The 144,179-nt window shown below is 39.4% G+C and overlaps 5 protein-coding genes and 1 long non-coding RNA gene across 8 annotated transcripts; 5 read left to right on the forward strand and 1 right to left on the reverse strand.

Annotated features, from left to right (window-relative positions):
* The first annotated feature begins 570 nt into the window (after positions 1-570).
* LOC111601329 (protein couch potato) lies at positions 571-86,770 on the forward strand. Its single transcript, XM_030225766.1, is given in 11 exon segments — positions 571-676; positions 30,504-31,795; positions 79,419-79,496; positions 79,911-79,964; positions 80,041-80,103; positions 81,483-81,627; positions 82,628-82,830; positions 82,899-83,278; positions 83,701-83,738; positions 83,853-84,451; positions 86,660-86,770. Coding segments are annotated over 11 exon segments (2,985 nt in total). The 3' UTR covers positions 86,687-86,770.
* Positions 86,771-94,131: 7,361 nt separating this feature from the next.
* Positions 94,132-96,123, forward strand: LOC111601331 (plancitoxin-1). Its single transcript, XM_023317861.2, has 2 exons — positions 94,132-94,307; positions 95,070-96,123. The coding sequence occupies exons 1-2, from the start codon at positions 94,204-94,206 to the stop codon at positions 96,055-96,057; spliced, it is 1,092 nt and encodes a 363-aa protein (XP_023173629.1). The 5' UTR covers positions 94,132-94,203; the 3' UTR covers positions 96,058-96,123.
* Positions 96,124-97,075: 952 nt separating this feature from the next.
* Positions 97,076-98,953, forward strand: LOC111601338 (SPRY domain-containing protein 7). The gene is made up of 3 exons (XM_023317867.2): positions 97,076-97,318; positions 97,388-97,972; positions 98,417-98,953. Exons 1-3 carry the CDS (start codon positions 97,210-97,212, stop codon positions 98,512-98,514), a joined length of 792 nt encoding a protein of 263 aa, XP_023173635.1. The 5' UTR covers positions 97,076-97,209; the 3' UTR covers positions 98,515-98,953.
* Positions 98,954-99,524: 571 nt separating this feature from the next.
* Positions 99,525-101,757, forward strand: LOC111601309 (tubulin alpha chain). Its single transcript, XM_023317830.2, has 3 exons — positions 99,525-99,904; positions 100,530-100,833; positions 100,884-101,757. The coding sequence occupies exons 1-3, from the start codon at positions 99,682-99,684 to the stop codon at positions 101,710-101,712; spliced, it is 1,356 nt and encodes a 451-aa protein (XP_023173598.1). The 5' UTR covers positions 99,525-99,681; the 3' UTR covers positions 101,713-101,757.
* A 16,522-nt stretch (positions 101,758-118,279) lies between these two features.
* LOC111601342 (fibroblast growth factor receptor homolog 1) lies at positions 118,280-126,986 on the reverse strand. 3 transcript variants are annotated; one of them, XM_023317873.2, is made up of 2 exons: positions 126,602-126,986; positions 118,280-122,094 (listed from the first exon to the last, which is right to left on the reverse strand). In XM_023317873.2, exon 2 carries the CDS (start codon positions 121,422-121,424, stop codon positions 119,220-119,222), a length of 2,205 nt encoding a protein of 734 aa, XP_023173641.2. In that variant the 5' UTR covers positions 121,425-122,094; positions 126,602-126,986; the 3' UTR covers positions 118,280-119,219. The 3 variants fall into 3 exon arrangements, with proteins under 3 accessions (XP_023173641.2, XP_023173643.2, XP_023173642.2); XM_023317875.2 differs by lacking the exon at positions 126,602-126,986 and adding an exon at positions 123,348-123,452; XM_023317874.2 differs by lacking the exon at positions 126,602-126,986 and adding an exon at positions 123,344-123,452.
* On the forward strand, positions 125,306-125,786 carry LOC111601343. Its single transcript, XR_002751539.1, has 3 exons — positions 125,306-125,383; positions 125,444-125,537; positions 125,599-125,786. It is a non-coding gene; the product is annotated as an uncharacterized LOC111601343 (long non-coding RNA).
* Positions 126,987-144,179: the final 17,193 nt, after the last annotated feature.

Consider the following 144,179-nt stretch of genomic DNA (forward strand, 5'->3'; position numbering starts at 1 on the left):
TATGATTTATTTGAGCTTTGTTTTTGCCTGTAAAGAAATGTTGATAGTAATTAAAAAGAATTCTCTTCCAATGGCTGATATTTTAACTTATAACAATTTGAAAGCAATAAAAGTTAATTTAATTTAATTTAGCATCAAATGAAAAGTTCTAGAATATTGAAATTGGCTATATATAAAGTGGGTCTTAGCCCATTCAGAAATTATAGTTTCAGAGCGAATATGTCTTCTGCTTCTTTGCACTTCATTTACTTAGAATATTGAACGAAAAAAAAACAATTTATAATCTATCTACAGAATCCATTTTATGAGTCAATAAGAGATTATTATTATTAAAGAATATATGGAGTAATATTTCACTTCGTTTGCTTTTGTAGTAAATAAACTTTGTTCACTGGCTGTCAGTTCTTTGTGTAGGTAAATGAAATATGAAAAGGAACAATTGAGCAGCAGCACATTTGTCTGTTCACCTTCACATGGAGCTGTATGTAACCAGTGTAGAAACTCTTTTTTGTGAGTTGGAAGACGAGAAACAAAACAAAATGCTAAAGCTTATGGCTAGTAAGTGCCGCGATGACTGGCCTGACTGGTCGGAATTCGAGTTGGGCCTCTGCTCTGCAGAGGGTCACCGATCTGGGCATGTCTGGAACTCGGCTTGGACGAGTGGACCTGAAGACCTGTGGACCTGTGGACCGGGCACAGACAAGCGGGCTTAGAGGCGTTTGCCATTGTCATTGTTTTTGTGTGGCATTTACGAGCGCAAATGCAATTGCATGAATTACTTTAGACTGGTTTTCGTTACTGCTGTTGCTAGCCGCAGCCGGAGCATTCACCTTGTCCAAAAAAGCAACCCCCAAAGAAACAGCTGAAGCACCTGACTTAATGTCTGTTCGTGTGTACGTATTTATTTATTATGGCCAGCAGTTGGCCATAAGGTAAGCAGCAGCAGCTGCTAGGGCCAAAGAATAAGAGCCGCTACCTGTATGTGGATGTTATGTGTGATACGTGGATCTCGTTGTGGATGCCATTCAATTGGTCTAGATAACTTCTTTGCTGCAGCTCTTGTTTGAACAGTTCCTCGCCGGCTGCTTGGCTTCCCACAATTGTAACAACTTTGTTTTTGGCATGTAAACAAGAACGCATTTCATTGCCTCTCTCTCACTCTCTCTCTATATATACACACTTCGCTCTCGCTCGCTGATTAGGCCATGCAAATGTGAGGCAATAAAGTCAGCCAAGTTATGACTGCAAATCACGTCAGATGAGCCAAAAAACGACACGTGGCCAACTACACTGCATGCGCCTCCCTCAAACGTAGTTAGTTTTAGTCCAAAATATTTCCATAGTAATTACGCTTTGACATGAAACAACAAACAGCTCAACAACAACCACAACAACAACAACAATAACAACAACAACAACAACAATGCGACAAAAAGCAATTTGCTATTGTTCATCAAGAAGAAGTCGAGTCAAAAGAAATGCCAAATATTTGGGGTAACTTGTCAGCTGGCGATAACAAACAACCGGCTTCTAGCTTAGCTAAGACCCTTGCTCCCGGCTCCTGCCAGACGGCCTAAGCTGAGCACCTAAACGACGCTTATTATGCGACAACAACAAGAGAAATTGAACGAAATTATGAATAAATAAATATTGTAAATGGGAAATCGTGACTGGCTGTCGTTGTAAGGCAAAGACCCTAAACCAAATCACACACACAGTCACACACACACACACACCCACACACGCATGTGTTTCGAGTCAAGGATAAATGATATAGGGGACCCTGCAGAGTTGACATGCAAATTGCAGCTGCTTCCCATTCAATATTCGCTTGTTTGATCAATTTTTATGACAAATTATCAAAACGAATTGGTTTGAGTTGGACCTTTGAACTAGTTGGCTAAAAGTAGAGTCAAAAACTGTCTAACTGATTGAACTGTTGCCTCTCCGGCCCCCCTCCACTGCAGCGCTAAGTGCGCCGTTTCCTGACCAGCAAACAATCCATCGTATAGCCAACTAATGAACGTTGCTGGCCAATTGGACAGTCCCGGCCCATTCGACACTCGACTCCACTTCAGCTCCTACTTGCCACCAGACGGCTGGCCGTGCCACAAAAAGTGCAAGTTGCAACGAAAACAAAAAGTCTCTCAACCGAAAAGAGAGAGAGAGCAATACAAGAGAAAATGAAAATGAATGTGCTAATCTAGCCGACTAGTTAATACCCTGCAAAGTGAGTTATTAGTGAAATCTAATATACTAACTAAAATATATAAAAGCTGTCAGTACCTACATTATCATATGTCTAGTACTCAGAGTAAGATCACTTAATAAATAAATTATTTATGTTAATAAAAACTCAAAGCAAATCTAATTTTCAGCAAATTAGTTTATTTTACTTATATTTTGTTCTGTTTTCGAAGCAGCAAAATTGTTCAAATATATTTACATTGTTTTTCGTTGTTGATCAATAAACAAAATTTTAAAAATCTTTACAATATTTAAATGTTTATACATATATAAAAAGTTATATATATATATATATATTTCCTATATATTCATTCTCTGCTAAAACTAAATAGTCTAGAGCATCCAGCTTTATTGGCATTACAGGGTATGCACAAAAAAAGATTTTACACTCTGCTACACGCTCCATATATGCAAGTGGATATGCATATATATTCGTGATCAATTGGAGTGTTAGAGAGAGCAGAGGCGATAGTCGACGAACACTCGAACTAACCAACATTTGAGCCAAGTGAATGAAGTTTTAAGTGTTGTTGCTGCTGCTGCTGCAGCTGGGAGTGAAGGCGACTAGAGGCAATTGGCGTGAGTCTGTCTGAACGACACTTCGTGTCTGTAGGTGGGTTTCAGTTGCTGAATCCAGTTCGTTGGAATTCCTAGTCGCAGAGTTGTTGTGTGGTCTGGTCTGGTTTGAGGTTAGGTTTAGTTAGTGTTGCATAATCTAGCAACTGTGTCAAGTTGCGTCGTTTTCCAAACACGGCAAATGATTTGTGAGCATTTCTCTGCGACAACTTTTACTTCTGAGTGGGATGAGCAGCTGCTCCGCCTGCAAAACTGGGAGCCAAGATTGAGGCGCACGTGATTTATTGTCAGTGTTCGCATTGCTTCCAGTTTTTCTAAGGTATTGCCTTTGAGGAGGGTACCAGCACTCGCTTTCATGTTTCAAGTACCCTACAAACTTGTCCAATTGTACCCGTTTATGCTGTAGCAAAGTGTCCGGCTCTCTTAGTTAGACGCAATCCATAAGGGAGTGTTGCTGCTGCTCTCTTAACATCCACAATGTATGCGCTCTTGCGCTGCGAACTGCGAAACCAAAACAAATGTGATGAAAAGGCGACCAACGACTACGACGATGGCTGGATCCCGGCGCCGAATGTGTGTTATATGAACGAAGCATTTACCGCTACGCTTCGCTACATGCACGAAAGAGCGAACGAATACGAGAGCGCAACGATTGCCAAGCCAACGCAGCCAACCAAACCAACCAGTCATTTGTTTGTTACGAGCATAACAGAGCTGCAACAGCGCTGTTAACAGGCTAACAGCATGTATGAATATCAACGCGCGCGCTATAACAACGAACGAACGTACGAACGAACTAGACCACAGCAGCAGCAACAACAACAACAATTGAGAGAGCCGATGTAGTCGTAGCCGAGGCGCAGTTAAGTTCAGACCGCGACAGTTTTTGGTTCGGGCCATTCAGTCTAACGTCAGAAACGCAGTTAGCTGCCTCGTCGTGCGCAAGCGAAATAAAATAAATAAAAACAATCTAAAGGCACAGCTAATACAACTATCACTAACAACAACAACAACAAAAGCTAAAACAGCAACAACCACCGTCGTCAGTTAAAACTTGAGGCATTATAAATCAAAGTATATATACACACACTCACACTCCCACACACACACGCACACACAAAATTAAAGTTGTGCCTATCGCATTTCAAAAGCTAAACAATAACAATTTCACATAAATCATAACAATAATAATACAACAACAATTTCAAGTAAAATAGTTCGCAAAGCGGAAACCGTTTCCAATTAGTTCGTGTAATAAGTGCATAAGTTATTTTTGCTGGATTTGTATCTCAACATTTTAATTGCAGGCGAACGAACAAAGCAAATTTAATTGTTTATAAAAAAAGAACAACAACAATTAAGGTGTGCATTTACCAACAACAACAACAACGTATCAAATTACCGATCGCTGGCATGTGAACAAAAGTGCTTTCGGTTCTAGCTACCTTGCAGTATCTATCAGATACAAATGAGTCACAAGGCAAAAGTGGGCTTAATAAACAAAAAATGGGCAAAATTATAAAAAAAGAAAAGCAAAAATACATAAAAAACACACACAAAAACCGAATCTCAAGACCTAGGAATTGGGTTAAATGGAAAGCGGTCTTCAACAATATAAGCCCGTTTAATGGGTCACAAATTAATTGCAAAATGTGCAAGAAATAAAAATAAAATACAAATTCACAAAATAAATATTTATTTATGCAAACACCCATAAACGAAAGGGCAGAAAAGAAAGAGCACATATATGGAATATTTATAAACCGTATAAGGTGTTGCGAAATAGTCGAAACGCTTCTAGTTGAAAATCCCTTCGAAATGCTGAATTCGCCTCAGTCTCAACTTGAAATTTGCGTTTTAGTAGCTTTGAAACTCTCACTTATCTTTTACTTTCGATTGGAATCGAAAATTATATTCAAAATTTACTTACGTGTGTTTTCAGAATTTAATATAACCATAAATGCTTGGAATGCCACAAGCAAATTTCGAAAACGAGAAATATTTCGTAAAACTATGAAAAACTATATATTTATTAATGAGCAATTATTTGAGAGATTTATGAGACTTATTTCATAGAGGAATGCAAATAAAAAAGTTTACTACAATATGAATTTCGCGTCAACTTTTAACACTCGACTTTTGCATATCTCAAATATTCAAATATTTTTTTATAAAATATTAATTAATTTCCATATTTCTAAAATCTAAAAAACTTAATTTATTTTAAAGCATTTTATTCCGCATTTAGTAATAACTCTAATAACTAATCGTATAAAATATTTTCAAAATTATTTGAATTGGAAATTTCTATAAAAGTATTCGAACTTCAGTTTGAATTTATTTGTTCAGTTTTCATATAATTTTCCAAAAGTTAAGACGCTCCATTACGACTCAACTCGATTGAATTTATAAAAATACAAAATAACGAGGCAGCAATCTGTAAATTCCAGCACGTAGCTGCAGTTCGTTGCAGTTCTGCAGTTCTGCAGTTCTGCACTGCGGCGGCACCACCACCGGCGACCACCGAACCACCAAACGAACCGCCAATCTGTTAAGTTATGCCACAAATCTTACACGTGAACCGCAAACATTTCGCCATTAAGCCGCTGCAGCTGCAGCTGCAGCCTGTCCACAAATTGAAATTTCAGCCCAGTTAAGTTTTGGGGCTAAAATAGCGTAGTAGTAGCACAAGAAGAAGAAGAAGAAGCAGCAGTTGCAGTTGCTAAAGTATCGCGTGAATAAGTGAAAAAGTCTCGTGTTATTTCCACACAGCAAGTAAATAAAATGCGAATAGTTTTCCCATTTTTTCTTTTTTATTCGCCTGCGCTGCAAACATTTAATTGCGAGCCAAATTGCGTGCCAAAAGGGAATCGGGCCCATAAATTGGCCAACACAGCCGGCTAACTGGCTGCAGCAGTTGGCTCCAGCTCCACAATTTTTGCTGTTCATTAAAACTGCTCGCAATTAGCCACAAATTGAATTATGGATGCGCCCGCAAAACTATTTCATTTTCATTATGCTCGCTCGTCGAACTTTTCGACCGAGTTGGCCAGTGTCTCCAGTGCTCCAGTGGCCAGTGTCTGACTTGGGGATACCCTAACCTCCGACCTCCACTGAACTCCAAACGTCGATATAGTAAGCTAGGCTTCAGATCGAATTCATTCACAGTCAAAAAGTTATCGATAATTATGCAAAGTTCGATAGACATGGGAAATTTCTATTCGTTGCTAAATCGATGTGGCTAGATCGACTCAGCTCGACCATTCTGGCCTCCTCTCTCTCACATACTTTGCAACAAGAAACGTTTATACCCTGTGCTTCAACAGTTTCAATGGGTATAAAAACTTTTTGTGTGACACAAGAATTAAAGTTGAGATCAAGTCGAAGTCGCAGCTGTTGTTGTTGTTCGTATGTTTTTGTATGGCTTTATTTATTTTAGCCAAGTTCAACCGCCAGTTGCCGGCTAGTTCTTGGCCATCTCCAGCTCCATCTCCAACGCCAACTTCTTTAACTTCAACTCAATTTCCATTCTCCATTCTCCATTCTCCATTTCCATTTGCCCGTTCTCTTTGCTTTGTCTTCTAGCCAGCTGTGTTTCGGTTTTAACTTTTATTTTATGCTGTTGCCAATGCGTTTGGGTTCTTGGCCAGTCTGGCTTTTCTGTGCTTCCTCTTACTTTACCTTACTTTACGATTATTTCCGCTGAAGCGTTGCGCACTGCCGACTGCCACTTACTTTGAACTTTTTGCTGCTGCTGACCCTTTGCCCCTATCCCCCATTGCCCCTCCCAGCTCCTGGCCACAAAGGTCGCCCAGCCAGTCAGCCAGTCCGCCAGTCAGCTAGCTAGCCAGCTGTTTGCTCGCCCCTTAATTTTTTTGGTTTTTTTTTTATTTTGTGTTTTTTTTTTTTGGGGCGTGTGAAAGTCGTTGGCCATATGAAGTTGTAGTTGGCTTAAAGCTCAGTTAGCTCTGGGACAAGAGGATTTCCCACACCCGCTGGCAAATTGTATCAATTGCGCCCCTTCTAACTGGAACCGGTTCGGCTTGCCAGCATAAATCAGCGCCAGCTCCAACTGGTTTATTTGTTTATATGGCAAAGTTGGGTGTCACACTTACTATAAAGACGCTTGTCTGCATTAAGTCTGGCGACATTTCGGCGCCCACATAATCATATTTATATAGATGGCACCACCCAGCGTGTGTGTGTAGGTGCGTGTGTGTCTTATAACATCTGATTAAAAACAAACTAACGTCCATTGCAAAAGCATATTTTTGTAAATAATAAACACACTGCATATCCACATATTATTGTTTTTGTCGAAGTATTGCAAGAAAAAAATATTTTAAGTGGGCGTTAAACAATTTTTGAAATGCGCCGCAGGCAACAGCAAACACAGCTATAACAAACCACAATTTCAATTACAGTGCAGCTGAAAAGTAAAACACATAGAGCAATAACAACAACAGTAAAAACCAGTTACAAGTGACGGGCCACAGTCGAACCAACCCCCCTAAAACAAAATAAAAACTATTTCAAAAGTAGCGTGACAAAAAAGCAAAAACAAAAAAATATAATTGAAGCAAAAAAATAAAAAAAAAAAACAAAAATCGATCTGCATAATAAGTATATTGTAAACCGATTGACGGAAATTGGAAACCCAATGCGAAAGTGTGCAAATCAACAGGAAAAGATTGTTAAAACCGGATCAGCATAAGGACCGAACCCAGCACCACCGCAAAAGGCAGAGTGATAAAAGAGAGAGAGAGAGAAGATAGAGAGCAGAGAGATACTATAAAAATGGTAAATAATTTATTTTTAGTTTCTACACCCTCTGTATTTGTACTTGACCCACTAATTATGCATGGACCCCACTCTTGACAAGGGGCAGAGCTGCAAATAATATCAGCAGCTCTCTATATGAAGCCGTCAGTTATCAGTAGAAGCAAGGGGCAGCATCGGGGGCACCCACTCGACAAAGCCGTCGACCCATTACATAATGTTTTATGGCGACGACGTGACGATAAAAGCGAAAACCAACACAAAACTAACAACAACAGCTTGAGTCTCGTCTGTTACTGTTTCTGGGAAGTGCAAAATGTTGCCTCAACTTGAAAATATCGTGCGATATTCCCAACACATAATTCTGAGCAGCTTAGGAAAGATAGAATGACTTAGCAAAAGAGGAAGAGAAGAGGAAAAATGCTTATGCACTTGAGAGAAAATAATATAATGATAGTCTCTACTTAGAGAAACAGAAAAAGTTTGATACTTGAATGGATCAGAGATGATTCGACTTGCATGCAGATTGGACTAAGGAGGAAGACTATAGTCTAAGCTTTAGAATGATATAAACGATATAAAAAAAGATATAAAAGATGTTTCATATTTGAATATAAAGAAGAATAGAGAGAATAGTAAAGATGATTTAACTACTTACCAAATTAATATACATTATATATATAATATTATAAACGTTTTGCGTAAAGTATAGATACTGATATGCAACAGAAAAATATTATATGTGAATGGAATGAATTTTGAAATTTTATAAATTAATAATTGCTAATAGATTCATATTTAAATATAAATAAGAATAGAGAGAGAGAGAGAGTAGAAGAGGATTAAACTATTTAATAAATTAATATATGCATATAATATTATATACATTTTTTATATGAAAGGAATGCATTTTTAAAATTTTTAAATGAATAAAAATAATAATATAATAATCAGTAATAATAATTGCAAATAGATCCCAGATTTCATTTGGTATATTCCATTACTAGAGAATAAATTATAACATATATTTTGTTGATTTTCTTGGGCATACAATGTTCATAGCCATTAGATAATGCTGCACAGTGTTCGATAAGAAATACAAATTGTGATATATACATATGTGTGTCGCATAGTCTAGAATTTCCAGCCGGAACAACTTTGGGTCATGGCGAGTGATAAAACCGAGCTACATGTGCAATGCGAACAATTCAATTAAAAGCGCGTGCTAGGGCTGCGATAAGGCTGACAGAAAGATGACTATAAAAAAGAGAGGGACAGAGAGAGAGAGTGGGGGCGTGGGAGAGGGAGACCATAAGAAAGAGCGTTAACCAGGGGATCCCGCTGTTTGTCTTTACACGCTGAGCCAGCCAGTAAGAGGTGACTCCAAAAACGTTTATCAATAGTTCTGTGCGAGACGGCGCCTCGACAACAATTGCGCCGCAACCAAAGCAAAGAGACGGGCACTGATTGAGCTACTATATTATTTTATTATAAGATATGGCCGAGCAGGTGGTAAAACTTTATTAATTGGTAGCTAATTGCTGGCAGGCCGAGTTGTGGGTTAAGTCAAGACGAGCCCTGTTATCTCAAGAAGCCTCGAGTGGCAGCTGCTTGAAACGTGACGTAGCCCCATTTACAAAGTACAAAGTGCCCCTCAAAGCGTTAGAAAAAGATGGCAACATGCTGCAAGCATATGCAAAAAAAAAGACGAGGAATACAAAATGCGAAGCGGAACAAAGCTTAAGCAGAAATAGTTTTTAATTATCGATGTCAATTAAAGTGAACTGAGCGCTCAAATGTTGTTTGTATGCGGCTTTAGCTTTATATAAGACTCTGCCGTCTGAGTATATACAGTATAAACACAGTGTGAGAGAGAGAGGGAGAGATAGAGAGACTGCGACGTAAAACAATAAGCTCGAAGCATAGTGCTTGAAACTTTGGACAAAGTCACAGCTCGTGCAATGAGAAGGGGTCTCTCTCACACAGCCGGACTTGCCGCCCCTCGTGTGCGCTGCTGGAATGCTAAGCGAGCAGCGACAGCAATTGAGCAGATACTACTGTATCTACAGTATCTACTAACACTTGCAAAGATACAGCTACAGATGCAGCTGCAGCTGCAACTATAGATACAGATTCAGATACATCGGCGGAACCTGTGAAGCATGTGATCGATGCTTGAGTTATGAATGAGGCAAGCAAATGCCTGGTAAGGGCTGTCACTGGCTGCTGGTCAGAGCCCAAATGAAGCTTATTTACCTCCCTCTGGCACTCGTTCTTTCTCTTTCACTCTCTCTCTCCCGCTCTCTCTCTTCCTTTGCTAATGATGCTTTGCCTACAATATCGATAAAATATCTTTTTTTTTCAACACACAACAAGCCAAAGCGGGCAAGAGAGCCGCACATACAGACAGATAACATGAGCCCGGCAGTCATATGAATATTTCATATTTTATTTGCTTTATGATGACAGCAAAGGGAGATAGCTGTACCCAGGCCAGAAAGAGAGGCAAATAGCATATAGTTGTGTGTATCAATAAACTTGGGCTGTGAGTGTTTCGAGGGTATTTTTGTTTGTTTGCTTGTGTGATTGCGCATACATAACAAAACAGCGGATATATATAGCCAATAAATATCAGATAAACGAACATATATATACATGTACATGCATATGTATATGTATGTGTATAAATTCGTTTGTGCATTTGCTTGAGCGAAGCCTCTAAGCTACGCAAACACGAATCATAAATTGTAATTTTCCATAAGTGAGGTTTTCCAGGGCAGAGCCGAGACAATTGAAGTTCTCTCACAAGCTCTCTGCGCCTAATTGAATTAAAGACAATTACATACATAGTTTGCCATAAGCACTCGCAGCACACACACTCACACGAAATAAAATCAATCATCAATAAAATCTAATTGAATTTGTGAGTTGCGATCGCTCTGTGAATTGTTAGAGCAAAGCAGGCAGAGAGAATGGGAGAAACAAAGAATGTGTGAGAGAGAGAGAGAGAGAGAGTGATAGCCATCATAATTTGTGTGTGCGAGCCGCGCTGATCATTAGGTAAGCAGGAATGCGTTGCAAATGACTCCATGTGGGTCATTTACACCAGGAGGAGGGAGCAAAGGGCCAGAGCCAGGGGTCAGGGGCCACGGGGAAGGCGACGGCATGTGGTGCGGGCTGTTGTAACAATTATCAAAAACATCTAAATGGTTTTCGGAAATGTTATTTGAACTTTTCAGTGGAAATGAGTTCCCAAAAAAAAAATAAACTGCATTCACAGTTGGCAAGCGACAGAGCTGAGACGATGTTACGCTTGATAGGCCGGTGGTTGCCAGAGGGAAAGGGATTCAAATCGAATTGAACTTAAGAACTTTGCACTTTGCTCTGCATGAGTGTGTGCATGTGTGTGTGTGTGTGTGTGTGTGTGTGTGTGTGTGTGTGTGTGTGTGCTTGCTAGAGTGTTTGTGGCCAATGGACAGACAAATGTAATTAAAGTTTGAAAACTTTTCGAGTGTCTTTTAGTCTATTGGAGTTTCTACCAAGAAATTTTCATATTTTGTTATTGAATAAGTTCCAAGCGTCAATAAAAAGGAACTTTGTCAACATTTGAAAAAGAAATATCAGTAAATACGGCAGTGTATCTTATTAAATTAAAATTTAATTAGACAATGTTGGCTGTTTAATGAAGTAGACTGTACACACTTTAAGAAGTCCGCCCCCTTTTGATTATTGTATTATTATAAAAACGCCAAGTCAAGCTTAAATCGAAAACTTCAATTTAAAATAATAATACATCTTATGTTAAGTCAGCTTGGACATGAAATTGTCAAGAGATTAAAAGTTAGATTTAGGCAGAGAAAGAGAGTGGAAAGGCTTCCTCTAGTTAATTCCTAGCAACGCTTGATGTATGAGGGAGTAGTTGGGCTTCTCCTTCAGAATGTAAACCGCTTATCGAGCATTAAATGGCATAGCTTGCCGCAAACGGCTCAAGTCCCTCCCTCTCGCTCTAGCTTACTCTGAATGCTCAAGCGTTGCACACAGGTGTGTCAATGACTTGGCAGGGGATCGTGGATAATGAAAACGAAATGCAGCCAAAAGGGACTCGTAGCAGTCACCAGGGCAATGGCAACGCGAGTGGTGAATAATTTTCACTTCCGACACAAAAATAATGACAAAACACAGAGTCCCAGAGACAACAGCTGGACGGACAACAACAACAACAACGACAATAACAGCAACAACAACATTCAAGAGGAACAGGAACTGGTGGCTGGGAACGCGAACGCTGACGAGGTCAAGCTAAAAACTATTAAAAGCGAACCAGGCTGCTCCCATGTGTATCTGTGTGTGACCATTTCTCACTCAAAGTTTCAGCTGTGTGTCTGTGTGTGTGTGTGTTGTGTGTATAGTTTTAATCAAACTGCCGCTAGAGTTTACTTTTGCGCCTTTTTAAGGTGCGGTTCAGTGCCCTTTGGTGGCTATAAAACAGACGACGATGGCCACTGCTGTGGGCCAAGCAGCGGGACAGGAAACGCCATCAGCTGGGTTCGAGGCTCAGGGCACGGGACACGGGAATCGATGCTCGAGGCTCGTTAGAGACCAGCAAAAATGTTGCGAGGGTTGCAAGCAGCCTTTTACGGGGTTGGACCGTAAATTACAAGGGGCGTGAGTGTGCGCGTGTGTGTGTGTGTGTGTGTGAGCTGCACGCAAGCCACAAATGAACATGCAAGCTCTATATAACTACTAGGCTACAATCGGCACTGGCTTGGGTCGGAGTAATAAATTCCCAAATTTATTTTGGTAGGCGCACGTGTTGGCCAAAACGCGAGGTGTTCTCTCTCTCTCTCTCTCACTGTGCCTCTATCTCTATCTCTCCAGCTGCCTCTCCCCCTTTCTCCCTGTCTATGTTGCTAGTTGAGCATAAACCAAAAATGCGCTAAATAAATTATTTGCAATGGCGCGCGGCAGTTGCTGATTGATGACCTCTGCACACACGCATCTATCAGCTACATTTGTATCTTTAGTCAGTGGATACGTTTAGTGACACCGATTTGTCAAAGAGCTTAACCTAAAAACTATCAAAATTGATCAGCTATGCAAATGTATCGCTGTGAAATTTCTAAAACTGAACGAACAGTTGTCAAAACTTGACAAATTGTGAATGAAGTTGCGGCTGAGCTGCATTCGATATTGGCCATATAGATTACCCAATTCCAAGCAAGAAGCAACAACAACGGCCACCTACATTGCACAATACTTGCGACTAAGCGCGAAATGTGAGACGAGACACGACGCAGCGCACAAAGGAGCTCTACAAGTGCACAGCAATATGAAGAACAGATACAGTTACAATGACAAGTACAGCTACAGCTACAGCTACAGCTACAGATAGAGATACTTCAGACTGCCAAAAGATACTTACACGTTGCAAACAACGCGCGCATGACGCAAACGTCATTACGAAGGCAGCGAGCGGGCAGAGGGGAGCAGGTGTTGAGGGGAAAGGTGAGATGGCAGCGACTCCACGTTGCAAGCCTTGGCTGCATGCACGAGTTTCCTCGACGCAGACGCAACAACAATAACAATAACAACAATAACATTAGCAACAACAACAACCAGCTGGCAGCGCAGTCAAAGACAATGGCTAAATCAGCGCATAAAGCAAAATTCCAATAACTGTTTCCACTTGCAAAGCTCGTGGCACAAAAAGGCAACTTTCAGAAGTTTAGCATTAGAGATGCCACTGACATGTGCCACATGTTGCAGATAGAAGCTCAAGACAGTAAAGGCACATTAACCTATGAATAATGAATAAAAAAATCAAATTTATATAGAATCTATTTATCTGGTTGATGACTCAGCAGCACCTATTGCACTGGGCACCGTTGGCAATAGTTATATAAAGCTACAAATGCCTATATTAAAAAAGAATTAAATTTTCACAAAACGACCTCTTAGACTTTCAACCGAAATAAAATATTTACTTTTTGATCAAAGTCTTAGCTCGGCAACGATAAATAACAAACGAATTTGTCTTGCGATATTTTTAAGTTGTCTTCGTACCTGACCTAGATTAGATTGTGTATTTTATATAAAACAAACAGCACATTATACTAATTTTAGGCAGTTTTTTATATTTTAGTTTAACTAAATATATATTACAATGATGTTCTGGCTCAGTCGATAATTAGTTTCCACATGAATAAAAGTCTTCGATGTATGAATGTTGTTTTACTATAAGTTACTTCAAGCATAAATTCAGTTAACTCCATTTATATAATCGACTGTTTAGAATGTCTCGTGTCACGCGCGCATCTCTATTTGGTTTCGATTTGCCATTGACTTACAGCCGTGTCATCATTCCAACCCATTCCAACTCATCATCATCAGCAGCAGTGTGTGTGTGTGTTGTTGTGGCTCTTTGTTTTATTTTTCAACTGTTAGTTGAAGACTATTACAGAGTGACTGACAACGTTTGCCGGTGAGGCATTTGTTTGCCAAAGGCAGCAACAGCAAAACTGAAGACGTTGCTGCCCCGGGGGCAAGAGCTGGAGCTGGAGCTGCAGCTGGCACTGGGGCTAGAGCTGAGGCTGGGAGACGTCTGTGTCTGTGGCTGAGTAAACGACGTTGACACCGAAGTTGGGTACACATATTTCTGCTGAGCTCGGCGTCTGCTCTAAAGTTGCATCACTTTCTGTTTGTTGGCCACATCACAACAAAAGCAAAAGCAAAAGCTGAGCCAAGATTTGAGCTGCATTTGCACATTTCGGTTAATAAAAATTGGGGATCGCTCGCCAATGAAGTTGACTGAGTTGACATTGCCTCGAGGCTGCGAAGTCTACAGATCGGTTGAGCAATACAAAAGTTGAAAGTGTTCAAGTCGAAAGTAAAGCATCGACACAATTATCTGAGTAATAAATGAGAGCGAACAACAAAACAGCGAATGTGTAACTTAACAAATAGATCCGCTGCTACTGCTCGGCATTGAAATGAGCTCGCACCTGTTGACGTCGTCATCTGTATAAATTTGCGCAACTGTTGCCAGCTCTGCCACATACCACATTCCGCCCAGCACCCACCTCCGCACCACCCAACCACTTTCATACAGTACAGAGAGGGTTCTGCTGTCTGTTTACCCCACAGCTGATTGGCTTGCCTTGGCTCATTGGGAAAGCCGCAGTTCGCGCATCGATTGCAGTTTTTATCGCCGAACCCCACGGAGAGTTCATTAGCCATTAGCTGAGATCTGCTCAGAGCCCAGTGGCACTTTCCATTTCCATCAAAGTGTGTCTGCTGGCAATTATGCAGCTTTGCTTTGTTGAGCATGTCATCTGTGATTTGCATAAGCTGCACGAATTTATTAAATGTTTCTAATGATAAATGCCGGTCGTTGGCATGCCTCACAGCCAGTCTACCAGCTAGTCAGCCAGTCTTCGCTAAGGGTCAGCTAGCTATCGGTTAAGCCATGTCAGGTGTTACTCTCCGTGGAGATTCTTTAAGCGGCGAAATTCGCCCTTGAGGTCGCACCACAAACTTGTTTAACTCGTTTGTGACGATGATGATGACATTCAAAAGACTCAAGTGTGCGAGAAAAATTAAGTGTCTGCTGTAACTAAATGACTTGTTGGGCAAATTCGAAAGAAAGAAAACAAAAGAAGAATGGAAATTGTGAACAAACGGTTTCTTAGAAAGCGCCACTTCAAGCATTGGGAGTAACAATTAATTCCATTTTGAAATCCATTTCCTCTAAAAACTATGTCTCTTCAGCACAGACAATTGATGGAAGATTTTCTTAGAGATAGATCTATGCTGACTGAAGTTATAGCTTAATTACCGATTAATTTTAACATTATTTTGTCAGTTGTTTGTTTGTATATTACTTTAAAATTATTGTAAATATCTTTTATTATAAGATACTCACTTAAGTAGAAGCAAAGTAAAGTCAAGATCAAGAGAAATGTCATTTGGTATTAAATATTTGTGTAATAAATATACTTTATTATATATATATTTATATTTTTATAATTAATTAATTAACCAAAAACCACAAAAACAAATCTAATTAATCTTTAATATTTTATAATTTGTTTTTTTTTTTATACAAAATTAAAAATTGGTCAAAGCTATTCAAAAATAAATATTTGCTTAGATCAATTTAAAGCTATTTTTAGTTTTAGAAAAATAATTATATAGTTGAAAAAATTAGAAGGCATTTTTTGTCTAAATTTATATAATAAAAAAAAATGAAACATTTTATTAAATTTTAAAAATAAATAAATTGAATTTATTTATATCGTCATAAAGCATAATATAGCAAATCTAAAGAAATTGAGAAACGTTTGAAGGCATTCGACTGAGACAATTAAGGCCACAAATATGGCTATGGAATTAAGCGCATTTCCATTTAAGTGTTTCGTCTATTGCGAAGTCGTCAACTGTGTCAGCCACGTGTTTCAGCTAAGACAAAGTCTCAAATAAGGGCTTATTGATGCTGCGCAGAGTAAAACAGATGTTAGATCTTAAGTTAATTAAGTAAGGTCTGCAGATTCGGTTGGGCTTTAATTTTGATGCATTGCTGATTGGTGAGCGATTTATCAAAGAGCTCGCTACATTTATTTTGCGGCTGTTTGCTTTCAGAGAGCTTCTAGCGTGGGCGTCTAAGAAATTGTATTTTGCTCTTTCGGCGTGGGCGGGCCACGCCTACCAATTGTATTGCACTTGCTACGATAGTTTTGTTGTCGTTCCAGTTCCCAACACGAAGTGCATTTTTTCAGTGGCAAACAATTTCACGGCTCAGACTTGACTTCTGCAACAACCTCCCACAGTAGGTAGCTCCCTCACCCTCTCCCGCTCCCACTCCCACTCACAGCTAGCGTTTGTTGCATTGTTTTGTGTATGACCAGATTCTCATGTCTGCCTTTGGCCACACTTACAATCGACTCGCCCCTCGTTCGACGCCTAGCCAAGTGGTTCTTAGTTCAACACTTTGTCTATGTCGGCGAAAGTCTCGTTCTCTCTCAATTGATGAACATGTTAAGTGCAGGGCGAGGGCTGGGAATTTGTTTCGTTTGGCTTACTGGAGCGCAGTTTGTTACACACATCCAGATGTTCTTCTTTCTTGCGGTTGTGCGTGTGTGCGCTGCTGGGCTAGAAGTCAATTATGGCAAGGCTTTGTTCAAGTGGCTCTGATGAGCTGGCAGGAAGTGGAAACTAGAGCACATGTCGCTTAAAGCACTCCAATAATTCATACAACGACGTGCATACAGCCCTATATAGTGTGACTTACAGGGTCCAGTTGTTGGTCGTTGCTTGCTGCCAGACAAATTCATATATTAATTAAACGCTAAATTTAACAGGCAGCCAATTATGCTAATCAGAGATAAGCAGGAACACACGCACACGCAGGAGTAGACATAATGAAAGCATGATAAGGTAGAGGCGCTGCACTGAGAGAAATTGGTTAAGCTTCAAAACTTTATTGAATACATCTATTTACAAATTCTGCTTGAGCTTTAATAAAGTTGACCTAAACTTCTTCGTATTGTCGTACGTTAAGGGGAGCTTATGTTATTGCTGTGCACTGAACGAATTTCATCTGCTTTGGCCTATGCTTTAACTGAGCTGAGAGAAGCTTTTAATGTATACAATTTTCGGGCAGTGTATTATATATTGTCTAGAATAGAGGCAACACAACGCTCGCCCATGCTGATTGCCAATAAGCCACAAACGCACCCAAGGCGAGCATTAGCTACCAACCCACCGCCGCCTTCGCTTCTCAGTATTCGCCTCGCCCACCACTCACCACCCACCATCCACCGCCCACCGCCGACACAAGCAGCCCACCTTTACAAGCCACCCGGCGTTGGCCGTTGATTGTATTTACTGGTTCGAATTTGGCGGAGCTGCCAGAAAGCTCGTTTTAACTGCAATTACAAATTAAATCAACCGCAGGCAAGACAATCAAATTGCGTGACTGATCTGATTTTCAGTTGTACTTCGCAGCATTATTTTTAAAGGCAGCAATAATGATAGATGAGCCGGAACGAATACATTTTTTGCTTCACAGTAAATGAGGCTTACAAAACGAAAACATCTATTTTTATTCAGGCAGAAATTTTTAAATAAAATAAAAAGTAGCAACAAATATTCTTTTTATGTTATTATTATATATGTAGGAGATGTTCCAATAAGTTTGGATTTCTTTTAAAAATATTCAGTTTCATATTAAGCCAACTAAAGACGAAATATCAAATTTTCCATACTCAAATAATTAATATTTTATATCCATTTAGATAAATGGAAGCGCTAGCTAGATATCTGTCTTCGACGCTCCACTATAATACTTTATAATTTTGTTAAAAAAACAAAACATTTTTGGGGTTTATCGTCAAACTCTATCAATAATCTCGCAGCGTAGGGGAATTGTCCCCAACACAGAAATATTCAAGACACAAGTTTTGATTACTTGAAGCTATTAATCAAATAAGATTCAGACATATGCTTGATAATATATTGAGCTGATATTTGCATATTCAAATGCATTCTCTCTGGCAGCTCCATCAAATTCGTTTACATTCTTCTAATCGTGGCCAAAACAAACATTTCTGGACTGCCACCTGTTCAAAGTCGCCTTCACATAGTTCTAAGGAAGCCGAAGCCGACAATATTTCGTAGATTTGTATACTAAATATGTGCACATATATATTTACTTTTTGCTCTTGTGCTCAAAACTTGGCATGGGCACCTTTTGGCTGCTGTTGCCTTTGGCTCTACCTTGTTGACTACCTGTCGTCACCTGCTTCGGCCGGGAAGCAGCAGCTGTTTATCTTGCGTCATTCTTCGACGGCATCGGCGTCGGCGTCGGCGTCTGCGTCTGCGTTGACGTCGGCATCTTGACATTAAATCAAAACCACTTCCGTGCCGTCTGTTGCCGTTGCTGTTTTTGTAATTGGCACCGCACCCTTTCGTCACACACATGACGGCGGCGATGGCGTTGATGGCTGGTGGCTCGGTGGTTAGTGGCTCAAACAGTCGCGTCGAGTTGAAACGTCGCAATTGGTGATGTGTCGCCACCCAAGTCTCCAAGTGACGGGCTTTCATAAAGGGCGAATCTTGGGGAAGGGTATTTAAGTGTACCACCATGTAATCTGAGACTTACAATTTGCTAGCAACCCCCGGTGCCTGTAGCAGGCACTAACTACCTGTCAACCCCAACCACAGCGACAATGCGTGCCCAATGCACAGGTCTTTAGGCAGCCCATCAAATAGCATGTGTAAATAAAAGCGAAGAAAATAAAACACGGAACGAACAGCCAACAAAGGATGTGGCACAAGGTATACACACACACTTACACACACACACACACATACACAGAGCTGTGAAGGTGGCCGCTGCTTAGGGTTAGAGGCAGGATATATCAACATATCGCATTTGTTAAAGGGGTAGTCACTGGATGTGTGTGTGGAATTGAGGGTGTTCGTGTATGAGCGTGTGTGTGTGTCTCTTCATGAGCTAATTGAAGGGTCTTTCATGTTTCATAATGCTGCACTTCTTTTGCTGCCAGCAACTGAATAAACTGTGTCTCAATTCTCAACTGCTCGTGTCCCTATATATCTTCACATATCTCGACATACGTATATATATATATCTATAGCTTCCTGTATTTTTTGGTCGCGTGGCTCTGCACTCGACGATTATTTGCATATCATTAGCACAGACGGCCACACGGCTCTAACTAAATAAATGCACACAGCAAAAGTAGACTTTACTATCATGAGCTAAAAACAATGGAATAGCTAGATAAACCTTTAGGTCTTTAGGTACGTGTTGTTAATGAAATCTGAGTAAAATCAATTCAAAAGTGTATAGCCTATATGGGTACAATAATATTAAGTAATATATATATAATGATAATTGTTGTGCTTAGCTAAGTCGATGCTTAAATATTTCTGTCTGTTTGAGTTTTGAAATTGTGGCATAAATTAATACCAATTAAAGATGATTGCATATTTCGAATAACATACGAACCTTTCGTGTATTAACCGAGCTATAATAATTACTTTTTTTAATTATTAAAAAACTATATGTATTTGTTAATATCATATATATTATTTCATGTGCAGTACTAATCTCTGTAGATTTACTTAAACATGGCTTTTTACTATGAGCACGAATATCCGTATAAAAAAGTATTATATTTCGATATTTTATTAACGTAACAACTGCTTAAGATAACAAAAGAAATGTTATAAAATATTCTTATGCCCAATATAATCAATATTCTTACTCTGAAAGTCTGACAATTCTTATGACTTGAGAGATAGTAAAGTAGAGTTCCGAACTTAGTTGAGTTTTGCTGACTTTGTTTTTGGTTTGGCCTATGTCTGAGGGCAACAATAATTGAAATATATGCTGGGCTGCACGATGTTCGGATCGGTGAAAGGCTTTGGCTTTACAAAAACTCATGCTGACCATAAGAAATTGTCTTTCATTTTTTTGTGTTCACGCTCTTTCGTTTGCTCACACAACTCAAGCGGGTTTCGCCTTTCGCCACTTGGTAACAGCAATAACAAAAATAATGATCTATCAACAAAGTGTAGCAACAATTGGCCAACAAATCGCAGAAATCAATGGAAACGATTTTCGAGCCATTTTAAACAATGCCAATTTAAACACATACAATCTGGGCCTGGGTGTGTAACTCCCATCGACTCGGATCATCTAAGGCTAATAAACTTTCAAATGGGCGGCACAGAGGAAAAGTTTCCGACCAAATCGATACGAATTCCCAGACCTCGTCCACGGTTCACTTAACCTTCTATTTTTCAATAAATCTTCGAATGAGTTGCAATCTGTAGCTGTCTCTGCATCTGCATCTGCATCTGAGTCTGCATTTGCCGTTAACATTGAAATGTTAGTCATAAATTGAACATTTCTTTTAGATTTAAAAGTTGCCAAACATTTATTCGATTCTAACGTGACTCGTGTTGTCTTCTCTTTACTTGCAGGTACGTTAACCAAAGGGCAAATTCCGCGATTCGTGCTGTGTAAGTAATTTTAGTTAGTTGGTAGGCAGTTGGCATGGAATTTCCGAGCTGGAAGATTAGTCTCCAGCGAAGTTCCACCTGCTGGACCACCAAATCCCTTCAACGCATAAAAACTTTGTTGTCTCTTGTCGAGCGTTTTATCTGCATAATGCTTTTCTTCGCTGTTTTCTTATTTTACTTTGCTGCTTTGGGATCTTTTGTGCAAGAACAACAACAACAGCAATAAATCAAACAAAAATTTCCCAGTTGGATTTTCATTTTATTGCATTTACTTATTATTATAATTCGCATTATCTTCTTCTTGCATTGTACACTGGGCGTAAGCGAAGGCGTGGCAAGCAGTCAGCTTTAATGACTGTGCTTAGTTTCACATTCGTAGTTGTTGTTGTTGTTGTTGTTGCTGTTGGAGGGAGACGGCATTCAAATATCCAAATGCGAACTGGGTCTTAACTATTGTTAAGCACTTGCCAGCTGGAGTTTGTGCGCTTTTCGGATATTAAGATAAAGATTTCAACTTTTTTCTTGTGGGCACAAGCAGAAGCTCATGGCATTCCGTTGTTCAGCTGCCTCTCAATTGCAAACGTTCATAAAATATGACCATTGCGTGTGCCTCGCTTCGAGCATGTGTCTCTGTGTGTGTGTGTGTGGGTGGCTGTATCTTGAACAACATCAGCAACGAGTTTTACAACAATTTGTGCACTGCAGCAGCGCCGTCAAGTGCGCTTTCCGCAGCTAATTGACATCATACTGAACTCATTCACATTAATTAATGACATCATACTTCAGAATGAATGAAGGGGCCAATCCAGCATGAACTACGAGTACGGAAACCTAATATAAAATATGTATATAAAAACAAAAAGTAGCCAATGCGTTTTCGTAATGTCGACTTTTAAATGTTCTCGCAGCGAGTAATATATCTATGGCAGCTAATGCTATAAATTGAATTGAAACTATAACAAGATAAAATGAATTTCAAATATAAAACGGATTTATATACTTCAATTTTAGTCTGTCATATAATTTTATTTAGTTAACTTTTGCTGTGAAAATAAAATCGATTTAATATAACTGATTGATCAAGGCTTGAAAAAAATCTAGACTTATATATATATATATATATTTTCTTGATTTACAAAAGTGCAGTAATTTCTTTTATAAAAACATTCATAATAAATTTTATAAGGTAATATATAATATAATGTAATTTTTTTAAAAATAAAAAGACTCGCTTTATTTATGAATATACAAAAGAATAAATAAGAATTGAAACTAATTTAAGCCAGGATTAAGGGTGGATTGTAATTTATGAAATAGAGTTTCTATCTGAATACCACGTTTACATTTTAATAGAGCAAAACCAGGTGAAAAGTATTGTATGATAAAGTATCTAAAGTATTTCATTCACAAGGACCATGTCCGTTCTTCACTTGAAACTCTTCTTCAATTCGTTACATTATTTACTTAAAATCCAAGATACCCCATGAGAAGCCATCATAAGTGGGCAAGGCTTACGCGTGTTGCGCTTAATTCGAAGCAATTTACACAGCCGGCAAAAAACTTGATGAGAAATCCACTTGAGTTGAGTTTTAGGAATTGCTCTTTTCATTTGATAAGCATTTTTGTGAAATCAGAAAAGCTTATCATCATATATTAACCACAAATTGCGTTGATCTTGATGGCCTTTAGCTTATGACTTTAAATATTTGCGTTTGTCTAAATTAATTTGCATCTCGTCAAAAACCTTTGTGACTGTAAAAGTATTCCTGTGGTAAATAGAGAAAAGCTCTTGGGTAAAAGAAAATAAGCTTGACAGACGTGAATTCCACTTAGAAATAATAAATAATAAAATAGAAAAAATTATGCTGATAATGACTAAATATTTAACTTATTAAAACTATATATATATATATATATATATATATATGAGTTTATATAAAGAGATTTCCATTCTCTTCTTGTCATTAGGAGCTTCTGGTTATGCAAATAATTGAGCAGTTGACAGCTTGTTGCTGTAGTTGGCTTCGTGACATCGGACCTTCATTTTGGCAGTGAGGTTTTTGGGCTATTGCAAATTTAATTGGATTCACAAGCAGATGCAGATTTACTGGCCCACTGAGAATTACCACGAACAAGTTACATAGAATGAGTTATTCAAGAAGCTTTTTCATGTACAAGAAGAAGAAGAAGCAGAAGCAGAGAAGGAAAGCTGTGGACATAAAGCATTTGCATGCGGCATTACAAGAGGTTTTAATTGAAAATGAGTGGCGCGACCCTTGACACTGAACCTGAGTGGATTATCCAAAACGTTAACCCAAGCAGCTCGCTCTGTCAAAGATTATGAATAGAGCTATAACAACTTTCCCAAGCTATTTAGCTGCTGGCCTTTCACTCTGTGCTGCTGTCGCTTTAATTATGCAAAATTAACGTTAATTAATCTCGGCTTAAGCAATAAAGAATTAAATAGAGAGAGACAGAGAGACAAAGAGAGAGAAATAAAAACAGACAGTCTAAATATATCTATGCCATAGCTAGTAGCTGACCTTTTTTCTCATATTTCCCAGTGCGCTCAAACTTTGTGCGAGTTCTGTGCCAGAGATGAAAATTAATTGCGAATGCTAATGGATCCCACTGCGAAAGAGAGCGAGAGAGAGGCAGTGAGTGGAGACTATTACCATATCATATCTCATCTAGTCTACCATATAGAAGAGGCTGACAGCTGTCTGAATTGTTTCGTTGACATTGATGTTGTTGATTTGTCATTTGGCTGTACTTTGATTGCGGTTCCATCTGCTGTTGGCGTTGTTGGTGCACTTCACAAACGAAAATCAATGACCAAATCAACCGCATTTCAGCAATTGCAACAATCGAGCGATGCGATACACGAAATATATATCAAACGTGCGATTTACTTGCGGTCCAAATGCCTTACAGATATCTGCCGAGTAGCACTTGTAGTGAGAGGCCATGGGAAAGCATGGCAAATGCGCTGCCAAGCACACACGATAAAAAGATAAAAACCACACAAAACAACAATTGAAATGTTGGCCGAACGAAGCATCTTCCAAAGCTGATTGAAGTAGCGTCAATTGATGCGACTCCCCACACTCGAAACTCGATTCGGCCAAGCTTGTTATGATTGCCATTGAGCTCAAAGGCTATTTATAGCCAAGTCAAAACGATAAGAAAATAATAATAGAGGTACGCAGACCGAAGACCAAGATTTATGACTCTCATATACCCTTTAGTCAACTCTTTATGAGTTGTTATAAATAATAAATCGAGGAAACGAGTTACTATTCGTTGACATAATTTGTAGGATAGCCTGTGCTAACTAATTGCAAGTTTGGGTAATATGCTTAAAGAAACCCGGAAGAGCTATTTTTATAGACTCTTTAAATATGTCTGAAAATAATAAAATATATATAATAAATATAAAATACAAAATTAAAAAATAATATATTACTATAATAATAAAATGTTGATTATAATATATATATAATTCTTATCTTTGCTCAACATCTATAGATCATATGCTTTGCAGTGTTAGAAAGTCTTAAGAATATTCAATATCTCAGTTCAAAGACAAATTTCAATTTATTCTGATTTAATCTGCTTACATTTTCATTATGCCTCATTCTGTTTACAGCCGTAGGGCATTTCTAAACATAACCGAGCACTGCTTTTTGGGCTACCTTTCTCTGTGCCTCCGATCTTGCCACACAAGACACACGCTTTAGCTTCGGCGTGAGCCTGAGTCACTGCTCGCTTGAACTTTTGAACTAGTTTCGCACACAGTTCTCAGCGCTTGTCAGTGAGCTAAATCTTCCATTCAATCTTCACATGAGTTTTACATTTTTGCATCTTTCACCTCTCTCGGCGAGAAACTAACTGCCTAACTGCCTGCCTGCCTGGCCTGTTGTTTTCGGTCGACGTCTATTACATTAATGGCTACAATAGCCGTGAGTAAGCACGTCTGTCTAACTATCTCTATCTGAATGTGTAGAAGTATCTTTATCTCTAACTGTATGGGTGTGTGTGTGTGGATGTATGTTGCTGTTGGCTGCTCGAATGCCCGATTTATAAGCAAAGGCAGCGCTCATAAGCAAATTTCGCTATCAGCAGCTATTACCAGATAAGCCGCAGATAAACAGAATTATGCGCTGACGATGTTTATCAAGTTGAGGGCGCAATAGTTCAGCTGGTTGATTGGCAGATTAAGAGTTTGATTAAAGAGCTGTGTTTTTATGCAGCTTATGCATATCTGGTTCCGCTGATATATGCATGTACAAATGCGCCTATATACACGGTTAAAGTGTAGATATCCATTAGGCAAACGGAGTGCATTAAACGGGATTGACAGTCACAATGGCACACTGAACCATCATTTATTGATTGCATGTTGTAAATTTGTAAGTTTTAAGGGAAAAGAGAAAAAAGAAATAGTATTTTGCCTCTGCAGGCACAAGAAGTCAAAGACGTTGGCTGATTGAGCCCAGAAGTTTGCCAGCTAGCTGGGAAATTAAATAGAAAGCCCTGCACAAGACGCGAAAGACCAACACGAAGCGGACGGAGTTGGGCAGAGAATGGGCCGGGGGCAGGCACAGGCAGCACAACCTACTTACCTAGTCGAGTGTCTGAATGTCTGTGCATTGAATATGCCGTGGATAATAAAAAAACCAGCAGCCAACGTAGAGGCAACTGGGCGTGGCTTCTACCCTAACTCAATATCACTGTGTGTGTGTCTGTGTGTGTGCTCTATGGCGTATGATGGATTTATGTTTAAGTTGCGTGCAAGCAACTTAATGGATTTTGTAATTTTCAAAAAATGCTCAAACTTAACAGGAGCAAGGAAAGTAAAGCGAGAAGAGTGTGGCAGCAGCAGGCAAGTCACGTTGGCAAAACTTTTGTAGCTAAAGGTAAAACTAACTATCTTGCAGATACAAGATATTTCTCGTACTACTCGCACAGATGGCATTTCAAATGGCTGGCAAATGGAGACCGCACCAAGAGCCGCCGCGCCGCTGCCGCATTTCTATCTGCGGCTGCCGCCGCCTTGCGCCAACGAATTGGAGCATGCCAAGTTATAAAAAAAATTGTTTCTTGAGCATCGTATTAAATATGCGCACATAAGCATGACAACACAAGCTGAGCTGCTGCTGCCTGCCTCTCATAGCAATGGCAACCAAAATAAATACATAACGCAAACAAACATTACGGAAAACGAACCGAAACTCGAATACGCTTCGAAAGGCTACTTCCTCGCAGCTGCACAAGCTGAAAATGAGATGTGAAAATGAGAAGTAAACATTGAAAGTTATCAACACACTGAGAGCACTTTCATTTCATAATACCAAGTGATTGATACTTTAACTTGATAGATATTTCTACATTATATGCTGGGTGACACAACTCTAATATGAATCATGCTTATTATTCAAAGTCTCTTCTGTCAACTTAAACATACTTATTCCTCTTCTCTCTATTAATCTACACATCTTAAATGCATATTCTTAGTAATTTTTTTTACAATTTTACCTACTCTAAAAATATTTTAAAAATTTATATTTTATGGTATTTTCCGTCTCTTTAACCCATGCGCCCATCCGTTCTTCACATTCCAAGAGACCTTCGTTTTGCCAACTATAGCTGTAATACTCATTTTATGGCCACGAACAGAGTATTTTATACACATATATATGTATATGTATGTAAATGTAGCAGCAGCCGCTTGGGTATATCAAAGTCAGTCTTCAGAAAAGTTGTCTGGCTTATTAAATATTAATTATGGCACAAACAGTGAACACAATGGGATGCGCAGCAGAGAAAAAAATAGTTGAAAAAATAAAACAGCAGCTACATTTATGGCTTAAACCACTTTTGGCATTTGTAGCTTACTGTGGCTGGAGCCACTGGGCGGCTTATAGGAGCCACAGCCACGAGCTCATCAACAACATATATTTGGTCATAGACACAAAACTAGCTGCGACTGCCAGCGACTATCTGTATCAGGGTCAGATGCGGGGAATAACTTAGCTACAACAAGAAAAGCCGATCACGTGGGAGGAGATCCAAGTAACGTGCACTTGCGCTTATCTGCCGCCATTAGCAATTCTAATTGCAGCTGCTGCTGCAATTGGCAATTGACAACTGACAATTGCTAGCAAGTGAGATTCGCAACCCAAAAATCATCTTTATATTTTATGGCAGCATCCGCCTCTACACAACAAACTTGATGATAATCGGCGAGATGATGTTCGTGGGCGTGCATCGATTAGCGTGTGTTGCTTTGCACAACAGAGTGTATATATTACAATAGATCTACTTAGCCCACAGCCGCCCAGCTAGTCAGTCAGACAATTTCCATTTGGGAGAGGCGTGGCACAGCCTCCAATTGACCCGATTCGAGTGGGACAGGAATCGTGTGGTAATTACGTGGCACGACGGGCACTCTTAACAGTCGACAGCTGAATTTAAAATATTGGGCCAAAGCGAGAGCAAGAAATTGAAAATTGCCTTCGTGATATTTGGTAAATTTTAAAGGCGTGGCAGCTGTTGCTGCTGCTGCTGCTGGTTGGTTGAGTTTTACCTTTTAGTTTATAGCATCAACGGACAATAAAACGCATTTGTCATTATAAAAATTACATTTAATTATATTTGTTTTGCGCCAGCCAGAAATGTATGGCAAAAAACACAGAAATACAAAAAATACAAATTATAAAAAACAATGCAAAATGGATGTCGATTAGAGAGACGCGACTTGGCTGGCTCTGAGCTCAGCAAAGCGTGCGGGAAATTCATTAGCAATATTTATGACTAGTGTATTTCACTTGTGTTTGTTGTCGTCGTCGCTGTAGCTATTGTTGTTGCTTTTGTTAAATTTTTACTGAGTAATTTCCTCAGCAGACCAACAACAACAATGCCTTTATTGTGGCTGCCAGGGCCTGTGTTTTACTAGAATTTGAAACGCCGTTGTTGTTGTGGCTGCGTTGTATATATGAACTGAATAGTAGTAAATGTTGCTGTTGCTTTATCGCTGCAGTGCGAATTTCACAACACATACATAACCTCACTTCGTAGAGAACAGCAGCAGCAATTGGAAATGGAAAATTTTGAGATATTGTCAGTGCATGAATAAGCAAAGAAGAAGCAAAGAAATCACAACATCTTTAATTTCAAGCTAAATCATTTATCTCAGAGCTCAAGTTATATGAAAGCGACGACAGAATTACAAAAGTGCATGACCACATCTTTGCATTTAATGCTAATGAGCTCATAATGAAATCTAGTATTTAAATAATATTATTTGCAGCATTAGTCAGATTTAACAAATATATATTTGCTTAAGTTTTCGAATGACTTTTTGCATATTTCTGCAAATTAGAATTTTATCGAACTCAAGAAATGTTTAAGATAATTCTTGGATAGCAAAGAGAATATAAAATATTGTTTGAAAATTACTTAAGATATCTACAATATTATCAATTACCAATAAGTGTATGTATATTAATATAGACATTATATTTATTTTATTTTAAGTCTTTAATATTTCAATGGAAGCAAACTTAGTATATATTCTTTGAAATACAATTTAACTTTGTAAATTCTTCTCTATCGACTGATTAGTCTTTAGCTTGTTACTCTAGTTAAGCTGTAACCAATTGGCACTTGCATGAAAGAGAGCAAGGGCCAGCCAGCCTCTATTTAATGTGTGTTTATACAATAACCACAACATCATATCACATTTTGCCATAAATATATATATTTTTCGCATATTCAATATTTAAGACTAAATTTTCATCATGCGGCTTCTATTTAAATAAATTAAATATAAAATGGATGTAGTTTATGTGTTTGCAAAGAAGTCAATGACAATTGGAGATGTTAAAGTCGTAAATTTGAATCGAAGTTCGTGTGGCAAAGTTATATAAAATTGCGCATACGCAGCGTTGGTCGCATTCAATAAATTCAAAATTGGTCGCATTTTGGTCATAAATCTAACACGCGTCGTTGGCACAATGGCCTATTTAAATATTAGCCATACATTATGCATTATGCATTGTTTTAACCAGTGGTTTTTGCATTTCTATTAATTATAAATCATGTGGGATTAAAACAGCTTCCAACGCAAGCCACCCTTAATACCAAACCCCGAGTCTTTCGACCCACATCTCCATCGAGAAGGCCTTTCTGATCGATATTAAATTTGAATTATGATTAGCAAGCGCGTGATGCTTTTGTAATTAATTCAAGTGTTGCCAATAGCCGCACCCGAAAAACAAGCAACACATTTTGGGGCATGCCCTTAAAAGCTGTTGCTACTGAAAGTTGGGCAAAGCGGAGAGATAAGTGTGTTCCGCTAGAGGATACTTAAGCATACCCCCGCCTCGATTATTGTGTGCATAATTTGTCATATGCAAAGTGTGGCGATAGCTTAGATACATGACAGCCCACAGATACAGATACAGATACAGAGACAGATACAATACCCAGGCGTCGATGGGCGACATATTCGAGTCGCTTGTCGCCGCGTGTCCTTAGTACTCGCTTGGTTCGTTGCTTTGCTGGCGCCATTATAATCCGCATTCATAGCCCTGATTGTGTATTTTGCTCAAATATGTGCATATATTGTATGTACAATGCCGACTATCACATGTACTGCACGATATATGTATACATATCTCTGGATACTCAGCTTTAGTTATGTGCATATTTTTTAAATACAATTTGGGTTGTTGGTTTGTTGTCAGCTCAATTTTCAAGTTGTTTCGCATACACTCAAATGTATATACATATGTATACTTTCTCGATTCTCCTTCTGTGTGTTTTCGTTTGTTTATTTGCCTTGCGGTTGCTGCTGCTGCTGCTGCTGCTGCTATTATTCCCATTCAACTGAATTCAGATTCTTCTCTTGCCAGCAGCCGTGGCGTCTGTCGATGGCTGTTAGTGATAACCGCCAGTGAAATAGAGCTGTATACGCAGCAACAATTGTTGGCATCGGAGTCTCTCTATGTCTCTGTGACTGACCTACACAATTTGCATGCTGTTTGTTCTTTCATTTTACTCAATTTTCTATGAGCTTCTTTCTGGCATGTCATTATTCTAACACAAGCGCCGTCTTTGTTCTTGAACTCCACTGCTCCTATTTTATTCTCTTTCAATAAATTTACAATTTGTTCTAGTCAACTTTTGTATAACCTGCCTTGGCGTAGCTTACAAAGTGTGACAAAACTAGTTCAATAGAATTCACGTTGTAATAATCGCACGCACAGTTCGGTTGAAATCAATAAATGAATTGAATAAACGCTGAGATGAAGTCTTAATTTATAATTAATTGGGGCGGTTTTATTATTTTCAAAAAGTGAATTTAAAAGATAAATATTTTAAGACTTTTTGATTCATATAATTGCAATATTTGCAGACAAATAGAAACTCTCGAAAATGCTTCAGCTATTATTTATTGTTTATATTTATTATTTGTATACGAATTTGTGAACTGCTGGTGTCAGGAGCCCAGCTTTGTTCATGTATACAAATTCGATACCCTGTATAATTGCTGGTCTAACGCATAACTTGAGGCTTGTCGTTCCAGTTGCCGAGCTGATGGAATTTCATTTTGAGTTAACGAAATGTACGTACTTCTCGAATGTTGTTCCTTTGTTCCGACTGAAGTTCGGCTGCTCGAATTACCCTTTGCTGAGTTGTCGTTAGCTCTGCCCCTGTCAAACAGCTGTTTTCTGTGGATCAAACTCTTTGACTCTGGGTAGAATTAAGTTATAATACGCATAAGCGCTGTGTTGCTCGCATGCTAATGATGTTGTTTGCTTTGACATTTTCTTTGCAGGTTAACTGAGTCGCCAACATAGCCAACTATCAGAATCAGAACCTGTTGGGCAGCCATCACCATCTGCTCCATATCGCCGAACCACAATTGCAACTGCTGCCCGCAGTGACAACGACGCCGACGCCGACGCCGACAACGCTGACGACAGCAACGACAGCTACATCAATAATACCCGACACCAACACCAACACCAACACCAATACCATCAACAACCAACAACACCAGCGGCCAGTGTTTGAAAAAGCCATCACCATTTCGTCGATTGCGATTAAACGCAGGCCGACGCTGCCGCAAACGCCAGCGAGTGCCCCACAGGTGTTGTCGCCGTCGCCCAAGCGCCAGTGCGCCGCCGCCGTATCGGTGCTGCCCGTGCCAGCAGCAACAGCAGTTGCCGCGCCCGGTGCCCATCTGCAATACGCCACCTCGCCGGCAGCAGCAGCAGCAGCAGCCGCCGCCGCAGCCGCAGCAGCAGCAGCCGCAGCGCTCAAGGGCCACCAGCTGAGCTTTGCACATCCCACACAGTTTGCGGCCGCCGTTGCCGCGCACCACCAGCAACAGCAACAACAGCAGCAGCAACAGCAACAGCAAGTTGCCTACGCACACCAGCAACATCAGCAGCAGCAGCAGCAGCAGCAACAGCAGCGCTTGGCGCAGTTCAATCAGGCAGCCGCCGCCGCTGCTCTGCTCAACCAGCATCTACAGCACTCAGCCGTTGCAGCTGCCGCGGCGCATCAGCAACAGCAGCAGCACGTGGCGGTGCTGCAGCAGCAGCAGGCGCCTGCCCATTATAGTGGATATCAGCTGCGACACGCTCACGCACAGTACGCACCACAGCAACAGCAGCAGCAGCAGCATTTAGTACTGAGCAATAACAGCAACAAGCAACATCAACAGCAACAGCAACAGAGTAGCTCAGCGGCAACAGCAACAACAGCAGCAGTTGCTGCCCAGCACCCACCTGCAGCAACCACTGCTTTAAGTGTTGCCACAACAGCAGCAGCAACAATCAACAACAACAACAACAATACAAACTCCCCGGGCAGCTCCACGCACGAGTCACAGTCGCACGAGTCAGCGCCGACGACTCCCTCGCCGGCAGGCAGTGTCAGTGCCGCAGCAGCAGTTGCCAGCGACAACAACAACAACAATACAAACACAACAACAACTGCAGGCGCCCCAACAGCAGCAGCATCAGCAACAATAAGCAGAGACGCCAGCATAATGGAAAATCAAATGGCGTTGGCCCCGCTGGGACTCTCACAGAGCATGGACTCCGTGAACACGGCCAGCAATGAGGAAGAGGTAAGTGCCACGTCCCCAGCCCCGCTACAATCAACAGACAAAACTCGCGTTAGTCCAAGCTAACTTTGAGACAGCTCTGGGATTACGGTAATACGCAAAAGACAAACGAAATAACAGCCAATACTTTTCAAACTAAATCATCAAAATCGATTTGAGCCCAAATGTCGCTCGTGTCGCAAGCAGGTGATCCAATATATAATGCGAATAGTGGCCAAGGAAATTCTTCAATAGAATCTGGCTAAGCATCAGCCAGCACAAAGCTAGTTAACAGGAGAGTGGATCAATCTAGTGGTAGTTTGAAAAGAAATCTGCACGATGAGACCACAGAGAATAAAGTTCGGACTTGATCGATTATGTTGCTAAGCTGAAGTCTTTATAGTTGAACGGCAGTTCGCCTATTTAAAACTATAAATATTTTTAAGAAGTTCCCATTTTTCTTGCTATTTTAAATATATAGGGGATATTTTACCCCAGCTCTATATTTATAGTAAAATAAAATTTATAAACTTTGAACTAGTTATATATAGTTATAGTAATTGAAAATATTTTATTTGCTAAATAATTGATATACTTATCAATTACTATTTTTATATTATGACTCCATTATAAGTACTTACAATATTATTCATGCCGAGTTAATGAAATTGAATAACATTTTAGTGGTGCTGCGAAAGTGGAAGCGCGCATAATAAAGCGTGAGCAAACAGACTCATAATCAATATCACAAGTGCATGTATTATAACACAAGCACACACACATACATTTCAATCTGTGGCCCCATTCCCAATGCCGTTTTGACATGTGGAGCTGCTGCAGCTCGGTGTAAGATTTTTGTAGCTTGGCTTTTGTTTTTTTTTCATTTAATACTTTTTTTGTTCTCTGTGGCTTGAAATATTGTATTATGTTGAGCCAAGCGCAGCAGCCGCAGCACTGCGCTCAGCATGTGCATCTTCTGCAAAGGCTGTTTCGTTCATGGGGGCTGCTTTGGGCATCCTTTGGCTGCTTTACTTTTGATTATGCGCCTTGTCTTATGCTACACATTTTTCACGCTGCTTTTTCTCATATGGCGACGGCTTCCCATAGAGCAAACGGCGCGTAAGCCGACGGCACGTGCCCAACGCCCCATCCACGCCCGAAATTCTCACTTAAACGTCCTCCTCTGTGTATGTGTCCCTGTGTGTGTCTCAGTGCATGTGTGTGCTTGTCTCTGCTCATGTCAAGTGCTACGTGGCCTTTCTTTAAGCAGCCCAGAGAGTGCATAGCCCAAACTCAAAGCATTTAGAAGACGCTCCACCTCCTCGTAGTGCTCCTCGTCGAGCTTCTCGTGCGCAGCCTTTGCACAAATGCAAGCGATGCGTTAAATTTGATTTTATCCTTGACGCATAATGCTCTACTGCGTTGCTTTTGTTTAGCGTCCTCAACCTTTGCCCTGATTATGTTTCTCAAATAATATTTATGATGCGCTGCTGCCGTTCTGCGCGAGATGTCAACTAAAATTTATTTAAAGGTTTTTTAATGGCCGCTCAACCACAATTGCATTTTTCAAATGAATGCGCAATCACAACAACTCTGTCTACCCCTTCCACAGCTGCGTTGTAAAATGCTGCTCCGAAAAGCGCATTAAAAATGCATCAATCACGTTTCTCCACTTTGGACTGCAGCTGAAATTACCAAAAGTGGAGCACAAGATAAAGATGAACACCAGAATGAGAAATATTTGCAGCAGAAATACTGAAACCCGAATTAACTCGACTGTCACTTAAATTAATCAAAATAAATATATGGGGCCAAAAAGCGACAGTGGTCGAAAAAATAATACTGAAAGAAAACCATTTAAAAACTGGTTAATCGAAATGTGAGAAATTCGCTGAATTATGGAAAATACTAAAGAGAAATTAAATAATAAAAATCCTAATGATAATAAACAAACAATTAAAGAATTAAAATAAAACAGTCACAAAAATAAAAATAAAAAAAAATATAATAAAAAAAGTAAATATAACCAAAATAAAAATAATAAAATTATTAAATAAGCATATAATATTTTAAAATATTATTTTGTATTATTATTACTGTATTCAACTAATTACACTATTTGCTTTAAATGAGAGTTTCATATATAAGCATATATTTATTTGTAATAAGCAATGTTTAACAAGACAAATATATGTTGGAGCACACTGTTCGATGTAAAAGCCATTTAAGCATGCAGCTTAAGGATTAACCATTTCGAACATTTTTCTTTACTGCGTATATTGGACGTGCTGATGGCGCCATCTATCGTAGCAGTCGTGCATGTGCACACACCTATGTGTGTGTGTGTGTATATAAATAATACAAGGCGAGTCGTCGACCTGGCCAAACAGAGCCTCGAATCTCTCGCATTTGTCTCACCTCTCGCATTCGCGCCGCGCCACTGACTTCATTTGTATTTATGAATAACACTGCCATATACAATTCACCTCTCTCTCTCCTCCTCTCTCTCCCCTTCTCTTTCTCTGCTTGTGCTTGTGCTGGTGTGAGTGTTGCCCCGCATGAATTATTGATAAGTCAATTAAAAAAGTATGACAGCAACTGATGGCACTTAAATATTTTACACACACCTGACAACCTGCTCTCAAGGATATGCATTACCTGTCACTGCAACAGCTCCACTTCCTTCTTTTTCCTATTCGCTGCCTTTGCTGTTCCCTTACTTAAACGTTTTATGAGCGCTTGGCAAGGCTTTAAGTGGCCATTGTCCGGCTTGGGACAGTCTCAGCTGCATTTTGCAAAGGCCATTGGGCAGTCAAGTGTGTGCAACCTGCCATAAAAAAGTGTGTGTGACATGACAGGCGCCCTTCCTGTCGCAATTCTTTTCTCTCTAACCTCCTATTTACAGCTTCCACATTTGATTTTATCAAAGTTGCAACAAAGCGTCGTTCTCTATCCTCACAAAATATGCTAGCCGACAAGTTTGTGGCAGCACGTTTTTAGCCCCTGCCCATCCCCTCCCTTGGCTCGAGCAAATGCAAAAATTTAAAATAAACTTAATAAAACTTGTCACAGATGTTGCATTCAGCTTCACCTCCTGCCTCCGTTCGTGCATTTTCCTGCTCTAGCTGTCCAGCGTTTGCATTTTAAGCGTTGCGCACAATTAAACTTTTAACTTTTTGCCAGAGTTTTCGACAAGAAAAATTTACCTTACCTAACGTACGGGCGCATCCCTCCACCCGCATCGAACCACTACCCCACTGCTTCCGCCTGCGGCATACTCTACAATTTTTGTCATGTACTCTCGACGGGGGAAATTGCCAAGTGCCAAAATGGCTGTCAAAATGCTCTTTCTCTTGCACCACCTCCTACTAACACGCTCTGCTTCCCACTCTCTCACTCTCACCCTCGCCCTCGCCCCTCTGTCTTTTTCTCACGCCTCGTCTCTGTCTGCTTCTTCTTTGCCCTTTAGTCCTCTGTTGTTATTTCCTCAGTTGGAGTTAGTTTCCAGTTTGACATTTTTGTGCTTCTTCATGTTGTTGCAAACAAAGTTGCTAGTGTCCAAGCTGACCGTCAGGTGGCGCCTGTTGAAAGCGGACAATCCAGCCTTAGCCTTCTTCACACTAGCAGCTGGCAATGCCGCATGCAACAGCAACTGTTGCAGCTGGCAAGGCCACAAAAGACTTATAAATAAATGCAATATGACGCGAATTGGTTGTTGCTTGCCTCTTGAGCTTTGTGGTTCTTGCGACTGGCTGCTTTGCTGTGCATGTGGCAAATTCAAATCAACATTTTGCTGCTGCTTCTATTTTATTTTATGTTTTTTGTTTTGCTCGGCACGTTGCATGAAATTGCTGTCCAAAAATTTATTTGTCGCCTTGACACACGCTATAGCTATAAATATACCAGGAGCACTTGCTAACGATAGAGGGAGATAGAGAAGGAGAGCCAGACGCGTGAGGGAGCAGCACAGCTAGAGAGCCCACAGTGCAGGCAAGCGAACAACTTTTGGCTCAATGAATTTCTAAACAACTTTTGTGTGTCCCCAGGGTTTTGGACACATACACATACACGAGTAAATAAGCGGTTGCCCCTCGTTCTTTTTCGCTAAGTGAAATGTCAACGTTAAGTATTTTGTTTTGCTATTTTTGCGTTTTTGTTTGCGCCCGTTTTTGAATGCCAAAATAAAAAGAGTTTTCTGACAAGGCTTTTAAGCCGTTTCTGTATTTCAACTGCTGAGTCTCCGGAATAGCCAAGCCAGGCCCCTCAAGTCCATGCGCTACTTGACGTCCTAATGGCTGAGAATTTGGTGCTCAAGTGCAGACGGCGGAAGTGCCGGCAAGTGCTTCAGAAATGTTAAACGCCATTCTAGCCGGCCACAATTGGCGGCCAGGATGCAAGCATTGGTTCGATTGCTTTTCCTTAGCGCACGCCACAGCGAATTGCTTCACAGATACAATGAGGAATGACCAGCTAGAGATGTGAGCGTGAGGGAAAACGTGATCCCCAACTGTTGCATCTATTCTGTCACTCTCTTCATTTCCTCTCACTAGTTCAAATTAATATTTGAACTTAAAATTAATTAAGCTATCAGTTAAGAGAATTTCATATTTCAGATGTATTAATGGTAGACGAGGAGCAGAGATCATAGATAGAGAATAAAATAGGCTGTATATTATTTTAAGACAAAGACATCTGACTGAGTGAGAAATTAAAAAAGTATTCAAAGATTTATTTAAGAAAAATTGAGAGCAACGCAAATAAATAAATAAGCTTCAAAATTATTTCAAGCTTAATGTTAATGAAATCTGCGTAAAATAAGTTTTTCCTGAATTTGTTTTTCCTTATACCATTCAAAATTTCAGTAAAACGAAGATGTAGTTAGAAAAGTGCATGGATAACGCACAAAAGAGAGCTAAACTGCCTAGACAATTTGGGTCTCTTAAGCATTTAAGTACTTAAGTCTACCTCGTTTTGTGTTTCGCCAATAAGGTCAACGCCGTCGCCTTGTGTCCTTTTCTTATTCAATTTCGGTTAAGACAATGTCGAGCTAAATGAAATTATTAAAAAGGTCACTGCTGAAAGATGTTATCGGAAATAATTTGTGTAAGAACTAAGTTAATTGCGTAAAGTTCAAGCAGACTTAAAGTGAATGCGGACTCAATTCGATTTCCAGTTTTCCATTTATCCATCTGCTGACCTTTTCAGTGCAAAATGTGAATCAACGTTCTGATATATTCAGTATATAGCGCGTATGACAGCTGTCGCTGATTAAAGTTCAATTAATTAAACAAATGCCATATTGAACGACCATATTACAGTTGTCTCACATGGTCTTCCTTGTCGCAGCTCCGCTCTGTCTCCCTCTCCGTGTCGATAGCATGCATTTAACATGCATTAACCGCACACCGTGTAATGCAATTAAAAATGCAAACTGTGCACATAAATTACACGCTTAAATAATGCAGAAATTAATAAGTTCTGTTTGCTTGGTACCACAGCAGGACGCGCTTGCGTCGCCCCTTGCCCGCTGCCTCCCTTAGTAGCCATAACTCTTAATTATGAGAGTGCGCAATGAATTTCCCGCAAGCGCGACTGAGGTGAATTGCAGAATTGCATCATTAATATCCCCTGATCCGGTTTAGCGCTTTGCTCCGCCCTGCGGCCGCGTTTAACACCTTGGCCATTATCCTTTTTGCACGTTTCATCATCATCGGCGCCAGCGGCTGTTTCGCTTCTATCGCTCATTAAGTCGCTTTTTTCGCTCACTTTTTGTTGTTATTTTTGCATTTTTTTATAGCTCATTAGCTGTTCCTTGGCCAATTGTTGTTGTTGTTGCCGTTGCCCCGTTTACGGGCTGCCATCAAATCATCAACATGCAAAGAGCTCATAAATGAAATTGGCATATGTAGGGGGATTAATGAAGAAATATCCCGGGAGACCAATTGCTATAACTAATTAGGGGAATACCCTTTGGCAGAAATTTCTTAAGTTTAATAGCATGTCATAGCTGCGCAGCATGAGCTTTTTTAAATACGTTAATAACACATACGCCACGTTTTACGCAAGACATGAGACGTGGAGTTCCGATAATTTCATACTAATCGATTAAATCGATCATATAAAAGGAATAAAAGCCAAAATGAGCCAGTATCAACAGCCGAAACGGTACAGTGGTGTCTGTCCGTACGTCTGTCCATCCGTCCTCTAGAGTCTGCGAACTCTTCGTTTTCAGATTGTGTAGCAGACTAAAGACTTGAAAATGTTTACTTACACATCAAGATTATTTTAAATGATCGATAACTATTCCTGTTTAATTGTAATCGATTAAAAGCTATGTCGAACTTCAGTTAGTTTATATCTCGTATGTAATTTTGGCTAGTAGCTAATGCAGGCAGTATGTGAAGGTGTTTCCTTCTATACTGAATTGCCACATATTCAAAATAATATATATATATATTATCACATATTCAAAATAATATAATATATATAATAGTTCAGCAGTGGGCAAAGTATTCACACTTACTGAATATACTTTAAATGAGATTTGAATTAATAAGCTAATCATAAATTCAAAGCTCAAACTCCGCCCATAACAGCATTGAAGTCAAGAGTCTGGGAATACCATAAAAACCTATCAATCAATTTAAATTCCATGCAGTTGCTGAATGCTCCCTTTGTTCCACTTTTGCTTATTGGCGATTGAATTTTAGCGCCCTCAATTGTATTGCCATAAGCGCACGCTTCCTGTATCCTGTACTCTATATGACTGTGTGCGTGCGTGTGTGTGTGATCATTTGTGTGCTTAAATCATCAGGCGCTTGCCCCCTGTCTGCGCTTTTTGTGTGAGCTACGTGTCGAAAGTGCCGTTAACTGGCAATCCGTATGCACCACTGGCTGTCTGCCCCATTGTCACACGCATGCGGCGTATACGTAATACAATAAATAAAGCAAAATAAACACGCATACGCAACAGCAAAAAAATGCCCAAAAAGAAGAGAAAGAAATTGTTGCTGACATTTGCAACAATTTCCGGTTGGGTCAGTTGTTGGTTTCTTTGTCCTCTCTGCTTTTACCTCTCTCTGTCTCTCTCTCGCTTGCTCTTCTCGTATGCAGCTGTGACGTCTGCTGTCCTTTTTATGATTATTATAAGAAAATAATTTTTTTGGTTTACAAATTTTGTTTTTTTTTTTCTGTTGGTTTTCTGGTTTATAAACGGAAAAATTCAGTTACCGATTTGATGTTGCTTCAGTTCCTGTTCGCGTTCCTCGTCCTTCTTGTTGTTGTTGCTTTTGTTGTTGTTATTACAGCCGCTGTAGTTGTTGAGTTTGCCTTGGCGACCGTTGGCCGCTTTGTTGGGTTTGTTCACTTTTTGTGTTGTGTCATCATCGACACGCAAGTCAAACAAATCAGCAAACAAACAAGTGGCTGGCAGGGGCATGTGAGTGTAAGGGAAGGTGAGTTGCAAAGACACGTTGCTTTTAGCGTTGCCTAACAAACAAACCAAGTTCCAGTGTGTCCCGTGTCCCATGTAAACAGCAGATCGTGACCAAAGGAAGCGAAGTTGCCCGTTTTCCTTTTTTGTCTTTAGGTTTACGTTTTTGGGTTTCACGTTCTGCCCACGCCTATTGCCTATTGTTGCTGGCTTATTTTTTACGTGGAATAATTGAAGTTTCATTTGAGTTTTGTCGCCTTTTTTCGGTGGCTTTATTTTTTACTTGCAAGTTGAAAGTTTTGCGGTTAGGTTGAAAAAGGTTAAATGTAATTAAATATTTATATTGGAATGGCCGAAAGACTGGAGCATCAATTGAAAATTTATGGGCTGAAGTCTGTTTGCTGCTGTCCCTGTTTGAAATTTAATTTACACACGCTGCGGCTGAATTTGTTTTTATTTATTTTCACTCAAATTGCAAATGTAAAGAGTGCAAATGGCCGATTGGGGGTATGCAGTAATGGAAAATTGTTGAACAAATAACAAGAGGCAACAACATTTGTGTTTTATGTCCCTCAACAATGCTGCCTCGTGCCCACTCTTTGGCTGCTAATGTGTTGAACATGTTGCCTTCTAATGCGTTGACAACACGCAAGGCACATGCCACAGGACACTCACATACACGACACACAGCTACGCAGGCAGCCAGCCCCAGCCAGTCCCAGCTCAGAGCAGCAGAGCAACAGCTGCGAAGACAAATGACACTGCCACATGCCACGGAAGCAAGGAGAGGCAAGTAGACAATGTGTTGCATAGGCACCGCAGATTTGTGGCCATTGTTTGGCCATTTGACGAACTCCATGCAGAGAAATACAAAAAGAGATAGAGAGAGCGAGAGAAATAGAGAGGGAGTAAGGAGCATGGAATCTGTTTCGTGCGTGCGGCTGTTTGATCTGTGCGCACTTTGGTGGCATTCATTAGTTGCGTCCCGGCAGCCGCAAAGTGCGGCTGTCCATCACGAAGGGCATGCGTCTCACACTCGCTGCTGTTCCAAGTCCTTCCACATCTTCTCCTACGAACTATTAGCTCCACTCTGGCGTGTTTGCATTGATGATTTGTGCGACATTTTGTATTTGCTTTGGCACTTATATGGTGACAATGCGTTCCCAATTCGATTGCTGCGTCTCGGTTTGATCATTAGCTGCCGTCCACTACCGGTCATTAGGGCTGTTCAAGAATCTCTGTCAACAACTGGATTAAAAAATGCCACCATTTTATATCAAAATATTAGCTCATATGTGTGCGCTTGTTTCTGTTTTTGGCAGTTAAAGTCAATCATCAAATATGAAAAATGTAGACGCGCACACTGAGCCGCACATATATATTCAGGGTCTGTTATACAAACACCTGCAGTTAGGCTGCAGGCAGCACACAATTCTCACACGAACGCGCAGGCGGCGGCCATTTGAGCGGAAACCGGAAATCAACTTTAGGGCGCCTTTTGTATGTACAATTTTATTTTGCCCTCTAACCAAACAACAACAGCTACAACAACAACAAATCGCTGCATGCCGAAAAATAAAAATTTCAGACCATAACTCGTAGAGCTGCAGAATGCGAGTGTGAATGGATTTTTGGGGGACGGGCTTCAGTTACTCTCGGCTTTATTGCAACGTATTTTTTGTTTATATATACCACCTCGTGCTGCTCTTATTTGTTTAGCATGCGATTTCGCGCTTTATTGGGGTATGGGCGTGGGCGTGGGCGTGGACGTGGGTTGAGTGCGCGCAGGGACCTTCACATTTTGGCACAGCGTTTGATGTTTTATGCAAGCAGAGCTGCTCCGTTCGGAACAGCAGCTAGCAATAAAAATATGCAAAGTTCATCCTAAAGTTTCTTAAATCAGTGCAGCTTTAAGTTGATATAAGAATGGAACGCTTAAAGTATAAATTTAATTCCATCAAATGACTCTAATAGCCAGAGCTGCTTTTAGCTTTAAAGGCCTACGCAACCAAATATCAGAAGACCAGCAAGAAAGAGCTGTGCATCTTAGTAAGTAAATTGAGGTGTAGATTCAAATTTATTACAAATTTATTATATAACAACTCAACTAATGCACATGCTTTATCACATTCAATTAATCGATTGGTATGTTTGCTGATCCAAAGTGAACTTTACATTATTGTGCACGGACCCTTAATGACGGTTATGCCCATGCACTTAAAAGTTACCAGAGAAAAGAGCTTGTACAGTCGATCAGCGCTTCGAGTGGCCGATGTTCCCGTTATGAGAACGCACGTAAATTATTCAGCAGAGTGTTTTATAGTTCATTTACCTAGCTAAGTACCTGGCGGGCAGGCAGAAGCCGAAGTCGAAGCCGAAGCAGAGGCTGCAACTTTTGCTGGACCACTTTCCAGTTGGTTAATGCAGGCAGCGCAACAACTTCCGAGCAACAAACAAAAAACTGGCCAAAAACCATTGAAGCAAAATTTTAATGGTGTGCCAAAGGGGCAGCCAGAGCCAGAGCAGCTGAAGCTGTAGCTGTAGCGAAAGGCTTGAAGGGTTGGCTGACTGACCGGGGAAGCTTTTGCGTGTCGAGCAATTCATTTAATTTGAGTTGCATGTAAGTTACGGAAGGGATGGAGTTGGATGCTGGAGCTACGAAACGCTTTAGGCTTTAACCGGAGTGCGCCACGGCAGTTTGTTTCACTTGGACTTGTAAGGCGGAAGGCAGAGTGTCACAAACAATGAGCCCAGGAGTATGCCATAGAAAAGCGAACTCCTTTTTGTATGCCGCCTGCCTTTCTTTCCACTTTGCGTAAACATAATTTTCTTTTCCGCCTATTTAAGCCTGAAAAGCCGCACCAAACTCCAGAATAGGCCCGAAGCCTCAACCGTTACCTCTAAAACGAGGGTTGGCAGAAAGCAATCCTCTTGCTTAATTTCAAATTGTGGCATGCATAGAAAAAACTCCCATTGAGCATTGTGCATTAAAAAGCAGAAGCAAAAAATACAAAACTTTCTTTCTTGGACCATTGGAAAGCGATTGGCTGGCAGGCAAGATTTTCATGCCATAGTTGTATAGGATAACATGGGTTAAGTGCGTTGGCTGTCCATTGTGTTGCCGCAGAGCTTCAGCTGATTCAGCATTTGTTTGGGCCATAAAAATCGAATTGTTCAGGCCCAATACGGCTTCTAACCCTTGAACATATATCAAGGCTGCAAATTAATGAGCTCGCAATTTTCGACAATCAAAATGTTTCTAGACAGTATCCAACGAAAAGCTCTTTATTTGCTTCAAAATACATATGTAAGAAAAAAGCTCTAGTCGAGACTGCACGACTAGAAGATACCCTGACTATACATGCGCATGCATGATTATGCGCTCTGCTTACTGCGCAGCTGACGCAGCGGCTGTGCCTCGGCTGCAGTTCGGGCTTTACTATGTGAAATTAATTGTTCACTAACTTTTCTTCTTAATGAACTTTCTTAATTTTTTTATTTTCAGCGCATGATAATGACATTCATACGTCTGATTTTTCTTTAGGCACAAAAATCTAGAATTTGAAATACAAAAAGATATCTAAAATATTCAAGATGTCGGTCTTTATTACATGTTTATCTTTTATCAAATTATCGATTTTGATGCATAAAAACTATTTTCTTATTGATGAATTAACAAAAAATTATAAATTCGTACTGCGTATGGTATACACGAGTATACATTTATCTAGCCTTTGTGGTTGGCGTTCACACGGACGGATAGAGGGACATGGCTAGCTCGACGGTGCTCGTCGGCTTGATATAATTATATATAGAAAGTACATTTTCGATCAGCAAAAGTTTTTGCGAATGAAGCACACGTTTTTTGAGTTCGTATTCAAATTGGTTCTTTTTTTGGGGACTTAAATAACATAATCTTGAATAAAATATAAAAAGAATTTGTTTTTCAACGAAATACGTAAATAAAAATAGAAAATATAAGTTTTTCATTGTTGTGAAAACTTCAGCTAAAAAAATTAATTATGTATTCAAGAATTTTTTGGATATTTAAGGGATATTTATACAAATAAAATATATTTATTTATTTTCTTTTGGAACATGAACATATAATGACACAATTTTTATCGTTCTTTAATTGCAGGTAAGCATCGTAGCACAGCCGGCATATAATTATTGACTTTTCATTGAACACGCAAGTATTCACGAGCTCAAGGCGAATTGCAATTTAGCTAACATATATTAAATTAAGCTGCAATCAGTTGTGTGTAGAATGTGGGTCATACAATATCCATTTAGAATCTAAAACTCAAATTATACAAAATTATAGAGCTGATCCACACGCGTAATACGCGATATCAACTGATTTGCAGTTAAAGCGAAAAACAATGTACAGCACGACAGATACCAGTGTGAGGGTTATCTGGACAATGTATGGAAATAAATGGGGAGGGGAGGAGAAGTTGGGTACTTATATGCGTAGACATTCCGTGCTCCATAGCGTCGATATCCGCTGAAGCGGTCATTTCTATTCGCGTTCAGCTGACGTGCGTTCGCGTAATTACAGACCAAAACGGTGACATGACTGTGTTCCAGCTCTTGCTCCCTCTGCGCCTTCGCCTGACCCTGCCCCTAGCCTTGCCTCCTTTTCACATGCAAAAATTATCAATTGTACGAACAGCGCACTCGAGGCACACTGAGAGATAGACAGAGAGAGCGAGCTAGTTGGCTGTCAGGTCTGCCCATTGAGCATGGAAGTAGGGGCACACACAGAGAGAGAGAAAGAGAGAGGGAGGCATAGACGGAGACGTCGACGTCGACGGCAGCGATTCGTGCGCAATTTGGAAAACTAAATTGTTCTATTGTATTTAAGTTAATTACTCATGCTAATGCTAATTTGCCTTGTTGACGTTGTCGACGCAGTTGACAATTGCCATGTTGCCCCGTTCAGAGTACGAAAACATTTTGCACAGCAATTTCACTTGATAATGCTGTTGTTTTTGTTGTTGTTGTGATAGTAATTACTAAAATACTCTGCCACACAGCTTGGCATATCCAAAAATCCAAGAAAAGATATTATTTATTCTGTGTGTATGCAATATTAATAGCTCCAGATATTTGATACCATATTTTAGTTATCTTTTCAACTGTTTTTTTTTATATTTTAAATAAGAACTGTAATTTAAAAACTTAGTTTAAATTTAACGCTATGCAAATCATTTTTGTCCAGCTAGATCTTATCAGAATTCATTATATACGCATTACACAAACAGTGCTAAACCTTCAATTGTCAACGAACCCATGTTTTTTTTAACCTTTTGTTCGGTCCTAAGCACTGACGTCGATTCCCACACCCACCCACACACAACCGCTCTTAAGTAGATACACAAATATATGTATATATATGTATCTATACTCTTATGTATTTGGACTCTATATATATTACTGGGTACATTTTTTGTGTAACCTTCACGCTTGGCAGCACACGAAAAAACAGCAGCGCCAAATGTCAAAATGTCCAAAGCTGATTGTTATATTTACGACTCTTTTTTAATGTTTGACAAATTAGTAGCAAGAAGCGTTGCAAACAGAGCGACAACAGTTTCAGCAGCAGCAACAACAACAATTAGCCAGTAAAACAGCAACGGGCACCACATAAAAAGCAGGAAGTTAATGGCATTTGAGCGCTTCAACAAAAAATTATATAACACAAATACAAAAAATTTAAATAAATCTCAGAAAATAATGGTTAAAAGTTGAAAAATAATAATGTGAAAATAAAGCGGGTGCTATTTGAATGCGGCTTATAAAACTGGCGGGTGCTCATATTACAAGCCAAACGCCATTGTCAGTTAGTCAGCTTTCCACTTACCACCTCCCGAACAAGATCTACAGTTATGTGTGCACTTGAATACCGACTTATAAGATCTGGACTTATGCAACTCGTGCTAACCACAAAACCTTTTCCATCTCAAGTTACCTATGCGGCAATCACTACGCCTCTGACGTCTCGCCTTGTGCTTTAGACTTAACACTTGGCTTTTGAATTGGTAATGGTGGTGTTATTTATTCATAGTCAACTTGAATGATGATTTATATTGGATCTTCAATTAAATACCGCTAAAAAAAGATTGGCTTTTGAAACTAATATCTTGGACTTGCATAAAGGCTCAAGTATCTAAGCAAAAGTGCATACTGCCTAAGAGTTCTGGAGCTCTGGACGCTTCTTGCCACCTGCTTTATCCATAGGGCAAATTTGTATTGAATGACTTCTGTGTTATTCATCGAATTTTAATGAAATTATTTGCAGCATATGATCTACATTTTTAAATAGCTTACAGCAAACACTTCTTATATAGGAAACATGTATATTGCATATATAAGGAAATCTTTTTCAGTTCGATTCAAGTCCCTGAATATGAATATGAAAAAACTCACATAAGTACTGTATTAAATTACAGTAACTATGCTTTCAACAAGGCCATCGATAAATATCGATTGCGGCTTGCTTGACTTTGACATTTGCATTGCATTCAACATTGATCGCAGCATGGCGCACATACTTATGCACATATTCTGATAATTTATAGATATCTGAAAAGCTGCGAGTCATGTTCGCGTCTCACTCATACTCACTCATCATTCGTTATTGAGGGCCAATTGAGCACAGCGCAGCGATCAATTGGCAACAACAAAATACACGTTGGCGTCTCTTTAATTAAGCTAAATAATACAAGCATCTATGGCATCTGTTAAGTGCTGACGTGCAGCACATTCAGAAGGTGGGTGTTGCTAAACATGTTTGCGCATGGAAAACTCAAAACTTAATTAAAGTGTGCTCCATCATTGACCAACTGTTTGTTTGTGCTTCTACACAGAATTTTTATTTGACCAGCAAATTCTATTTAAGAAGAATGTTTAAAAATTTATTAAGCTATTGATATAAATGTGAAGAAGTATATGCCTTAGATATAGTTGCAAGTGTCTCCTTTGCCCGCTGCAAGGGGCAGTCGAAAAAGAGAAAATTCTTTTATGTTTATCATTTTTTGCGCATTGTCTGCGCTCTCTGCTGGGAAATGGCTCACGCCTCTTCTGATTGCGATGTGTGACAGTTCCCAAGGTACTTGGTCTCAGTGCAGCTAAGAGAACTGTTCCCCAACGTACACCCCAGTCCCGTCTGTGGGCCTCTCCATTGTTCATTGTTGATTTATCTCTTGGCAAGTGGCATTTGAATTAAACCGCCAGCAAATTGGCCAAATGAAACAGATATTAGAATTGCAACCAGAAACAGTCGCTCGACCGCAAACAAAATATTGAAATCTATTTGATAGAGCCCGGCCCACTTGAATGCAAATAAATTGCGCATACATTAAATAACAAATAACAAGAATTTGCCGCAATTGAAAACTGTGAACAAAATGTACAAAATTTAAATGAATTTTATTGCTTTCTGCTTTGTTTGCACATTAAATGGAGTCTCTTCCTGTTTGTTCAGAGTAAAAAGTTTCATAATTCAACGAGATTTTCCGTAGAGTAAAAGTTGCAAACTTATGAGTCGACAATAATAAATAGCAGCGATTGCTGCCCCGCTGTCTCTTCGCTTAGACTTGATCATGAGAAGCATAAAATAATTGGCATAAAAATACATTGGCCGATTCGTTGATGCTGTGCATGTTTTCTTGGCAATAGGCAAGACAAGGGCCACTTAAAATTCCACATGCAGTAATTTGATTTACAACGAGAATGAAAATCATTTACAGACATCGCCTTCAACTTGTTGCTCATCGTTTCTTATAGCGTTATATTTAAATATTGCATTTTGCCAACGATTTCTGCTTGTCGCAATTCGAGTCTGCTGCTGATGATGCTGGGGCTGATGCTGCTGCAGCCTGGCCGCTTTTGTTGTCTGTCTGTCACTGGGCAAACAAATTACTCTGCAAGACTGCCGGTCGACTGAGCGCTCAGGCAGATTGCCCAGTTTTAGATAAATCTGTGTCGCCATATGGCCCCCTCCTCCTCTCGCTGTCTCACTCTCTTGCTTTCGTTCTCTCGCTCGCTCTCTATCTGCCTCAGACACTTTCATCAAGCTTATCTGCGGCAATTTCATCGCAAACTTGAAACAAAAGAAAACTAAGTTGCCTGCCAACAGATTTGCCGTCTATATATACTGCCGCTGCTGCTCGGATAAGTCAGCTGAACCTCAACTTAAAACGTATTAGAAATCCATTTGGTAAATGGCGCTCTAAATGATCCGATGCCAGCTGCAGCACAAAATCTCGCCAATTTGTCAACACCTTTTGGCCAAAAGTCTAGCAGCAATTTGAGCAACCAAAACTTTTCGCTTGACTTTAAGCCTTGCCAGTTAAGCGCGCCAAAAGCCGCATGCTAATGCTCATTAAAAATCACATCCAAGTTCTCCAACTCCCCCGCATGGCAAGTTTTCTCTGGCAAACTTGCCCGTCCCTCCTTCTCGTTCTCTGACGCCAGCGAAGCTTTTGATGTGCAGATAATTTGCTAGCAAATGTGGTTACATCATTAGCGTGTGGCCTGCCTGTCGAGAAGACTCTGCGCCTTTCCCTCCTCATTGCGTGTCCTGGTTCCTGGCTGTAATAAATTTATTAGACTTCCTCTCAAATGATGCATGGCGCCCCGCCCATGTATAGCTGCCCTGCCATATATATTAACAGGGCCCAAGTTTTATAAACAAGCAGCATAAAACAAAGGTGCAGACGTGTCTCCACATACAATCTCCGCCCTTCTCTGTCCTCACAGCCTGCAATACAGTTCCTTGAACTTCAACGTAGACAAATTATTTAGCATCGCGTGAATCTTTCCGCGGCGAAACTCCCAACAGCCCCTGATTTACCTGCGAAAATATATACACTTTTAATGAGCTTTGTGGTATTAATCTTTGTCGTCGTGCTGAACTTGGGCAACTTTATCATTTTCATCATTTGCGGCAACATTCTATTAACTTTGGCATTTCTAATTGCATATGCTGGAGAAGCAAAGTTTTACCATTTGGAAAGCCATTAGAAATTTGACCCTGGGAATGGGAAATGGGCACAGTTTCAAAGATGAGCCACTCGGGAAAGCAAAAAAAAAGGTGAATACAACATTTTGTAATGAGAAAGGCCTGTCGGCAGTCTGGCAGTCTGGCAGCATTTGCCACTAATGGAAAGTTTCCGTAATTTGTCAGCAGACCATAAAAATTCAACACACACGTGTGCAGCTAGCAGAAAAATGTTAACTGTTTATGGTAAGGATTCAGTAGGGGTAGGCTCTGCGTCTCATATTTATGCATATATTCCTGAGTGGCACTTAGCAGAAGGTTAAAGTTTGTCGCAGTAACTAAGCCCTGTCCCTGCTCCTGGCATTGCCTAACTTGCTTCTAACCAAGTCATCTGATGAGTGGCTTTTATTCACAATTAACGCCATTAAAGTGCTTGCGAGGGCTACTGAAAGTTATGCAGATGTCGCCAGTTGCCCAAAACGCGGCCGATTGATAAATGATATTGTGCAGTCGTGCTGAAAGAAAGAGTTCGGCTGACCTTTTGCCAACCACTCACATAATCGAAATATAAATATTATTTGTAAGAGCTCTTGTCAGTCAAGGCAACTGCCAACATAAAGTTTCATTTCCCGCTTGTGCGTGTGGGTGTGTGTGTGTGTGTGTGTTCGTGGGTGGGTGTGAGTCGTTTTTGCACATTAATATCCACAAATACATCATGACTTTTTAGAAGCGATTGCCACTCGGGGCTGCTCTACAACTGGCTGTTGCCCTTTCGGTAAGGACCTCGTGAAAGCTGCTGCTTGGCTTTTGTCCCGCCTCGTGACAACTTGTCATATTTATATAACTGCGTCTAAGCCAACTTGCGCCATAGAACAAGAAAACGGAAGAGAGCACGAGAAAGAGAGCCGCATAAACGCTTCAATTTAACGGCAATGACAAGCAAGCAGAGTAGAACTACTACAAATGTCCTGTAATCGTAATAGCTTACAAATATATATGGAGAGTGCACTTAGCTGAAGAGCGCATTTGCGAGTTGCCATTGCCATTGCCATTGCTATATTCTTCATGCTGCACTGACTAATGAGATATAAATATTATTGTAATTAATTGGAAACATTCCCGCTATTGACTTGGCTGTCAGAGTTATGCTGACTACACTGATGAAATGAATTACTAAGCAGCCAACTATGCTTGACGAGGGAACTAGTTGACAAAAGTTCCTCTGACAATCGATAAAAGAGGCAGATGTATCGCAGAACTACATCTATTGAAGCCAATGTACGTACAGATATAAATAAGTTGTCTTAATTTTAATTAGTGAGCAAGAAAGTTTGCAAGCAGCCTTTCTATAATTTACTTTCTGCTTGCTACTGTTTGTGGCACAGAATCGCAATTAAAGTAGCTTTTCGCTGTGGCAATTAGAAACACAAATTTGTTGCGCAACATGTGTCAAGTGCATTTATTTAATTATTGTCACTGACTTAAGTATATAGAAAAGCGCTGACATAGATACAGTTTTCAACTATCGCTGTCAGCAAAAGTTATTCCCAGTGAAAAACTAAGACCGTGAAACTTATTAAAAGTATTCCCAAGAATTAAGTGCGACGCCTCGCAGAGCACTCGTACGAAGCCAACCCCATTTAAATTCAATTCAACGCCGGAGAGTGGGCGCTCGAGCCATGAATATTTCATAAATCAAAGTAAAATACACGACAGGATAACAACAAGGATGTGATTTCAATGCGAGCGTGCTCAAATGATATGCAACACCGAGCAGAAGAAGCAAACAGGAGAAAATCCATCGAATTAAAGTTGTCATGGCATACGCATACGCCAAATTTAATAAGCAGCCACAGAGGATCTGCCAGTTGGGCTAAACTGATTTTTTAAAGAGCCCAACAGCTTAGCCACGGATTTGCTGCACTGATTTGTGGTCATTAAGTAGCCTGCAGCACTCGTCCACGTTTACATTGGCTTCAATTTGGTCCACAGACTTCGCATTCTCAGATTTTTCACTTAAGGAAATTGAAGGCGCTTTAAACCGAAAATTCGTCATCTGCTCCACAGTCTGACAACTAGAACTCATGCTGACCTCTCCTACAGTAGATCCTTATGTTATATGAGTGAATTGAGATAGATTTCTTAATTAATTTAGTAACTCGTGGACTCTGATCGAGTATTAAGCAGTCAGTTATGCTCGACTACAGTTTTATTTCTTATGTTTTTTTGCAAATGCAAATCGAGCTTACTCCACTGGGCGTTGGTTGTCGATGGGCGTGTCCAGCACCGGCCGCACATTATGTTAATGAGCGGAATTTTGGCCTGTTTAACCAGTTACTTTAGCTATACGTTAATTATGCCACCGACTTGGCTTCAGTTCAGTTGAGTTCTGCTTGCAGCCCTTTGTTGTATGCTGCATCTCCCTGGCGGCCATGCCACAAATGTACGCAACATTTTTTCTGCTTGCCGCAGTCGCGTTTGCTGCTTTTTGCCGACTACTCATGGTAAAAAAGAATTTTTTGCCTCCACTTTGCCACGCCCCCCACATACAACAACTGCGCTCTGAATGCCCTTTTAATGGTTAGCAAAATAAAAAATAAAAATGTGGTTTAATTATTAAAATGTTTTCATTTTGTTGCATATTTTTAGGCATTTTAAATGTCAGTTTTTTGCGGCTAATTTAATTAATAACAACAACAGAGCAAAATAATTACGAACAGTGCAAAAAACCAAGGCATTGCTCTGCCAACCGCGAAGTGGTGCCATCCATTTGGTGGTTCATAATTGTGGTTTGACCGCAGGCGAGGCTTAGCGTGTATGTGGCTGTAAATTACGTTAAAGGATTATTTAATCTAATCCTAAATATCGAATGTGTGACTAATCTCAAAGCAGTTAGGCATGCAAAGCTGATTATATTTTACTGTCAATTTATTGTTTATGTTCCATGCTTTGCGTTCACATAGACAGCAATTGGGCAAAAACATGCTTAAAAGGAAGTCAACTGCTGTATGCCTTCCTATATTATCAGTTTGTTTGTTTTGATGCCATATTCAAGAAAATAATTTCAACATGTATGAAGTTTGACACGAAGAAACCCCTCCCAGAATAGCTCTCTAAATTGACATAAATTGGGAATGTCACGTCTTGTTACAGTGACTTTGGAAATATAAATATTTCATCAATAATAAAATATTATATTCATATAATCTAATTTTAGAACACTGTCTTTAAGCTCTGCTCTCTTTATTGACTGTTTTTTCGGCAATGAATTTTTAATATCCTTGCTGGCAACTGAATTTGTGGCATCAACTACTGCCAGGCACTTGGTGATGGCACACAACTTTTTGGCTATAAACTAACTGCAAAGCAAATGCCACAACAGTAACAGCAACCTTTATTGTATGCTGTCTATTTGGTGTGGCTGTTGCTGCCTGTCAACGTCAATTTGCACATCAAAAACCTAGAGACAGAGAGAGAGAGACGCTGAAATAGACGAAGCGTTTCAGCCGCCTAACATGCTAAAGCTTACGCACAGCGACCAATCGCATTTCATTCGCTTATGTCTAAAAGGGTGAGGCCACGCTAAGCTGACTTAGATTTGCTTTAATGCCTGCCTGCCTCAGAGGTCATTAAATGATTTGACAGCGTGATCGGCAAGCCCATATAACGGCAGGCAGCGCAAACCCAACATGCGCCACACGTTGCGTATGTGTAATATTTGATTTGTGCTCAAATTAATCAGCAGCTGCAGCTGTCAATGTCAACCATACATCATCTGCAGCATTTTTTTTAACTTATTTGTATACCCTGTAGCATGTCCTATGACCTCGTATCTCACCTGCACTCTATTTACTCAGCTGCCGCAAAGAGTTGCGCTGAAAATTGCACATTCAATACAATTTTTCAGTGTCCTCAGCGCAAAATGTTGCTTATCTCACGTGCTGCACCGCAATGCATAAACACACACACACAGAGCGAGCTATGCACACACAAAAGCTGCAAATACATTTTCAATGTGCTGAGCTCCCTTTGTGATATAAATGCTCCATCGCAAATAAGAGTCGACTCTGAAATTGCAATGCCAACCAAAATAAATGCAACCAAGCATCGTAAGCCTATATGAAGGAAGAGAATATATAGTTCATACACAAATATATTTGCTTATATATAGTTGGCCGCATGTATTAGCTTTACACATATGATGCACTTACAACAACAAAACTGAACACATAATAAGTAACGCAAACATCATGCCAAAAGACAATTGAGCGGAAGTTAACTTGAGGCAAATATCAAGCAATAACAATGTAAACAACAGCAACAACAACAAGAATAAACTTATGCAGCATCAGCTGCCGCTTAGTTTAAACTTGGCTTACTTGATTAGCCAAGCGAATATATAATTTAATTGTTATTTGTTTAGTTGTTTCTATGTGAGATACTCTAAATAAATAAATTATATCAGAAGAGCTTCTAACGCTTAGATGTACTCACCTAGAGATTGAAGAGCTCCTCCTACCCTGTTTGACTTAAATAGGGCTTAAGTAATACGGCATTTTATTGATTAATAATTTGCTTTGGCACTTGTTAATTGTTATATTTTTTTTAATTTTAGTAATATATATTTAAATATATTCAGAGTTATTTAAAGATTTACAAACAATTAGAATACACTATCCTTGATCTATTGATGTTTTAAAAGTCGTTATTAAAGAAGTCTAATATTTTGTTAGTAATTTCTTCTTTAGTATAATAATCGTAGCAACTTAAAATTTGTCAAATATTATTCAGTTACATTTACAAATAATTTTCTAAATCTCCTACTGCTCCTAATAACATTTATAGAGTTTTCATGGGCTCTCGATTCATTATTGTGTGCAACATCGTCGACAATCGTTTTGCTTTTTTGGCCAGCCTATTTGGCTTTTGTCTGACCCGCTTAAAGAGGCACTCCCAAGAATCTGCTGCCTCTCTCACGCAGCCACTGCTATGGCAAATGCCTTGCTGTCGACACTCGTATATCAACCCGTTAACCACAATCGTTGCCGCTTGTGCGCAAACTAATTAGCACATATTTCACGTCCAGGACGAAGGACCAAAAACTCTTGCCCTAAAAACCAAATCCACTCAAAGCAAATTCCTCTGCCGCGATTTTCATTTGCGCTGTGTCTGCTGCCCGTGTGTGTGTTTGTCGTATGTTTGTAGTGGTAATTACAATTGTAATTAGTATTGTTGCTCATTGCAAACGTTGTTGTTGTTGGCGTTGTGAATGTTGTTGCCATTGTTTGTTGCTGCTGCTGCTGCTGCATTGCGTCCGCAGTTTAATTTTGATTTGTCTGTTTCGTCTCATTTTGCGTTTTGTAATGGAATTTGTAATGCAACAACGCGTTACAGCTCCACATGCTCCCTCTCTCGCCCTCTCCCTCCCTCTCTCTCTACTCCACTGTCGCCCTGGCTACTGTTCATATATGGTTTCCTGCTTAAAGGCATTTTATCAGTTTGCGACAAAAATATATCAGTGGTTATCACACAACAGCAAACATTCCCTGAACATAAAAGAAACCCAAACAAAGAGCTCGAAGGGCAGCAGCGGCTCAAAGCATCTAGTGAATGCAAAGCCACTGAGCCAAATCTAGGGGTAAGAAGCCTGGATTGTAAATTATTATTTTCATTACTTTCTGATTTTTTATTCAGATTCAACACGAAAAGTATAGCATGATATCATAAATCATGTTAATATGTGATAATATTTGCTACTCTATGTGAATATAGTATAAGGCCCTTTGGGAGAATTGTCTCTTGCGTTTATTTTGTTTATTTTCTTACATTTTATTTAGAATAAAAAGACATTTATATTGATAAAGTTTGTAAAGCTGTGAGTTTTGGAAAAATGTTATGAAAGCAAAATTTTTACTATTGAGCTGGATCATTCATGTTGATATTCCGTAACAGAAATCGATGATAAATACTTTTTTCTTAGTGTAGGGGAGCAGTGAAGTGCCCAGCTCCTTCGTTGCGTGTTTTGCTGAGCAAGTTTAATGAATGACAGCGAGTCAGGCACAAGCGCATGTTTGCCAATGTTTTGTCAATGGGAGTTGCTGCTTTATCAGCACACCTTGCCACACCTGGCCAGGTCCTTACTTTGTGGCGCACTTTTATGCGCCGCTTTTATTGCATCGCATAATGGAGTGAATGCTGCTCGATATTGACTCTCCGGTTGCAAGCAGTGACTCTCCGTCTTCCGGTTGTCTGTCGCCGATTCCTAGCAGAATTTTAATTACTTTGAGTTCGAGTTGAAGCGCATCACAGGAAAAACAGGAAGAATATGCTGGCAGCTTAATTAGTAGAAAATACTTGAAGGGAAATGGCTTTTGAGCCTTTCATGCAATATTCACTTAAATGGTCAATTTCAGAGCTAAATATTTTACTCTGCAGCTCATTAATTAAATAATCCATAATTGAAATCTATTTAATAAACACTTTTCAAATACTAATTGACATTAGTGTGGAAATTTGTTTATCATGCCCATTATGGAAATATGTAATTAATTACTTTTTAAATAAAATGCATATCACGAGCTTTGGTTGCAGTCATTGTTTATGCAAGAAATACATTTGCCTAATGCACCAATTGACATCTGGGGCATGCCCCTTTTGTCATTAATTGCAAAATCATTGGAAAGGAAAGTTGCGGCAGTCAATTAAAGCAGCCCCTCTGCCTACCCTGTGCACCTTCACCTTGATGATTGTCAAATTATGTCACGTTTTGCTTCACTGATCGAGCGATTTTACAGTGATTACCTGTGCGACATGCGTGTCCAAATGGGGCGTGGCATTTCCATCTGCCATTTGCCATTTGCCATGTGCCATTTGCCATCTGCCAAATTCGGTTTATAAATCGGTTTGCATTGAGCTTTACCTAACCCCCCATGCGACACTTCTCTTTAATGTTGTTCCCCTAATTAATACGTTTGGGAAATTGGCATTTCGAATGCTTGATATTTGTGACGTCAACAACTGGGAATCAAAATTAATGCAAACTGCTTTTTACGCAAATTGATGCAGCTCGCCATTCACACAGGCTATTATAATATGTTTTAATGAGCCTTTCGTCAGCCAGTCAAAAACAAAAAGATTTTTCTATCACTGCAACGAACTTGAAATACTCTCAGTTTTAATACCCAAAGTAGATATAAATAAACACAGTAATTTCATAAATATTTAACATCTTTAATAACAAGCTTAAATTGTATAATAGTAATTGAAATTCGTATGACAAAAGTACGTAATGAAAATCAAAGTTCAAAGTTAAAGAAATCCAGACTTGGATTAAAAATGTTATAACAAAATTTGAATTTTAATCTTAAAACGAATGTATTGAAATTGAAGTTAAGGTCTGTTTTAAGCCAAGTTAATTTCAAAAAGGTAATCTAAAAACGTTAAGCTTCTCAGAAATGTTGAGTATTTCGTATTTGTGCTGGAATTTTGATTTGCATTTGTTGATTTGCATTTGTTGATTTTCCGGATGCATCAGAGAAAATATGCAACACGAAATTGTTATTAATATTTTAATGCATAAAGTGGTCTGTCATATGACAGGATTGCATGTATGAAGGGAGATGGAAAGAGGTAGATAGATAGACAGTTTTAGTGCGTCGATTTAGAGCAACCCACCGGGCTGCAATGTGAAAGGGGGAAAATTTATTTGATTCGATGGATCAAAAGGGATTTACCAGCCCAGCTCTGCTTTCCCGGCTTGCAGCTGCATGGCAAACTGTGCGCAAATATTTGCAAATTTTTGCAACTGAAGCCAACAAAAAATATTAAATATTTATTTACCAGACAAAAAACACTTATGCATGTAGATATACAAAGGTATGTGTATGTGTATAGGAAGGGAAGAGCTGCCAAAAATATTGGCCAGAGACTTGTGACGTTTTTGCAGAGTGGCAGCTGGTGTTTAAAGCTTAAGCCCAGTTTGCAGAGCAAACTCTACTTGGTGCAGCCAAATCCCTTGCACTGACAAATAATTTCATTACAAGGACAGCAACAGCCACTGAATTAAGATGTTAAGCCGCAGGACCTTGCACAAGAAGACGTTGCGGCCACGAAGTGCCGCACGCGAAAAGTAAGAATTATGCATTCGACGCGGTCCCATGTAGGAGGTGGTGCTCGTACTGGACGCATAGCACCATGGCCAGCCATAATAAATTATTCCCAATGCGAGTCCAAGATCCAGGTCCTGCTGTGCTGGCCCGAAAGGTGCAAAACAAGGAGGTAGAGAAAAAAGCGCATGAGAAAATCGAATAAAAAAAAACCACAATGCGAAGGCTGAAGGAAGGGACGCTTGTCGAGCAAAGGGGAGTAGCCACGCAGTCGAGCATGAAAACAGCGTGCCTCCTGCATCCTGCGTCTTGCGGCTGTTGCTGGGGCATTCAACGGTATAATTTCTCATATACATGTCACGCGCCCCAACGAACCGTGCCAAATGTGTTGAGACACCTCCAGGGGTTAGTGGGTAAAGACGGTGGTCAGCGCGGATCTCTGTTGCTCTACCCTCTTCTTGCTTGTTTGTTGCGTGTTTTCAACAACAACAGCAACAAACAGTAGACTTTTCTCTATAGCAGAAATAAAAACGCTCGACTAGCAAATACTACGTTTTGCCACTTGATGTGGGTCGAGCTATCTAAGGACTGAGACGTCAAGTCAGTGGCCAGCAGATACTGCATACAGTAAGTATCAATTAAGCAGCTCGTCAACGTATTTTTAGCAAGTGGAACTAGAACTGCAACAGCCTTAAACAAATTGAGCTCATGAGGGCCTACGCATGAGATAAATTACTTACTTCGTATAGCATTAAAATTTGAAGTGCAACCAGAACTAGCTGATGCTGTCCATCACAACCTTCACGTGGGATTACGTGGTATTTGAACTATCATGAACAATAAGTCGTCCACGTAATACAAAGTTTTATGCGTCGCATTGCATAAAACACAAAATATGTTCAACTGAGAGTTAAACAGAGGAGAACACAGGATTCAGGACACAGGACACGGGACTTCCAACAGAATTGCTGACAGCCGGTTGGGTTGTTAATGCCCAGCTCTTCACAGACGCAGCTACATGTGTCCAGGCGAACGTGCGTGCCACAAGTAAACTTCGCAACTGTGCTTATACTTCCACAGACCCCTGCACAACACCTTACCCCTTTACTTGCTACGCCTTGATACATTGTCGCGTGTGTGTTTAAGTTGTGACTGCAGCTTATTTATGGTTATTTCTGTTCCCCTTAGACACATTTCAATGCATTTGCAGAAGAGCTTCGGGAAATTTATGCAGCTTCTTAAATAGCCGAAGTTACTTCGACATCATATATATTTATTGATTGGCATTTATAATATAGTTACGCTTAACTAAGATCTAAGCTCTGTCGCCAGTAAGCAGAGTACATATGCATAGGAATTTCGTTGAGTATCTGAGCTCAATCAGCGGTTATGTTAGATATATATATTAGCTTTTGCTCTACATTAATCATTTCTAAAAGCGACTCTCTTGTTTTCTCTTCCATTTCAGGTATGTTCCACCACACATCAATTTCATTATTTGAGGCCATTCGCAAAGGGCGCATAAATTGAATTTGCCAGTGTGTCTAGAGGAAAAACATCTTACACAATGTCAGGCAATAAATTAACGTAAATTATTATTAATGAGTGAACATTTATCGCTGTCCCCACTTCGCTTCACCCATTGAGCTGTTGAGTGCTCAGCTGCCCTGATTGTCGCCCAATTGCGGAGACAAATCGTCGACAAGTGCAAATGTCGCACATATGGCCACAAAAAGAGGGGGCAAACCATCGCCAGAGATTTAGCTTGGGCCACATTCGCTGATTAATTGCAATTTGATGCTAAAAATTGCAACGCTGCGCTGCGGCTGTCCGAAGAAGTTGTCGGAGCCAAGTGGACAGCTAACAGTGCAACGGAATCATATTTGTCGTTTATCTCCCAGATTGCAAACTCGAGTCGAGTTGAATGAACCTTCAACCGGCGGAGTATAGCATAAAAAAATATTTACGTTTTTCGCTGCTTGCTATTACATAATTTTATGCCACCAACGTCGTAACACTTGCCACTTGCCTCCTTTAGTTTTCATGACGAACTGTCACGTGAGCAACTCAAAGATGGGTACACTGAACAAAAAATTCACACTTATGCCAATATAGATAAAGATACGTTCGAGTAGAACAGTGCATCAGGAATATAATATATATTGAATAGAATATCTGTGATGGTTTCTTAATCTAAAAGTTGATAGAGTAGTCTGAAAAATTAAAAGTAACATGGAAAAATTTAAACTAATTTATATAAATATAAATGTTGTGCTATGTCGTCGGGCTACACTTTGATTTGTATCTTTCATATACAATTTTCTTCAAAGTTAAATTTAAGCAGCCAACTGAGTACCAGTCGGAGATATCACACTAGAAATTTCGTGCAGTGTACGGCCCTTTTTACCCTTTGTGATGTTCACATGTTTGCCATGTTGTGGGCAACTGTTGACTGCGTTCCTTCTCTTCTTCTCTGTACTTATTTAGGGGTCACAGAGACTTTCTTAGCCAGCTGTTTGGCCAGGCTTTTTCGACATCACATTTTGCGGCGTTAGTGTTCCATGGCGCTATTAAAGTTTAGTGGCTGCGCTGCACCACAACGAACAATACTTAAAATTTTATGTGCTCTTTGTCGCCTCTGTTGTGGGGGAACGGAATGTTGGCTGCGCTTTGTTGTCATGAGACTTGGCAGGCGTCATCGTTTTCCGGCCATCCATGTCCGCTGGCTTAATCAAAACAGCTTTTCATCAATACCATGCAATGGGTCACCAGCTGGCCAGACAGCTGGCCTGCTTTAATGTTTTATGAGCAGTTTCTCCGACTTTTGTGGGTTAAGCAAACATTTTTTTTGTCAGCGTCGACTGTCGCCACTAACAGAGCAGCTTTTATGCGTCTGAGTGTGTCACAAAAAAAAACATGGCCATGTTAGCGTGAGCTAATGACAATAGCAGCTTCCCTTAGTTTGAATTTCAAGCCTTTGAGAAAGATGGTGCTGCTCATATAATGAGCTCAACGAGACGCACGTGATTGGCCCTTATGACACGTACTGTTGTTGTAGTTGCTGTTGCTCGGGTCGCTCTTTAAGCCTGCCCCTTGAACTCTGCAACAACTGCATCTTAAAGCTTGTCCAGATTGGAAAAAAACATTTCCAATTTCAAGTTTATTTACCCTGGCCAAATGTAGCTGAACTGCAACTCAAAGTACAAGTGCCATGCCCCTTATACGTTGTTTTTTTGTCGGGCCAACCGCCAATTTCCATATGGCAAACCTTTGAATATTGCAGAGGCTGTGGCTTTGGCAAATGTCGTTGGCCGTTGCCATCGCAGACAAATGCAATTTGAATTTCACCTCTTTGGCTGTCTCTTCGGCAAAATTACATGGCAGCAGCAAGCAGCAAGCAGCAAAAAAAGGTATATACAAGGTATATACGGACCACTGCGGAGCATTTCCTGATCGAATCAAAGCAGTAGTCAAAAAGAGCAGAGCAAAAAAATAGCAAACACAATCTACAGCTGCATATGAGAGACGGCGACTGACACTGAAGTTGATGAGTTAATGCCATTAGGCGGCATTGATTTGATTGGCGTTGATTGGAAAAATGCCAGGCAGTCACTGTGTGCGATGCGGTCCACGGTGCGTATGCGTAATGTCAAGCGTGTTGAAAATAGCGCTACAAAAAAAGAACTTCATTTAAGTTAAACAACATTTCATTTTTATAACCAATCGAACGGTGCTTGATTTCAATTGCATCTAAATTTTGAATGACTTCTGATTGAGAACTAAATGTACAAACAGATTTATTGAAATGTCACAAAATAAGAACAGAAAGAAAGAAAACTTTCAGCTCAAAAGTGAATACTGAATTTCAATATGAAACTTTCAGTGAATGAAATTTAATCAAATAATATTTCGCAGCAAGCACATTTCATTTCGTTGCAAATAAATTTGCATAAATTTTGGAATCTCTGAAGACTTTTTGTCCATTTGCTTAGTTTCATACTTCACACGTTGCGTATACGCCATGTTGTGTGCCATATATTTTACTTGACATATTTCTGGGTGTGTCCAACTGCTGACATTATTGTGATTCATATGGCACATCAATCGAGTTCACTCTCCACACCCACTTGATGAGTGCCAGTGGCATCAATTTGTGCCGGCCTATTGGCCAAAAGAATTTAATCAGACTTGTCAGGCGGCAGGCAGTTGCCATTGGTTACCTTTCTAGCTGGCAGTTATTGCCACTGATTGATTTCTTCTTGTGCGAAATATTCGTTTTGACATGTTTTTTAAGTATTTTCTAGACATATATTGTGCATTCCCTTCACACTCTCTAGCTCCATCATTCTCGTTGATAACCTAAATTCTCATTTAACATTTGCCCGGGTATCTTACGGTGTTATAGTAGCCAGTAAGCGGGCGACGAGCTGAAAGCAATTTCGACACGTTTTTCACATGACATGAGCACAAAATAAAAGAAAGTTTGGCAAGAAAAGTTAACATGCAGCTTACGCGCATGACGACTTGTTTTTCCGCTGACTTTTCTATATCCTTCTTGAAGTTTTCCTTCAACAGCAGCTGCATTTTTTTTTAGATCAAACACAATATTGCAAACGTTGCAGCTGTTGCTTCTACTTTTGATGCTGATGCTGTTGCTGCTCTATGACGCGTCTTACTTATCATTTTGTTGGCTCCCTGAAATCCTGACGATGTGCGTAAAGCCAAACGCATCCCTTCATGCATCTAAAAAGCAGCAGCAAAATATCATTCAGTAAAGGTTGCGATTTTCAACGACTGAAGATTGTGAATTTATAAGATAAATTACTGGAAAAGTTACCAAATTAAAATGAATTTTTTAATTTTTTAAAAATCTTATTCTCGTTTGTATATAAATTTATAATGGGAATTCATATATTTTTATGACCGCAAAGGCTTGCCCCTCCAACCACAAAAACATGCGCAGGATGTGCATATAATTTTTTTTTTCGATAACTTATCGTATTTTCGTATCGATAAAACTGGTTAATTTGATTTCGATTTTGAAACATAGCTTGAATACAAAAAATATTAATATATCCAGAATTCGCAAATTTGTTTATTTTGGATATTGATATCCCCTTCGCAAGCGAATCGTATTTCAAATTGTATATTATCAACTATCCTAACCCCATAAGCCCTACCCAAGCTCTCTCGGTGCAGTCTGGACTTACTCACTCATATTTGTTTTAAATAATTTTCTTCTTCAATTTGGTGACGTCAAATAGGAAGGCAATCGCAGTTTATGACTTTAATTTTTCAAACTATATTATTTTGTTGTCAATTTTTTGCTTTCCGCATTTATTCCTCTTTACTCAATTTCTGTTATATTTTCCATTATATATATATTTAAATTTTTGTTTCAATTTTTAGCCAGACCTTACGCCACATAATAGTTGAACAAAATTCAATAATTCTTATATAACAATCCATATGTCAATTGAGCTTAATCATCTTCACATTAAGATAACATGAATTTATTAACAACAATCTAAAATTCCATGCTCTTTTCAAATTAACTAATTGCGCAACTTCGACAACTAAACCAAACTTAATTATTAAATATTTATTACGTAAATATAGACATCAATGATTTTCTTTTTATTACTTATTCTGATTTATTAATTTTATACTTATCAATCCCTATCCTTTTCTTTATTTATTCAATTTCTCTACATTGATCTATGGAAGTGTTGTATAAAATATGTCCATACATCAAAAGTTAAATGTTCTGCTTCACTTTTGGAACCTTATCGATTAGTCTGATAATTATTTACTTAAAAAATGCTCAAATAATATTACAGGGTATCTCTTATGCTGCAATTTAATAATTTTAATTTGTTTAGTATTCTTTCTGCCCCACTTGCTCTTGTTCATTCTGTCACTTTTTGTTGCATACTTTGAGGCGGCGCCTGTAGCAAAATGTTGCATCGGAGCACCAACTGCGTTTGTTGTTTGCTGTCAGTCGCATCAGTTGGAAATCCACTTCAATGCGCCGACACTTTTGACACGCTACAGCTGACAGTCGCTTGTACAGTGGCTGTTGCAGCATCCCTTGCTGTGACTGTTGCTGTTGCATTGTCTATCATCTAGCATGCATCGCAGTGACACGCAGCCCGATGCTCAGCGTATTATTGGAACGACGTCGAATCGTTAACCAGCCAGATTTACTGCCACCTTTATTTTCATAACTTTCTTCTGCACTGAAGCCACGTCTTTAAACCCAGGAGGGACCTGAAGCCTTGCGATGACTACGTGACTAGGCAAACGACTAGGACGACTGGCAAAAATTTGTGCAATAAGCCAGAAATTGCATAAAAATCAAGTCAACAATTGCCATAGGCCAAAAAGAATAATGGCTTAAAGGAGGGAAAAAAAAGCAGAGCACACTGCAGTCAAGCTTGTGGACTACGTTTAAAATGCTGTTGATGTTGGCAAAAGGCTTCACACAATTTTCAAGTTGGTTGGCAAGCCAAAAAGCAAGTGTATTTGTATATGTGTGTCTGTGTGTGTGCTTAGTTTTTGAGGCCGGCACGTGTCTGACAACTGAACGAGCTTTTGCCTGCAGCTACTCGCCTGGAATATGGGTCGCATTTGCTATTTTGATGAGGACAAAATGATTTCTTGACTCTGTTAACTGCTAACATTGAAGCACTGAAGCATTTGCTGCATTCACTCTTCGTGGATGATTTAATTTTGAGTTCATCTTGCAGCGGCTCTAATCGCAAATAAATCGTTTTAGACACCGCACACACATATCTATCTATAAGTGGGACGCATTTATATTAAGCATACCTTGCAGACTTCTAACTTATTACCGTTAAGTACAGCCAAGTGGCGGCAACCGCAGTTCCAATGGTAAATCTGTCTAGCGGTGCCTGTATCAAGGCGCTAGTTCCATATCAACGCGTCTCGTCTCCTGTTGCCAAGATAAAACCAAAAGCCGTTCAAAGCCAACTCGAGGCAGCTGCGTCGGCAGAAAACAATAAAAATTGTTACAAAACGTCGCTCGAAGATAAACGAGGAGGCAGTTGAACGCTGAGCTGCAAAGTAGAGCCGAGGCACGTTGAGCGATCAAAAAAATGACTGCACATAAAAAGAAAAAAAAAATACAAAAAAACCAACGATAAAATGCGACAAACAAACAAATCTTCACAGCAAGAAGGGTAAAAAATCACAGTGAGTTATCCTTGAGGGTTACCCCACTAACATTCCACACACACTCATTGCGACAGGGAGAAAGGGCGAGAGAAGGGCAGACAGCGAGTGAGATAGACAACCAGAGCAGAGATGAGCAATGTCTTTATCTGTGGACTGCGATGTGAGCAATGCAATTGCAATTGTGAATAGTTTAAAGTAGTCGCTTCGAGTGGATTCCTCGATTTAAGACACAGCAATTGTTTCTCAAATAAACACTAGAAAAAGCGTTGAGAAATTGAATTGGCAATTTAGAAATTGAAAAGTGGGTTAGTAAAATTAATTCTATATACAAATTCGCTGATTTTTGCAATTGAGTTAATAAAAAGCAAGTAGCTTTGGTAAAGAATATATCTTTTTCAAATGTAAAGCATTAGATTAGTGAATTTTTAAAAAAGATCAATGTATTTCTGAACGAAATGGATGACAAGAAATGAAATTTCTTAAACTAGCTACAGTGTAAAAGTGAGAAACTGAATTCTAAAAATATATAAATAACAATACAATATTCATACTGAGACATACAATAGTTAATGAAAATACTTGAGATGTTTGTTGTCATTCCTGACATCTGGAATCACAGCACCTGTTATTATTTCCAAGCTATTAGCTTGTACATCTGGTTTCATCTACAGCTGTCCTTTAATTTTTAAAGTTTTGTATCTATTTGATTCACACTATAGAGCTGCTGTATAGTTTTCTTTTTCTTTTTCTCTTTCTTTTTGAGTTCCGTTCGCAGGAGTTAACATTCTGCGGGTGCAACTTTTCTCACTTTTTAAGCATTTTTATTTTTTCATACTTTTTGTTTGTTTTTCATTTCGCTAGTTGCTGGATGCTGTTGCTGCCACGCAATGCAGCCACAAATTAGGCAAACTTTTGCCATACTAGTGCTGGAGCAACTTTATTAGCTGCTTGGCAGGCGGCCAGTCGGAAAATGCGCTTTGGAAAAGCAAACAAAAAACAAAGAAAAAATGCGTGTCTTTAAATTGGTTTCAAGGCTTTGTGTTAAGCGCAACACTTTAGCGACTATTAATAGAGCCAAGAGCTGCTGTGCAGACGCGCGGGACAGAGCTGACCTACACACTTGATGTAATTACCAGCGATTTTTACACTCACTTGAGTTGCCATCGATGCGCACAAACACACACATACACAGTCACACATAGACACAGTCACGCACACATCTGCATATGTTGCCATCTAAACAGTCGAGTGCTGCGGCTTAATCCCGGCATGTCACTCACAATTAGCCGCATGGCTAAAAATAAGAATGCCAGAGTGTTGCCAGCTCAAATATGTCAGGACAAAGAGGCGTGTGGCAGGGGCCTCGCTGGGCAGAATAGCCCAAAGCAGCTGCACACAGCAAATAAGTGCGAGTGACTTAGGCTAAAGCGGGTTTGACAGCGTGTGACAATGCAGACAAACACTCGAAACGCCCACACACACATTAGTTCGACAGCCGTCTCTCTCTATCTGCCACATACACACACACTTGCACACACAAATAGCTAATGCGGGCTTTAAAAAGGGACAACACATGCAACCGCTTAGCATATTGATGCCCTGTAAATGGTTGTCAAAAGAGAGCAATATTAGTTGAAAATAGCTAAAATAGCCCTATAAAAAAATTTTTTAAAAATATATAGAAAGTAAACTTTTTATTCAGATTAAGCAAAGGTCGCAGAAAGGTAAAAATTATATATATTAGAGCGTATTTTATAATCATATTTTATTATGTTTTATTTTTTATTATTACTGGACGCTTAGTATCGTAATGCCCTGCCAAAAAGAGTGAAATATATATGACATATGAAAAGTAAAATATAAAAGATATAATACATATATAACAAAGATAGACTAGATGAAAAGCGAAAAAATATAGTACAAATGTCATAACTGCTTTCTTCTGTAACAGCCATTGATGATAAGGTATCCTTAAGTCTGTTATTGTCTTATTTTTTGTTGTATTGGACGGCGGGCAGGACAGACACACTTGGACACAAGGCTTGGAGTGTCCTTCAGTCTATTTGGATACTTTGCATTTTCTGCGTTTGCTTTTTCAATGGTTGTTGGCTTCCTTGCTAAATGCGCTCTATTTTTATACGAGGTACACTTACAGACACATAGACACCAGCACACAAGCACACAAGCACACACATACATGCATACTCACAAGGACAATGCCACTTTGGCTAATGAAATGCAAACGCTGCTGTACTGAAAATAGCTACAGAGTTTTCAGCAGAAGCAAAAAGAAAAATATGTAATAGCAACAACATGGACCTTAGATATAGCTGGCATATTAATATTTATGCGTTATGTTAGCAGCAGTCTAATGAATTCTAGCCAGGATCTGCTCCCGAGACTAGAGAGCAAATAAGCCAAGTTTAAACATTTAAAACATTTTGCATTTATATTATTCCTAAAATTGTTCACGTCGCTTCTTCACATTCAAACTTATATTTCAATCAGTTATGTTTGGACAGCGTTTTTACAGTTGAAGTGTCGCCATTGACTGATTGCTTAATTTAATGAAAAAAAAATGTGAAGACGGGCAAAAGCGTTAGCAAACTTTGGCTTGCTTTAATTGCAACGAGTTGCCAACATTGACACGCCTGTGCCGACGGACCAGCAAACTTTCAATGAAGGTAAACAAAATGAGGCGAGCGAGCAGCTGAAAGGTAAAATGCTGGCCACGACGGCTTTCAGCCATTTGCGCAGTTTTCAATTTGATTTGCTAATTGAAATGTGTTGTCAGTCATTGTGAATGTCGAGAGCTTTGCCATGGGATATGCCCTCGCTTTCATAAAAGCCCTCCACAAGCGATTTTACCAATTTTAATTAGATTCTGCACTGCCAAAGTGTTTACTGATTTTTAATCTTGATTTATTCATACATGAAATTTCAGCAATTACTGTCAAAAGCAATCGATAAGAATGGATCAAAACAAGTTTGGATTGAAATAAATAAATATCTAAAGTAACCTCAGTTCAAAAAGAGAAGAAGAATAGATTATCCTTAACATTTAGATGGAATTCGTTGGCAAATTAATTATAATTAATTTTTTCAAATATTTTTATATTCAATTTTCTACTTTTCTTTTTTATTTCATTCTTTCATCTCATTTCAATGCAAATTCATTAAAGCTGAGAAATTAAGCAATGCAATGACAGCTTACGGGCATTTTATCCTTTGCTTTGCACTGGATTAATATATCCTCAATTAAAAATAAAAGGTGAGAAGATTTCAAAGAAATAAAAAATATAGAAAATTTAAACACCAGAAAAACCAGTTGAATAATTGTTTCTTGTTTATTAATTAACAATTCTAAACTAAGCGATTCATACATTTAATGCAACTGTAATTAAAAAAATTCAGATAAAAAATAACTCTGAGTGAAATTAAATTTAATAAAGCTGTCAGCTTCAGCTTCAGTTCCTCGCTTAAAGCCAGCGAAATCGAGAAAAGAGTGTTCCGGCTGTGCATACAATTGAGTTTTCATTGCAGAAATATCGGCACAAACAAGCGCGTAATTGAGTCTGGCTGCCAGAACTCGCGCCCCCTCCCCTCCACCCCTTCGACCCCTTCGAATCGCACAGTCCTCGTCTTTTGCTCTGCAGTGATGTTAAATCAAACAGCATAAAATGCAAGGACCCAAATACAAATTAAGCGACAGTGCTGACAAAAATTGAAAAGGTGTTGTTTGCACGGCCAAAAAATATCAAATAAAAGTTTGTGTAAAAAGTAACAAGCTAAGCATATAGTCAATACGAATTTGCAACTGCCCTCACTCTTAGTTCGATACATAACTAAAAGAGAAACTTAAATCCAACATAAACTGATTAAATGTATATACAATTGCATATATATATATAATGTACTCTTATCAAATTTGTCATGTTTCTCATTTGCTGCTACAAGGCGAGCGACGAAGTGCACATGCTCCAAAGGAAAGTAGTGCGAAGTGCTGCAATAACTGCGACGACAGCTCCAAACAGTTGTGTGCTCAGCGCACTCCCCTAACCGGTTACTCCCGCTTCTCTATAGCATATTGCTATGTCAATAGACATCAAAAATGAAAATTGTAATGCGAACATTTTGGCCAGACGCGAGAGAGCCAATGTCATCGTCGTCCTGTAGCCCTGTCGTCCTGTCATCCTGTGTGGATACACGGGAATCCAGCATCGCTTTCGAGTCCCGCCCATTTGTTGTTTTTATGTAGCAGGACACCCACAGTCCAGCCAACTCTACCTGACTGTCACCATCCCGTTCCCATTCCCATTCCCATTCCTCTTTATTGGCAGTTGGCTATATTGACAGCAGCAAATTCATTAATGTCAGACCAAACAGGTAGAGAACAAGTAGTGGTGCTGCAGCTATCCTGCTCTCGGTGCTGCCGCTGCATCGGCGTCATAGTTGTGTTCCTGTTCCGTGTTGCAGCAGTCAGACAGAGTCGTGTTTGGGCACTCACTCGCTTTACTTGTTTCTGGCCAAAAGTAATAATGCAAGCTTATACCGGGACGCGACAATTTTTGCGCCATTTTGCGATAGAGGGGCGTGAGTTATTGGCGACAGGAGCAAGGACAATGGCCGTAATGAAGTGACAGCTTTATTGACAAATAAATTCTGTTTACCAACACTCAGCAACGCGCGAAGCGTTCCACTAACAAACAAACAAACAAGCAAACGAAAAACACTGCAAAGGGACCAACAAATAATACCAACAAATACTGCAGCCAATTGTGGAATTTGCTTTGATCTTTGGCAATAAAATAAATTGCGTAAATATAGCAAACGTGAAGCTAACAGCTGAGCTGCAATGGCATATCCCCGAATAGTTCGTTGATTCATTTCGCATTCAAATCAGACAGACAGGCAGAGAGAGAAAGATAGAAAGAGCGAGCGATAGTTGCACTTGCAACGTCATTCCAATGAACAATCCCAACAATGCGTCAGCCACATAAATTATGCAACAAATGTGCAGATTAAACACAAAATACCAAAGCACTTAAAATGCCCGAATAATCAATGACTCCGCACTGGCCGCACACACAGCGGCACGCAGGGCAGGACGGGCATATAGAGGGACAGAGATAGAGAGAATGGGAGGCAGGATAATTGATGCATTGACTAGCTTTCAGTTGTCACTAGCAAACTTCTTATGTCAACGCGCAGAGGCAATTATAATTGCTCAAATATTTAGCCTGCATTCAACTTAACAATTCAATATATATCTGGGGGATACAGATAGATATTATATAATTAATTGAGTGGCGCATGAGCTCAAGCAGACGTGCAGCCAAACAAAGTTTTAGACAAAGAAAACAGATAATTCAGAATGTATCAAATTCAATTATTCACAATGAAAATAGAACAGAAATAAAGAGAAAAATTATGAACAAATAAAAAATACAAAATGGAAATAAGTGAGTTTCTCATGCTCCAATTTATTATTCATTTCATATTTAAAACTTCATGGCACGTGTGACCAAGGCAAACAGAAGTTCACTTATAGCAAAATCTGCATAGTTTACTTAAAATACTCTTGTTTACTCAGTAAACTTGCAAAGAGAGATTGCTAGAAAATGTATATTTGTTTCATTGTTCACGATAGTAATTCATATAGATTAAAGCAAGCTGAGTTCTAAAGTTTATTAACATCATTTTCAATGAATATTGTTCTAAAAGACAACATTTATTATTATTATTTAGTTGCCTCGACTGATTTTCGAACAATTATGCAGCCATTTGAGGGTCAATAAATAATAATAAACAGGCTTTAATTGCTAAGTTCATTGAAGATCATTTGTGCCAGCCAAGTGTATTTATGAAAGTGTAAATTTCTATAGTTCTTATATATATTTAAATATACACAATTTGTTTCTCAATTTTAATAAATTTGTCAGTTTGTGGCAGGCCATAGAAATACAAGTATATAACAAATGCATACACAAATGTAGATACGATGAACATGGAGATGATTGCATAACTGATAGTTGTAAATATTTGTAACCAATTATGTATCAGTAACATTTCACAAGTTGTCTATGCCCATGACTAATTGTCATGATATGTATCATAATTGGCCAGTTTTCAATTATTCACATTCATAATGCAGTTCATTGAATTTGAAACGGCCGTAACATCTATTGTGAAGTATATATATGTGTGTGTGCATTGTGAGTTGTTTTCTATTTTTTATGTTTAGGTAGAACATGCACATTTTTGCATTGCATACAAAGCAACTGTAGCGCTCTGATAAGTATGCTATAGAAAATGCAGAAACTCATTCAACTGCCTGTGGCACGCTGGAAGCGAAGTATGTCGCCAAGTGCCGAGGCGCAGTTTTCACTTAACCGTCAAGTGTTTGGGTCGATTGAAAGCGAATCGCAGTCCAAAAGCCGCAGCTCCAACATCATTTATTTAAGAATACAAGATTCTTAGATGGGGGCGGCCGGAGGTCGGGTTAGGGGCGTGATACACACCAGCTTACACAAGCATTTCAGAGCAGTATTTGTGGAAATCCTGCTTCATGTTTAATATGCAAGCCCTGTTGTCTGGTCAATCGGAGCAGAACCAGCCGAGTGGTTAAGTCGTGGAGCAGGCGCTCGTTAGAAAGATTGACACAGCCACCAGGAGTGAGAGTGCAAATGCTGCCATAATAGAAAGAGACCAAAACATTTGCTTTGGCCAAAATGTGGAACAAGCAGCAGCAGCGACTGCAGCATTAGCTTAAGCAAAAATACAGATCAAGGAGAGATATCCCTTAAAATTTGATGGGATAAAATATAATATCTAATTATCTAATAAAATCTAATTTTTCAGATAAATAATATAACAAAAATATTAAAAGAAAATAAATATTAAAAATAAGTATTAAAAATTTAATATAGTATTTATTTTTGTGTTAAATACTTTTTTAATTTTATTATTTTCAATAACTTTTTTTGAGAATTAAATCTCTATTCATATTTTGTTTAATTTTCAGATAAAACATAATAAGATATTTAGTTTTCATCCATGAATATCCTTCATTTAAGATATAAGAATGAAATCCTTAATATACTTTTATTGTTTTCAAAGAGAGGACTGTATTGCTTTGTAAGCAACTAATATACCCCTACGAGTGCTTGGTGTGAGAAGCACATGCTCAGCACGTATTTCATGTACAGTGTATGTGCAGTGTCTCGTTCTCTTTCTTCTTTCTGTGATTGACCCAAAAACGCGCTGATTCGATTTGATTTTTACTGTCTCCTCTTTCACTGCTGGCTCTTGGGATAATTCTTGTGGCTTTGCGCAAATTGAAAACAAAAATATGCCACAATTCTATTTGAAATTCCTGTTGAGTGTGTACCCCATGCAAACACACAAATTTCTACAAAGCGAGCCAAGCGTAAAAAACAATATTTCAAATTGCCGCAAATCACAAAACTTTTTCCACAAAACTTGTTTGCAAGTCTTTGCAGAGATTTTGAATAGAAATTATGCTTGAAGCTGCAACTGAAACTGACAACTGGCCACTGGCTGCTGACCTTGCAACGTGCATCAATTGTTTAACATTACTCGTTAGCACCTGTCAGCTCGACACCTACGACAGCTAAGCGTTGCATTTACAAAAGCCACGCCCCACGCTGAGGCTGCACCATTTCGTACGTTTGGCATAATAAATTAGCTTGCCACACTTTTTGTTGCCATGTTCCTCGTTTTGCGGTGGCTTTTGCTGCTGATGCTGCTGGTGCTGCTGGTATTGCCTGTGGCGCTGCTCTGCGGCAACTTCAATCTTAATTAGCTGACGCAGTTTGCAGTTCTGCACAGTAAGGCAAAATAGGGTCGTACATATGCATTATATTGGACGAGGTAACAACTTGTTAGTTACCTGCAGCAATAGTGGTGTCATGTTTGCCTAATGAATAACCAGAATACAAACACTCATACACGAGTGCGTCTACGCTAAGCACACTCAGACACACACCCACCTGCTGGCACAGAGCACGAAAAGTTGAATATAATTTTGGAGATTCAAGTTAATTAACAGCGAAACAGCTAAGACGTCAAGACCGCTTGACAAGCAGGCTTAAGCTCTAGAGCATCGCATATCTGAAAGTTCTTATGGCAACTTGCTCAGAATGTAATTTATTTAATTTTAATAATCACAATTATCAGTGAATTAAAGCGACTACTTCTTAAAGGTAAGATTCCCTTGAACTGAACTTAATCAAAATGTTTCTTGACACCATATGTAATGTATTGTTCTATAGTTTGAATAGTCATCAAGATCTAGTCATTTTCAAGGTTGTCAGGGCTGTCAGAAGGTAACGTCAAGTTATATATTTTTAGAGTCTTAAAAGTTGATTTACATCATTTTGATTATGTTGAATTCTTTGGATGATATTGAGTCCGTCTTACACATAATCCGTTCTGTGCTCTTGCTCTCAGCACCTGAACAATAGATCTACGCTCTTCGGATGCTCATTTAGGGACTTTGACCAATTGTTCAGCCTTAGCCTCTTGGCCAACTCTTTGTTTAGTCTTTTTTGTAGCTGCTAGGCAAGTTGTGTTTTAATAATGTCGACTGTCAAGCTGGCTGACAAGTTACAGAGACAGCAACAACAAATGCAGAACCCTTTTCATTGTTCACATTCGGACACGTTTTGCGTCCAAGGCTCATTGCTCTATTGTTTTCTCATTTGTAGCATTTTCCTTATGTGTCCTTTATAGGTTTTTCTTTTTGCCGACTTTGGCTTGTTTTTTTCGAGCCGGAAGTATATTTGCAACCTTGGCCTAAACGTTGAATTGTTAATAATATTTTTGTTTCCATTTTGTGTTGCATGTATGGAATTGTGCTTGCTTTGCGATGCAGCCTTGCCCCAGTTAGTTGCAACTGCAAGCTTCATAATGAAGTGAATGGCAAATGTTCATAGCATATTCAGTTGCATGCAATTTGAATATGCCATAAATTATAAACAATGTCTCCAAAGTCGCAGAAATTCTTCAACTACTCCGCCAGCTGCTACATAATTAATAAGCGCCCAAGCTGCCAACACTACACTCAATTCATTTGCCAAACCCTTTTCAAACTCTCCTCAACCTTAGCTCGGGTCCCTCAAAATATGCTGTAAAAAGTCATCGCTCATTTGTTATTTAATCTTCGGCCAGTGCCTGCCGAGCCCCGTCCTCTGTCAAAAATCTCCCCGAGGCAAAGTGTTAATGAGTTTTAATTATTAAAATTTGAAAATTGTTGCTGCTGCTTGTGCTGTTGCATTTATAAATTGTCAAGCTTCATATTTCCATACATCGCTCAGCATAAAGTGCGACACCCACATTCAAAATATATATATACAACACATATATATATATATATATATACTATATATATATTTATTATGTTTGTGTGCAGTTTTATCTAGTTACATAATTGTTGTTTGCCAAACTACCAACTGAATTTTTGCTCAACAGCAACAACTGCAAAAACAACAACTAACTAGTTGCTGTTGCTGCTGGCAACCAACTTTTGACTGGCAGTGTGCGCGCGTGTTCTTGTGTCTATGTGTGTGAGTGTTGCAAATAATTTGCAATCAAAAGTTGCAGCCACGAGAATTTCCCTATTTGGTTCTGCATATGGACTGCCCAAAAAAGAGCCCCACAGCTGTTACGCATTTGTCGCTTATCCTCCTCCCCTCCCCTTCACCCTATCTGTCTTTGTTCTGTTTCATATTTTTGTGTCTCTCAACTCTCTAGAAAATGTCCCGAAATGTTTGGGGCTAATTTGTAAAATAAGCAGTGCTAAGCAAAACTTTGCATCTAGTTGCGACTATCTGTGGCATCTGTATATGTGTGTGCATGAGTGTGTGTGTGAGAGCTGTCATTTGTTTGCATAGCAATTAAAATATTAGTTTTACCTGATTGATGTTGTTGTTGTTGTGCTGGCAGCAGCACCTGCAGCATTTACTGCTGCGGATAGGCGGCTTATTAAGCAATTTAAAAAGTGCTTGCCAAGTGGGCGCTGGCAAGTCTTTAATCAAATGAGAGCAGGCGACAAAAAAAACGCTAATTACCAAAGCAATTGTGCTGTTTGTGCCATGGCAGCAACGGAGATAACAGCCAGACAGAGGGCAAGGATCAGACTGAAGCAGCAAAGCAGAGCTAAAGACGATTCGCGAACAATGGCAACAAATTCTAAACAGAAAAGAATCAGAAAAAATGCAGCAACGCAAACAAGTGAGAGACAAATAGCAAGAGCAACAACAGCAAACAGGACGACAACAAGGATAGACAAGCCAACAACAACAACAATGACGAGAAGACGAAGAAGAACAACCACAACAAGGACAATGACTAGGTTTAATTGAGCGTTGGCCGCGGCAACGTGATGGTTGGGGGCGTGGCAGATTGCGGCAGGTCGCGAGCGCTTGTGCCAAATCCCAAATCAGGCCAAGCGCGCTAAAAAGAAAACAAGACTGCGCTATTCGAGAGTAGCCGACTAGGAGATGCCCTAAGCCCTGCCATTGTTCATGACATTTTCATATTGACATCAAATTAAGTGCAACCGAAAGACTAAGAATTGAATTAAGTTTACAGAGCGGAGCGTCGAAGTAGGGCAGGCATTCAAGGCAGGAAATATTCATTATCTGACTCATAACATCTTCAAGTTATGTTACAGACAAATTTAAACTGAGTGCACTAGATCGCAGGTTACTTTAATTTTGCAAGTTCTTACTTAAGCTGTTGTCTAGGCCGACGAGTCTATTAAACGGACAAGGCTAGGGAATCACTGGAAAGATCGACATGATCACAAGAATAAATATATTTGAAGCAGTCAGCGACGTTTTCCTCTGTCAGTTACAACGTTCTCTCTTCACGTTTTCAATGAGTTCTTCGGGCATAAAAAGCACGGAGAAGCCAAAGAAAAGGCGCAGTATTCGAACAAAACTTTTCATTTAAGCCAAAAGAAGTTGGACAACATTGTTCTAGCCACGAATTGCTGCTTCTGCCGCTGTTTTCTGCACTGTTGCCTCGCATGCTGCATTGCATACTCGGCAACATTTCCACAATGGCCGGCGTCATTTTGTATGCAAAATGCGGCAAAACACAACACCAAACAACAACAATAACATCTTATGTTGCAGTCACATTCAGTATTCATTCATTCATTCACTCCGCATACACATTGCATTCTACACGCCCGAGCTGCCTATTGAATTCGCAATGAGAAACCAGTTAAGGCTAAAGTTTTGTGACAGTTTAGTGAGCTCAAAACAAATAGACTGCAAGCAGTCCGATCCAATCAATAAATAAGAAATGTAACTAAAACAATTGTTTTGTCCTTTTGTCAGTGCCTCAAATTATTCTAGATTATACTGCAAACTCATTTTTCATAGCTTCGATAAGATCCACAATTGACTTGATGATTGAAAGGCCCTGAAAGACCTGCCTCATTATCCATAAAACCTGTACGCTGTAGTACTAAAAAAATTCCAAGAGCTATCAAAGTTAGCTGAATGGTATTAGCATGAAAGTGTTTTAGTCTCATCGATGCATTTATCAAAGCTTCACTGCGCCTATATTCTATATACACAAAGAGTTTATAGTTCCCAAAATGATGGATTAGTAATATTAGGCGAACAAATATATTACAATTTTATTATCGATATATTCTAAATTCTAAATTAAAACAAATACAATTTTTAAAAACATTAAAATTCAAGCCTAATGTTTTAACCAATAGGAAGTCAATGCAACAGAAAAATTAATTTATATATTTATATAAAATATAATAAATAAATAATAATAGTTTATAATTTATATAATAATAAATAAATAAATTTATATAATAATGAATATATTTATATAAAAGTGCCATTGTCCACGGAATGCTGCCTGAGGGAGCAAATTCTTTTCTATGCTTGTTTCACTTGAGCATTTGACAAGCTTTTAAAACGAGAGCAAAAGCAACTAAATAAATACGAGATGACATTATAACAACAACGAGAACAACAATGAAAAGCAACTGCATTTAAGCCTAAAACTGACGACATTTAGCAGACTCGACGCTCGCCATGTCATGAGGTTAGCAGCCAGCCGCCGGTCCAAAGTACTTTCTTTAAAGAACTTTTCGCTGTTGACCTTTGTTATGCATTATGCCAATTAGTGAGCTTTCAATTGACTCTGGATGGCCAGACAAATGGCCAACAAAAGCTTAGCAATAGTCGAACAATAAAACGCACTCAGCCGCTTATAGAAAAACGGACTTTGGAAAGCACATAATTGGCTTATCCGAGCATTTGCATTCAAGTCTTATTAAACAGTATACTTAAATATCAACTGAATTAAAGCTCAATTTTCAGGGAGAAGGCTGACATTGCAGCATTCATAGATTTATTACATTTATTGAGTTATTTCGAACAAGTCATTAATATAAATATATATAATAAAAAGAAAATGAATTGTAGAGAACTCTGAAAATATAAATATAAAATTCAACTTTCACACTACGCACTTTACGTGCTCTGTTAATTTGCTTTTTAATGTGCATTTGATTGTCGATAAAAATGAAAATTTGCAGGCAGCCAACAAAGCTAATGCATAAAAAATTAATTTAATTGGCATCTATTAATAGTAAAAATATTTACGCAAATACTTTGTGCAAAAGCCGCCGATGCGATAAAAGTCAACATCAAAAGTTGTTTCAATGTTAAATGTTTGGCTGTTGATGTTGGCGTTGCAAATACAACAGCAACAACCAAAGCAACAACAACGACAACAACAACGAAAGCAACAATCACTGCAGACATTTAAATATTTGCAAAAGCTGTTAACTGATTTTTTTCTTGACTTAGCCTCTCGATTTGCGTGTCTCGTTTTTTTTCGTCAGCCGTTTGTCAATTTACAAGCTCTTACAATTTAACGCCTCTCAGACTGGAATTGTGCATGCCAAGCCTCAGAGTTACGGCACGCCTACAGCTGCAACTCGGCGTTTATAAATGCTTTATAAGCCGTGTGAATACACATACATATGTGTGTCACGCTGAGTTATCGTAAGTCAACACTTGACTAGTGAGTGATTTACGCTGCACCAAAGAGACAAGACAAGGCCATCTCGATAGTTTGAAGCGTTAAATTTGGACCGGAAGGGCCTTTGGTCAAACTTGCATCAGTTTTCTTTAAGGCTAGATAAGTTCAGCATCCTAACTGATTTTGGCGAACAACCAAAAATGAAGAGTATAATTATAAATGATAAATGTCAAACAACCGGAATATAAACTGAGAGACGAAACAACTTGCGGCTAAACGCAATGCGAGTGAAGGTAATGGAGTGGGGAGAGGGGCGCGGTAAGCTAGCTTCTTGGCAATAATATCAGCAGTAACAGCATCAGCTGCAGTTAAACAACCACAAAAACAAACAGACAGTTTGAGAAAGAGACAAAGAGATAGCGACAGAGACAGAGAGATAAAGCGAGGGAGGGAAGAAAGCTTTGGTTGCGGCAACAAAATCATTGCCAAGCGCAGGCAAGCAAGTTGCAAGGTTGACCACCAACAACAATGAGAGTAGTAGCAGGAGTAGTTGTAACTGCAATTCTATGACATTTACTGTATTTAAATGGAATTTGGCAAGCAAAGTTGTTGCCGCAACGCCCACACAACCTCCACAGCAATATATATAGTTGGCAACATATGGAAGTGGAGCTAAAGCTTAACTAACTGGCTGCTCGGCAGCTCGTACTAGTTGCTTGTGTTTGTTTGCCAAAATGTTAAATGTCTATCCGCAGTGGCCAAAGCACACACACAAGTCAACAGGAGCAGCAGAGGTAGCTGCAGCCAACTCGCATTTAGCCCACGTCTATGGCTGATTTGGCTCCGGCTAACTGGCTTTTGCGGTTGGCAATGCAACTAGCTGCACGTCTGAGCAGAGTTCCATTTCCTGTTTCTGTTTCTGTTCCTGACTGTCTGCCAGTCTCCCAGTCTGTTGTTTGCTCTTGGCATATTTGCAGCGCCGAGACATGACATCGACTTGAGGTGCAGCGCACACACTCAGACGAAACACAATATAATTGCATTTCAATGCCATTTGCAACAGAAATTTTGTAACCACAACTATATTCAGTGTGCCGAATCCACTTTCTAATTAGTTTGTGCTAGGCTCATTTTACTTAAAGCTCTCTTTTAGCTTCGCTCTCCTATCTTCCCTATTTTTTATTTTTTTGAGGCAGTGTGGTCTCAGCTCAGCTCATTACCCGTCCAATTAGTGGAGCCGTAAAAGGCGGGAGAGACGACCGCAGACTGCGCAAAAATTAATTTTAATTGCTATTTAACTGAGCGTGGCTCACAGATCCTTTTTGGCAGCGCCAGCAAACGTCAAAGGATTTCTTGCTTTTTATTATTTTTTATTGTATTTCCATTCTTTTTTCTTTTCTTGCTGCTGGCCAGCACTTGAGTGAATTAATTAATTTGTAAATGGCAGTTGGACACTTTTAAAGCCGCAACTGCAGCAGCTTCTACGGGTGAAGACTATTAATAAGCTACACGTTCTACCTTTTGGGCTAACAATAGCTAGATTTCACGATAGAACACGTTTTAATTTTAAAACACACACACACACACGCTTATGAGGCTAAGCGACACATTTCACTCTCAGGAGGTGGAGCTTTGGCACAAAAACTGTTCGTATCAGCGGAGACAACGAATTATCTAAATATCCGACTATGTTGTGGCCATTCCAAAAAGCTTGAGAGATGAGAAACGGTCAACCATTTAAGTTTTATCGATATAAGAGCAATCTTGACTCAAATGTTTAAATATATTTTGATTTATTCGAAAATTTGATTACTTAATAATTCATATAAGCAAATGCTTATTTTCATTGCTCATTTTTATTTTTAATATTCGATTAGTCTACTAAATATAAATTTAAATATTTGTTGCCATTCAAAATGTTTCTTTTTACTATTAGAATTGTAATTTTCTTTTAAGCTCGATTCACAAATTTGCCAATCCATAATGAATTATATTTATATTTAGTGGCTATCAATATTTTGATCCACAACATATTTTTGAGGCCATTTTGAATGAAACGTCTCGGAAATGAAGCGCTTAAAGTTGAATCAATAAAAACAATCTCAGTATACCCGATCGCTTATTAAATAAATTGGACTAATATAGCCTATGCCACAGAATACTCTTTTATACAGTCAAAATGCAAACATAAAAAATAAAAGCTGACTAAAAATAGCTAACCGCTAACAGCTCACAACTCAGAGCTTACACAGCTTGTCCCTTTACAATGTGCTTGCCTAGGTGTTAAAAATAAAGAGGGACAACAAAAATGCGGCAAGGCTCATTAGTGCCCAAAGCCCCTTGACACCTTCTCTTCAGTCGTCTCTCATCTCCCTCTCCCTCTCCCTCTCTCTCACGCGTTCTCCACTCCCGCCCGCTTCTCACTCTATTACATCTTCTGTTTCAGCGCGTCACGTCGTTGCCTTAATGAATTCAGCGTTTATGGCGCTTATTCCATTTGCTTTCATTATCACTACACACAAAGATAGATACACACACATGTGCACGTTGTCTCGCATATGTGTATGTACGTGTGTGCGTGACATGAACTTTTGGGACATTTGGATGGCGGCGAAATTTAAATATTTGACACATTGAAATGGAGGCCAAAGGTTTCCGTTCCGATTCACTCTTGTATCTCCGGCTGCTACGTGCCAGCTTTAACTTAATAACACAATCATAGGAAATTGCTTTCTCACAACAAAATTGCCATATATTCACACAGATTTATAAACTATACACACATGTACATGGCCGCCCCTCCATTTCTACTTAACTTATGTCTAATCAATCTCTTTTTTCTCTGCTCTGTTGCAGGTGCGCACATTGTTCGTCAGTGGCTTGCCAATGGATGCTAAGCCACGCGAGCTCTATTTGCTATTCAGAGCCTATGAGGTGAGTAATCCGTAACGAAAACTAGCCAAGCGCATGTTTATGCAAGACTTGGCCATGGTGGTCAGACTTCAAGATCTAGAAGGAGGTGTAGGGCAACCATCACTTGAATATTAATAAACGTAATGGCTAATTCCTTAAAATACCAAGGTGTGACCTTATTAGGTTGTATAGTCAGGAAATATGCTTTAAGAAAAGTAAAGAGAATAAATAAACGGCAAGCAATTTTAGAAAATAAAATAATATTGTAAAAATATTTTAAATATTACAAAAAGGTTAAAAGCCGTGAGGGAATTGAGCATTTTAAAAAAATATTTAAGAATTAAGAGTTATTAATGTTGTTTCTAAATTGTCGTCACACCTACCTCGAAAATGTAAGGTTATTAAAAATAACATCTATTGTACTTCGTCTACTAGGGCTACGAAGGATCTCTACTGAAAGTAACTAGCAAAAATGGCAAAACAGCATCGGTAAGTAATTGCTTTGCGGTAGATATAACGAAGCCAACACTAAAATTTATATAACATCGAACATATTGAACCACAGCCCGTCGGTTTCGTAACATTCCATACAAGAGCCGGAGCCGAGGCAGCCAAACAGGATCTACAGGTAACTATCAAAGCGAATTGCCTAGCAAAACTTGTATAACTTTTACAATAAATTTATATATATTTATATAAATATATATTATTACTACTCTATATACTTTTTAACTCTATATATTTATATAAATATATTCGATAAACACCAAATATTTTTAGCAACGCCTGCAAAAAGACTTCCCCAAACGGCAATCAAACTTTTCGGCGTGCCAAAAACATGTACACTTAGATTGTAAAGCACACAAAGACAAATTACAAAAAGAAAAAAAAAACAAATTGTACTCGTATTTTTGCCTGGCTTACACTGAGCGTTAAGAACAGTTAGGTCCCTCAATCGTATCTCAAGACCCACAGCAACAACTACAACAAACAAACAACAACAACAACAAGATGTACCTTTCACACGTGCTTGCATTTTGAAAGAACCTTCACCGCATTTACGTTTAAGTCTTTTCATATTGATTTGTTCTCTTTTATTGTTTTGTTATTGCATCTCGCTCTCAGAAAACTATTCTCCCTCTCTATCTCTCTCGCTCTCTCTCACACCACCACACACAATACATATACATCACATTAAACACTCTTCCGCTCTCTAATTCAATATATACATACATATAGCAACTGCAATGAGGCAATGAAGCACCAACAATAAGAACCTTTAATAATATATGCATATATATATATATATAAATGGAAATATATATGTGAAATTATATTTTTAGTGAACAATTTGTATGGCTGGAGCATGTCAATGCCACCCTTTTCAACCCCTAGGCACCACCCATTGGCACCGAATTTCTCCAACGAAAACAAAAACCCAAACGCCCCACTCATAGGTGCTCTTCCTATGCAGTTGCTGTTGTCATCTCCTGCTTTTGATTTATGTGCATATACCAGAGATAAACTCACACACACACACATACACAAACACTCTCAGTTAGATCCGAGTAACCCCTAACCCGTTAATATCTGAACAGAGCAAGGCATACAAAAGCACCACTCAATAGCCTCTACTCAGCGTTTCGTAAGCACTGCCAATAAGAAAAGAACTTGGTTTCTATGTACCCAATCGAATACAAAGATAAAAGTAGAATATGCAAAATCTGCTCTCTCCATTCCCCATCTCTCTCCGTCTCTCTCTTTCTTTCTTTACCTCTCGTTTTTCACTAGTTATGCGACATTTGAAATTATTTTTGGCGAATTGTTGCAAGATAACGAATTCCAAAATAGAAATTAAGGCAGTTGTATGGAGGGTCTTAAAAAAGCTTATTTAATTGAGAAAGACTTGTTTTATTTTGCAAGAATGAATTAAAAAACTACAAAAATAAATATACGAAAAACAAATAGAAAATACAAACCGCTGTATTTTGATCTGATCATTTACAGCAGGGTGTTCGCTTCGATCCCGATATGCCCCAAACAATTCGCTTGGAATTCGCCAAGAGTAACACGAAAGTGAGCAAACCCAAACCACAGCCCAATACAGCGACAACAGCCTCACATCCTGCATTGATGCACCCACTCACTGGACGTAAGTAAAAAAAAAACAAAATTGATAAACTAAAAAAAAGAAAAGCTCAACTCAGCAGCTGCTATTTTTTTAGTTACAAAATATTCTTTTGGTTTATGTTTGTAGTAAATAGTTTAAAAAAGATATAAAAAACACATATATTACTTCGAGCTAACGAATCGATGGCGTGCCTAGGGAGCGTACGCAGTGCACTTCCTAATTATTATGACACACACACACTCAAACACAACAATAATCCAACAATTGAACTGTTGAAATTCGCTTCAAGTGCACACTCTCTCTATTAATACAAATATGTTATATATAATCCGTATATATTGCTATATATCAAATGTGTTCAACTATCGTAAGCCCCAACTAAATTCGCTATAAATATTTACATAGGTTACAGCAACAGCTCAACAAACCGCAACAAACAACAACTACAACAACAACGACAACAACAACAAACAACCACAATGATATTATGTAACGCACTTTGGTCACTGTAACACTTTGTTTGAATCACACACCACGACACAGCCACACAGCCACATACACACACACACACTAAGACACACACTTATACACACAATCCGTGAGATGCATACTACAAAATGTATATTCAGATATAGATACATTTACTTATATATTTCGAAATTGAACTCTGCTTGAAGATTCTAGTCCAGAACATTTTGTAATTATTTGTACAAAATTCTAGGTGTTTTAATATATTGTTTAAATAGTTTTTTAAACAAGTTAACCACAACTAAATTTTGTAGGTTTTCATTTTCGATATAACGAAAAACTTAGGCAACGAACTTGAAACAAGTATATTTTTTTGATTACTTTTTATTTTGCAAACTTTTATCAAAATTAATAAGAAGCAGAAGCAAGAATAACTTTTTTACATAATGTGAAATCATAAAAATGTTCAAACTGGCGCTCAACTGACTTCTCGATTGTCTCTCTCTCTCTCTCTCTCTCTCTTTGTCTTGTTCTCTATTCCATTTTCTCATAGATCTGGGCGGGCCATTCTTTCCGGGCGGACCCGAGCTATGGCATCATCCGTTAGCGTATTCAGCCGCCGCCGCCGCTGAGCTACCCGGTGCCGCTGCCTTGCAGCATGCAACACTCGTGCATCCGGCATTGCATCCGCAGGTGCCCGTACGCTCCTATCTCTGACTAAATACAGACAAAGTAATGGAGCAGCCTATGCATCAAGTGAGTAAAGACGAAGCGCCATACAGGCTCACACATTATTAATTGTTGCCCCACTATGCGTGTTGCAGACTCAAATGACAATGCCACATCATCAGACAACTGCAACCGCTTTACATCCCAGCCAGCAGGCGGCTATGGCGCACTTAGCCGCTGCCGCTGCCGCTAACGGTGGTGCTGGTGGAGCAGCTGCGGCTGCTGCTGCCGCTGCGGCGCCGCAAGGTACTGCCGGTAACCCAGCTGCAGCTGCTGCCGCCGCCGCTGCTGCTGCGGCCGCATCACATCATCATTTTTTATCCAGTCCCGCTCTGGCTAGCCCCGCCGGCTCCACCAACAATGCCGCACATCCAGCTAATCCGCAAATAGCAGCTAATGCGCCCTGCTCGACGCTGTTCGTAGCCAATTTGGGTCAGTTTGTGTCCGAGCATGAGCTGAAGGAGGTTTTCTCTAGGTAAATTAATGACTTCAACTTTGATTACAATAATTATCGATATAAGCTAAGCCAGAAACGATAAGCGATATACCGATAAACCGTTTAAAGAAGATACACATTTAAACACGTTACAAAGTTTGAGTTGTTGAGCGAAAACTGCACCACATTGTTAACCACAGCAGCCACCTAAACAAACCACTAAAACCACCACCCTAACCACCAACTGCACCACAAATTTTTTCTTGAAACTCAAACTAATCGCAAAGACTAATCAACATATTTTTTGCGTTCTCTCTTTGGTTTGTCGTTTGTTGCCCATCACTTGTATTATACATGAAATATCGATAACCGACTACTACCTATATACCTATATATATATAAATATATATATATACATATATTGTATATGCAAAACAAAATATGTTAACATATATGCACAGTATGCCTGGCTTTTGTCGCCTACGAATGCACACAAAAGGTACGCACAATATCACAACTTCTATGCCTCCAACTTTGTCTTCAACTCTGCCTTCTCCAACACGAACTGCAACTTTCCACACTGCAACTGTCAACCAACAATTATCAACAATAGCAGCAGCTACCAACTGCAATACAACCAACACCAATACCAACATCAGCAGCAGCAGCAACAACAGCAACAGCAACACCAATTCTGGCCAGCAGCAGCAACAGCATCCGGTGGCCTTTATTGAATTCAACGATGCTCCGAGCGCCGCGCAGGCCATGCAACAGCTGCAGGGCAAGTATTTGCTCAGTTCAGATCGCGGCTGCATACGCATCGAGTATGCCAAGACGAAGATGCTTAACGAGTTGTCGCTGCCGCTCATGAATGGCAAGGCAGCAGCAGCAGCTGCAGCAGCGCAACAACAACTATTTTTATTGAATGGCGGCTTGGATTTGGGGCATGTTGCAAATACCAACATGCTAGTCACTGCACCAGCAATCAGCACCACAACACAAGCATCGACACAGCAGCAGCAACAGCAACAGCAACAGCTACAACAGCAGCAACATTTCCAACTACAGCAACAGCAAATGCAACAACAACAACTACAGCTACAGCCACCTGCAGGCTGTACCAGCACCAGCACCACTAGCGTTGTTGTTAACTCACTACAGCACAACCAACTTCATCCAAATCAGCACCACCAAAATCATCTCTTTAGAGACGTATGTATATGATAAATAAAAAGCAAAACAAAACCGCAATCAATGAAACCTAAAACTAAACGTAAAAGTAAAAGTAAACGTAAAAGTAAAAGTAATTTCGTTTATGTAGTTGCTAAATCACTTTCTATCTATCTAACCCTCTGTCTCTGTCGCACACACACACACCCACTTAACTATCGCTCAGCAATTCTTAAGCCTGTTTTTATATAACCTCCAAGCTTTTGAAATATTTAATGCAGCCAACTCTCACGCAAAGGGTTCTGCTCATAACTCACAACCTTTATGCTTCCAACCCAGGCACCATATATCATAAGCAAACAGTATGCAACCCACCCAAAAAAATGAACCAATTAACTATTTATGAAATTGCAAATTGTTATTGTTTAGCTCGGCTCGTTTACTTTGCATGGCAACAGCAGCATCACAGCAACAGCAACAACAACAGCAACAGCAACAACAGCAGCAGCAGCAAAAATTGCGACCAGGCAGGCATTTAAATACAAATTATAACAAACATATATGGCCAGCATAAAGCCCCAACTACACACACAACGACAACGATTTATGGCCACCTTATAGCACTTGACTTTATGCTACACACACACACACACTTCTCCCGTATTTTATATGGCCATCTTGCGGCCCGTCTCGCCTCGGTTCGCTGCGAAACTCGAGCTTCAGACATCCGTTAGTTTTAAATGCAAGCTTCCGCTTAGCCGCCACAACAGCAACACTTTTTTCACCTTAAGCTCAGCACAAACACACACACTTTTGCATAAATAGTCTGCATTCTGCCTGCTGCACTTGTTTATAATTCTAAGAGTCCACATAAATTTACTTTTTCAATTTTCGTGATCACAAACAGTGGCAGCGGCAACAACAAATAAATACAACAGCAACTACAAAAAAACAATAAAAACAGAGCATGAAAACTTTATAAAAAATGCAAAACACACACATACCACGCCCACAGTCATGTGCCGCCACCCACAACATTTATTATACCAAAGAAAAGTAGTTTAATATGAAGGAAGCAACACGAACAAGCCGAAGAATTCGTTTATTAGCTCAATTGCCATTTCGTAACTAGGAAAAACTTATAAATATTTAATTTACAAAATTTATTAAGCAGATGACTCAGGTAGCATTTACAAAAATATAGATACAAGATTGAAAGATGGATAGATAAATTTTCATTAGTATGCAAAGGTGGATGAATGAATTGCTTGCGTCTTTATTAACGGTAAAAATGAGGATAAGTTGTGTAAACGTAAATGAACTCTACGAAGCAGGTGAAACGATCGCAGCAAATGTAAATAACTAACGATCGAGGGAAACAAGTTTAAGCCTTACATTATATAGACACAGCCATTACACTAAACAGCAGTTAAAGTCGCCATGAAAGACTAAGTAATAGCCCTAGTCAATGCAGACTACCACCATAGAAGTGTCCATCTGACACATACGACTTAGTGATTGAAACAGAAATATAAGTATTCCAGAGCAAGGCACAATTGCGCTTGCCAATAGTCAGACTACATAAATTGGTGTCCCGCAATTAAATATATCGTCATTGAGAGCTCATATAAATGTGCAAAATATATTTGCAGTCAAGTTGTAAAAACTTTATAGCGACAAAATGTTCGTAGTACAATCTATAGCTTTTTTGCTTTTTGCAGTTGATTGCTTGCTCGAAATCAATTTAAAGCGTTTTACAAGCTGTGAGTGTTTCTCCTTTTCGGTAATGCTAGGGGCTTTTGTACTTGGGGTTAGTAATGATTGCGAAGCCAGCAACATCATAAAAAATTGCTTAGCAACCAAAGGGACTGGAGGGCTTCAAGGAACTGCTGCTTTAAGTTGTTGTAGAAAAGTTGGTTTTTTGCATGCTGCTTACACATAAAACATGATTCTTATAGCGGCACAGCCATAAAATAGTGGCTTGCTAGAAGGTTATGTGTGCGCATGGGTGTCTGTGTGTATGCTCATTGTGTGGGTCCGCTTGGAGGGGGCCCGGGGGAATCGTGAGCCACGCACCCACTCACCCACACACCCACTCACCCATACACACACATAGCCAGTCAGCCATGCATGTCCATTTAAAGTGTAACGCTTTAAGTACTATCCAAATCACTGAATGCACAAACTCCCAATGTCAAACTTCACTGACAGCCACTTACAACGCGAACTGTTCTACCAAACTACTTGCAGAGGAGCGGGTATGGAATCAAGGCATGATTTGCTCGCTAAGAAACTAGAGCGTGAAATGCAGCAACAACAGCAACATCAACAGCAGCAGCAACAACAACAGCAGCATCATCAGCAACAGCAGCAGCAGCAGCAGGCACACCATCAGCAGCATCAACATTTCCATCAGAGCCACCAGCCGCATCATCATCATCACCATCATCACCAACACCACCATCATCAGCAGCAGCAGTTTTTGATGACGCCGACAGCGACCTGACCCGGCAGCGCGAACGCACCACCAGCACCACCCACGCCGCTGACCCACTACCAAAATCTACAGCAGCAACAACACCACCAGCAGCAACCACTGCAGCACCACATCTATTCGTATGTGCTGCCAGCGACAACCCACATTGCCGCTTGATTGGTGCAGTGGTGCGACGGTCCTCAGCGACAGGCGCACATTTTGAGTTTGAGCGGATTTCCCTCTCCGCCCAGCATAGAGCAGTAAAGCTCCGCATGTGACGGATACATGTAAAGGAGGCAAAACTTTAGTTGTAGTATATTCAACAAAACAAACAAAAAAAATTTGAAAAATAAAAAAAAAAGGATATATAAAAATTATATATATATATAATTTATATGGCAAGCCTAACCCAGTTTAGTGAAATTTTTGACAGGCCGATGAAATGTATGCAAAAATTGTAGGTACCAAAAAAAATAAATAAAAAATAAAAGCAGCAAACGAGAAACTTGTAGTAAAATATACAAAAAAAATAAAAAAAAAACCAAATAAAAAATCGATAGATCGGATTAGATTGAGGGAACTTAATCTCAACAGTTAATATTGTCCCAATAGATACACAAACATGTCTGTATATATATCTATATATATTTACATATATGTTTATATATATATATATATATAAATATGAATTGCTGCAAACGATTTTTGAAACATTTTTAACTATGGTTGTTCTGATAGTTTGCATTATTTGCCTTTGCTTTCGAGATTTGGCTGAGATCGGTCATGAACTTTTCTTTTTTCTATTTATTTATTCAGTCACTTTCGAACATTGAAGAAATGGAATTGAGACATTAAAAGTTACGTACGTTTTTTTAATATTTTGATCAGTATAAAAAATCTTTTTAAATCATAATAACAAGTTAAGGGAAGAGAAAGCAAAAATACATATGAAATAAATAATAGTAAAAGAAAAAAGAAAACATAATTATAGCTTAACCGAATGTGCCCTTTAAATAGCTCTCTTTCTAGAATTATTACAAGACAAACAAAAAATGATAATGAAATATGAAAAATAAAAATTAAACCAAGTAAGTAATACATCTGTATGTTTGTGTATGTATATGCATTAAATTAATATCTTGAATCTAGTAATACTATTTCGAAATGTTAAAAAGAAAACAAAATATGTAAAAGTAATTGAAAAAGAAACAATTTAACAACGAGAACTAGTCGAAGTCATCATAAAAGAAGAAAGTGAAATTTATATTGAGGAAAACTGAACGCTGGTTTCGAAATTTATTTGTTATAATATCGTACTTATAAATCAATTGTGAGTTCGACACACACACACACACATATATATATATATATATATATATATATATAGATCCTGTTTGCCCTAGCAGTTAGAGCAAACAGGAAGTGTAGCTGGAACTGGCTCTGTGGCTGGTTTGATACAAATTCAAACACTCTCGACACACTTTCCGCCCAAAATAAAAAGAAAGATTGAAATTTCTGCAAAGGCTCTCGACTCCACCCTAAAGACTAGAAAATTGATAAACTTGTACTGTTGACTCTTCATCAACAACAACCACAAACTGAATTCCTAAACTCAATTTCAAAAAATGCTAGAACAATCAAGACAAACACATTTCTTGCGAAAACCAACGAACAAGAGGCAGTGGGGTAATAGCTACAGGTGTAAATTTCTCTCAAAGCAGAAAAGCACATGCAAACAGTAAACAGCAAGCAACAAACAGCAAACAGCAAACAGCAAACAACAACCAACCAACACAAACAACTTCTATGATTACTCGTACTCTATACACATTTACGAGTGAAATCGGTTACATATCATCTTACGTAGCGACAGTTGCTACAATTCAGCAACTACTTATATCTATTGTAACTAAACGAAACAACTACAAGTACACTTATGCTAAAGCAATGTAAACCAACAAACAAAAAACAAACAAATAACAACAAAAGGCAAGACATAGGCTTTTAAGTAGTTAATTACAACAAGCGGCGCGCTTAAAAATTTGAAAGCATAAAATAATATTTTATTTATTTGAAAACATTATTTTTGTCAGCATTGTTTAAATTATATAAGCATACATTCATTATTTAAATATATAAATATATATATTTAATTAAATTTTTATATTTACCAAAGTTGTCCTTACTAAATAACTTAAAATCGTTTACGTTAACCATTCCCAACATTTGTTAAACAAACCAACAGCAAATTAATAAACTTAAACATAATAAACATAAACGTAAATCTATTTAATACTTTGTTAAGATTAAACAAGAAACAACTAGACATACCAAAGGCATATCCGAAATGTTTGTTAATGCAAAGAAATCATTAAGAATATGTAAAATATATTATGGCAATAAGAATTGGCATAATTGGTTATGGATATCAAACAAAAAAAAACAAAAACAAAAACAAAATCTAAGAACATGTTAAAAATTTGTCTACTCCTCATTTTCTTAACTTTAATATTGAAATTTATTTCGTATATGTATAATTTCAATTGACTTTAGTCAAATGTAAAAGCATATTCCGTCCAATTACATTTCTTGCTATCCTCTTGCCGATCATCATCATTGTCATTAGCATCATCGATATCATTATCAGCTGCATCAAGAGCATTGATCATGACATTCAGGCGCGTTGGTCAGTCAACATATATATTAATATATATATAAGTTTGTGAAAGCACCTGACACACACACACACCATCTCACATACATATATAAAGTTAAAAAAGCTAGTTATAAGAGAACAAGTTTAATTATATTAATACTAATGCATATCATAAAATTGCGCCTTTAATGAAAATAAAGAACAAAAACCCAAAAACAAAAACAAAAACAAAATGAATGAAGCAAGAATATTTACAACTACAACTAAGCACATAATTAAATTAAACAAAAAGAAAGGAAAGTTTATCAAAACAAACCAAAATGGAATAGATGCTATGCCTAATACAAAATATTTTCGAAATTAATTTTTAAGCTTAAGAGTAACAGATATTCTTTGAGCAAAGGAAAGCAATGTATGTTAAATGCGTTCTTATTCGTAAATCTAAGACGCTGTCATATTTGTGTGTGTGTGAGTGTGTATGTGTGTGTGAAAGTTGTGCAACTTGGTTTGCCTAAAAAAATCATAGGCCTGCATCTGGAAGGAAAAATAAACGCGCCCAGCTAAATCATGTTCTCATTTAGCATAGCTCATGCATCTGTATCTATAACTATATAGAAAACTGACAACAAAGACATAAGACATTGCCACATTAGCTGCTTTCCACACATTCTCCTAACATTTCGCACGATTTCGAACAGCTAAACTACAATTGATACAAATTGGAGTTCACGGAGAAGTACAGAAAACATATTTGAATGGGAATATCTAAAGCATAATGAAACTAGTATGTAAATGATAAGCTAAAAACTAAAATAAACTAAACAATATGAATTATGGGAACATTATATGAAAATATTAATACATTTTTGAAACAAAAAAAATAATATATATATATATATATATATATATATATATATATATATATATATATATATATGTTTACATATATATATAAACCTACATGAAACTATAACAGATACATATCAGCAAAATGAAAAGTTTACCAGATAGAAAACAAATGAAACAAGTTTTACAGAGTATAAAACTAAAAATTAAAAACGATATGTTTTGATGTGGTTTTAAAACATTTTTAACAATGTAAGCGTAAAAAGGCAAAGCAGTTACCAAAAAAGAAAACAAAACAAAAAAACAATTGATAACAAAATAATAGAGACTACGTGTGTTTTACGCATCTATGGGCAATTAGTAATAGATTACAATTAAATACGACTTACATTTGTATATGCAAATACCCATGGTATGCAAGTAAGCGGCAGCAGCAGTAATAGCAAACCAAATTTGTATTTATTATTGCGTTAGCTCTTAGCTATATACATATATATAAATATTTGTACTTTACGTTTCGCGCATCTCGAAAATGGTTCATCATTTGCATAAATAGAACTGGCCTTTCCCCACACATTCGATATCAGTTGCCTTATGTTTGCCTGCTGACAGATAACTAAACCAATTTGTTTTGTAACCATACTAATTCTTAAGTACTTGATGTATTGTATACCATTTCTATATACACTATATATATACACTATTTTTTCGTACTTGCGTTTATATGTAGCGATTATTTAGCCTTTTTTAATTGACGGTATTAATTATGTTTAATAAATTCATTATGTTCGTTAAACAAACAAAAAACAAAAGCCAACAAACATTGTTTCATTTATAACTATTTATTTATTTACTTTATTTTCCACTTTTTATTCTTTCAACCATGAAAAGATGCGCATAAAACCTTCAAGAAACGAATTTTAAATTAGTGAAATTTTTTGCAACAACTATACAACTAAATACATACAACAACAATATTTATGTATATATATATATATATATTTAAAGCCCTGAATAAATTAGGAAACTGGAAAATATATATCATATGTATTCGAATAGAAAATGCTGGATAAAATATTGTACATTTTGTTTATAACATAAAAACTGCGAGCTAAACACGCCTGATCAGTTGAATTATACATATATATATATATATATATATATATATATATATATATATATATATATACTATATAAATGCATACATTATACTCGTATACAAATATACACATACATATACACGAACAAAAACTCATATATGTATATCTATATATATATATATATATATAAATATATATATATATATATATATATATATGTATATACGTATAGGCATATAAGTAGAACAAATTGATATTGAATATTGAAAATATCAATGAAAAAGCGATCAAGAAGAAATATATATAAAAAGTAAAAACAAAAAACAAGTGGAATGGGAAACACTTAAAATTAAATTGAAAACATATCAAACTCGTGCCCGATATAAAAAAAAATAACTATATATGTGCATACATATATATAATATATATATATATATATATATATATATATATATATATATATATATATATATATATATATATATATATATATACATATATAAATACATATATATAAATATATACATATATATGAAAAAGCAGCATCAAATTATGCGCAGCAATTTTGAAATTTAAAAAAAATTATATATATATATATATTAATAATGAAATTCATGTATATGAAGTGGGTGCAATATTTAATTGCATATGGCGTCAACTTTTATCATCATAATATTAAATTATAATATAATATATATAATTCAATATAATATTAACTACAACTACAAGAAATGGCAACATTTTTGTCTATTTTGAGGCTCATTTATTTCAAGTTTTTGCAAACCATTTAACAACTCTTAATTTTAAAACAAAAAGAAGCCCCTTTTGCTAGTATTGTAAAAATAAAATTGAAAGGAATGAAAGATAACACAAACAACAAATATACAAAGGAGTGCAAGCTAAGACAAAGATTAGCTAAATATTATTATAAACTTACATAAACAGAAACAAAAAAAAAACAAAATCGAAAACAAAAACAAAAAAATATGAATATCAGCCTTGTTCTTTATATATATTTAAAAGTAAACCAAACAAACAAAAAGCATACAATATATTAATAAATTATTAACTACTATATTAAAATTAAACTAAAAAAAAATGACAAAAAAAACATACATAAATATTTAGCAAAAATATTGTATTTGTGAGTTTAAAATGTGAGTTGTTGCATACGAAAACAGATAGGAAATCGACGATTGGCAGTTACCAGGAGAACGAAACAAACTGAATTGGCAGAGAGACAAGAAAGATTATGAATTGAACAATTGAAGAATCGGAGAATTGGCGAATTGATCGTGAACATTTTCACATAATTTATGAGAAAACAATAAACAGCAACCAGCGATTAGGATGAAACGCAACTTATTTTAATTACATTATCGTAATATCAGAAACTTATTATTGTACTACAAAAAATATAAATAAGCAGCAGACAAAATAACATACAAGCAAGAACACAAATTATACAATTTGATAATATTTCTCCCCCCTTTAATCATCAGAGCGATGCACACAGACCCTGCCAGAGATGAGAAACCAATAAGAATTAAAGAAAACAGGGTCTTGGCAGTGCGAACTGCAACAGTAGCAACAACAACAGCAGCAACAAATAATATGTAATACAAATAATGAATAAAAACTTTAACAATTGTTTTGTGTAATTGTAAACAAATTTGTGTTTGCTTTCCTCGGACCAAGGGTCGGAAACAGCGGCAGATAGCGAGTGTCTGATGAGCTGTTCACCAGCTGATGATCTGCACATTACCCAATAAATCATGAGTCATATATGTTGACCATGCCATTATCTTTATATATATCCAGGCAGACAACTCCTGAAGCCCAGAATGATGATTTACTACGACGCCTGACGTGGACTATCGAGACAGGAGTGCACTGATCAGCCACTGTGAACGCTGCTGTAACAAATTCCAAAAAAAAGCCGCAGCAATTCCCAAGTACTCATCGAAGATGCAGTTTGCATTTACAAAACCCTAGGCAAACATAGGACTGTCAAATTTAGCTTTGATTCACAGACAGGAGCAAGAAAGTAGCGATTTGAATTGACCCGTAAAAATGTAAATGTAGAGCATTAGTAAGTCAGGCAGGGAGAACTGGGAGCCGCTGCTCAACATGTGTTTGAGCCCGCATCCATTAGAACAACAAAAGCAATATTGAGTCAATTAAAGTAATTAATTTTGCAGCTTGATAGAAATAAATTGTTATTAAACTTTGCAAAAAATCTCAAATACTGATTAGCCTTATCGCAGGCGGCAGAGCCGGCCGTAAGGGGTCCCAAAAGAATTTGAATGCATAATCCCCTTGAAATGGTTTGCATCTACAACCGTAAATCTAATCCAGATGCTGGCGTCGCCCTGGGGTCGCGAGCATTGTTGATAAGCCAAGTACACAGAGCTTAGCTAAGCGGGTCATTCATATATCAGTAGTTACTGTACAGGGTTTGCGAGACGGCGAACAGTTAAAGTCTCTATACACAAAATGCAGTTTTGATGAACTGAGCTACCTGCGCAATGGCTGCTACCTGTGGCATGGAAACTATACTAAAAAGGCGTGGAAAATATTCACAAAAACGAAATGAAACACCCTGTTAGCGAATACATAAGAGATTCTTGCAAAAGCGGAGTCGATATTTGTGCTCGTTCAGCGGGTCTGAATCAGTCCCATTTGTACTTCGCGACGAGACAGTTCGAAAGTTAAAATGCGCTTGATTTGTTTGCTGCTTTGCGCAGCTGCCACGTTCCAGCTCAGCCTCGCTGACAACAAAGTATCCTGCAAGGACGAACAGGGCCATGATGTGGACTGGTAAGTGTTTAACTGAAAAAACAAGTACAGAATATGTGCTAAATCAGAACGATCAGTCACATAATGAACTGAACTTTGTGTCTTTGTGACAAACACAAAAGAAACTCAAATTGAGCTGAACGAAAACTTGATGAATGTATTAAGAGATCTCAATAGGCAATGTACTGTCTTAATAGACTAGACCTTTTCAACTTTATCAACATTAAAAAAAAACAATCTGGTGCCTCAATCTGCGCACAATCCTCTGAGCAAAGCGGAATATTTCCAAGCTAAAGCTTTACATTATCATTTAAGCGACGCTTATCCTTCAAGCGACTGCATTAGCCAACTATTGATGCAAATGTCCGCTAGAAAAATAAATATTCCTGCAAAGCTTACAATACGAGTACTCTATCAATTGAATTCTGCATTAGTTTCATTTGTTCACTTGGGGAATTAGATCTATTTCACTTCGGTTTCTACCCAGCGTCAGAATATTACCGCAACAAACTAAGCCCTGTGGCTAACTACGGTTCACTCTGGACAAGCAACACACTATTTTTCAACAATGCGAGTTAATGGACCAACTGCATAATACTCGCTTAAGTTTTAAAGACAAGAGAAACATTAAAACAATGAAATTTTAATAATTTTTTTTATTTTAATTAATTTCAATTACTGAACTCAATCTCAATCAATACAAGTTTTATCAAAGTTGAGTTCTTGTCTGAATCTTTTGAATACAATTGAAAACTAAAAAAACTTTATGTGAAATTGCCACAGGTGGTACATGTACAAGCTGCCGAAGCACTATGCCCAGGGAGCACAGAATGGACAGGATGTGAGTGGCTTGCGATATTTGTATGTGACCAGCGCCAGCTACGACAACTGGCAGTTGTCGGGAAGGCGCATTAGTGATGCTAACTCGCTGCCAGCGCAGACTCTGAAGCCTCTCTACGCGGACCAGCACCGGGTGCTGTTGGCTGCCTACAACGATGAGTATCCCAATGGCACGGTGTCTGCCTCCGGGGGCCACACGAAGGGCGTCATTGCCACCGATGGCACAACAGGCATGTGGCTGGTGCACTCGGTGCCCAAATATCCCACTGTGCCCGACTATAGTTACCCCACATCGGCTGAGCACTATGGACAGAGCCTGCTCTGCATGACGGTGGACGCTGAAGGCGTGGAGAAGGTGGGCGAGCTGCTTGTCTATAATGAGCCGCATTTCTACTATGAACGCAATCCCCTGCTGAAGGTTAGCGAAGCGTTTCCCAGTTTGGAGCGCGCTTTGAAGCGCCAATGGCGCACTGAAGCGCCCTTCCAAAAGGAAGTGGAGCTGCGCACACTTGATGGCAAGCAGTTTAGACTCTTTGGCAAAAGTCCTCGGGCCGACATCGAGCTGTATAGCGATATGGTGGCTCCCGCCCTTGGCGTCAATCTCTTTGTGGAGGCCTGGCGCGATGGAGCTGGCAACCTGCCCGACACCTGTGACAAGGCCAACAAAGTGTACAACGTTCAAGACATTTCCAATGCTGAGTTCCTCGTGGAATTCAAGACCACCGGCGATCACTCCAAGTGGGCCGTCTCTGAGGAATCGGGCATCAAGCTGCATCGCTGGCGTATCGGCGGTGGCGATTGGATCTGCATCGGCGACATCAACAGGCAACAGGCACAACACCATCGCGGCGGCGGCACCGTCTGCCACAAGAGCTCCCGAGTATCGGATCTCTATCGAAAGCTTGTGGCCAACTACGAAAAATGTAACTAAGAATTTGAGACGATGCTGCCTAATAAAAGTCAATTTCCGAAGCCAAATTGAATTCTCCTACATTGAGCATAGATTATCGAAAGACCACTTCTAAAGCTGAGAAATATATTGAATAGACGATAAACCTCTTGGACTTCTAACGGTCATAGTTATATCTACTATATATTTCCAAATCTGTAAGGTCAATAGCCATTTAAATGGAGTTTACACATATGTTTCTAAAGATTCCTTCCCAAAGTGCGACATCAAACTATATACCAAATTTGGTCTATATATTTGAAGTTTTCTTCGTTTCATGTTGCACAAGACTATAAAAATCTACCTAAGTATATAATATATTAAGTGGAGTCGCCCACAACTTGGTCTGCCTGTTACAGCACTGAAGATTAATTTAACGATTGCTGTTAAAATGTGAATCGATTATCCAGTTTATAAATCGTATCGTTGACAAATCAAGGCTTACTATGAAAGTGCATTATAAGAGCTGAAATCTAGGCTACAATGGACTGTGCAGGAAACAAGTATTCCGCTCATACAGTTATTTTAGCTTCTATAAGGGTGGGGACCGAGTTAGGTGAGCTCAATGGGACCCAGAATTACACTCTTCAAAAAAATACAAAGCCTAACTGATGAGTTTCAGAAACTTAAAATGAAGAGGACTTTATTATTGCACTCATTAATGTTTTGTCATTCTCAATCAGTAACAAAAAAAGAAACAAATCACAAATTAGTCAGGATATACAACTACGAGATACCTGAACTCTCTTCGATCAGTTGCCTAATATAATAAATTGAAGAGCTTCAGTTCTAGCTGTTAATACTCAACTATAGATTACATCCAAAATGGCATATATCCAAGATCTGTATCTGTGGTAAGGCGGATAATGCTATGTTGATTCGGCTAAGTGTGCGTTGCGCAGACTTCAACTGTAGATGGCTTTGTGGCGCCATCTGTTGTAAATTACAGCGTTAGCTCGTTAAGAAAGGTGACGTCACAAGATGGCGTCTACCAGGGCTGGCGAACACAAACCAAACAGCTGTTAATAAACGAAGCGAAAAAGAAGGAAAACGCGAAAAAAACAAACCGCAGCTGGAAAAAGCCAATCCGACATAAAAATACATTAATTAGTATATTCATATATATATATACACATGTTTTGTTGCCTGCGCACGTGCCTCAATGGAGGGCAGCTACGAAAACCAACAGCAGCCGCGCATCGATTAAGAGAGCCCGAAGTGCATCTCGATGCAGCGCATATGGGTAAGTTAATCCATTATATACAGGGTATACATATGTGTTTTGATAATACCCTAAACCTATGATTTTCAGGCCCTGATGTTATATTGCTCTCTCATCAGCTAAGAGTCACAGGCACAGGTGGCGTGCTGGCCACAGCGCCTTTGGTCCAATCAAAATCCTACTTCGAGGTGAAGATCCAACAGAGCGGCAGCTGGTCCATTGGCTTGGCCACTCGCCAAGCTGACTTATCCCGCAAATGGGGTGGCGGAGATCGCGAATCATGGTGCCTGTGCTCCGACAATGCCACACGCCACAACGACGAGGAGTTCCGTCCAGTGGTTGCCAATAGCGCACAGCCTACATCCGCCACCAAAACAGTCACAACTACTGCCAATGGCATATTGAACAATAGTGCAGCAGCTGCTGCTGGTCTGATTGCCATTGAGGATTTGCAGGAGGATCTGTTGATGACCACAGGATTGGAAGAGAAGTCGCAGTCAGAATTAAGCCCCGTAACTACTTTAATCAGTGCACCACAACGGGACTTTCCCGACGAGGGAGACATACTGGGCGTGGCTTTCGACCATGTCGAACTCAATTTCTATTTCAATGGCAAGAACTTGGAGGTGCCCTTCAGGAATGTACGTGGCGCGGCCCTCTTTCCCGTCATCTATGGTATGAATTTGTTCGTGTACAGTGAAGTCACTCTTTGTAAGGGCATGCACATTTCCAGTAGCTATATAATGATACCCTGTCCGCATTTATGATCATATATTCTTGATCAGTAGCAGCAGGCGAGCCTCTTTAGCTGTCTGTCTGCCTAATCATCAATCTGACCGTCCTCCCGTCTGCTACAACAAGATTCGCACATGAAATTTTGTAAATGAAATTATTTAATTAATTTATTCATTTAGTTTATATCTTATTTATTTGTCACAAAATGTTTTTAAAGCTTAAATTAAATTGTAAAGCTTTTTAAAGATTCGAGTTGATTGTCTAGTGATACAAGTCAAATTTCCTCATTTTAATACATTTCTGCTTAACAGAGTGGCCTGTTAACTGATATTTCACTTATTTGCCTGGCTTTAACTAAATATATTTGCTCTGGTCTATTTTCAGTGGGAAACGGCGCCATTCTAGACATTATTCTGGATAACTTTACGCACGGTCCACCATCGGGATTCGAACGCATTTTATTGGAACAATCGCTGCTTTAGGAAATTACTCTTGAACTTCGTTTGCCATAGATCAAAATTGTAGCCTTAAGCTGGGACACAGGTGTTTGTGTGTTGCTTCCTGCTTCCTGATCTGTTCCAGACACAAATGTATAAAATTCTATTATTTCTAGTCTCGCAACCGCAAGTGTTGATGCCATGAAATAGCTTTCAAATTAAATAATTCGGAGCCGTCACGCTAAAGACTAACCATCACTTAATTAGCACTTACGAATAGTATCAACTGGCTTTTTTTACAGTTATATATTGGCACCCATCTCTCTTAAATTCTTTTAACGAATTCTGTATATTAAAGTCTATCTATTTATCTATACTGAACAACTTTCAGACTATCTGTAGAGCTAATTAGATATTATTTGTTCAAAATCATTATTGCTGGATACATTTTCTGTATATGGACTATGCTTCCAAGAAAATCAGTATTGTATATCTTATTCTTTACCCAATTTAAATGCTTTACAACAAACAACAAACTCTGAGGAAACCAGCTATATAAAATATGAAAGTTATTTCAAATTGTCGCATTTGTGGTTCAAATAATTTTTGAGTGTATTTCATTATTTTAGCTGTATGTTTTTAAAGTGATTTAAAGAGTAGCTAGAAACTTGCAACTGTTTTGTATAATACACACATAAAGACAACATTACACAGAATTAAGGCAGAAGTATTTATATATATATTCCATATACATGTATACAAATATCTAAAAAGTATAATACTTTCTATCTCCCACATTCCAACTTATTTATATGTACTCGAGCACGGAAATTCACTAACTATATACACTTTATAATTAAGGATATGTACTTAACGCTTCTAAAACTGACTTATCCGCGCGCGGACAATAATGAATGTAATGTAAACTTGTATTGTGCGTACTTAACTTAAAAATATATATACCATCGACCACATACCACTTATATAGATATATATGAAGCAAGGCTTGATCAATGAATTGTTTAGCTTGTCATTGAAATCAATGTAAATTAAATTATTTGAAAAATCAGAAAAAAAAGACGATCGAAAAATTCTAGTTTAATTTTTATAATTAATTTCCTTCTGGCTCAAGGGTGATCTAAATTCGTAGTGGCATATGTAGAGGATTGGCTTAGATCAGCAGTGGCTGAGTAGTTGTTCGATCGCCGCCAGATGGGCAAGGGCGAGATAATACAGATACACATTGGGCAAGCTGGTGTACAGATTGCAAATGCATGCTGGGAGCTCTACTGCCTGGAGCATGGCATCCTCTCAAACGGACGGCTGATGAGCAAACCCTGCGATGAATCCTTTCTCACATTTTTCGAATTAAGTGAACATGAGCCCAGCGTGCAGCCGCGTCTGATCATGATTGACACGGAGCCAACGGTTATAGGTGCCCGGCAACTATTTACTCTGCCTATTGCTATCTACTAATTAGCTTTACTTTAATACTCCTTTACGAATAGAAACGAGTTTATTGGATACTTGAGCAGTGTCCGTCTTGCTGTTTGTCATCGTGAAGCTAGAGATTTGTATTTGTGAATATATATAATAGTGTTCTCTTGTCTGATTAGATGTTGGGATTTTTGAGTGTGCCCATCTGTAAGAGAATTAGTATATCTTTTACAGGATTAAAAATGGCGAAGAGCCATGAAATGAAAATGTCAAGGCTAAATCCTACGGGTACAGGATAAATCGGCAAAAATGGTGTCTTATTGTTTTATAGCTCCAAGATTTTCTTCTGACCAAATTAATACCCTATTCATTATCGTTCCCTGAGTAGCATATTTCATTAGAAATCCCTTTATCGTCCAAAGCTTTAGAGCTTTGATTAACAAAGTTTACTGATGGATTACTGTGGATTCTCACAATAGCCACACCTCTTAATTATTGGGCTCCTTTTTATACCCTGATCCCATTGTTTAAATAATTTTAGCTATTAAACCGTGAACTAGAATTATGCAGTCGGTTGCTGCAGACTTCTATGTTTTAACTTGCTTTGCTTGCCCTTCTTTCAGATGAGATACGGACGGGAGCTTATCGCAATCTATTTAATCCGCACACGCTTATCACGGGCAAGGATGACAGCGGCAGTAACTTTGCCCGAGGCTACAATTTGATGGCCAGTGAGTTGCTGGATCGGACCATGAATGCAATACGCCGTGTCGCCGAACGTTGTCGTAGCCTGCGCGGCTTTCTGGTCTTTCGTGCGATTGGCGGCGGCACTGGCTCTGGCCTGGGCACGCGAATAATGGAGCAGCTGGTCCAGGACTTTGGCAGAAAAGTTACTGTCATTGAGTTTCTAGTATATCCATCACCTTCGTAAGTAGTTGAGCTCGACGTATTCAATCTGATTTCAATCTGAATTACAGCATTTCCCCTGTAATTGTGGAGCCGTACAATGCTCTGCTGGCCGCCCACTTTTCCATGGATTGTGCGGATGTATCCTTCATTGTGGATAACGAAGCCCTTTATGATATCTGTGCGAGCACCTTGAATGTGCCCGCACCCACGTACACCAATCTAAACCGCATCATTGGCCAAGTGGTGTCTGCGTTCACGGCTTCGCAACGATTTTCGGGCCAATCGGTAAGCTTTCAAGAGTTGCAGACGAATTTGGTGCCGTATCCGCGTATACATTACCCCCTGATCAATTATGCACCTTTGGTGCCTGTCACACACTCACAATTCGTCAACCAGAGCACCGCTCAACTGACTGGCCAGTGTTTCCAAATGAGCAATCAAATGGTTCGCTGCAATCCCTCCCACGGCAAGTATATGGCTTGTGTGCTGCTCTATCGTGGCGACGTTGCGCCCAATGAGATCAACTCAGCACTGGAAAGTATTAAACGGTCGAAGTCCTTTAAGTTTGTGGACTGGTCACCCACAGGCTTTAAGATCGGAGTCAGCAGCATGCCCCCAGTATATGTGCCGCATGGCGACCTAGCGCCCACGAGTCGCGCCTGTGTGGCTATCTCGAATAATACGAATATACGGATTGCCTGGTGTCGTTTGGTCAACAAATTCGATAAGCTGTATCAGCGGCGCGCCTTCGTCTATCACTATGTGGGCGAGGGACTCGAGGAGGGCAACTTCAATGAGGCTTCGGAGAATATATGCCAACTGGTGCACGATTATCTCGAGGTGGACTCCTCGGCACAAATCTCCCAACGTAACTCTGAACATCATAGTGACGAATAATGAACTTGTGCACTGTCTTTTTTTTAAATAAACCCCAAAAAATCATTTCTTGTGCACAGCGAAACCCCTGTTAATGGACAACTCCATTAGGTGGAAATCTCTATTCGACTGGCAGTCAAACAACGAAGAAATTGAAAATATATATTTATATATATACATATTTAATTTGGGATCCATTGGAATTTGTAGTCAACATTTTAGCCTCTACAGGATTTACTGTGGCCGTCCACTCATAGGAGATTTAACTGTATTTGCGTAAGTGATTCTGAGGTAATTGCGGTCCAATTGTCGTCTCGATGGCTTTATCAAAGAAAATAAAAAAACCGTTGAACAAATTAAGTATTTATGGACCCGGCTTAAACAAATATTGACCCAGCCCACAATTTGCGTTGCTTGACCCCGGTTCCGTAATATGAGTGAGGCAAGGAGTGGCGGTAGCGACGGTGTTTCGGTGGTTCGGTGTTTTAGCGATGCGCTGCTCTGTGGTGCAGCTGGTCCAGGGTACTGTATAATTAAAATGATCGCAGGCAAGGGTTTAGCACGTACCGAGGCAAAAGTCGCGCTTATCGCGATCGCACCCAGGGCAAGGTCTCTGGGCATGCTCGCTCTTTCTTTATATATATATATATATTTGGTTGCTTGTGTGCCTTGGGGCCTTCCACTTCCTCGGGGCCTCGCCGTGACGTGACTTACGCACGCTTAATGCGCGATTATCGATGGAGCCACCACATGGGGCTCCCCTCGCTATCTTTTTGCCAGATCTTCCGCACGCAGTTCTCGGACTGTAGGTCGGGATCTTATCAGCGCCGTTTGGTGGTCCTTGCTGACCGACCGACCAACGAATCGACCTATCGAGCGGACCAACCGTTGTTATTATAAGCATTATCATTATGATCCATGCCGTGGCCATTCCTTTGTCTGTGTTAACTGTTGCTAATCTTAAATTGCGCACACAATGCTTTTTTGTTTTGCAGCGTGAGAACCGCTGCGTGTGGGTTCCATCAACGCCGTTCTCCAGTCTCCTCCTCGAGCCCAAGGATCGGCGCAGCAAACGTGTTAATGAGCTAAAGGAAATGCTGCGTCAGGACCACCTTAGGCGGTGCCTGGCAGCATCAAATGAAGTTGTTATGTTTTATAGGGTACCGCGGCTAATAAAGCAATTTGGCTTATGCGCCAAAAAGAAAGCGATGCGATACGAAGCAACGCTACGGTACAGTTGACCGCCGAATGCAGCATCGGAAGCTCTTCGGAGGGGCAGACAACGGGCAGGAGACGGCGACCCCTGCCATAGTGTATTTGAAATATCTAGTTAACTTGCTAGCTGTACCCCAAACAGAGCTCTGACCTTCTTTATTTATGCACTAATCCGTGGGAAATGCGCACCCAAACACCTGGGGCCGATTTATGCCCCTGCTTGTAATGCCCCAGCACCCGCGCCGACTGCAAAAAGCGACAGCTTAGCCAATGGCTAAGCTGCTTAGTCCGATCAACGAATTCCTGGTACTCTGCCAAAATATGAAGAACTCCACGAAACTGAAATAAACAAACTATAAATATATTGCTTTTGTAAAGTGTATCGTTTGTGGCACAAATGCACAAACTGCATTTCAATTATTATTTCTTTTTATATAACATAATAACTCATTTGAATAGCCAATCAATTGATGACTGACACAATTATGTATTTTGTTGACTTACTCTATGGTTAAATAAATTAAATACAATCTTTAGACTGTAGCTAAACAATGCCTGATTTGACTTTTTCTCAAATTAAATTAATTTTCATTTTGTGAGTGTTAATATTAAATATTTGTATGTACTTAACTGACTTGAAGTAATATATATTTTTGAAAAATATTTCTATCCCTTGATCTCGATATATACATAAATATATTAAACATATTTAGTTTAATTATAACGTTATTGGCTTTAAAAAAGGCATCTTAAATGTTATGTATATGTATATACATATTTCTTATTATCTTGTAAGACTTTCATTTAGAAATGTCGAGTCAAACTTATTAGTAAAAATGGTTTGCCAATGTGTAGTGCCATGTTAATGATTGGGAACTATATCTTAATTGTTGCAAAACTGTCATTGCATACACGAATATTGCAATTAAATTATAATTATTAAAATGATTTTGGCAATGACCACTGAAGTCAATTGTAGGATCTGCATATCATCACTGAGTTTATCACATAGTTGAGGGACTGGCTTTCAGCTAGGGCATTCATATATGCACTAACATTAAGCAACCGTCGAGTGAATTAATAAAGCGCCTTACCATTGCGAGGCGGCCACGCATTAAACGACAAACACAACAACTGCAACAACTGCAACAATGCAACAGCAGGCTGGCTGGCTGGCAGGAAAAACGCAGATCGGAGCGAACACCATGCCACATGTGGCTGGTTGGCCTGGCAAATAGATGCCACATGAGTGCGAGAGTCGGAATCATCGGTGGAATCGTCAGCGTCAACCAATGCAACAAGCACTCCACTCCACAATATAGTTTAGCCGAGGGCCAAACATTTTGCAATTGCAATTTTCGACTTGATTTCCAAGTGAACTCAGCTTCAGCCTGAGTCTTTGCCACAGCGGAGCGGTGCGCATTGTACGTTGGGGCAACACCTACCGAGGAAAAAAAGGAACCTGCTGCGGTGGGCGGCAAACAGTGTTGAGGGTGTCCAGAAAGAGAGGTCGCAGGGGGAAATTTTTGTGGCGCAGCACAAGCAACTGTTGCCGGGCACACGCAGCAAGTGTTTCGATTTATGTTTTTGCGCCTCTCGACTGCAGTCAAAACACAACGTGCAACACATTGCCAGCGTGCGGCGTGCGGCGTGCAGCGTGCAGCGTGCAGCGTGCAGCGAGCAGCGAGCAGCGTACAGCGTGCAGCGTGGAACATAGCCACATGGCCGGATCGCAGTCGACGTTTCACTCTTGGCGTTTTCATTCAAAATTTTTAACTATGGCTGTCCCGACTGTCCATGCGGAGCGAGGACCACTTGTTGCTCTTTTATTCATTCAATTTGTCAGTTTTGCACGAGAGTCCCCACTACAAGCTCCTACTTCGACTACGACTCTGACTCCAACTCCGTCTTCTTGCACCAAAACCAAGGCACAGTCACAATTTGCTTGGCCAGAGAGAGAGCGAGTCAAAAGGTTATCGCCGCCACTTCAGCATTTATACACAGCATCATCATCATCAGCAACAGCATCTGCATCAGCATCAGCATTAGCATCATCATGATGTTCCGCTTGCAACATGACGCCGCATGCAACAACAACAACAAATTATTAGTGGTAATATTTGTGAAATATTTGTTTTCTAATCTGTAAACACCAATCATATTAGCAATTTGAATATGACAGCAGCAGCAAACAGTAACAGGCAAATGTTGTTGCTGTTGGTTGGCTGTTGGAGCTGCTGCTGCAACATTTTGTTGGCCTGGTCAACGGTCAGTTGCTCGTGGCTAGGCTAGTTGCTTGGCTAAATGTATGTGGTGGGTGGCTGGGTAGGTGGAGCCCGTGAGTTATTATCTATTCAATTGTTGCACTTGGCTCTATGGTACGCTGCTTCTTTACCTCCAGCAATTTTAATGTATGTATATATATATTTTTTTTGCGTGCTGGCTGGCCAAATTAATTGAACAAGCGCTGCCTTTTGCTTGCCTTGGGCCAGAGCAGTTTGGAATTGTCTGATTGGCAAGTGTAAAAAGTAAAATAAGCCACGAGAGGACGGCGAGAAGGAAGAGTCTTTTGCATTTATGAGCGCCCGTTTGTGATGAATGCCGTGTGTATTTGTGCGGCTCGTTAGGCCCGTCGCCTTGCCACATCGTTTACAACACTTTAAGAGCAGCTCTTCAGCTCTACTCCCGTCCAAGCACATCATAAGCTGATGCATTGGCAGCCATTAGCAAGCCAATTGACATACTCCTGACTGACAGCTCGACAGACGGCAGCATGCAACTTGCAACGAGCAACAAGCGACGGGCAACGTGCAACTGGCAACTGGCAACGTCTGCAGCTAAGTGCTGCAAATTTATCACAGAGCCTCATCGTCGTCGCAGGTATTGCCAAAAATGGCACAAATAACGACATAATTTGGAGATACACACAGACGCAGCTAGCATCCAAACTGATCTCCGAGACGCAGAAAAAGAACATATGCAAATTGCTGCTTGTCCTCCACACATCGTCCCCAAAAATGGTTTCCAAAAAATCGTTAAGCCAAACTCGAGCTGCATCTGCGTAGAGTGTCTCAGTGATAGCTTCTTTGCTTCTTTACTTCTTTGCTCTTGCACACTACAATTGGGCATCGAAACTTTATAAAGCGCTAGAGACTAAAGTCTCAAGATTAAAGAGATCGCGAGTTATGTAGACTCTGTGATAAGTTTAACTCTTCACAAATTCATTTTGATATTTAAGTAGAAGTTGAAGTCGAATAATTAAAAATAATACTGTCTAAGAACTAGACATAATACTCATTTGGAACGGTCTGCTTGCTTTCAAATTACTTTTGCAAAAGACACATGTAAACACATGTAAAAGACACAAATAAACAAAAGTCTTAGTTACTGTATATAATTATATAAACGTCGATTACTATTAGACATATGAATATTAACAATATAAAGAAAATGTTTATTGATATTTAAGATGCTCCTTAACCAAAAGATTTTATACAAAGACTATAATTTGGCTGCATGATCGATCCATCACGACTAAAAGAGTCGTCAACGAAACTTGAAGAGCCTCTAGCTTCAATGTGATGTTCTGACACAGCTCGCCAGGCAGTGGACTTTCGGCTACCATTTGTTCCGGTCGATAGCTCATGGCAGGCATCCGCGTGCTGCTAGAAAGATAGGAAAAGGTCTTAGCAATGGATAAAGTGCTCGAGTGGACTAGCCTGCACTGTGGGCTATACATGGGAAATTAATTATTAAATAAATTTCCTTCAGGTCGAAATTTGAGAGCGTGTTTATAACATTCGCCACTGAACAAATCTCTAGTAATTTCTTGTCGATAATCAGGAAATGGGATAAGTTACACAAGTAAAGAGCAAAAACTGAACAAATTTCATAATTATTATTAAAAATATTTGCCAGCAACTGGAAATATATAAAACAGTATAAAAAATTGCATAATTATTTATATTTACTTTTAGCCGTATAGCAGCGACTGCATCTCGTTTGCATTTGCATTACAAATCATTAAACCAAACGGCGAGCAAATTAAGTAGCTATAGATTTGTGCAAGTTGCTTGGCCATTCACTCAATTGGCAGCCTTTGATCTGTGCTTGGTGCTGCTGCGGCTGCTGCTGCTGCTGGTGCTGACATCATCAGTTGCCAACAGCATTTAGGCACGAATGTGTAAAATATCAGCTAAAAGTGTTTCGGGCCCGATCAAATGAATTTTTTTCGTTAGCTGCAAAAGTGTGTGTATTTTAAATTTGAACTTGAAATTCCATATTAAGTGCAATTTGAAATAGAGTCTCTTCGCTGGCGAACACTCTCCTCCTCCCTCCATCCAACAAATGGCATGGTAATTACTCTAGACAGCGGTGCATTGCAATTTGAGAAACAAAAAAGTCAAATTCTGCACCGGGCGCAATTAATCAGTTGCTGGGTCGTGCCTGGCCAAATGTTTTTTGTCTTAATGATGCCGGAGTTACGACTTTAACGGCCAACTTAGCCAACTGTCTGACAGTCCGACTCTGTCTCTCTGTCTCTCTGTCTCTCAGGCCTCAGACGTTGCGCAAATATGGCCAAAGTCAAAGGTCAACTGACTGCAACTGCGCCTAATGTCTCACTTATGGTCAGTCGAGTTGCGTGAGAATGTTCCAAGAGTTATAATTTAGCACTCGACTCAGCGAATGAACTAGGGCCGACATCGGAGGAAACTCTAATAGAGACAAAATAACTTTTAAACTTCTGCTAATATATATTAACCGAAGCTTGTAAGAGTCATAATGCAAATTAAGTCTAAACATAAATGAAAAATAAAATGGAAAACATTTAAAAAAATGTAATCACTTGAAAGAATTACCCCTGTTTACGTTTATGATTAAGAAATAACTGGAGCTGCACGGCCTCGAGTGAGTAAATAACTACATAAAAACCGAAGCTTGTGATCCTAATTCATTTTTCAAATTATTGTAGCCAACTTATTCCTGGCTTTCGCCAAGAAAAATTTACGGGTAAATAAATAATATAATTCTAAATAAAAAGTTAAATAAAACTTAGCTTTAGCTCATTTCTGATTTCTCTTTTAAAATAATATAATAAATCTGAAATATAATTTATAATCATATGCTTTACAATTATGAAATAGAGATCAAGTTTGGATGCAGAAGAAAATCGACATAAAACTTTTACAATATAAGTAATCTAATTAATAAATTTATAATTAATATATTAGTAACAAATTAGTATTTAGAAATCATGTGAGCATTGTAATTTAATTAGATCTGTGAAACTTTATTTCAATAAAGTAAAATTCGTATTTTAAATTAAACTTAAGATGAGTTTCAATCTTGAACATGTTATTAACGTCTTCAAGGGGACTGCGACCATCAAACTATTGAGTCTAGGGGCGTAAATACAACAATTGTGCCCTATACTCCGATTAAACGACGTTGAAAACCATGACAATAGATGTAAGCTATTAGATAAGAATTTAAATTAAAAGACGCCGTTCTTCGGAGCGACGATTACTACAACACAAGCTGCTGTGACTCAAACAGAGAATATATATATTGTTACCGAATGGATTACGCCAATAGAACAATTTCATCAGTGTCTTCAAATGAATTTAGTAAATAAAATTTAAATTTCTGAAATGCAATTACAGATGAACTTATAGCCATTAGGAGATTCTGTCATCCACATAAAGGTTCATCCTCTTTTTGGTTGCATTTAGCTGGAGTCACTTTAGCAGAACTATAATTACCATAGGAAGACTTGTTCAAAACTTAAATATTTATAAGGAAACTTTAACTGATTTGGCAAGAAACCTTTGACCCAAATGAGCAAAAGGGTCAATTTTTGGCCTACAGAATATTGCCTTTTTATGTACATTTCCATTTTGTAGATATGCTGCCTACCTTAAGATGTCCGATATACGTGATTAAATATCTATATGAATTCAAGAGCAGTTGTGCACTTGTCCAGCTCGCTTTTAATCCATACATCTGGGATTTCAGGCAATCTTGACGGATCGCCGCATTTATCGGGCTGTAAAGTGCGGCTAGTGATTAGTCGTCGCCTCTTGTGTAAATGTAATGCCGATAATTTGACTTGAATGCGTGGCCAATTGGGAACTTTCGTCTGTGCGAGCAGCAATGGGGCGAGCTAATAACTGCACTTGAGCGCTGACCGGTGCCTGTTAATCGTTGTAGTTGTGTTGTTGTTCGGCGACGGTCGTGGCAGCCGCTGGCCTAATCCTAATCAATTTTGAACGCCTGACGAGGCGTCATAAACACGCTTTAAAGAAAATCATTTTGCATGGGGCTCGAACGTGGCTCGCAAACATTTAAAACATTGCCAAAGTGTTACAATTTCCATTAGTTACAGTTATTTGGCTTTTGGCCAAGTGCGGTGGTCGCCAATGGCGCAACCAGCAACCAGCAACCAGCACCCAGCAGCACAGCACAATTATCAGCAGCACCGGCACATTGATTACGATGATGGATTATAACACTTTGTACATACAGACAGCCTGCTACGCTACGCTGCCAGCCAGCCCGTTAGGCAACGTTTTGGCTGGCCAGCCAGCTAGCCGGGCTCCAATTGAATTCGCAAAACGTGCAGGTCTTTTCAGAGACTGCAGGCTCTTAAAAAGCAAATAACAATTTGGTCCAGTGTCATATCGATCACACAGCACTTGCACTGCTGCTGGCTAAAGCAGAGCAGCTTGAACAGTATCAAAGCGGCAGCAAGGAAAAAGCTGTGTGTACTTTAACACTTGCTCGAGATGCACCAATGACAAATCAGAGCTCAATAATGACATCCAAATGACCTTCTTATGTGTGTATGCCAAAGCACAAGTTTCTACTATTTGAAAATGGAAATATTCACATATAAAAACAATTTCATCTTAGTAATTGCAATTTCAATATAGTTCACTATGAAAAGCATAGATTTGATGTATTTAGCAGTCAGCTAAAAAATGATAGATGCACCGGGAAAAAAGTTGAATAGTCAGCGCTGAAATGGATTGTGGCTAACAACTTTGATTGCCGCAGCCCTTTGCACTGAGTCACGTTTTTAGCCAGGAGGCCTGTTGGCTTATTTGCCGTTCAAATTATGCACGAAAAAGGGGCAGAGAAATTAATTTAACAGCTTGACAGGATTAAGCGCAGCCTCTTGCCAAGGTGTTACAAATTCCAGTGGCGTATCCAAACGCTCGCTGATTAGTCACAAGCACAAGTCATAATCAAAGATCCGGGCCTCAAGCCCTCAGGCCGTGTCCGATGCATCCAATTAGCGGCAGCAACACGTGCTTCTCAGAGTAGATTGACCTCTGCCTGGCTGTTGCAACATACAGGTGCACACATGCTGCATCCATCGATCTGCTGCTGCTAATTGAGCTAGCCAATGACAAACACAAATGCCCCGGCCCAGCCCAGTTTGGACTGCAACTGGTCTCAAGTCGGCTTAACGATCATTGACTGGCCCATTTACTGTATAAAGCGAATATGCAAATATGCCGCCGATTAGAGAGCTGACTAAAGTACACCGAAAGAAAATTCTAATCCAGTTAACAAAAAAAAATACAGAACTTTCGTCCAAGTTTGCAAATTTCTTAACATTAATAGCCGAAATATCTAAAGATCAAACTGAAATTTAAATAAAAGTAATATTTGTTTGACTGATCATCACATTGATAGATGGAATCTAATTATATATATCAGTAAATTAAACGTTTCTAAATGAATATATTTAAATGCGTCAAATCTTGACTTTTATGTATATGTATATTATGTAAACAAACAAACTTTTGAAAATAATAATTTATATTTTGATTCGATATAAAAACAATTAATATATATAAATAAATATATGATATATCGACATAATAAATGACTAATAAAATATAAATGTTTATTTATATACATTATAATTTAATACAGAAATATTATATTAAAATTAATTAATTAATTAATTCTTGTTAGCAAAATATAAATTAAAGATTGCCTTAAAGTATTTTATATATGAAATGGTTATGATTGACAGTAAGAAGAGGCTTGGTTTATAATAAAAATATATAAACAATTTAAAGAGCATTTATTAGTAGTTTGAATAATTTGTGACTTTGGAATTTTTATTATTTAAGCTTGTTTTGTTCTATTGTTATTATGCTATTGCTTGTCTCCATGTGCAGATCGGAAATTTTCCAAGCTGCCCTCTTATAATCTACCTCCAATAATTGTTTTTCTGAGTGCATCAACTGGCAGCCAACTGGCGTCACACGCATCCAGAGACGCAGCCCGCTGGCGATTAATCAATGATAAATCCGAAATAGATAAATGATGCTGCGCTGGAAATGTCGCAAATTTGTGTGGTCCCTGCCAGCTACTCACCTGCTGCTGATGCTGCTGCTACTGGGCATATCTATAGGGTACCAGGCATGTACCTGGGCCCTGTAGCGGGTGCAGGCCCGCAAGATAAATGCCCCACTGATGATGCTGACAGTGGTCAGCACAATTTGACATTGTCAGCGTTGCAATACAATTTTTCATGTAGCCCAAGAATTTCCCAAATGGAATTAGTTCGAAATGCGGGTAGTTTGTATTCTCGTTTTTCTTGAGCTTTTTATGGACATTGTTCGATTTGCATCGTACGGTTAATTGTGGTTGCTATTTGTGGCCAATTGTGGGTGGCAGTCGGCCACCGAATTTGGCATTTGGTCATGGTGGAAGGCTAACAGAACTGGTTTGCTTTTAGGGATTTGCATAGTAAAACGGCCACAGGTGGCAGACAGCACATTGAGGAACAAAGTTCGAGAAAAGTGGGGAAAAGAGAGATAGAGAGAGAAAGAGAAAGAGATAGGGAGAGAGACTTTTGGCATTCGTTAGCTGCTGGTGATGCTGCTGCTTGACTAGCCGGATATCTATATATAGCGAACTGGTGTGATTTTGATTCATGGCGCGATTATATGTGCGCACGCAGTTTATCTTCTTTTTCACACAATAACCCCCACCAGCGGACAGGCCAACAGTGGGGCAGAGGGACATCACGCGCACACACACAGTAGCTGTAGCCGTAGCCTCCATCCTTGTGGCGCAGCATGCAGCGATCCCGTTTGGCTGCCCAGCTGCTTCTCGTTCTACTTCCTTCTGCTTCCTCCTCGCCTTGTGGCACTTAACATTTTATTGTTAATAAAATATATTACATGGCGCATTACAAAAGGCCAATGCGACCGCCTGGCCAACCTGGCCAACCCATGTCGCGTTGAAGCCATGCGCAACCAGCCAAGCAGCCAAGCAGCCAACGCGTTAACGAAATCATCTCCAATTGCCGCATCGCATTCGCAGCATCCCCCCGCTTCGCAGGGACCATTTACCTTTTCTCGGCTCGACTGTCGCGTGAGTTTGTGTCGTACATTTAACGCGTTACTTCTTTTAAAAATTGTTCATAAATTTTGCGTTTAACAGTAGCAGAAAAGCAAAAGCAAACCAACTACAAAAGCGGTGACGGCACAGCTGGAAAATGATACCTAAACTGAAGTTAGCTTCAACTCAATCCGACTATGAAGACATTTCCAATGCTCTGCATTATGCAGAGTAATGTCAGACGTTCTAAGCCATTCCACTCGTATTACTGCAAGAACAAATTTTATATTCGTATATATCGGCATATATAGCGTAAGCTGCTAACCTAATTGAAGCTATGTGGGAACAACAAACAATATAATTTAAAATACATTTATAGAAAAAAATCACAGTCCATTTCTATTTAAAAAACAATTTTATGTATATTATTTAAGTTGAAGTATTACGATTCAAGCTTTTGTACTAGAATAAAAACTGCTACATTATATTAAATTGCACAAATTTATTTACCTAAAAATTTGAAATTAGACCTTAAGTACTTAAGTCTATTATTATTATTATATATTATTAAATTATTATTTTTATTTAAAGATAAAATCCATATCCATATGCAGTGCATAGCGAAGTCTCAGTTAACTTCATGACGCTAAATTGCGACTGAATTTAATTATTTTCATTGATGCGAAATGATTTCACAAATCCGACAGATGCGCCCCTTAACAACAAGCTAAGTCTGTAAATTGATTGCCACAGGTTTTTTGGTGTAACATATTAACTTTCTGGGCTCTTAATCATCATGATAATCAGAGATCATAATGAGCATAAACTCGATTATCAGCAGCTGGCAAACAACTTGTTGCCTTTCGCTCATTTAAATTGAATGCGTTTAAGCCCCAAATAATTCTAACTAATAAATTTATATATAGGTGTATAAAATGTAATCAGCATTGTTAATTAGGCACATCCGTTCGACACAAAATAAATCCCCTGCATACCGTGCTCTCTTCCCTCCAGTCGGCTACGTTGTCACCTCAAGCGAGTTTCATTCATAAAAATCTCGAATTTTGCTCGTTTGGACCTCTCATTTGCAGCAGCTGCCGCCCACGTGCCGTAACGTTGCCGCATTTGCATAGTTTGTTAGTCAAGTCAAGTGATCATGTAGTAAAGAGCACAAAATCGTTAAAAAAAAAATAAAAAATCTCTTTTTTTTCGATCATTCAAACAAGTCTACAAAATACAAAAGCCACGAACCGGTTATTTTTCTGGTTGAGGTTTCGATTATGAAACTGTGTTTTGTATTTTATGAATGAAAAATAACCACAATAACAACAACAGCAAAAGCAACTACAACACCAGGAACAACAGCAAGACTTTGTTATTAACGTAAAATTTGCATTGGAGCACAGCCCAAGCTGCAGACTAACAATTACTCATACGTCCCATTGAACCAGGTGACTTGACTGACTATTTAGTTCCATCCAACTAATTACAAACGCAAATCTTCGAGCCAATGATGCAGCAACAACCCTATGAATCAACACTTCCGGTGAGCATTCGCATTTTAAATACACTTTCGCATTCATATTGCGTTGCGGTTTGTATACAAGATTATTTCTGTGGCTCGGACAGGTGCCAGTAACAGGTAAACTGATTCATTTCCAAAGCAAATATACAACAAATTTTAAGAACAGCAAACATCAAGTTTGTTTCTTATTTGTTTACTTATTGCTTTAAATGCGCATCTCGCTTTCGATTTGCCAGACCCATCGATCTATAGCTATGTTTGAACGGGTCTCGTTCTGAACAATAGAAGCATCTTAATATGCCAGAATTACCTTAAAATGTACCAAGCTGTGAGCCAACATTGTTAACTTTAACATTCCCTAAGACATACAAATCGACTCTTTCTTCAATCTAGTTGTAAAGCACTACTTTGATATTCGTACATTTGTAACAAACGATTGATTAGAGACAATAGAGTTTATGATTCTTAATATACCGAACACATTACAAGCTTATTAGCTTATAAGTTGATATCTCATAGTTCCACATGGTTTTTGAAGCTAGCTTCATAGGCAAATATGTACAATAAATTCAGTCGGGTACCTTGGAATATACATTTATTGTAACTTTATATTTATTTTACTAAAATTTCGATATGAAAATCAATTATAAACTTTGCGGGCTCTGGAAAGAATTGAAGAATTGAATTCTATGTTTATGTGTCTCATAGTGTATCTCTCAGTTGGGCAACTCCGACTAGAGCATACTTTTTATTATTGCTCAATAGTTGTCTGTCAGACCCAGTTTCAGTATAACACAATTATACTTTTCTGTAAGAATATTCATTTGATCCAGAACTGCGGACTTTGTAAGCAAACTTCCAGCTTAAATATTTACATCTGAATTTACTCTGAATAAAGATGCAATTTCCAATCAGCAAATTTATATTCGCTTCACCAGATGCAGCATTTTTAGGTCATCACGAGGCTGTTGACTTTACTACCATATACATATACATATTAAACTTTATATAAAGTTTTTTTGATTTTAAAAAAGATTCTTAGCTATTACTTATGATTATTAAGAAATCTTTTTAGACCCTGAACCCAGTGAAAACGCAACTTCGGTACGCAATTGTTTTATAAAAATGTATGTAGAAGGATAAAGTGGGACGACTGCTTTGGACAACGAGTTGATGATCCAATCTACCCGTGTCCGGCTGTCTTTTCGTCAGTATGAGCCCTTCGATCTCGGAATCTATAGCAGCTAGAGACTAAACGTAGACGTATCAATAGCACGATCAAATTAAGTTCCATTTAAATAAACAGTAACTAAAACTTGTGAAAGTTGCTTACCTCCTGAAAAGAGTCTTCTGATCATCGCTATACACTAGAATTTAGTTAAAGCTCTTCTTACGGCTCAACTTCTTAACTTTTGCAGTGCTTAACAGATTTTTAAATTTTCGACAGCTGCTCAATTTCAGGTGTTCCATTATAAACATGAAGACAACAAAACAATAATGTGAGCTGTAAACTGAAAGAGTACGTGGATACCACATAACACTCAATATGAACGTCATAGAGCTCCTTTCCCAAAAAAATCCACATGCCAAGTCGAGGTCAAATCGAAGCTCTGCAATCGATTTTGCCTGGTACTTGACTGACTGACTGACTGGCAGACAGTGCGGTGCAGCCAACGAACGGTGGATTGGACAGGCAATTTGTAGTCTTTTAAAATGGTTTTCAAATGGAACACAGCCAGACAGGCGAACAGGCAGCTAGGCAGCTAGGCAGACAGGCAGCCATGTGGACTGTTCGTTGGGGCAACCTGTGCCTGTGCAGCAGTCGCTTGATCGCGGCAACAATCGACAACACAAAAAGCGCATGCAAATTAATAGCCGACTTTGGCAAAAATACAAAAATTTAATTGATCATTCGAGACAGCAGCCAGTACATATTGCAGAGCTTGCTAGCTGGCTAGCTGGCTACCTGACTGACCATACTGACCATTCGACAGCCGATCGTTACGAATTATGTTGGTAAATGCCCGCATAGACTATTTGGTCAACTTCCTGAGGTAGCTGACTTTAGTGCATGCTCTGTCTGTCTGCCTGTTTGCATGGGGAAAATGTTTTTCATGGCTCAATTAATAAAGTTTTTCAATTAACATATTCACGCAATAATTGCGAGCCAGGGCGGGGTCGTCCACAGCCCACGCCTTTTGCATTGCTCTTGTTGTAGCTGCGAGCTGTGGTCAGCGCTGCTGCCCACGCCTCAGCATTCAGACACGTGTCAAACTTCCGATCATTAGATGCGCATCGCTGTCACGCCCACAGCTACAGAGACCAAGCCCTAATTAAAACCACAGACAAAACAATTTTAATGCCACACTTTATATATAGTTTTTGTGCCCGTTTAATATATCTCTTTCTCAACCGAATTGATAAATTATCGAAAATGCAGTTTAGCGTGTGCCACGGACACAATGGAAATTGAGATTAATAATCAAAAATATCTACTGCGTTGGCGATTAACGATCCCCCATACCCGTTTACCGTCTAATGCTGCATAATTAATGATCGTCGTGGAAAGCGATGAAAATTTGTCGGCAAATCCAGTGAGTCAAGAAGAGAGACAACACAAATCAACAAATACGTATTCAACGCTGGGTTTTAGGAGTAAGGAAAATACTTTAACGAGTATTGGAGATAAGAGTAGTTACTTGCTTTCGATATACATTTCGAATATGCAATTATTTTATTATTTATAATTGCGCTGCAGCAAATATGTTTCTTTATATAAACAAATTGTATATGAAGTAACAGCTAAGCAACGGATTATAAGATAATATAATAATACGACATATTTAATTTATTAAAAATAACTACTCTAAGATGAACAATTAAAATAGTCTGAGCTTGAGAAACGTTATGGTATTAATCTCGATTTGATTTTCGAAATCTATATTATCTATCTGTGTAATTAATTGCTAAATATATTTTGATTAGCCATGTTTAAAATAAAATTGCATATAACAAAGTACACAATTGTTTGCAGATAAATAAAATATCCTTATCACAAAATCAACTTCAGAGTAAATTAATTTAGGGAAACTATTTGACAAAAGTTTTTGTATAGCTTTAATTAAAAATAGTAACTGAAGATATGCAAAATGCCTGTCAAAACAGTTTTTAATCAGTTGGAAATTGACAAATTAAGTCCGATTCAAGTTACATTTATAATTAATTACAATTGTATTTAAATGCTTTGAAATTTCAGAAACTTCAATAAAAGCAACTTGTAACATAATTTTCGGAAAAGATTAATAGCACACGAAAATGCCAATCAAAATGTTAAATTTTTATTATATATTGCAGCGAGTGCAGATTTTAATTTAAATTGCCGCGGAATTCATATCTTACAATGTTGCAATCGCTGCTGACGGAGCAGGCCAACAGCTCAAGCAACGCGGCCAACAAACGGCCCGCAGCCACCGACTGGGACAGAACTCATTGCAAATACACCCAAAATGAAACTAAAGACCTATTTCAACTTGTGTACAGCCATACATATATACAAATATATTTATATATAACCTTTTTTACTCTGACTTGGCTTGCATTATCGTCTAATTGCATCGCCAGCGCCGTCGACGTCGTTGCTTGTGGCATTTGGCGCGTCAACAAACGAGCCGCCAACGCGGACGCCGCTACTAAAGACCCAGGGTTCAAGTCGCACAACTCCCCTGCCACCTTCGCCCCTCTGGCAGCCCACTCAGCGAACCACCGAGAGGAAAAAACCAACCGCCGAGCCGTCGCGTCGTTCCATTCATCATTTTCCGTTTAGTGACGCGCGTGCCTCGTGCGGCCCAAATCGACAGCTTCGGTTGTTGTTTTTATAATTTTTACACAGATTTTCAAATTGAGACGTCATGATCTTGTCGGCTTTGCTCTTGGTCGGTCTTGCTGTTGCTGTTGGTGTTGGTGTTGGTCTTGGTCAGCTGCCATTAGAGAGGTATCGTATCGTGAAGCATAAGTTCGATTGAGCGTACATTGAGACACTTCAGTAAACAATGTAACAATCAGTAAACAATCATTAGTTCAGTTGCTCATGAATCATCGAGGACTAATTCCATTCAACTCTATCGAAATTAACATTCAGCCTTTCAGGCGATCAATAATTTTTTTCAGCTCATTCGTTCTCTGCAGATCCGTTTTAGTTATTCCGAGCGAAGAATTAGTATCAGTCATGAACTACTCTAACTGAACGTGTGAATAAAATGATTGGCTCGCAAATGAGCAATTGAACTAATTTAGCTAGTTGAACCAGAGTTGCCACCTTTCGCAAGCACTTTGTAAGTTGTTGGTTTCATACTACGAGTACAACATTTATTTTTTATATAAGGCACTAGCATACGAGCTATATAGCTCACAAGATACAGATGCTTTATCTTATAGCTTAAACATGTGAATACTACATAGAATCAGTACAAATATAAATACAAATACAACATAATCAAATACAACCATAAGCTACAAGCTAACTTATGCTTACTACTATTAAATATCTGTGTGTATATATAAGCTATTCGATATCTGGGGTTATTCTCTATTTTAAACATATATTGTTCTTACATATTTGTATTGCGTACTACGCATAACACTGTAAATTGTGCATATATATAAAAGTTCATCTTCATTGAGTTCCGTTTCCATTAGAAACAAATATTTTTGTTTAAGAAATGTGTTTTAGGAATTAATATCGCCCATAAACTAAATTATTTGTTTCCACATTAAATGCAATAATAATTTCATTTTGCCTTTGCATTCGTACAGTGAACGCTCGCAAGTTAGAACGCTTAACGGCTTAACAGTATTTGTAATTCGCAAATTATTTTTTGCTCTCCTTTAAACTGTACTAAATTGAGTTGAATAATTGTACATTTCAGATTTACCACTTTACAATGGAACAGTCAAATATTACAGATTAACCACAAGTATAAGAATCTTATCTGCGAAATTTATCAATATACTTTAGGTACTTTACATATAATTATTTGGCGCATTTTGCTTTCGACAGTTAAACCTTTGTAGCAACCTTTTCTTGTTAAAGTATTCTGATCAGTATTGAACTTTCGATTTGTGCAGCTTCTACTTTAGCTCGATTCTGAGCTGACAATCTTTTGCAAATGCTCTGATTTAAGTCAGGTAAGTGTTAGATAACTCGAAGATGAAAATTTACACATTAATAATTTACATCAGTATACATAGGAAAAATACATTTATACTTAAGCTAGCACGGATTAAATAGTTTTTTGGTTTTCGCCTTTGGTGGAGTGAAATTCTAGCGATTTACAGACTTATGATTAGGCAGCCCGAGAGCTCAGTATGTACAGTTATTTAAATCACTTGGTCGATAGTTCGATCGGTAGTCGTTATCAAGCAGCTAGTAGTGATAGCGCGAGTGCTCCATATCGGATGCATCCTCTTCGTCCTCCTCATCACTCGTCGAGGGCGGCGTCTCCAAGTTGGCCACGTCCAAATCGAGATAGTCTTCCTTGGCTTGTAGCAGCTTGTCCATGTACTCGACTATCTCTGTGAAGGGCGGCCGGGCACTGGCATCGAAATGCCAGCACTGTCGCATCAGAATATAAATGTTCATTGAGCACTTCGCCGGCTTCTCCATGCGCTGCCCCGACATCAGATAGCTGTAGAGCTCTTCGGCGGACATGATGGCCGGATAAGGCTGAGCTCCAAATGTCATAATCTCCCAAAGTAGAATACCATATGACCAGACGTCGCTCTGTGAGTCGTAGAACTTCTCCTGCAGCGATTCGGGCGCCATCCACTTAATGGGCAAGCGACCATTGGTATTCTTCCGATAGTAATCCGTGCTCTGTATGTCCCGCGCCAGTCCAAAGTCCGCAATCTTCAGCACATAGTCGTCGCTGACTAGCACATTGCGAGCCGCCAGATCGCGATGAATGCAACGACGCGACGCCAGGTAATCCATGCCACGTGCTATCTGGTGGGCAAACTTGACCAAATCCTTTTCGGTGATTACATGCTGTGGCGCCGGCGGAGCAGACTGCGAGCTGTCCAGTTGCTCCTTGCTCAGAGGTCGGTTCTTGTACAGAAAGTCCTTTAAATTGCCATGCGGTGCATATTCTACGATCACATAGAGCGGCCCGCTCTGGCTGCAGCAGCCAAGCAGATTTATTATATTGATGTGCCGGCCAATGATCTTCATGACCTCCATTTCGCGCACCAGGCTGGCAATGTCGTCGTCCGTGTGACCCTCCTTGACCATCTTTACAGCCACTATGGCATTGTTTACTTCGGCCATTACAACGCGTCCAAAGGCGCCTTCGCCAAGCGTAGCGCCCAGCATCAGTTGGCTGCGCGGCAACTCCCAATTGGAGTCTAGTGGAAATTCGTATTCGTTGAAGGGCGCCGGCTCGTTGCCACTTTGAAGCACGGTCGTGCGTTGCTTTTCAATTCGCACCACTGGCATTATCATGGTGTCCATGGAGCCACTCGAATCGCCTCCGCTAGCGGGCTTATATATGATAACCTTCTTGGTCCACTGGTGCACTGTTTCGATGCGCTGCTTAAGCAGCTTCTCGTGCTTCATCTTACGAACGGCATAAGCCACGAAGATGATGCAAATCATGATCAGCATGACGGTCACCGAGATAAAGACAGCCAACATGGAATTTTCGGGCAACACACTGCCAAGATTCGCCTCGAGTAGCTGCAAGCTGCGCACTACGCGCAAATAGGCTCGGCTTGTGGATTGGCCCAAGCTGTTGCTCTCGATGCACGTGTACCAGCCTTCCTTGTCCTGGGTCACATTCAGAAACTCCAAGCGGTCCACATCTTCGGCTAGAATCGTTCTGTTCTTGGAGCAATCATTAACGCTCTTGCAAGGCATAAAGACCCAAGCCTTCCTGCTAGTTAAGTCCGACAAATATTTGCATTCCATGTGACCGCTGTGATTGATCAGCAGCGTCAGATTTGCGGGTCCTTTAAGCAAAATGGGTTTATGGTTCACCCGATCGGTGACCATCACATTCATCACATGGGTGAGACAGCCCAACGGGTTGCATACCACGCACGTATACTGATCCGAGTCTTCGGGCACCAGATCCTCCATGATAATTTGCCACTTAGTTTTGCGATAGTTGCCGTAGATGCGCGTTAAGTCGTTGCTACCGTTCCTATACCAAGTGATATTAGGTTCCGGATTGCCCACCGCCTGGCAGCTCAGCGCAAGCGTTGAGCCCGAGGGTCGCGTGTAAAGCGTGCTTAGTTTCTTGGGATTCTTAAAGCGAGGCGCAAATTGTTGCTTGACATCCTGACCAGCAGCTGAGCCGGGGCTAGAGCCAGTCGTGCCAGTCTTCTCATCTTCATCCGCATCCTCATCCTCCTCGGCATTGATATTGTTCTGTGTAGTTGATGTGTTGTTGTTGTTGTTGTTGTTGGCGCTGTGTGGCATATCATAGTCCTTGCTTAGCTCCTGCGAGCTGGCCACAGGCGCTCGCCGCGCTGCTGCAATCGAGATGCACAAGAGCAGCAGGCAGAGAAAACTTGTGGACATTCTTTGGCTGCTTCTGTTACTGGCAACGCGTCGCCAGATACTGCCAAACATTTATATTTCTTTGCTCTATATATATAAATATATATACTTCTTGTAGTCGTAACTCCCTAACTTGGCACTGCGACTCCTTGACAGCAAATGGGGTTGAGTTGACTTTAATGCAATAACTTTGTGTGTCGAATATGCCGTTGTATTTTTGTTGTATTCACCGGAAATCCACTTTAGCTGAGAGATGGTTGGCTCTTACGCTCACTCACTTTCACTCTCTCTCTCTCTGTCTGTCTCTCGCTCTTTCGGTCTGTCTCTCTTTCCACCCTCGCACAGATCAGTGATCTCTTCTAGATTTTTCTAATTTATGATGGAAATAACAACAGTTGCCGCTGGCTCAACTTGATCGCCAGCAACATGTGTGCGCTTAAACGCGGTGACTTTGAAGTGCTTTGCGATCAGAATTTGGAGTCGGAATCCGAATCGGAATCGGATGCTGATTGTCGATGATCACCTTGCAATGTAACGGAAATACACTTCCCCAAAATAGAAATGTGTATGTACTCATGGGTCTCTTAATTATTGTCGCTTGTGCTCTGTTTGATTTATTCAGTGCGTTGATGGATTTATGGCAGCCATGCCTTCCGCTGAGACATCTCACTCTGATCCAGTTTGTGGGCGTGTCCCATCTCATAGATCACATAGTAATGCCAGAATGGAATAGCTGCAGCACCTGGAAGATATGCAGACGATTAGATTTATGCGCATTTCCGTTTGTATACGACTAATATGTTCTCTTATTTTCCCAAATTCAAACTGAGAAATTGCCCAACGAATGTGGCATCTTAGCTCTAAAAGGGGCCATCGAGACGAACACCCTAAGAAGCCGTAAACAAGTGCAGCACTTGGCTTTAATATCCCTTGACGTGCGTGTGGCACCATCAAAGGGCGCAACACAGTCAGCGAGACAGGCAAACACGCCGAGATCAAGGGCAAAACTTAAGTTGTGAAGTGATCTTTGAAATGAACTCCAGCTCTTGTCTAGCATTCAGTAGTTAGCATTGTAGATCAGACGTCCATAAATCGCGCAAATGAATTTCATTTTCCTACTCTAGTAAAAATACGAAAATTGTAATTCCGAAATCTCACCGAATGTTTTGGCACTAGAAAATACCGATATATTGAGTTCAATATTCATTTTAGTTTTTCTTCGATTTTATTTATTTTTTTTTGCAATAAACAAAGTGCTTTTCACACGAAAACGTAAAACTCATGATCATTTTTTGTGTTTATAAACATTTGCAACTTTTTGCGCATCAGACTTTGAATGCTTTTGTTTACTCATTTAATTTTTCTGCCAATTAATTCCAGAGATTTTTTGAATGTTCTCCAGCTCTGATTAAAAGCCATTTACATTTTGGCAAGGCAAGACAGGGCAAGGCTTAATTAAAATGTCGCGTACATTTCCGCTGTGTTTCCTTCTGATTTGTTCTGTTATTTCAAGCGCGTGCCATGCAAATTGAATTGGTCCAATAAAGCAAGAAATGAGCTCACTTTGCTACATCGACGTAGGTTCAATATATGCAAAATATCGAATAAATAATAATATATTATTGCTTTCAAAATAGCTTTACGAGCCAACTATATAAAATCAACTACGCGTATGCCCACCCGTCCTGTCCTGTCCTGCCTGTGTGAGAACGAACAATAAAAGGTTATATTAAGTGCTGCACTTTTATGGCTTTTGTTAAAATGGAACAGTTTGTAACGGCTCTTTGAAGCCCGCAGCAAATGCAAACTAGGTTTTCTGTCCTTCCATATGCCAGAGAATACATTTCGTTGACTACACGAATACGTATGGCAATGGCAGAGGCATATATTGGCTAAGAAATGATATACGCACATACTTATTTTGCATATACATATACATATATTTGTGTGTGTATATGTATTTAGAACAGGAACTGAGGGACGTTGATTACCTACAAGTACACGGTACAGCAGCACAGCAGCACAGCAACACAGCAGCTACAGCCACAGCTACAGCTGCATGTAGTTCATTTAGATAATGTTCTATTTTTTGCACAAAACACAAATACAGATCTAGCTACAGATACACAAACACACAGATATAAGTACAGATACATTTACAGATACAGAGCAGCATAGAACAGTGGCACTTGTCTATATGACGTTGAGAGGGTGCGAGTTTAATATATATTGCGTGATTCTCCGATCTTTAGCGCGCGCGATTCGTTGTGAATTTCCGCAGCTCTGGTCGAAAACTGTTCTAAATGCAGCAGAGACGATTTTTGTAGTACGTCGTGGTCGCTGCCAGAGGCCAGACAGAGGCTGCGGCTCCTACGCTCAGAAGCAAATAAATACATGTATACTAAAAAAAAAAAACAAAACCAACTACTGCTCGCGTCCTACTCAGGGCAACTGCGGCTGCGCCACGAACGACTCAATTTAGTTGGCCCTCCACAGTTATATTATTTTGTTGCTGTTGTTGTGTTTGTTTCAGTTCGGTTCTGCTCTGCTCTGCTCTGTGCTGTTCTGTTCAATTGAATGTTTGCTGCTGTTGCAGAGAACATTCAGTTCGGTATTTTTAACGGGTGGGCATACAAATGTCGCTGGCGGTTCTCGCTCTGTTTGTCGATCGTTGCCGTTGCCGTCGTTGCTTCCCGCATCTTTTGCGCCTTTTTTCGCTTTCAGCAGACAGCCTTAATTTTTCACATATGCGTGTCGATGCACTCTTTCTCACTCTCGCTTTCTCTCTGAGTGTGGCTCTCTTGCTCTTGCTTTCTCTTTCTGATGCTCACTCCCGCTATGGCTCTCGCTTAATTAAAACAGAAACAGACGCTCTCAATGTGCCTCTGCCTCATGCAGCCCACATCTGTTCCACAGCGGTAGCAAAATTAAAAGAAATTAAAAACAAACATTCAACAAGGCCTGTATACGACTACGAGTGACCCTGTAAAAATCTGAAGAGCTCTGGCCCACTTTTTGACAGACACCACGAGATACTGATATAAAGTATAGATTATGAAATTGGCTTATTTTTATGATTAGGTAACAAATCTCGTTGGATTTATAAAGGAATCCAAATTTCAAATTGCATACTTGACATTAACCAAGCAATCTTTCCATTGAGTATTCTACTTGATTTTGTCCTTAGGAACTTGTGGTAAGGAGTCTTAAGTCTACATGGTTGGCGCCTCACTTAGGTACAATATTCTTATTGATTTTCCTTGTATGCAGCAACATTTTTATATATAAATATTGTATAAAAACTTAGAAATTTAGAAAGCGAAAAAATTTCTCAGCAACACTTGAACGAAGTGTACAGGGTATATAATGTGTGTTTACGTTGTCTACTCCTCCTCCTCTCGCTGGCCACCAGCCGTTCGTGCCCCTTTTAAAACGGTGCGTGGATCGTGGCTATGGCTTGGAGTACCCGTTCAAGACAAGGGAAAATATTGTTTCCAGTCACATTTGGTGAGCTATTGTCATTCGGCATCGCAGGGACACGCCATGGCAGCAGCCACAGCCACAGACATAGACACAGCAGCAGCAGCCGCGCATTGTCGCGCCCTGTTTGACATGTGGGCACATCAGCATCAACATCAACATCAACATCAGCATCAGCATCATCATCAGCAACATGAACATCATTCACAAACAGGGGACACTCCGGGTCTTTACTTACAGTGTAGCCACATGTGTTGCATGTGTTGCATGCAGCGTGTCTGTACTCCATTGGAAGAAAACACTCAATATCGATGTGAAAATATCGTATGCAGAGGATTGCTCGACACGAGTTTCCCGTCCCAAAAATAAATCATTTGACCTTCGTACCATACTACTTGACTCGTAGGTAATATATTTCCTGCTCTGTACAGAAATAAACCCCCACCAGATTGGCAATATTTAGCAAATAAACACACAATCGTGAACGCGAAAAAATGCCAATGGCTAATGCCGCTTGGCTAACAATTGAATTGGCCAGCGAATTTGTTCAGGTTTGAATCAATTTCAAATATTTCACAGCTAACCAGAAAATACTTTTCACATATCGATAGCAAACGGCTCGGGAATGCAGTGCGCCACGGCTCATTGCCAGCGAATACGTGCGAAATGCGAAGGTTATTAACTAGCTCAGGTGTGCAACTGAAGGTATGTGCGAGTGTGTATACCCCAAAAGTGGCTAAACAATGTAATACAGCTCTTCAAATAGTCGAACAAGCGCATCTGTAACGATCCACACAGCACTGAAACAACAACAACGGAGCTTCTGCCAAAGCCAACAAAACAGAAGCGAAGCTAAAGAACAGAAGCTGCCCCAACCGACAGATGTACATTTGTGTATATCCATAATAGCCATTTGCTATGGACGGGGAGATCATTTAGAATGTTTGTTTATGCGGCGGGAAAATATTGCATGTTCATATCTGTAGTATAGACCGATATTTATGTATATAAATGTTATATATATATATATATATGGACGTGTTGATAAACACACGCGCTGTTGGAGAATGAAATGAACTCAAAAAATTCATGGGAAAGAATTAATAGCATTAGATAGCTAGTTATTGTATAAAATATGCTTACAGCGTGCTGTACAGTGATCACTCGATAATTCGAAATTCTAGGATTCATCATAATTTACCTCTACTCAAATGCTTTTGTACTTCAACAATTATTTCCCTAAACAATGTTCATTCAAATCACCTGAAACTATTTTTCTATATTCATGAACCATTTAGGAAGAGATAATTTGATTTCTCATTTTGGCTCCGCCAGTGACTACTGTATACGTTTTGGTCATAAAGCATGAAATGTGTGGCATGTGCCCTAAATGGGGGCAACTACGCTACATTGCCTCAATGAGCAGTAGAAGGGGCCGAGTAAAAAACTAGCATTAAAAACAGTTTTGATAATTGAACGATCGACTGCGGACTCGCACTCAAATAAACAACACAAATTGGACTGGGCACAATAGTTGCTGTTTGTTTACCCCACAAAAAGCCAGAGACAATACAAAAGAAAAACAAGAAAAAAAAACGGGTTAAAAAGTCAAATTGCTGCGCGGGGATCAATCAAAAAGTGGTCTAAACAAATCATTTGCGCAATTACGCAAGAGAAACGCGAACTAGGCATAAATAACAAAACCAAGAAGAGAAACAGAGAAACTATTTTGAATAAAAGCTTAACATAGTGCGTATTGAGCAGCTTACCTTGGCTTATCTCTTGGTGAGAATCCGCTGCCAATTTGAATCCAATGTATTTATATATGTATACAGAGTATATAGACGCGCCTCCTGATCCTATGTAAATGGGGGCTTGTGCAACACAAATAACTTTCTGCTTTGATATTTAAATGATATTTATTCTGCGCTTTTAGCGTTCCACTTAAAATTCCAGAAATATTTTCTCTAGCATTTTAGAATTTAAAAATAATAGAACTGCAGGCACACTTGACTCTGCAAATAACAACAACGAACACCAAACACTGCATATCGGCGCGACAGATAGAAAAATTCTATTAAATATAAGTATACGCAGTTTGTATAGTATATTACTTAGTATTCATTATAATTGTTGCACATTGCGCTAACAGTACACTCTCCGATGCGTTCGTTTCTGCACGTAACTGTAACTGTGTCTCTAGTCAGATCGCAACTGAAATATGCTCAGCCGATCGCCATATAAATCTCTTCAATTGACTGAGGGCCAGAATGAAACGAATTCAACGAGTGGCTGTCGTCCCCCTATTTGAGCGTTTGTTGCTGGAAAAAACGACTCTTCACAAACAGATTGTGCTGCACGCACACTCGCAAACACACTCGTGCACACACACACACACCAACTCACACTCTCAGCATACATTGTATAATCCACAAAACATGTGGCAAAAGGCAACAAGGGCGGGCGCAAAGGGCGGTGGGCTGTCACACAAACACAAACACACACACACATGTGTGTCTCATGTGCTGCGATGCTACGGCCTTCCCTTGGAAAGTGAAATGTAATTGAGCGTGTTTTCTCTTCTAAATATGTTCGGAAATTGAGTGAAAAGGCAGTCCACATAAATTCGCTCAACGGACCAGCGGACATCGGACGACGCCTCAAAGTGTTGCATATTTTTATGCGCCCAACTAAATTCCAAATGAACCCCTTAAAAGGGATGTCGCTAAATAGGTGCAAAGAAACCCGGATTACAAATTCTCTTAAGCAAGAAATGGCAGCTCTCGAGGCTGTCCATATTCGTTAACAAATATAAATTTATTTAAATTTAGCTCTAAACCTTATCTAATGGGAGGGCAGATATGCCAATAATTCTGCGCTTATTGCTACATCTTAACTAGTTCTAAGATTATATAAATAAATATTATTGTTCCACTTTTATTCTGCGCAAAGGCAGAATCATAGCATATATTGCTATACAAAACAAGACATCAAGTAACTGTGACCCCACGCACCAATATATATTACATATATTGCTGATGTGAATCAATTTATCAAGAATTACAAATTTATTAAAATTATATTATTTAATTCAATATTATTATTGATTTTATAAGATATCAAATACTCAGTTTAAAAATAATTAAAACTTATTTTTTATTTCTTTCAATCTAAAACAGTTGCAAAATGCTAATTATTATTATTATTATATTAATAAAAGAGCCCAAATACATATATTATATAATGTGCTTAAACACCTTTCATATTATATTAATATTATTAAGTTATATTTGTATCATTTTGATCTTAAGCTGACAAAACTGAGAATCTTTAAACAAGAGTACTAAACGAAGAATTCATTGAAATGCAAATCAACAAATAATAAACATTTTTGAATTGAATTGATATATGCAGGTAAGATCAAAAGATGCTCAGGTCGAGAGTTAAATGTGTGCAATTAACCAGAACTAAATGTCGAGATACTTCTGATATAATACTGTGCAAGTACTGCGTCTTACACCCACAGATGGTATTTTGCCAAAAAGACTATCATTAAGATCAATTTAAATATTATTAAAATAATTGTATCGAGCCAAGACGCAGTCAGAAACATAAATAAATAATCGAAAGATCGCTCAAAGCACAACTTTTGTTAATATATCTACAGTAACAACAACTGACTGAGTCAAAATTAGAATGATCTGATACAGTCGAAGTTTTTTCAGATCTGAAGTTCTTTAAGTTTCATATGAAAAATGATTAAACTTCGAGATTTTACAGGTTGTTTAACTGGATCGTTTTGCGAAATTTAAGCTGATTCGGTCGATTCCCTCTCAGTCTTTAGCCTCTCGATTATTTGTACATTTTACCTGTAAATAGTTTGTTTTCCTGTACACCATAAATATTATTTATTAGGGTTTTAGCTAATTAATATTTGACCAAAAACCTTAAATACTTAAATGTCCATCTTCCACGTGTCTACAGAATACAAATTATATTTGTAAGCTATCGATACTACATTAATTTTCACAATTCACTTGTCTTAAGCACTTTGCATCGAACTCGTATTAATAAATGGTATTTGTCAAAGAATAACTAATTGACACAAGCCTCTGTAAACATGATTTAACTTTATTCGTGTCTCCGAAAAGGCATTAATCAGTTGCCTAACACGTTTGAAACTTTATTGCGGACTTCACGCCGCATTCCGGATTGAGGCTCTGAAGGTATATAGAAATGGGATTCATTAGTGGCCGCTAAGTAAATTAACTGTTATTAATTATGGCCCAGGTACAGTGCATGCCCAGTAGCCAAGCGATAAGCGTATGAAAGCCACTTAATGAAAAGACACTGCAGTGGCTCAAAGAACACACGCTGTGATAGCCACAAAGAAGACAATGGGCAATCGTCAAAGGGTTGCAAACAATGGGAAACACACAAAGCCCCGATGTATAGAAAACAATTAACGATTATTGGCTATCAATTGTTTGTGTGTGTGTGTGTTAAGGTGGAGAGGATCCCGCTTTGTGCCAAATGGCGTTACGCACGGCTGATTAATTGATGGTTAACTAGCTGTTGCCTGCCGGTTACACTTACCCAAGTCTTTTTCTCAACTTTGTTTATGTTATTCTCCATTTCATCCTCTTTTATTTCAATATGCGTCTGTTCTGCGCCAGTTTACGGCCTCATAAAGCGACCAGTACCCCACCAACGTATGGTCATAATACTTAAATTTTATGCACTCAACTTGCTACCCGACTCCCAAGAGAGAGAGAGAGAGTAGCATTGCACTTGGCTTCTGTACGCTTTATCAATTTGGCCAGCAGAAAAGTTGTCGGCGTTTCGAACATAGAAATAAATTTTGAAAATTGGCTCAACTCAGCCTGGGAGCGGGAGCTTGAATAGGAAACGGGACCAAAAAAAGGAATGAGAGAAAAATATGAATTGGAAAAAACGAACATCAACTGGCTGACATTCGCTTCTAAGCGGGTTTGCGACACGATCCACGCTCCACGCTGCACGCTGCACGCCCCACGCCCCACGCTTCAGGTCGATCTGCAACGATCTTCGACGATCTCGTGCAGTGCAGCCGAACAGCATAAAGTTAATTGCTAATATGATTAATTGCACATTAACATGAAGTTTTATAGCCAATTATATGCAAAATATGCCACGTTTGCCAATTGCTACAATTCGAGCTGCATGGGAATTTGTGTTGAAAAAAACCTCAACCGACGCCAGAACTCCGAATTACTTCACTTGGTTTTGGCTATCTCAGATTGTTTAAACTAAGCCAGGCGCTTTTAAGCTGTAACTAATGTATAAGCAGTTTATATACCACAATCACCAAGGCTTGATCAAGCTGATCAGGAAGATCAGTTGAGATCTTAAGTTACAAATAACCAATTTCTGCAATAGCACCCAAAATGAAAACGTCTTTCTTATAAACCAGAAGGTAATTCCCGATATCTTAAGAGGCGGTTCCAGACTGAATAACGGCGCACTTAACAGTACGACAGGCTTCGTAGAATACCAAAATAGTCTTTTCACTTCGTCGAACGACTACAAGTAATCTCAGTAACTGATGAAGATAATAAAGTTATTAGAAATATTATTAAGCTTCACAGAGTCTGTGAAATTTCTAGGTATTATAATGTTGCCCTCTTCTCTATAAGATTACAAGACTGATAAACTATTTCTGAAAGACCTTTAGTAATTTAATTTGAACAATTTATCAATTAACTGGGCAGCACTCTCTCGACAGTCATATTTAAAGAGAAAAAGAAACTCTCTCTCTTTCTATTTGTCTCTCTTTCTATCTCTGTCTTTCCATTCCAGCTCCAATACAATGTCAGTAACATCCCATAATTTATGCAAAAGCTCTGTCCGGCAATTTTAGGCGTCATCGAGTGGGTGCACTTAACTATCTCGCTTCATCTGGAGCTATCCAGCTTGCTCGCTCGCACTGGGTCGGTATTTGGGTCTCGGCTCTCTGGTGATGCGGGCTTTTCAAAAAGCCAATAAAAATGCAATGCTTCGCCTGCAGTCAAAACAATGCGCAAATCACATTTCAAATCACTCAAAACTATTGAGATTTGAATTTGAATTTGAATTATTGGCCCGGCATGCGAGGAGTCGTAGCGAGTGCCTCCTGTACCGCAGCACCGATTGCCTCCACTCGACGAGTACGTTTCCGGTCTTAAATCTTGAGCGCGTTGAGCTAATCATAACTTACAATGTGGTCCGGCCATTTGACAGGCACAGACCGGCCACAGCCCCGTTTTCCAAGAGGATCATGGATCATGTTTGCTGTTGTTGTTATTTCTTGATGTTGTTGTTGTTGTTGTTGCTGCCGCCGAAGCTTGAGGCTGGCAAGCTGTGCGAGCTGTCAATGAACTTGTACGCTTTTGATTGATTTATATTGTGTTGTTGCTGTTGCATACTTTATGAATATGTATCTACACATCTATGTATCTACGTATCTATGTATCTATGTATCTACTCTTACGTGTTTTTATAACTCTGTGCGATAAATAGTAAATCAGCTTAGCAGGCGCGAGACCTTTGTTATATCTATCTTGTTAAAAGAGAGAAAACACAAAGCCCAAGAAGTTCCCAAATGAAAAAAAAGGTGTATTAATTATATTAGATAGACACATATCTGTGCAACACGATCTCAAGAGCAGCAGCCACTGGCTTTTTCTTTTTCTTTTTCGTTTTGTTGTCTTTGCTGTCTTTGCCTGCTTGGCTTTGGGCTTTAATCGAGGCTCAGCCTGCGTACTAGGCCATAATTTAAAGCCGCCCGGGAGGAGGAGGATGCTGCTGCTTGCCATAAAACTGGCGCTTATGGCGCTTAGCGCGTTTTTAGCAGACCTCTGGCCGGATTGGGCTTGGTGCGGGCGTGGCCACAGACTCGATGCTCAGGCTCAAGCACAGACTGCGACTCCAGCTAAGCCTTAAGCCCGTCCTTTAGCCGTGCCGGGCCTGGGACCGAGCCATAATGCCTAATAATAATCATGTGCTGTAATTGACGATTTATGCTAAGCCCAATATAATTTACGCCGCTGGAAACGTTAAGGCGGCGCCCCACGCCACACGCCCCACGCCCCACTGGCTGGAGGCAGTGCGCAGGGCAAGAAGTACAAGCCCAACAACAACGACAACGGCGAGGCGCATAAATCATAACTGCACCTGGTCACAGTTCCGCTGGCACCCAACATCCAGCATAGCTGCCCCGGCTACCGGCGACCAACTACTCAACCAAATTCCCACACACGCGCGCTGGCCATGTAAGTCAAGCGCGTTTGTGCGCTCAGAGGAGAGCATGTGCATGGGTGCAGGGTACTTAGAATGTCGGGCAGGTTACACAATACCGAAGGCGTTCGCACATGCCTAACAGACTTGGGGCGATTCAATCAACGCATCCTTGATGCCCTTTACAGCATGAAAGAAATGTAACCAAATATTTTCTTAAATATTTTATTTAAAAGAAAAATGCTTTTATATGTAGCGCACTGATCCTCATACTTCTAGACTAAGCCATTTAATATTTACCTATTGAAATAAGTTACTTCTCATATATAAAAACCTCTCTAAATAGAGTTAAGTTTTATTATTTTCGAATAGGAAAAATTTGCTTGTTTTTGTCAATATTTTGAATTATTTTCCATTTGAGGATCTCTGGTATGCCTGCTTAATATTATGATATATTCGATATTGAAATTAAAAACATTGAAATAATAAAGATAAGAAAATTCCAAGAGTCCAATACAGATCCAAAATAAATTAAGTTTAAGGGTTTCCATTTCCTTTCACACTTAGTCAGGTATGAGCTACTGATAGAGAGAAGTATTACCTTATAGTATTGCTTTCCAGGCAGTTGAGTGTTGACCCATAAAATCGAATGCGTACCTCCTCTAGTATCAGCTATTCCCAAATATGCGCTGTCTATGCCTGCAAAAGGAACTTCCCACATACCGCGTGCAAGACTCGCGATACCCTTTGCTGGGTAAAGTCTATAAAAAAGTGTTGGCACGCAAATTTATTGTTCTCTGTTGTTGGTCGAGAGGCCGAGTTTTCCAATGCGCCTTGCCTCGTTCTTCGATCCATTCGATCCATGCCACAAAAGGCTACCGTATTTGCTGTCAGACGGCGACGGCGATTTTTGCCTGCGTGCCAGTTTGTCTGGCATTTGGGCAGGCCTTCCAAAAACGTCGCTGACATAACTGTAACCAAATGGCAGCGGGGCCACCTCCATGCGTGCACTCACACACAGCCAGCTCTTAGTTTGGTTTAGAACGTACCGCCGCCACTTGGCAGCTCCAGATTTTCCGGAGCACGTCGCTGTTTTTGGCATCAAACACATGTCGAAGCACATGAAAGGATCGTGGACGCTTGTGGTCCCAATCTGTGAGTCTACGGAGATCTCTCTCACTGTCTCTCGCGCTCTCTCTATCTCTCCCTCTCACTCTCTCACCTTTTCTCTAGCTTTGCCGCTGTGGCTTTGCATGTTTGGCGTTTCAATGCGCATTAATTTTGTGATTTCGCTGTTGTTGTTGCTGTCGACACGAATGGCTATGAAAGGTTAATAAATCAAATGCATATGCATGACAACGTCTGCACCTGAGTCCGATCCTGGACGACAACAACGGCAACGGCAACGGCAACGGCAACAGTGAACAGCAACAGCAGAGAGCAAACGGCAAACAGCAACAACTGGAACGGCATGCGACTTCTTTGCGTTGAGCTAGTCTTTATGCCTTTATAATTTCCTCAATGCCGTTTATGGCCGTCCGACAATCAGCCTGGCGATTGCCACTGGAGGCCACTAGCCAGCCAAATGAACCGAACGACCGGCAGCAATCAAAATCAGCGCCTTTTGTGACTTGCAGCCGAAGTCATGAGCAGCATTAACACCAAATTAAATTTTGATTTTATGGAGCCAGCAAAAAAAAACGTGGAAATTGGGTCAGGCTGGCCATCATAGCTCAAGAATTTGACCAATTAAGTGGGAACTCTCTCGACGTCTCTGTGTTTCACTGCCTCTGTCTTCGCTCCTGGCTAAATGAGTTATAAGCAACGCATTTGATCTGCATTTATGACCCAGTTAGACGGCAGTTGGGCCGCCGTTGTGATACCGATCACGTTCTCGGATTAATCACTAAATTAATTGAAACAATTTTCCAGCATAGCCGACAACAGCACAACATGAAATTAATCAGCTCGATCACAGCACAGTGATCAGTGATCAGAGATTGGTGATCACCGATCACCGATCGGCGATCTGCGCTGGCTGTGCCTGATCAATTGACTTGGCTATTGGTGTTGATCGGCATGTTCGACGGGCTGTACGTGTTTGGCATTTCAATTGATCGAAACGATCGGCAAATGAGTTGTCCAATGATCTAACACATGTCGCCCAGATCATCAGCATCGACACAAACGATTGATAGTTTCGACTAAAATGAACATGAACATATATGGCCAATTGCCAGCTACTTAATGTAAAGCTCAACTGATCGTTGGCGCCGATCAGCAACAAACATGATGTTCATTTTGATGCAGCAGCTACGGATGCTGCTAAATGCCAAGAGCCTTGGCTGGCTAATAACTTTTAATTAAATTAAGACTCCGCCTATTTGCGCTCAGGCACCGATCGCATCGCTGATCGTGATCATCAGCATTAGCTGTGCACAACAAATGCATTTTCACACCGAGACCCTGCACAAAATAAAGGCATATTGCAACAGGTGCAGACACGAGTTCCAAAGTCACTCGGCAAATCGGCTTCAGTTCAGATCGTGGATCGTGGATCGTGGATTGTGGCTATGACTGGGTTTTGGTATCAGTTGGTGGTGCACCACCTCCTACTGCCTACTGCCTGCTGCTGAGCGTGGCTTTGGCAATCATTTAAATCGTTTCGATTATGATCAAACAACAAGCGTTATGTTTTCCTTAAGCTGCACCATTTAGCCGATCCTCGTTGCACTTGTTGCTCTGTTGTTGGGGTTGTTGTTATTGTTCTTGTAGTTGCTGTTGCAACAAACATAATTGATCAATTAAAAATTAATACCAACTTTGCCTTGCGCTTTGCTTAGCTGCAGGTGCAGCACAGCTGCCCAGTCGAACTGCTGATCAGGCTTTATTTCACTCCTACTTCAGGCGCTATGCTTTATTCAACTTGTTCCCGCTTCTTTTTCTGTAGACCTCACACGATACCAGCCTGTCATAATACGCTCAGCTGAGGCCGAACTACTTAAATCAAATGAGCTAATGCCACCAAATACTAAAGTGACGCACAATGTGTAAACAAACAATAGACTCGAAGCTTTCGTTTCGGTTTGATTTATCGTAACTCTATGCAAGCTTGATCCTCCGTCCAGCCGACTTTGTTGTGCTAATCAGCATTCAAGTTTATGTGACAGTTTAAAGTATGCCACACGCGACGTTCCGATCGTTTGACTCGCTTCGATAGCCGGATCATTGATTCTGTTCATTGAGGCTGGTGCGGCGCTTTGCCAGACGCAAGGTGTTGCCTCCAACGATCTTTACAGCAACGATCAGTTGTCTTCTTCTACTACTTTCCTTTGCCCATTTGATAATTCAATTTCATCGAACTGGCTGCTGCTATTGTTGTTGTTGTTGCTGTTGCTGTTGCTGTTGCTCTGGCTGTGGTTTATCTTGACTTAATTTTCATATCGTAGAGGTTGGGCTTATACATAATTTCAAAGACCACCAGCGTTTGGGGCAGCGGTCATAACAATCGTCACCGCTGCTGCGGGCTGCGTGTGGCCTTTGTCCGCTTTATGGTTCAATTTTATTGTTAATTGAATTCAACTAGTTTAGTGTGTCGCTGAGCCAACCTTTTGATAAACCATAAACCTGTCAGCCGAATTGAATTGTTTTCTTCGCTGCTTTTCCCATTGATCCTGATTTATGCCGAAGCTTCTTTAGTCGCGCCTGTTAAATTTGCTAATAGGCTTTGCTGAGTTACTGTAATTTACTCATCTGTGTGTGTAACAGAAATCCACACAACTTTCTCTCGGCAGCAATTGTCCGCTAAACGACTAGACGCCACATATTATAAGGGTCCCAGAGATCGGAGAGGCTTCTCCTCTGCCCGCCACAATTTCCTGATTAACACTTTGAGCATAATTTAACCGCCGGCGACAAAGCGCACATAACAAACAGACACAAACTAACTGAGCCAGCCAACTGCCTGCCTGCATCTCATGCCTCAGCTTCTTGCCCCAGCTGGTGCTGCCTTCCCGCCTGCTGGACGTGGCGGCGCGTGCGCAGAGACAAATTCTAATGCTGGGCTATCAGTGGAATTATTGCTCCAGACTTCGTGCTGATTGTCTGTAAGTAGCTGAGGGCAAAAACTTCAAGCCAACTGCAGTTGCAGCTCGCATTTTGAATTTGGACTCGAAACTAGTTGTTACTTATCATCCAGCGGAGATTTTCCGCATTCCGTGGCCAATTTAATGGCGCGCAATACAAATACGAGCTACTACTTCTAAGTCATATTCAGTATTCCCTCTGCTTACAGTTGATTGTATGAGATTATATATATATCAAATGTGAGAACGGCGCCAGCGCCACTTCGAATGGATGGGAAGCGAACATTAAATTAAATTCACAATTATGAAAGTTTTACTCAGTCAAATGACTTTTGGCATTGAGATATTTTATAAATGTGAAACTCATAACAACACATAATTTTACAATTATAATTGGCACATTTTATTTACTTGAATAACTTTTAAAGTCAATTCATAATTTCAATTAACATTACTTAGCCCTGCTGCATTAGACACTCTTTTTGCATGTAGTATGAAGGTAAAGGATCTTAAGGAATGATAAAAAAGTTGGAATATAGCCTTCGGCTCATCGGCTGCTCTTTCAACCGATGCAATGCAGCATTCATTATATTTCGCTATTTGACAAACGAGTAAGCACAATATACACAACGTTCAGGAACAATACATTAAACAATTAACCAAATAAAGGCAGAAAGAATAAATTTTTAATGCATTTCAATTACTTTTGAGCGCATCCAGCTTGTAATTACTAAATTGCTTTTATTAATAAGCTAAATTATTTAATAAACTAAATATATATATTCACAGCTCGAAGTAAAAAACCAACTACAGCAATTCTAAGGCGAATCAGAAACCACTTGAATTCAAGTATTCCAACCAGAAGCGAACACAACAAAAACAACCAAGGAGTTGTACGTGTATGTTTGTCTTTCTTCATCACACATATCATATATTTAAATATAATAAATTACAGTTCGATTTAAAAAACCAACTACAGCAATTCTAAGGCGAATCAGAAACCACTTTAATTCAAGTCAGACTTATATTCCAACCAGAAGCGAAAACAACGAACTACCAATGAGTTGTACGTGTATGTTTGTCACTCTTCACCACACGAGAAATTCACCACGCTCTCGCTTTCACATTTCGAATTTCGAAACGTAGCACTGCATGCGCGCTCTTCGCTTGATCGATCCCCTTCGTTCTCTCTCGCTCTCTCTCGCAGCTATTACTGCGATGCATTTCCCCTAATGCAATGATCTGTTCATTTCCCCTCTTGTAAGCAATGCTCATCAACGCTCTGATTGACTGATCTGTGGGTCTGGCTGCCCGGCTCGGCTTCGCCTGCTTGCTTGGCCCCGGGTCTTGGCACTGGGCTGGGCTGGGTTGGTCATTCAATTTACCTGGCAGATAGGAGCAGCAGCTATAAAAGTCAAAACAACTCCAAGCGGACGCCTTTGTCCTGGTCATAAAGCCAAACGGCGACTACAATTATTTACGAGGCGGTTCGCGCAGCAGGCGGAAAAGCTATTGATTTGTGTCGAGTTGCTGTTGCTGCTCTGGTTGTTGTTGTTGCTGCAACTTAAAAGTCAGTTGTGGCAACAATTAAACTTAGCTGCCGTAGCTGTAAAGCTGTTGTTAATGGCTCACTTGGAAGCCGTAGCTGGAGCAGTCGTCGCTCTTAACTGTTCGTGCATGCTAATCTTGTCAATTCACCCAAGTTCTTGCCCAACTTTTTAGTTAGCCAATTGGCACATTTATGACGACTGCCTCTCCTCTTCAAGTAATACAACAGATAAAGTTATAAACCTGTCAAAAGCCTACTTCAAAGCAACTCGAAATTCTAAATAGAACAGAGCCTGACACACAATTTGTTGCCTTCTTTTGTATACAAAGTTGAATATATATTGTGTATAATAAAATCTTTATAAGTCAAGATCGACTTAATTATTGCCATCTATTCTCCTTCCTTTAAAGCTCAAAGGAAAAGGAGTTAGGGTTAGGGAATAGGTTAGGGTTAAGTGGCTTGCTGAAATATATGGAACAGGCAAAAGAAGCAGATGTCCCTGCTAATATCCAGTCGCCAAGTTATCGATCAATTTTTAAATTTCCTTAACATCGATACACAAACAACTTTTGCTTGCACTCATCTCTCGAGGTTGCTGAACTTAAGATTCAAGATTTACTAAATAAAAGATCTAAATTTAAAGACAACAACCTCTCCAACAGTCCACCCATAATAAAAACCGATATTTGTCCCTATGAAACACTCTTATTAGTTGCATCTCAATGATTTGAAGTGTTTGCGACTTCGATTGAGCAGAGTGTTCAGATGAAGTCGTAATGTATTAATTGAGTTAGATAAAAGAGGAGAAGATCTGTCCGGAAGAGGGCTACACTGGCAGCTCTGCTGGGTACATCAATTGTTTTGGCTTTTCTGGGACTTTTCTCTTTGGGCGACACAAGACGTGGGTTAAACTGGCCAGCTTAACCTTTTGGAGCTGGCTGCACTCTGCGCGTGCCAAAAGGCAACAAACGAGCTTTTTACGAGTTGCTGGAAACAGCAACAACAGCAACAACAACCACGACAACAACAACAACAAACGCAGCATGCATTCTGGCAATGTTGAACTTGGCTCACAGATTTATAACAAAGATATCGCCGCATTGCCGACATGCAGCGCATCCTCTCTCTCTCTCTCCTTTCTCTCTGTCTCTGTCTCTGTCTCAGTCTCTGTGTCTCCCTGTCTGCCGCAGTGGCCGCATGCTATGAGCTATTAGAGTTCAGGGCAAGAAAAGCCAAAGTCAAAGCTGGAGACTGGACTGCAGAGACCCGTTTCCTCCTGGCATGGCAATCCATTAGTGCAGCAGGCACTCGCAGGCTCGTTGGCCTTTTTTCATTTTCGTATTTTTTGCATCGTCGGCATCTAACAAATCGTTCTGTAATTTGATAGCTTAGAAGTTTATGACTATGGCCTGGCAGTTTTTAATGGGGCGCAGTTCGCGCCAGACTTCAGTTACGGGCGGCTCTAGATGACTATGTTGCCAGCCCAAAAAATAAATATATACAAAATTATCAAAAGCAGCAGCAGCAGCAACCACAACTCTCTCAGAGCCCGGAAAAACTGGCCCATCGGCTCTGATCGCCTGCCAAATCGCGCAAAATATGCTAAAAGGTTTTGCGAGATCAATTTAGAGATTTTTTGTTTAGATAAGCGCCACGTTTATTGGCCAACGATCAGCGATCGACGACGCTTGGACGCGGACCACAGCCCGGAACAAACATGTTGCGCTCAGTTACTTAATCTCAAATGGCGCTGGCTTTATGGCCACCGACTACAGCAGCAACAGCAACAGCAACAGCAACAACAACAACAACCAAATGCAGTTGGAGCTCCAACAACTCTGGCAGCCATATCGACAAGGCCTACACATGTTTTGGCTCGTATCAGATCTGTGCCAAAGCAAAACCAAGAGCCACAACCAAACGCAATGACAAAGCAATCACAAAATTTGCGTTAGCCACATCCTTCCACTGCCACGGATCACTCAGGGTGATGAGCATCGCACAACATTGCATAACCCCAGACACTTGAATCGCCTATGCCACAAATACTATCCAATGGCAGCTGTGAACCCTTGGCGTGATTGTTCAGTTATAACCAAAATTAATAAAAAAGTTGAAGCTCTGAAAGCGGATGGATCCGACTGTACTACCTAGGTTTGTGGTCTGCTGAACTAGCCTAACGTAAATCAAACATAATATGTTTAAGCGTAGAAATAGAATAGAATAGAATAGAATAGAATAGAATGGAATAAAATAGAATATAATAGAATAGAATAGAATAGAATATAATATAATATAATATATTATAATTGAATGGAATAGAATATAATAAAATAGAATAGAATATAAATAGTTTGTTCGATATTTAATCCAATCTGTGAGGGACGTGACAACTAGGCGGACATTATGAAAAACCAATATACTCCGTTCACTAAATAAACTAGTATAACCACTTTACGATACAGAATTAATTTAAAGAAATTCAGTGATGTTACTTCGGTCGTTTCCAAAGTCGAGCTGGGAGCAAGAAGAATTTAAAATAATTGGTAAGAGTTTTAGGTGATAAGGAGATAATCTGTCAATGTAAAATGACAATTGCTGAAACCTTCCACAATCAATGATCCAAATAGACAGATGGGAAAGCGCTAGAAACTCGAAAATATTTCGTAGGCTCAGCTTATAAGGAGCCAGAGAAAGCATTGGAGACTTCCTTTGTGTCTCCGTGTAAATGTGAAAAGTTAAGGAAAAGTTCCCTCAAAATAGTAGACAATTATAACATATCTACATGAGCAGTGTTGCCAATTTGGCTATTTTCCCGCCAAACGCAGAACGCGAAGCACTTTTTGAAACACCGGCTGGCGAGAGTTATAGCTAAATTGAACCATTAAATCGCTTTGTATTCTTATGAGCAACACTACTGGCAACATCAGTAGCTTCAAGCAATCGATGTCAAACTTTCCCATCAAAAGAACATACAAACAAAAGCCGAGTGGTGCCCGGATTTGTGTTGCTTTATTTAAGGAGCGAGTGAGCACATAAAGGTCACCTTCCAAAATTGAAGCAGTGTTAAGATTCTATAGAAGCATGTTGAATGGGAAAACTTAGAAGGTGCAATTGATCTCTGGGCTAAAAGCACCAGGTATTAAAAGTTGTTTGTTGCCATAACTATAAAGTGCCGGCCAAGTGCGTAAAATGCTTACCACTTACACTTACAATTTCATTACATTTATTAATATTGCAAATGCTCTAAAGATCAAGGCCTGAAGAGTTGGCAACTCTGATTATAAGACAGACCAAACAAACACCTTCGAAAAATATGACTTGATTTTATATTTGGATTTTCAGCTCTGTTGACCTATGCTAAACACCCCTGTGGAGTTGACTAAAAGATACCCTGTAAATGAAGAGCTATGTGCTGTCAGTCATATGCAGATGTATTTATGGAGATGTATTTTCAGTCTCATATTTATTTGTTATGAGTTAATTGGAGGCAACTGCTGAAGAGGGAATTGTATAAAATATTCCCCCGACCTTTTGAATGGATATTATTATTTTTCGTAACTCAAGTGTTTCAGCGGCAAGTCAAAAAATAATCTTTAATGAAAACTGTTGAAAATTCCTGGGACATCTTTGCGACGATTTCAATTAAAAGTGTCACCAAAAAACAACGAAAGATTTGAATGTTTTACGTCTCACCTTTTTATTTTTGGCATATTAAGCAGCTGTCAGCCACAAAAAATTAAATTGCAAGCAGCCAAGACTAAAATACCAAAAGACTTTGTGTAGATGTTTACATTTAGCCGTCGCCTGCCATGTCACAGAAATCGCAACTTAATTAAATAAAAATTAAACAGATCTCTCGCTGACTGGACCTGCATACGTACATACATGTCGCTCTGTATCTGTGTGTGTATGTGCGCATGTACGAATGTATGTGAGTTATGTGTTATGTGGAGCTGCAGCAGTTTGGACCGTTCTCTGTAGCCGTCGCCACGTTGCGTGTCAAGTGAACATCATGCGTAGCGCAGTTTTCACTTGCAACTCGACTTCCTCCTTGGCTCCTCTTGCCACCATCTCTATTCCCTCCACATGGCTAGTTACACGTTACACCAATTTTTAGTCTGGAAATCCTTGTCTAGTCTTAATATGATTTAGTAGCCGCTTGCATGGCTTGACAAGTGTCCATTTGAATACTCATTGGCTCAACAAGCGACGGCAGACTGTATCCCCTTTTCGTAAACCCCTGCCTGTGGACGGTAAGCCCCTCTGCGACTCTGTCACTCTGCCACTCTGCCACTCTGCCACACTGCCACTCTGCCCCTCTGCTATTCGTTGTCCTCCTTAACCGCTTTCAACATTGATTTGTGTGTAATTTAATGAAATTTACATAATATTTTGTTTTTAATGAGGCCTAAGGTGATGTTTAAATGCTTTGACTTGGCTCAGTCAGTAGTCGCCAGCCGAGTTGCAAGTTGCAGGTTGCAAGATCCAAGTTGGCCACTGTTGCAAGTTTGGTAGCCGGTTCTCAAAGCCGAAAGCAGTCGCAGCTTATGTTACACACAGTAGCCTAGGCGCCAGTTACTCCACTGTTAAGCTGCATTTAATTTGCCATGCCTTTTCCTCATTTTTATTCCATATTTCGCTACCTGCCGCTAACGAAAAACCGAAAAACGAATAAAACTGCATTTAATTGTCTGACAAATTGGCCGCAACTTAATTAAGGGCGATAAGTTGGAAGTTCTTTTGCCTAATTAAGTCACATTGCCAGCGCGCTATCAGTAGCTGGCACATATTTCATGACGAAGCAGTTGGTTGAACCTACTTGAGAGCGTGTCTCAGCAGCATTCGAATTGTCGGCGGGCCAATCAAAACAGCTCAAAACACCTTTGCAAAATGCACGCGCACTGATAACACGGGCAACGCCTCGGGCATAAACAATATCTGGACGGCGCTGGGTAACTGGGCAACTGAAGTCGGAGTCGGTGTCAGCGCCAAAGTCGGAGTCACAGCCAGAGTCAGAGTTAGTGTCGAAGCTGTGGCTCTCAAAGTGCCGTCCTTTAGCCGTTAATAAGCGTAGATTATTTATGTTTATTAACCCTTAACATGTTTACATTTGTAAAACGAGACTCTTAATGTGAACTTTATCATGAGACGTTTGCAATTGCAATTGCAAGGTGAGGTTCTCAAACTCACAGCAGTTGGGCCTTTAAGGCTAACTAATGCCCTACTTCTGAGTAATATCCCAACCGTATACCTGTTGCAAAAAAAGTAAGCTAAAATATACTTTGCGTACGAGCGAAGTTTTAAAAATATTCTAAATAAAATAATAATAATAATAATAAATAAAATAACGTTTAAATCTTCAATCTTCGACGGGCCTGCTGCTTTTCAGCCGTTGAGAAATTAATATTTGAGCACTTCAATAGCTTCAATACGGCTCACATAGTGAGAAACTATTGTTGTTTTATATGGTAAGAGATTGAAAATAGACAGCTTTAAGCTACTTGTTTTCATAAAAAATATTACAAAATAGCCTCCTTGTTTTATGATTCAGAATTGGAAATTAAAAAGAAAGTTTAGGACGTCCTATTGCCATGGCTTCTATTCGAATTTATATATATCTTTAGCTATAGAGCTCTATCTGTATCACTGATTTGAACATATTTATCTCGAAAAGTTTTACTCTTATAGCACAGAAATGATCTTTGTTTATATCAAACTTGAAGCTAAAACTAAATATCTTTAGGCCATTTGCAAAGTAAAGCATTTGTAACTGTCTGCTTCATCTCACTGGAGTTAGCTGCTCTTCTATGTAGGGTATTCCTGCATGCAACGCGACTTGTCAGTTTTTGTTCACTGCCACCAATCGCCAATCGGTTTGTGTTGCGGCCTTTCTGCACGTCACCCCAAATGGCGGGCAATGAAGTCCGCCAGGTCCACCCCAAATGGGTTAAGAGACGGAGGATGGTTGAGATGCCATCGACGGCGCTCCTCGGTGTGCGATTTTAATGACGGGCGCCACGATCTGTGCCAAGCGAAGCGGCTTGGACCGGGCTTCAGATTCTTAATGCATTTTTTTTACATGATCATATGCGTTTATCTTTTGTGTTTGGACGGCGGCCCAGTTATCGGGCCTGTTTGCTGTGGCACTCATTTAATAAGTTTGTTCTGGCTAAGAGATTACATGAACCTGCACTGTTCAATCGCAATCATATTTTAGGCCCGAGAGCAACCTGCAACACACACACACGCACACGCACATATGTATCTGAACCCTGGGTGAAGCAAAATTTCATTTCCAGTTTGAGGCTCTGCGCTGCCTCAGCTGGCTCTGATATCTGTCGTTGTCGCACTTGGCCCTTGGCTTTGAGTTGGGTTGGGCTGGGACTTTTCCTCTTTTTTTGCCTTTTCGGGTTATATCGTGTGACATATCGAGTGTGAAGTGTCAATTTGAATTTA

Source organism: Drosophila hydei, unplaced genomic scaffold (genome assembly GCF_003285905.1).
Source record: "Drosophila hydei strain 15085-1641.00,03,60 unplaced genomic scaffold, DhydRS2 tig00008139-arrow-pilon, whole genome shotgun sequence".
In the NCBI taxonomy this organism is placed as follows: domain Eukaryota; kingdom Metazoa; phylum Arthropoda; class Insecta; order Diptera; family Drosophilidae; genus Drosophila; species Drosophila hydei.

Bases quoted from the DNA above. Each gene is read 5' to 3' on its own strand.
- LOC111601331 (XM_023317861.2), top strand. From the start codon at position 94,204: ATGCGCTTGATTTGTTTGCTGCTTTGCGCAGCTGCCACGTTCCAGCTC. The intron at 94,308-95,069 runs GTAAGTGTTTAA...AAATTGCCACAG, and splicing joins CAGGGCCATGATGTGGACTG to GTGGTACATGTACAAGCTGC.
- LOC111601338 (XM_023317867.2), top strand. From the start codon at position 97,210: ATGTTTTGTTGCCTGCGCACGTGCCTCAATGGAGGGCAGCTACGAAAA. The intron at 97,319-97,387 runs GTAAGTTAATCC...TATGATTTTCAG, and splicing joins TCTCGATGCAGCGCATATGG to GCCCTGATGTTATATTGCTC. The intron at 97,973-98,416 runs GTATGAATTTGT...GTCTATTTTCAG, and splicing joins CCTCTTTCCCGTCATCTATG to TGGGAAACGGCGCCATTCTA.
- LOC111601309 (XM_023317830.2), top strand. From the start codon at position 99,682: ATGGGCAAGGGCGAGATAATACAGATACACATTGGGCAAGCTGGTGTA. The intron at 99,905-100,529 runs GTGCCCGGCAAC...CCCTTCTTTCAG, and splicing joins CACGGAGCCAACGGTTATAG to ATGAGATACGGACGGGAGCT. The intron at 100,834-100,883 runs GTAAGTAGTTGA...TCTGAATTACAG, and splicing joins CTAGTATATCCATCACCTTC to CATTTCCCCTGTAATTGTGG.
- LOC111601342 (XM_023317873.2), bottom strand. From the start codon at position 121,424: ATGTTTGGCAGTATCTGGCGACGCGTTGCCAGTAACAGAAGCAGCCAA.